General features: G+C 33.3%; 15 protein-coding genes, 1 long non-coding RNA gene and 2 pseudogenes across 26 annotated transcripts; 8 read left to right on the top strand and 10 right to left on the bottom strand.

Moving 5' to 3' along the window:
• Window positions 1–268: 268 nt before the first annotated feature.
• Window positions 269–2,189, bottom strand: LOC146909474 (uncharacterized). The gene has a single exon (XM_085724510.1). It carries the CDS (start codon window positions 2,074–2,076, stop codon window positions 1,066–1,068), a length of 1,011 nt encoding a protein of 336 aa, XP_085580636.1. The 5' UTR covers window positions 2,077–2,189; the 3' UTR covers window positions 269–1,065.
• A 4,913-nt stretch (window positions 2,190–7,102) lies between these two features.
• On the top strand, window positions 7,103–14,835 carry LOC146909475 (transcription elongation factor SPT6 homolog). 2 transcript variants are annotated; one of them, XM_085723529.1, is made up of 14 exons: window positions 7,103–7,246; window positions 7,345–7,449; window positions 7,638–7,943; window positions 8,776–8,908; window positions 8,997–9,246; window positions 9,334–9,540; window positions 9,624–9,749; window positions 9,852–10,238; window positions 10,318–10,422; window positions 10,496–11,275; window positions 11,721–11,865; window positions 11,943–13,117; window positions 14,102–14,311; window positions 14,388–14,835. In XM_085723529.1, exons 1-14 carry the CDS (start codon window positions 7,237–7,239, stop codon window positions 14,694–14,696), a joined length of 4,248 nt encoding a protein of 1,415 aa, XP_085579655.1. In that variant the 5' UTR covers window positions 7,103–7,236; the 3' UTR covers window positions 14,697–14,835. The 2 variants fall into 2 exon arrangements, with proteins under 2 accessions (XP_085579655.1, XP_085579656.1); XM_085723530.1 differs by having other exon boundaries at window positions 8,776–8,903.
• Window positions 14,836–17,393: 2,558 nt separating this feature from the next.
• On the top strand, window positions 17,394–25,343 carry LOC146909476 (uncharacterized). 2 transcript variants are annotated; one of them, XR_015020544.1, is made up of 5 exons: window positions 17,394–17,852; window positions 23,286–23,528; window positions 24,075–24,177; window positions 24,297–24,413; window positions 25,089–25,343. XR_015020544.1 is itself a non-coding variant. In XM_085730345.1 (5 exons), exons 1-5 carry the CDS (start codon window positions 17,478–17,480, stop codon window positions 25,131–25,133), a joined length of 870 nt encoding a protein of 289 aa, XP_085586471.1. In that variant the 5' UTR covers window positions 17,394–17,477; the 3' UTR covers window positions 25,134–25,343. The 2 variants fall into 2 exon arrangements, 1 of the variants encoding a protein (XP_085586471.1); XM_085730345.1 differs by having other exon boundaries at window positions 24,088–24,177.
• A 630-nt stretch (window positions 25,344–25,973) lies between these two features.
• Window positions 25,974–31,943, bottom strand: LOC146909477 (cardiomyopathy-associated protein). The gene is made up of 4 exons (XM_085730344.1): window positions 31,838–31,943; window positions 31,668–31,723; window positions 28,397–31,522; window positions 25,974–27,288 (listed from the first exon to the last, which is right to left on the bottom strand). Exons 3-4 carry the CDS (start codon window positions 31,484–31,486, stop codon window positions 26,350–26,352), a joined length of 4,029 nt encoding a protein of 1,342 aa, XP_085586470.1. The 5' UTR covers window positions 31,487–31,522; window positions 31,668–31,723; window positions 31,838–31,943; the 3' UTR covers window positions 25,974–26,349.
• A 2,368-nt stretch (window positions 31,944–34,311) lies between these two features.
• On the bottom strand, window positions 34,312–38,906 carry LOC146909478 (uncharacterized). Its single transcript, XM_085724621.1, has 6 exons — window positions 38,283–38,906; window positions 36,820–36,922; window positions 36,317–36,493; window positions 35,742–35,840; window positions 35,355–35,597; window positions 34,312–35,121 (listed from the first exon to the last, which is right to left on the bottom strand). The coding sequence occupies exons 2-6, from the start codon at window positions 36,886–36,888 to the stop codon at window positions 34,729–34,731; spliced, it is 981 nt and encodes a 326-aa protein (XP_085580747.1). The 5' UTR covers window positions 36,889–36,922; window positions 38,283–38,906; the 3' UTR covers window positions 34,312–34,728.
• Window positions 38,907–39,050: 144 nt separating this feature from the next.
• LOC146909479 (Protein kinase superfamily protein) lies at window positions 39,051–45,712 on the bottom strand. 2 transcript variants are annotated; one of them, XM_085724620.1, is made up of 2 exons: window positions 45,537–45,712; window positions 39,051–41,684 (listed from the first exon to the last, which is right to left on the bottom strand). In XM_085724620.1, exons 1-2 carry the CDS (start codon window positions 45,541–45,543, stop codon window positions 39,592–39,594), a joined length of 2,100 nt encoding a protein of 699 aa, XP_085580746.1. In that variant the 5' UTR covers window positions 45,544–45,712; the 3' UTR covers window positions 39,051–39,591. The 2 variants fall into 2 exon arrangements, with proteins under 2 accessions (XP_085580746.1, XP_085580745.1); XM_085724619.1 differs by having other exon boundaries at window positions 43,226–45,619.
• Window positions 45,713–50,556: 4,844 nt separating this feature from the next.
• Window positions 50,557–52,633, bottom strand: CYP703A2 (cytochrome P450, family 703, subfamily A, polypeptide 2). Its single transcript, XM_085727388.1, has 2 exons — window positions 51,515–52,633; window positions 50,557–51,262 (listed from the first exon to the last, which is right to left on the bottom strand). Exons 1-2 carry the CDS (start codon window positions 52,439–52,441, stop codon window positions 50,624–50,626), a joined length of 1,566 nt encoding a protein of 521 aa, XP_085583514.1. The 5' UTR covers window positions 52,442–52,633; the 3' UTR covers window positions 50,557–50,623.
• Window positions 52,634–55,347: 2,714 nt separating this feature from the next.
• On the top strand, window positions 55,348–61,429 carry FUS12 (proteasome family protein). Its single transcript, XM_085724622.1, has 12 exons — window positions 55,348–55,449; window positions 56,712–56,804; window positions 57,211–57,289; window positions 57,654–57,894; window positions 57,980–58,054; window positions 58,192–58,326; window positions 59,429–59,616; window positions 60,017–60,085; window positions 60,210–60,300; window positions 60,415–60,549; window positions 60,953–61,065; window positions 61,156–61,429. The coding sequence occupies exons 1-12, from the start codon at window positions 55,440–55,442 to the stop codon at window positions 61,244–61,246; spliced, it is 1,320 nt and encodes a 439-aa protein (XP_085580748.1). The 5' UTR covers window positions 55,348–55,439; the 3' UTR covers window positions 61,247–61,429.
• A 1,024-nt stretch (window positions 61,430–62,453) lies between these two features.
• Window positions 62,454–63,406, bottom strand: LOC146909482 (uncharacterized). Its single transcript, XM_085724623.1, has one exon. The coding sequence runs from the start codon at window positions 63,275–63,277 to the stop codon at window positions 62,660–62,662; it is 618 nt and encodes a 205-aa protein (XP_085580749.1). The 5' UTR covers window positions 63,278–63,406; the 3' UTR covers window positions 62,454–62,659.
• Window positions 63,407–64,793: 1,387 nt separating this feature from the next.
• On the bottom strand, window positions 64,794–67,215 carry LOC146909483 (dihydrofolate reductase-like). Its single transcript, XM_085724629.1, has 6 exons — window positions 67,080–67,215; window positions 66,521–66,613; window positions 66,284–66,382; window positions 65,794–65,835; window positions 65,461–65,692; window positions 64,794–65,149 (listed from the first exon to the last, which is right to left on the bottom strand). The coding sequence occupies exons 1-6, from the start codon at window positions 67,200–67,202 to the stop codon at window positions 64,965–64,967; spliced, it is 774 nt and encodes a 257-aa protein (XP_085580755.1). The 5' UTR covers window positions 67,203–67,215; the 3' UTR covers window positions 64,794–64,964.
• Window positions 67,216–73,010: 5,795 nt separating this feature from the next.
• On the top strand, window positions 73,011–75,985 carry UBC22 (ubiquitin-conjugating enzyme 22). Of its 4 annotated transcripts, none has more exons than XM_085724627.1 (7): window positions 73,011–73,333; window positions 73,833–73,919; window positions 74,330–74,474; window positions 74,559–74,636; window positions 74,872–74,984; window positions 75,099–75,202; window positions 75,367–75,985. In XM_085724627.1, the coding sequence occupies exons 2-7, from the start codon at window positions 73,917–73,919 to the stop codon at window positions 75,725–75,727; spliced, it is 804 nt and encodes a 267-aa protein (XP_085580753.1). In that variant the 5' UTR covers window positions 73,011–73,333; window positions 73,833–73,916; the 3' UTR covers window positions 75,728–75,985. The 4 variants fall into 4 exon arrangements, with proteins under 4 accessions (XP_085580753.1, XP_085580752.1, XP_085580750.1 ...); XM_085724626.1 differs by having other exon boundaries at window positions 73,011–73,136; XM_085724624.1 differs by having other exon boundaries at window positions 73,011–73,116.
• A 3,367-nt stretch (window positions 75,986–79,352) lies between these two features.
• On the bottom strand, window positions 79,353–81,198 carry LOC146909485 (calmodulin-like). The gene is made up of 2 exons (XM_085724630.1): window positions 80,962–81,198; window positions 79,353–79,901 (listed from the first exon to the last, which is right to left on the bottom strand). The coding sequence occupies exons 1-2, from the start codon at window positions 81,035–81,037 to the stop codon at window positions 79,528–79,530; spliced, it is 450 nt and encodes a 149-aa protein (XP_085580756.1). The 5' UTR covers window positions 81,038–81,198; the 3' UTR covers window positions 79,353–79,527.
• A 2,013-nt stretch (window positions 81,199–83,211) lies between these two features.
• Window positions 83,212–83,292, top strand: LOC146909486 (small nucleolar RNA Z221/R21b; annotated as a pseudogene).
• A 3,423-nt stretch (window positions 83,293–86,715) lies between these two features.
• Window positions 86,716–88,991, top strand: LOC146909487 (uncharacterized). The gene is made up of 2 exons (XR_015018168.1): window positions 86,716–88,261; window positions 88,667–88,991. It is a non-coding gene; the product is annotated as an uncharacterized LOC146909487 (long non-coding RNA).
• A 3,418-nt stretch (window positions 88,992–92,409) lies between these two features.
• On the top strand, window positions 92,410–95,831 carry LOC146909488 (uncharacterized). Of its 2 annotated transcripts, XR_015018169.1 has the most exons (6): window positions 92,420–93,471; window positions 93,571–93,709; window positions 93,805–93,883; window positions 93,998–94,130; window positions 95,550–95,693; window positions 95,800–95,831. XR_015018169.1 is itself a non-coding variant. In XM_085724631.1 (5 exons), the coding sequence occupies exons 1-5, from the start codon at window positions 93,448–93,450 to the stop codon at window positions 95,550–95,552; spliced, it is 378 nt and encodes a 125-aa protein (XP_085580757.1). In that variant the 5' UTR covers window positions 92,410–93,447; the 3' UTR covers window positions 95,553–95,831. The 2 variants fall into 2 exon arrangements, 1 of the variants encoding a protein (XP_085580757.1); XM_085724631.1 differs by having other exon boundaries at window positions 92,410–93,471; window positions 95,550–95,831.
• Window positions 95,832–97,591: 1,760 nt separating this feature from the next.
• Window positions 97,592–104,245, bottom strand: LOC146909489 (zinc finger protein VAR3, chloroplastic-like; annotated as a pseudogene). The gene is made up of 8 exons (XR_015018170.1): window positions 103,863–104,245; window positions 103,240–103,309; window positions 102,573–103,139; window positions 102,369–102,461; window positions 102,157–102,240; window positions 99,665–99,948; window positions 99,393–99,491; window positions 97,592–99,311 (listed from the first exon to the last, which is right to left on the bottom strand). The product of XR_015018170.1 is annotated as a zinc finger protein VAR3, chloroplastic-like (transcript).
• Window positions 104,246–106,219: 1,974 nt separating this feature from the next.
• LOC146909490 (uncharacterized) lies at window positions 106,220–109,101 on the top strand. Of its 3 annotated transcripts, XM_085724634.1 has the most exons (5): window positions 106,220–106,501; window positions 106,632–106,765; window positions 107,946–108,064; window positions 108,152–108,288; window positions 108,571–109,101. In XM_085724634.1, the coding sequence occupies exons 2-4, from the start codon at window positions 106,647–106,649 to the stop codon at window positions 108,274–108,276; spliced, it is 363 nt and encodes a 120-aa protein (XP_085580760.1). In that variant the 5' UTR covers window positions 106,220–106,501; window positions 106,632–106,646; the 3' UTR covers window positions 108,277–108,288; window positions 108,571–109,101. The 3 variants fall into 3 exon arrangements, with proteins under 3 accessions (XP_085580760.1, XP_085580759.1, XP_085580761.1); XM_085724633.1 differs by having other exon boundaries at window positions 108,152–108,998; XM_085724635.1 differs by having other exon boundaries at window positions 107,946–108,025; window positions 108,152–108,998.
• Window positions 109,102–120,618: 11,517 nt separating this feature from the next.
• On the bottom strand, window positions 120,619–127,851 carry LOC146909491 (uncharacterized). The gene is made up of 4 exons (XM_085724636.1): window positions 127,767–127,851; window positions 125,070–126,349; window positions 124,827–124,976; window positions 120,619–121,062 (listed from the first exon to the last, which is right to left on the bottom strand). The coding sequence occupies exons 2-4, from the start codon at window positions 126,342–126,344 to the stop codon at window positions 120,736–120,738; spliced, it is 1,752 nt and encodes a 583-aa protein (XP_085580762.1). The 5' UTR covers window positions 126,345–126,349; window positions 127,767–127,851; the 3' UTR covers window positions 120,619–120,735.
• Between the last annotated feature and the right edge of the window lie 8,394 nt (window positions 127,852–136,245).

Genomic DNA, 136,245 nt, shown 5'->3' on the forward strand with positions numbered 1-136,245 from the left:
ATTCTCACTATGACTTCGATATAATTATACATATTAAAATAACTATAAATATTTCAACAAGCACTTATATAAAAAGAAGACAATCGAGATAACTATACATGATTGAATTATTTATATGTATATTCACTCACAAATTTTTGTTTGCTTTCTTCCTTAAATCATCCGTGAATGTCAATTAAGTGTATTTGGCTTTTCTTTATTTCGGTTCATCAATCTTCTACCATCTATCTAACACTCCTATTCATACAAATTAAATTACAAGGGAACTTAATAGAAATTGGTTCTCAATAGCACCTCAAATTCACCGTTTAGAGGGATGAGAATCCAATTGTGTTTCACGCCTCACAACTCTTAGAAGCACTGGTAGTTTAATAAATTTTTATTACGTTTTGGGAGTACAGTTTTCAAACAACAAGATTGATACCCCAAGAAACACCCTTATGATGAACAAAATTATCCCCCTTACATCAATTCAATAGTTTTTCATCACCTAATCATCAATTCTCACTCAAACCCTAATTCTCAATTCTCACCAAAACTCAACCTAATCATGCTAAATTCATTTTTCAGAATCATACCCTTAATAATATTGAGAGTTAGTCTCACCCTTACCTGGTTATTGCAGAAAATCGCAGCTCTCCTCTTGTTCTCCTCTCTTCTAACTTTTCTCCCTTTCTCTCCAAAAACGTGCGTACTATGTTTCTAAGTTATGTCTGCCCTATTTATCTTTTCGTATTACTCTACTCACCTCTAACTTACTCTTCTCACCAAACAGCCCCACTTTTAATATTTTTATTTTACTTTTCATATCTTATTTTATTTAATAATAAAATAAGTCACACCAACATTATAACTTCACAAAATCACATACTTCACATCAATCTTGAAAATCACACAATTTTACCTATAAATCATGTAAACTACTTAAATTCATAAATCATATAAATCACACATATAAATCATATAAATATATGTTAAAACTCATCAAAATAATTAAATAATTACGACGGGCGTTACAACTCTCCCCAACTTAAAGAATTTTCGTCCTCGAAAATTTACCTCAGATCAACGATCCTCACTCTCCGTCTGAGTACCAGATAAAGCAAACACCTTTCCTCTGGTCTGATCCTTCTTCGGATTCTTGCATTGAGACCCAATATGACCCTCTTCCTTGCAGTTAAAACACACAATGTCCCCATGCTTACACTCTGCAAGTGTATGTCCTTTACTGCCACAACGAAAGCACCGTTTAATATCCTTAGTGCAAGCATTACTCTTATGGCCTTTCTCGCCACAAGTATAACAAACAATCTCAGCACCATCATCTTTCTTATTTGACCTTCTCTCATCATTAGCTCTTCCTTTCCCTTTGTCAGCAGGAGCACTGTAAGGCTTTGGGCGACTTTGCTGGCCCTTACCCCTCTTCTCACTCATAATCTTATAATGAGCTTTGCTGTCATCTTCATAGATTCTGCATCTGCTCACCAAAGCAGAAAAGTCACGGATCTGTTGGTAACCAATGGCTCGCTTAATATCAGCACGCAAACCATTCTCAAACTTGATACACTTAGAGAACTCAGCATTGTCCCCCGTGTAGTGTGGATAGAACTGAGCCAGCTCCACAAACTTTGCTGCATACTCTGTCACCGACATGTTTCCTTGCTTCAGCTCAAGGAACTCGATCTCTTTTCTCCCGCGAACATCCTCAGGAAAATATCTGTTTAGGAATTCTCTCTTAAACACAGCCCAAGTAATAACTGCATCATCCTGCTCTAGGGTAGGTTGGAGGCTCACCCACCAGTCATCAGCTTCCTCAGCCAGCATATGCGTTCCAAAACGCACCTTTTGATCTTCAGTACATTGCATAACTCTAAAAATTCTTTCAACCTCCTTGAGCCACGTCTGTGCTCCATCAGGGTCGTACCTTCCTTTGAAAGTAGGAGGATGATTTCTCAAAAAGGTCTCCAACATTCTCACATCCGCATTCGCACCAGCACCAGCATTTGGATGTTGTCCCACAGCTTGGGCTACAGCTTCCAAAGCAGCAGCAATCGCAGCATCATTTCTTCCAGCCATTCTAGTCCTCTTATAGCAGATAAGATTCGCAGCCTCCAGGTCTCTTCTCTGCACAACACACAACAATTAGAATAACATAATAATGGTATCCCAACTGCTAAAGACACAACTCGACTCGCTACTTGGCCGGACGGACCGACCTGCTCTGATACCAATTGTAACACCCAGTTTTCCCAACATAAAAATTTCATCATAAATCAGAGTATTTAATTCATAACGGAATGCTACACACTACTTTAACATCTTAAAACAGATAATAATAATTATCCTTCGAATTCAACATCATGAAAAATCTTTATTGCAGCGGAAAATAGTTCAACATTTAAAGTCTTGGCACGCAGGCCTTATTGGAAAAATCTCATAAATTAGTTCATAAAAGAGACACGTAAGGAATAGAAGTAAAAGCAAGCCCCCATCCCGTTACGTATCAGAGCACCTAGACACCAAGTGAGGAGTCCACTCACGAACGCCTCTAATCTTTATTACTTGCACATTACCCACGGTCGAGGCAACATATACGCAGAAGGGGTGAGATTTCATAATCAATACATTAAGCATATAATCCAATAAAATGCATTTAACAACTTAAACATTAATATCATATCAACAATTAACAATTAGCATATTTTTCATTTCATAACAAATACAATCATCAAATATCATTACTAATTTTCATCACAAATCATAATCAACTTGACGACACAACTCATCTTTGACCATGCAACTCTATCAACCCAACAACAACTTGACAACACAACTCATCTTAGACCATGCAACTCTATCAACTCAACAACAACTTGACAACTTAAACATTATGAAACTTCTTGATATGAAAATGCATGTGGTACCAATCAACAACAAAATGAGCATAATAGGCTCTTCAACGTGTGAGCACAAAGGCTGCCGGGCCTAAAGCCCCCAACTTTAATGAGTATGCAATGGACTCAATCTTCCAACAACTTAGACAACAACGTGAACATCTTATACAATTCCATAATCATGGACAACTTCTTAAATTCTTGCAACTTAGACCGACTCATGCAACTTCAAGACTTTAAAGGTCAGCAACAATGAACAACAACAGATTTACAATATATAACAGTGCTGGAATGCATTAACATCAACATCTTAAATATCGCATCAACATAAGCATCATAAATAACACATATTTAAATCACACATCTTCCAAATAGCACTTCATTATATAACACATCTTTAAATAGCATCATTATCAAATACACATCATTAAATAGCAGTTCAGTTATACATCATCAATTAACACATCAATTTCACATCATCAAATAATTCACAAATTACACTTAGTCAAATAATACATCAACTATACTTCTTAAATATCACATAGTCAAATAATATATTTCATTTACACATCTTAAAATAATACATCAATATTCATCATCAATTAATTCAACTCATTAATTAGATCTCACTGTTTAGATTTAACTTTTGTAACTCGTCCATAATTTACTATCCCGATGTCGACCTCTTAGCCACTTATATAAATCACTGATACAATCTACCCAAGAAAAATAGGGGAACGAAACTATACTGACAACTCCTAGCCCATTGCATAATTTCACAAAATAATTATTTCCTTCCACATAACCGAGGCCATACATCTATAATATAGAAGGTGATTGGAATCAATATGATTCTCTTAGAACTATATGTAACAGGATCAATCTTACACTAATATAGATTTCAAGATAAAGCCAATACTCTTCTAAGTTCTAACTTCATTATGTTTATATCCACTCCTGTAAAATAACTAAACAAACTGGATTTAATTTAAGCTACATGTGCTCCCGTTATAAGTTACTAGCAGCCACAAGGGATTCTTTGTGAGAACCTTAAGATCAGTTTGAAACTAATGATTTTCCCTATCAAACAATGCCATAGCCGATCCTAATATTTATGCTCTTAATTACCAATCAAACAAGCAGACCTAGTTTTAATAAAACTTGTATCTACACTTTGAGTATCTTGAATATCCAAAGTTTCGTTTACTCACAAATATTAAGGTTCCAATTTGTTTTCTATATACAAACAAAATCTGAAATAGTTAATTAATAATGATTTCAAGAATATTACTTTTCAAGTCTTATTTGTAAAGTACTTATAACTAATTGCATCAATACATGGTTTTTGGTTACTGGTAGATACAAACCATATGGACTCATCGATGTACATACACAAAATAACAAGATAATTGAACCATATTCACAAGAAATAATCCGTACGATCGATCAAAGCAAACAATTATATTTAATCGAATATATGCATATACCTATTCTCACTATGACTTCGATATAATTATACATATTAAAATAACTATAAATATTTCAACAAGCACTTATATAAAAAGAAGACAATCGAGATAACTATACATGATTGAATTATTTATATGTATATTCACTCACAAATTTTTGTTTGCTTTCTTCCTTAAATCATCCGTGAATGTCAATTAAGTGTATTTGGCTTTTCTTTATTTCGGTTCATCAATCTTCTACCATCTATCTAACACTCCTATTCATACAAATTAAATTACAAGGGAACTTAATAGAAATTGGTTCTCAATAGCACCTCAAATTCACCGTTTAGAGGGATGAGAATCCAATTGTGTTTCACGCCTCACAACTCTTAGAAGCACTGGTAGTTTAATAAATTTTTATTACGTTTTGGGAGTACAGTTTTCAAACAACAAGATTGATACCCCAAGAAACACCCTTATGATGAACAAAATTATCCCCCTTACATCAATTCAATAGTTTTTCATCACCTAATCATCAATTCTCACTCAAACCCTAATTCTCAATTCTCACCAAAACTCAACCTAATCATGCTAAATTCATTTTTCAGAATCATACCCTTAATAATATTGAGAGTTAGTCTCACCCTTACCTGGTTATTGCAGAAAATCGCAGCTCTCCTCTTGTTCTCCTCTCTTCTAACTTTTCTCCCTTTCTCTCCAAAAACGTGCGTACTATGTTTCTAAGTTATGTCTGCCCTATTTATCTTTTCGTATTACTCTACTCACCTCTAACTTACTCTTCTCACCAAACAGCCCCACTTTTAATATTTTTATTTTACTTTTCATATCTTATTTTATTTAATAATAAAATAAGTCACACCAACATTATAACTTCACAAAATCACATACTTCACATCAATCTTGAAAATCACACAATTTTACCTATAAATCATGTAAACTACTTAAATTCATAAATCATATAAATCACACATATAAATCATATAAATATATGTTAAAACTCATCAAAATAATTAAATAATTAGTAATGAAAATTAGTAAAGATGACACTGACTAATATCTACCATTCTTTTTCTGAGGCTATCGACCCTGCGACAGGCTCTATCGGCGGATACTAATCCCTACTTGAGGTAGTAATTTATTTTATTTTTATGTTTGTTGTGTATCCCATTATACTATGTTAATATAAATGAGTTTGTTTACATTTTGAGACATGGGTTTTGTGACACTTCATATTTTTATTTACATGGGACCTTAATTCAGAGTATGTCGCAACCTTCCCACATATTGCGCGTTTTCTTCTAAAGAAGGGCCACATTTAACCGACTCAACTACCGAGTCATCCTTGATTGTCTGGCGGTAGAAGACGTCATATTTAGCCCTTACGGTTATCATTGGCAGGTGGTGCCCTTTCCGGATATATTCTGGTACTCAGATCGGGTTATGGTCGACAAAGGGATGAACTACTGACACTTGCCAAACTGGATGAAGAGGCAATATGGCCATGTCCAGGATATTCCCCGACATCCGAATATGTTCCCCCCATCGCTCAATCTAGATATTGCAGGCCTTCGAGGACTTCATGATTCACGGCATACCATTGGTTTAGCGGATCTGTGGCAGAATGTATCAGGGTACATTGCATGGTTTTACAGAGTGTCTCATCCGTTGATGATCCCATCTGCGGAGGTTGTTTAGGTACCACCTCCTAGGCTGCTTAATGAGGAAGTCCTAACAAACTAGTTATCATACAGACCGTCTACGACATGACATATGAGGGGCTGCGTGATGGTGACTCAGAGGGATGCTTCCAGGATATCTTGAGGAGGATGCAAGATGAGATGCGCCTGACCACCATGTTTCAGATAGCCCGAGGGAATAGGCAGCCGCTCAGGAGGCACTTGTTTTAGGTTTACTTGTTTTTTAGTAATTGGCTTAAATGCACTTTTCCCCCGTACGTTTTAAAATGTTGCGATTTTACCCCTTATTAAAAAAATAGATATTTTAACCCCTAACTTTACCCCCTTTTACGAAACCTGATTTTGACTCAGTCAACCCACATGTGACACCTCGCTTATAAGTGACAAGGATGTCACTTGTATTTTTTTTAATTTAAAATAAATTGAAATGTCATACCTCACCACATCCCTCAATCTCATTGATTCATGTGTATTGTTACAATTAAAAAAAATGAAAGAGTTAAAGAGAGAAGCACGTGAGCTTCTTCTCCAATTTTCCTAAACCTCACCACCACCACCCTCCTTTCCAACAACCACCACCACCCTCCTTCCCAACAACAACCGCCTCCACCACATCTTTAGAATCAACAACATTAGCAACTTTCTTCAACAACAACTTCCTTAATCCGTTCTTGATCTTCATTTTCAACACAAACAAGAAGTACACATGAATCATAAGGGATGTGACGAGGTATGACATTTCGATTTGTTTTAAATTAAAAAAAACAAATGTGGCATCCTTTTCACTTAAGTTAGATGCCACATGTGCGTTAATTGGGTCAAAATTAATGTTTTGCAAAAGGGGTACAACTTTCTTAATCCGTTCTAGCCACTAGGTTACCAGACAAAAAAAAATAGTTTTGACTTAGCATGACCTTTTTGAAGGATTGACTTAGCATGACCTATCTACTAGTATTTGATAAAGTGTAAACTTATTTTCTTTTCCATAAAAAAAAAAAAAAAAACTATATATATTCATGCAAAGTGACATACATTTTTTGATTCACTTCATTCTGCTAAACTCTTTCGCTCGATTCATTCATTCTTCGCTTTCGCTCGACAACTGCATCAACTGCATTGTTCGATCTCTCTCGTTTCACCCCTTTCTGTATATCTCCTTACGACACACCAGTTATGGCAAAAGGTAAACCCTATAATTTCTTCTAATAATCCCATCTTCAAAGTGATTATAGCTTTCTTTTCTTATCGAAACCCTAATTATTTTGCGGCGACGGCGTACAGATAAGGTTGAATACGGTATGGATGATAGAGATAGAGAGCGCAATGAAGATATGAAGGAAGAAGAAGAAGAAGGTCGCAGTATCGATGACAATGAAGAAGAAGAGGGTATGTGTGTGGACAAATTTTTGAATTGTTTTTTCTTAGTTTAGTGGTTGTGTACTTGTGTTGTTTTGGGGATTTTTTAGAATATTAGGGTTTTGTTCGTTGTAATGTGCATGTGATTATTTCTACATGCATGGGTTTATTTGATGCTATCTTATTGTGCTGATATATTCCCTTTTCTACTTCAAAAGGACAAGATGAATATGAAAAGGATGGATTTATAGTTGATGACATTGAAGAAGAAGAAGAAGAAGAAGAGCAGGAAAGTGACGAAGAAGAGTGTCCGAACAAGAAAAAGAGGAGGAAAAGAAAGGAGGACTACGTCCTTGATGATGATGATTATGAGTTGCTGGAGGACAATAATATCAATATTCACTGTCCCAAGAACAAAAAGTTCAAGCGACTGAAGAATGGTAGGGATACTGAGGAGGAGGGGTACTCTGGACAATTTGACCAACAAGAGTTTTCTGGAAGTGGGCGAACTGGCGACGGGGAAGGTATGTACCAGTTGTGGTTTGTGTTTTTACTGACCTCATTTGATAGTTAGTGAAAATTACTCCTTAGATGAGAGAGAGTTTTGCTGATAATAGTGTTAAGAAGGCTCTGAGTGTCTAAGACTGAAAAATGGGAAAATTATGCTGAGAGAGAAAGAAGAATTGTAGGCACATGACTCACTATTACTAATTATAAACATTAGATTGCTCCAATGCAAAAGTTGAATTAAAGCTCTTATGGAGTAGATCAACTCCACAATTTTTATTAAAAACTGACAGTTTTAGCTATGTAATGTAATCAAATAGTCGACATTTACGGCCTGTTTGAAATAGTTTTTGTTTTCAGTTTTTAAAATATACAAGTCCTCTTCTCAAAATAGTTATCCTTTTACATGTTTTAGTTTTTTAGTCCCCAAAACTAAAAAATTCAAAACTGTAATTTTAAAAATAGTTTAGCAAACAAGTTTTTAGTTTTCAAGTTTTTAAAAACCAAAAAAGAGTTTTTGGGAAGTGTTTCAAACAGGCTCTTACTCTCATATTTTTAAAAAGCTTAATATACCTTTAACCGAAGTTATCAGATGGAGTATCAATTAGTTTTGAAATTTTATAAAAATTGGCAGAGTTGATCTACTCAATAAGTTCTAGGTTTGGAATTGTTCTCCGAAGCCTAGAATAGGAGTAGATAAACAACTTTGTAAGAATGATTTTGATTTGAATATGTAGCATAATTTTTTAATATGAAATTACTTAAACAAATTTAGTATTAAATTTTTTTTTGAAATGCATTGTTGAAATCTAATGCTGAAAAATACACCAAAAAAAACATGCTTTTCAGGAACCCATTTTGAAGACATTGCTGAGGAGGAGGAGCACGGGGAAGACGAGGTGGATGCAGACATTGGAGAAGAAGATGAAATGGCCGACTTCATTGTGGATGAAGAAGTTGATGAGAACGGTGCCCCTGTGCGGTATTTTAAACGCGTGCTTTATTCTTTTTCTTTATCACGAAGAATCTTATTATTTGATCTGATGTTCTGTTACTGCAATTCTATGTAGAACTAAGAAGCCGAAGGGTGTAAGAAGGCCTAGGCATGCACCAGGAGTCTCTTCCTCCGCTTTACAAGATGCTAAAAAATTATTCGGCAATGTCGATGAGTTGCTCGAGGCTCGCAATCGAATTCGAGAAAAAAATGATAATAGAGAGACTAGGCTTGAAGATGAATTTGAGCCTATTGTTCTTTCTGAGAAATATATGACAGAGAAGGATGACGGGATTAGGGGGCTCGATATTCCAGAGAGAATGCAGGTCTTCTGAGATTTTTATAAAATAAGATGAAAGTTTCCTAGTTAATTAGGTACATTCTTGTATGATGAGCTATTTTTTCCCTTGTAGATATCGGAGGAGAGTACTGGTGCTCATTCACTGGATGGAAGTAGTATAGATGAAGAGAGTCAGTGGATAGTTAAACAACTTAAACAAGGGGCAGTCCCTTGGATTCACAAGAAAGATTCAATTCCACGAAATAAAGAGAAGGAGCTACCAATTGACCCGGATGATATTATCAGATTTTTGGAACTCCACCATGTGCAAAAATTAGATGTCAGTATCATCTGATCCCTGAGATTTGCATCTGTAGTTTACATTACCCTTATTTTCCTGATATGGAGTTTTTTGTCTGTTAGATTCCATTTATTGCCATGTATCGGAAGGAGAGGTGTTTAAGCTTATTGAAAGACCTAGAGAGACCTGAAGCTGGTGATGATAATTGGGATAAGAATAACAAGACTCCTATTCTAAAATGGCACAAGGTCTGTTATGATTTATTTTTGTGCCTTTTATTTTGTTAATATATTGTTTAGCACGGATAACATCTAAAAACTCTGCAAATTGATCTCCTGTGCATTGTTTAGATACTTTGGGCTCTACAGGACCTGGGCAGGAAGTGGTTGCTTCTTCAGAAGCGGAAGAGTGCCCTCCAGTTATACTACAATAAACGGTTTGAAGAAGAGACTCATTGTGTATATGATGAGAAAAGACTAAACTTGAATAGGCTATTATTTGAATCAGTTATGAGATCACTGAAGGAGGCAGAATCAGAGAGGGAGGTTGACGATGTTGACTACAAGTTCAACTTACATTTTCCACCAGGTGAAGCTGGTGTTGATGAAGGACAGTACAAAAGGCCAAAAAGGAAGTCAATGTATAGAACTTTCAGTAAGGCAGGTCTGTGGGAGGTTGCAAGCAGATTTGGGTGTAGTTCTGAGCAACTCGGATTATGTCTATCTCTAGTTCAGCTGGTAAGTATGCTTGAATTTAGAACTGATCTTTGTTTTGACCATCATCTGAAGGTTTTGTTTTGTCTGCCCTCTTCTACAGCAAGAGTTGGAAGATCCAAAAGAAACACCAGAAGAGGTGGCTTCTAACTTCACTTGTGCTACGTACGATACTCTCGAAGAAGTACTTAAATGTGCTAGGCACATGGTATGTATCTGTAACTTTGTTCATAATCATTAAATTGTGTCCTTTGTTTGATTATATGGTTATTTCGTTCCAGGCAGCTGTTGAGATAAGTTGTGAGCCTAGCATAAAGAAATATGTCCGGAGCTACTTTATTGACCACGCTGTGGTGTCAACCTCTCCAACTGCCGATGGAAATATAACCATAGATTTGTTCCATCAGTTTTCTGGGCTGAAGTGGCTGCGAGAGAAGCCCTTGTCTAAGTTTGAGGATGCCCAATGGCTCCTTATACAGAAAGCAGAAGAGGAAAAACTCATTCAAGTTACTATCAAGCTTCCTGAAGAGTATCTTAATAAGTTGACAGAACAATTCAATGAGCTTTATTTTAGTGATAGTGTTAGCAAATCTGCTCAACTGTGGAACGAACAGAGGAAGCTGATACTGCACGATGCATTTTTTCGATTTCTTTTACCATCAATGGAAAAGGAAGCAAGAGGCGTCTTAGCAAACAAAGCGAAGCATTGGGTACTTATGGAGTATGGGAAGGCCTTATGGAATAAGGTTTCTGTCGGGCCTTATCAACAGAAGGAAAATGATCATAGCTCAGATGATGAGGCTGCTCCTAGGGTTATGGCCTGCTCTTGGGGCCCTGGAACGCCACAAACAACTTTTGTTATGTTAGACTCATCAGGAGAAGTGCAAGATGTGCTACACACTGGGTCACTTACTTTAAAGTCACAGAATCCCAATGACCAACAAAGGAAGAAGAATGACCTGGAACGTTTGTTGAAATTTATGACAGATCACCAACCGCATGTTATTGTTTTAGGAGCAGCTAACTTGTCTTGCACTGGTTTGAAGGAAGATATATATGAGGTTGTATCTTGGTTTAATGTTCACATTTATATTTTGGAGAATTTTGTGATGCAATACCATGCTAATTTCCGTTTATTTCTTTTCCGATTTCAATCACCCTACCAAACACGGAAATGATATTGATAAGTTGTCAGTCTTATTCCAATTTTCATCTCCATTCCATTCTGTTCCCTCCAATCCATGTTTCACTCAGTCTTAACTAAACTTAACAAACCTGAATATTCCCAAGCACTCTTTCAATGTTCGAAGTGGCGAAACTTCATACACGACCAAAAATACTTCTATACTGAATTTTAAATTTTTTTTTTTTGGGTTAGTAAGAGTTGGTCTAAATTTATTTGATGAATAAAATCAGTACATGCTTTACTTTTTGCTGTGTAACATGAGATGGATTTATGCTGTTATTGTATCGTGGGTCTCATCTGTTGGTTTGCTCTTCTATTAGGTTATTTTTAAGATGGTTGAGGAAAACCCTGGAGATGTTGGCCATGAAATGGATGGGCTCAGTGTTGTGTATGGAGATGAAGCTCTGCCTCGTCTTTATGAAAATTCTGGAATTTCCTCTGAACAACTTCCTTCACAGCAGCTAGGTAAATATTTGTGTTGGGTGTATGCTGCCCCTCTTTAATGAATCCTGTAACTTATCCTATTTTTGTTGCTTTAACAGGTATAGTGAGGCGGGCTGCTGCTCTTGGTCGATATCTCCAGAACCCATTGGCGATGGTCGCAACATTATGTGGTCCCAGAAAGGAAATATTATCATGGCAACTGAACCCACTGGAGAGTTTTCTCAACCCGGATGATAAATTTGGGATGATTGAGCAGGTTATGGTAGATGTGACCAATCAGGCCGGACTAGACATTAATTTAGCAATAAGTCATGAATGGTTATTTGCTCCGTTACAATTTATTTCGGGGCTTGGTCCAAGGAAGGCTGCATCCTTGCAGAGATCGCTGGTTAGAGCTGCCGCAATTTTTACCCGGAAAGACTTTTTGACAGAACATAAACTTGGTAAAAAGGTGTTTCTCAATGCCGTTGGTTTCTTGCGTGTCCGGCGAAGTGGATTGGCTGCTAGCAGCAGCCAATTTATTGATTTGCTGGATGATACACGCATTCATCCAGAATCATATATTCTTGCACAGGAGTTGGCTAGAGCTGTGTATGAGGAAGATGGCACAGCTGATGCAAATGACGACGACGATGCACTAGAGATGGCCATAGAACATGTGAGAGATCGACCTAGTTATTTGAAGAACATGGATGTTGAGGAATATGCTCGTGACAACCGTCGTCAAGACAAAATTGAAACTTTCTATGATATAAAAAGAGAATTGATTCAAGGTTTTCAGGATTGGCGAACGCAATATGAAGAACCAAGTCAGGATGACGAATTCTATATGATTTCTGGTGAGACTGAAGCGACTCTTGCTGAAGGTAAAATGGTCCAAGTTACAGTTCGCCGAGTGCAAGCTCAGAAAGCAATATGTGGGCTTGAATCAGGAATGACCGGAATCCTTATGAAAGAAGACTATACTGATGACTGGAGAGATCTAGTTGAGTTATCGGATAGGCTACATGAAGGTGATCTGCTCACCTGTAAAATCAAGTCAATCCAAAAGAACAGGTATCAAGTCTTCCTTGTTTGTAAAGGTAGTGAAATGAGAAGTGATCGGTTACCGAACAACCAGGACCTTGATCCCTATTACCATGAAGACCAGAGCTCCTTACCGAGTGAGCAAGACAAAACTCGGAAAGAAAAGGAGGGTGCTAAGAAGCATTTCAAGCCAAGGATGATTGTCCATCCACATTTTCAGAACATAACTGCAGATGAAGCAATGGAGGTTTGATTTTTAGTAACTTTATGTTATACCTTGCGTTGTATTGACCTTTTTTTAGAATCATAATATTTTCGATAATTGTGATTTTTTCTTAATTCTTTTTATACATATTTTAACCTGTCGTGCAAGATAGCACCGGATCTTTGGTTACAAAAAGTTTATTTGATTGATAATTGACTCCTACACTATAATGGGTAGAGTCACCGTTGTAACGTAATACTCTTTGGATACTTGCAACAGATTGGTGATTTCAGTAGTATTGGTTTGGATGTAACCACTTTCAATAGATTTACAGAATTTTGAGGAAGATGCATAAAGATGCCACCCAGGGCCGTTGCCGTTATATTACTGTGCAACGTCAGCAGGAGGCCTTCCTTGTTGTCTCCTTAGTAATTATTCTTCTATAAGGAATGCTAGTGATACATTTTTTTTACATGATGAGATGGGCCCTGCTCCCTATTTGGTCAGACTTAGTAAGATGGGCCCTGCTCCCTATTTGGTCAGACTTAGTACATATTTGGTTAGGAACCTACATTGATTTTACCCAATAGTACGAAGTAGGTTGAAAAGAGTATTTGCTAGCACTACCCTTCTTTCTATCATTCTCACTTATTTTGTGAATTTTCTTCTCTTGAATCTTGGTAATTAGATGCCATGCTTGTTTGAAATCACAGTGGGCGTGGCAAAATCACGGTGGTTTGACAAACTTACTGTAAAACCGAACATACACGTCATAGATACGAATACATCTTTGTGGTTCTAGTTCCTAAAGTTGGGGTATGTTCTTGGTTGAGAACTATTATTAATATATTAATGAACATGGCTAATAAAAAAAATTAGGAACAACATTTTATACAACACTAGGATTTGATCTCTAAACACTATTTTCTTAGAAGCATATACTAGTTACAAGGAAAAGGGGTAAGTTGGATTTTTGTTTAATGATTGGTCATGTGCATGCTTAATTATACCTTTGTCTTTATGCAGTTCTTGTCTGACAAGGATCCTGGTGAAAGTATTTTCCGTCCTAGTTCCCGTGGTCCTTCATACCTTACTTTGACTCTTAAAATTCATGATGGAGTATATGCCCACAAGGATATAGTTGAAGGTGGGAAGGAACACAAGGACATCACTAGCATACTTCGAATTGGAAAGACACTAAAAATTGGAGAGGACACTTTTGAGGATTTAGATGAGGTAAGGTACTTTCCTGCCTTTCTGGATACCTTTCTTGTGACACTAAGATTTACTCTTTTCTATTCATATTGCTTAGGTTATGGACCGTTATGTTGATCCCTTGGTGACTCACTTAAAGACAATGATAAATTATCGCAAGTTCCGGACGGGTACAAAGACAGAAGTCGATGAACTTTTGAGGATCGAAAAGGGTGCGCATCCTATGCAAATAGTGTATAGCTTTGGCATCTGCCACAATCATCCTGGCGCATTTATATTGACTTACATTAGAAGTACAAATCCACACCATGAGTACGTTGGTCTTGACGTCAAAGGATTCAGATTCCGCAAAAGGATGTTTGAAGATATTGACCGACTTGTGGCATATTTTCAAAGGCACTGTTAAGATAGTTAGAAAACTCCATTGATGAAGCTTGAAGAAGGTTCAGAGGAGAGAGAAACAGAAAACTGATTTTGTAACACTTGAATTGATATTCTGTTATTGACAATGAATGAATGATGATTACAAAGTACATATATATGGTCGCTGTCCTGACTAACTAATAACTGTCCATATCTCTCTAAAGCTTGCAAAGCAAAGAGTAGTCTGGGGCAAATTAAAGCTTCTTACAAATGCAACAGCCCCCTTCAAACTAAGGGTGTTTAAAACCCTTGCTTTGACTCCAAGAGTTATATTTAATTGATAATAGATAAATCAATTGTGTATGATTTTTTTTTTTAATTTTCAAAATTTAATTTTTCAATCTAAGTTTAATAATATATTATTTGTATTTCTATCATTTCTTTAATTGAAGTTTTTAATGCTTGGATTTCTAAATTAAAAGTAAAATTAAATTCTCAATTTTAGATTAAGTTCAGAAGTAAATTCTTGAATAGGAGTATACATTTTTTTCTCTAATTTGAAAAACACTTGATATGTTTTACTTACCTTTCGATTGAATTTTAGATTAATAGATTTTTTTTTTGGTAGAAAATTTGAGGGATAAAACAAAATCTTGAATTTCTGTCAAACTTAAGAAAGTTAAAATATTATCACCATAATATATGCAAAAGAACTTAAAAATTAAAAATAAATGCTTTTATATGAAAAATGTTAGTTAATTTTTTTTTTTAAGTATTGAACAAAATAAAAAAAAAATAATCATTAAATCATAATAATAATAATAATAATAAATTTTTACAAACTTTTATGGGACTTAAATTTTTTTTTTTTGGTTACACTTAAAAAAAAATTAATTGACAGATATACATAAAACTTGAACATAATAGAAATTAGAATTTACAATCATTTTATATTCATATTATATATAATAATATTCATTATCACATAACTATAACTACAAGAGTCATATTAAATACATTCAGAATTTAATACATACATATTTTGAGTTGAGTGAATGAATTCATTAAAAATAAAGATTGGTGATATCGTACATGTTGATTGGTGGTGCGTTGGTGATTGATAAACATGACTTCAATAGTCATCTTTTATACACGAGAGTTGGGAAAAATCAATTGTGTATAATTTATATGATATTCAAAATTTACTTTTTTTCAATTTAAACTAAATTATTCATTATTTGTGTTTTAACCCTTTCTTTAATTAGAATATGCACCATAAAAATTAGGTGTAGTTCAATGGTAAGAACTTAGTATTGTAACTTCAAATACAAAGTTCAAATTATCTTTAATTGTAAAATATCAATCATTGTGTTGAATCATAAATCCAAAAAAAAGTCTTACTATGCTAAATGTTTTTCAAAGAGTATTTATTAGAAATATATTACTGATGGTTTTGTAAAAAATAATGCACAATAATTCTAATGATGTGATTACGAGGACATCCTTCTTTTAGTTTGTCAAGAGCATACAAAATTCCAAGGTCGATCCCACGCTTTACATTGGATTATATTTTGTTTTGCAGCACCAATTGGTTGATAGATTGAAGTAGAATACTTACTTCAGCAAGAGGTACAACTACAATTGGTGCTTCAATCTATTAACTAAAGCACTAGAATTGTGTAGCTTAAATAAATTTTGTATTATGATTAATATTTTAATATATTCCAAATAATGTGTTCCAAATAATAAGTCAAATAATTTAAGTGGTATGTATTCCATCTAAAGCATCAAGTGGTTGATAGATTGAAGAACATTTGGAGGTTGATAGATTGAAGAACATTTGGAGTATCATCAACTACATTATTTGGTGCTTCAATCTATCAACTACAGTTTGTGAAGCACATTGAAGTATACATTATTTGGAATACGTTATTTAAGCTACACAATTATTGTTTAGAATACATTATTTGGATCTTTTAATGAAAAAGAAAATAGTATTTTGATTTTTCTTTGTTTGTCATTTAAATATACATTATTTTAAAATCAATTTCAAAAAATGAATCATTCTCTGTTTTTTGAACAAAAACCCTTTTCAAAACCCTATGAATGTAAGGAAGAAAAAAAAAACTTGATTAGAAGGACCCAAAAGATGTTTACGAACTCTTTGGAGAAGCAACTTATTTACGGCTTAAAGTACAAAAAAAAATAAGTTTTTATTTATTATTCATAAGCTTGTTAAGGTAGGTTATAAAAAAAATAACTTATAAAGTTACAATAGTACTCTCTCCGTTTCAAAATGAGTGTCGCTTTAGCCAAAAAAAATTGTTTCAAAATGAATGTCACTTTCGGTTTTCAATGCAATAATAACTTTTTCTTTTCAATTGTACCCTTCAATTAATACTATGTTACACTACTTCCAAAGTATTATTTTTTCTTTAATGAAAAACAAACCAATAGTTGATTAGGATAATTTGGTAAAATTGCTATGACATTTGACTACTTTATTTCATTCCTTAATCTGTGTGCAATTGGCTAAAGCGACACTCATTTTGAAACGGATGGAGTATTTGTTAATGAGAACTTATGAATCAATATTAAAACTTCTTTATTTATAACCTAATTTTTATAAGCTCGAAATAAATTAACTTGAGTTTATCTGCTAAGATGAAGTTAGAGATTATGAAAATAAATTGAATTCATTTTTTTAAATTCGTGATAAACCATTTTCATAAGTTCTTCCAACTTAGTAGATAAACTCAATTAACATTGCTGCGAAAAAGAAGCAACAGAAGAGAAGAGAACAAAGCTCGAGTTCGAAGTTCCAATGGAGGAGAAGGGTGGAATGGAGCAAGAGGTACAAGTACAACTACAGAAACTGAAGTGCATAAAATCAGAGGAAACACTGAACCATATCCTTTCCACTCTCTGGAACACAAGGAAAACCGGTCTTCCTTCTTCCCAAAAATCGCATTTTCAATCTCTTCTCAACCTCTCTCCACCTTCCCAACTCGATCCTCTTTTGGCTTCTCTTCGCTGCCTTATCAGAATATTCGTTTCTCGAAATTTGACTGATGATCAGCTTCTCAAACTGTTTCCTCCTGATCTTCCGCTAGAGTTGCAGACTATTCTTTTACTCTCTTTTCAGAATAATCGAGATTGCTGGAACCATGATTTTTCTCAACAACAACAACAGCAACAGGTCATTTTTTATTTTGAGTTTATTTTATAGAAATTTAATGCAAAATTGATATTTACGAACATTGGGTACGCGTCGACACCGGTAATAAGTTAAGAAAATTGAATAATTAAATGTAATCATATGCATTAGTGCCGTGGGACTGGTATCAGTGTCGGACACCGGACACAAATTGGGATTCAGCGACTTTAAGGCCGGAAAAACACGACGATTTTAGTGTAATTTTGTCTGTTTGTTTTACAAGAGAAAAAAAGAAAATGAAAGTGAAATAATAAATAAGATGAGAGAGATAGACACAAAGTCACTATGACTTAATCTTAATACCACTAGACACACCTTCAATGTGAAGTGTCAGTGCTACATAAGTTTCTTCTTGAAGTCACTAAAAACATTGGCGCCGTGACTACAATTGTGATCGCAGGCTCCGGTTATAGTTTCATATTTTTAAAGATATTCAAAATAATCATGAACATGATTTTTTTTACATTTTTGTAAGTTAAACAATTACTATAAAAATCTACACACGTGATTTTTCAATAAAAAAAAGGTTGAAAATCCAATGCCTTAGCTTAGCTTTGTTAATCCTTGGATATGCATTCTCAACCTCATCCTATTCTCAGGGAAAGTTTAGATTAGTTTCTGTTGTTAATTGAACAAGAAAACAGTTGCAGGAAATGAACAAGACAAAGGAGAAATAACTGCTTTCATTCATATAATTTGTCTAATAAAAAATAAACAGAACACACACTATGTTTTACATAGTTTGACAATACTAAAAACTTCCAATAACTACCACAATACAACACAATTAATTAAAGAAAACTGAACAGCAGTTACTAAAATAAAATAACCAACACATAATACATAAAAGTCTTCACATCAGCAGTCCTAAGCATGATATTTAACACTCCTCCTTGCTTTAGGAGCTGCAAACACCAAGCTTTGATCTCATATCTTCAAACTTGATAGTTGATAAGGGCTTTGTTAAGATATCAGCATTTTGCTCTTCTGTTTTGCAATAAACAAGAGTAATGACACCATCCTTCTGCACTTCCCTCAAGAAAAACAATTTGATGTTGAAATGCTTGGTTTTTCCGTGAAAAACTGGATTATGAGAAATAGCTATTGCAGCTTGATTATCAACAAAGATCTTAGTGGCTTCTTTGTGGTCAAGATGAAGGTCACTCAATATCTTTCTCAGCCACATAGCTTGATTAACAGCAGCCGTTGCAGCAATAAACTCCGCTTCAGCAGTTGATTGAGCCACTGTTTCTTGTTTTTTCGAACTCCAAGAGAAAACACTAGAACCAAGTGTGAAACAATAGCCAGAAGTGCTTTTCATATCATCAGCAGAACCTCCCCAATCGCTGTCTGAAAAACCAATCAGCTTGAATTCATTGCTTTTGGTAAATTTAATGCCAAAATCACATGTTCCTTTCACATATCTAAGCACCCTCTTTGCTGCCTTGAGATGACATTCACTTGCACAATGCATAAACCGAGACAAAATGCTTACCGCATTCAAAATATCAGGCCGTGTGGCTGTCAGATACATCAAACAACCGATCAGACTTCTAAAATATGCTTGATCAATCTTTTCAGTTCCATCTTCTTTGCAAAGCTTCTCTTTTGAATTCATTGGAGTGCTCATTTCTCTGCATTCTTCAAGCTTAAACTTTTTCAAAATTTCTTTTGCGTATTTCTTTTGACAAATGAAAATTTCATCCTTGCTTTGCTTGATTTCCATTCCAAGAAAATAAGTCATTAATCCAAGATCTGTCATCTCAAATTCCTTCATCATTTCCAATTTAAATTCATCAATCAATGTTGCATTATTTCCTGTCACCAAAATATCATCAACATAGAGAGAAACAACAAGAATATCAACCTCATTGTGTTTGATGTAAAGGGTAGACTCAGACAAGCTTCTCACAAAGCCCAAAGTCAGCAGATGATTATCAATTCTGCTGTACCAAGCTCTTGGTGCCTGCTTCAATCCATAAAGAGCCTTCTTAAGAAGATAAACCTTGTCTTCTTCCCCTTTCTTCATAAAGCCTTCAGGCTGTTCAACATAAATTTCTTCTTGCAAGAAACCATTTAAAAAAGCTGATTTAACATCCAACTGGTATACTTTCCAACCCTTTTGGGCTGCAACAGCAAGTAGCATCCTGATGGTGTCTAGCCTGGCCACTGGCGCAAATGTATCAGAGTAGTCCACTCCAAAAATCTGAGCATAACCTTTAACAACTAGCCTTGCCTTGAACTTGTTGATAGAGCCATCAGCATTGAGCTTAGTTTTGAAAACCCACTTGACGCCTATGACTTTCCTATCTTGAGGTCTGTCAACAAGCTGCCATGTATTATTTTTCTCAATCATGTGCAACTCCTCCTCCATTGCAACCATCCAATTTTTATCAAGTTTTGCTTCTTCAAAACCAGTAGGCTCACAAACAGCAATGTTGCATCTTTGATAAACATCAGAAAGTAATCTTGTTCCCCTGACAGGAACGTCATCTACCATTTCATTTTCCCAATCTTCAATGTTCTCATCAATCTGGAGTTTTGGATTTTTAGAAATTACCTCCATCTCCTTTGTGTCATCCCAGTTCCACTCTTCATCTTCCATAAAATGCACATCTTTACTTACAATAATTTTACCATTTTGTGGCTGGAAAATTTTATAAGCTTTTGCAACGGAGCTGTAGCCAATAAAAATGCCTGGTAGAGCTCTTTTGTCTAGTTTATCTCTCTTGATTTGTGGAACATGAGTAAAGCACAAACATCCAAATATTTTAAGGAAATTCAGGGAGGGTTTATAACCATACCAAGCCTCAAATGGCGTCTTATCCTTTACTGCTCTTGTAGGAAGCCTATTTTGCAAATAAACAGCAGTGTTTGCCGATTCCGCCCAAAATTGCTTTGGCAAGTTCTTCTCATGCAGCATACATCGGGTCATCTCCAATATAAATCTGTTTCTTCTTTCACTAACTCCATTTTGTTGTGGAGTGTATGGAACAGTCAACTGATGATGAATGCCAGCGTCGTCACAGAATCGATCAAATGCTTCAGAAGTATACTCTTTGCCATTGTCTGATCTGAGAGCTTGAATTTTACAACCACTTTCATTCTCCACTCTTGCTTTGAATTTCCAAAATACTTGTGCTACCTCTGACTTGTGCTTCAGAAAGAAGATCCAACACATACGAGTAAAATCATCAATGAATATAGCATAATAAAGACTACCATTCAAAGAAGATGTTCTTTGTGGGCCTGCAATGTCAGTATGAATTAATTGCAACTTCTTTGTTGCTCTCCAAGTTGTCTTTGGAAATGGTTTCCTGCTTTGCTTTCCAAACTGACAAGCCTTGCAATTTGAAATATGGTCATCAAGTTCTGGAATGTCATTTGCCATCTCCTTGGATTTCAACTGCAGCAGACCTTGATGATGATAATGTCCGAGCCTTTTGTGCCATAAGTCTGTGACATTTTCTTTCATTTGAAAAGCAATTTGCTCCTCCTTCAATGGATTTAGAGCAAAACTTTTTCCTCTCATTTTTACTTTGAAAATGTCTTTGCCATCACTATCTTTAATCAAGCAGCTTTCATTTTCAAACAACACTTTATAACCTCTTTCAATTAATTGCCCAACACTTAACAAATTCTGATCAATTTCAGGGACGTACAACACATCAGAAATTAACTTTGTACCTGAATAGGTTGATATTGCTATTGTTCCTTTTCCTTTCACAGCAATGTAATTGCCATTTCCAACCCGAACTTTTGTTGAGTTTGCATTGTTTAGTTCCCTGAATAAATCTTTGTTATGTGTCATGTGGTTGGTACAACCACTATCAATCAGCCAATTCTCACTTGATTCGATGCTAGAGAAACATGTTGCAACGAATAAGTGATCCTCCTCTTCCTCTTGATCAACAACCTTTGCCTCATCATTATGTTGTTGATTCCTATTTTTACAAATAACAACTTCATGTCCCATTTGATTACACTTGGTACACTTAGCATCAGGTCTTCTCCAACATCTAAAGGGTGGATGGCCTTTCTTTCCACAATGTTGACATGGAGGATAAGATTTTCTTCGATTTACATTCTTTTCTGTCGCATTGGCTGATGTTGATCCCACATTATCCTGCTTGGCTGTTAATGCTCCTTCAAGTGTTGTTTCCTCTCTCATCAATCTTCTCTGTTCTTGTGCCTTCAATGCATTAAGCAATTCTGCCAAAGAAATTTTCGAGAAATCTTTGGTATTCTCCAAAGTAGTGATGGTTGCTTCATATCTTTCGGGTACCGTTACAAGAATTTTTTCAACAATTCTTGAGTCAGAGAATTCTGATCCCAAAAGTCTCACATTGTTTGCAATGTTGAGAAGTTTGTCAGAGTAATCTTGAATCGTCTCAGAATCCTTCATTCTTTGAAGTTCGAATTCCCGGATCAGGTTCAGGACTTGCATGCCTTTAATTCTTTCATCACCTTCATATTCTTTCTTGAGATAATCCCATATCTCCTTTGCTGATTTCAAGGACATGATTCTTGTGAAAATAGTGGTTGAGACAGCAGCAAACAAGCAGGCCTTTGCCTTTGCCTTCTTTGTCTTTTTTTCCTTTTGCATTTTTATTTGTGCCATGGTGGGATTGTTTGGAAGTACAGGAATTTCATAATCTTCTTCCACTGCTTCCCACAAATCCAAAGCTTCCAAATATGCCTCCATACGCACTGCCCAAAGTTGGTAGTTACTTCCGTCGAACACCGTCGGAGCGATGCCGGAGAGACTTGCTTCGGTTTCCATGACGTTAAACTCACACAGATCCCTTAGAATAGGGCTCTGATACCAATTGTTGTTAATTGAACAAGAAAACAGTTGCAGGAAATGAACAAGACAAAGGAGAAATAACTGCTTTCATTCATATAATTTGTCTAATAAAAAATAAACAGAACACACACTATGTTTTACATAGTTTGACAATACTAAAAACTTCCAATAACTACCACAATACAACACAATTAATTAAAGAAAACTGAACAGCAGTTACTAAAATAAAATAACCAACACATAATACATAAAAGTCTTCACATCAGCAGTCCTAAGCATGATATTTAACAGTTTCTGAGTATAGAAACCTCTCAATTAAAGAAGTTTATGGGGTGTTCGCTTACGAATGAATCCTTTAAAGGTGTTCATAGAGAAGTTAAATGAGAGTTTCTAAAAATAAAATTAGATGTATGAGCTAATTTCTACTTATATGAAAAACTATTGTTTAAAAAACTCACAACTGTTGCAAGGTTCTTTTAGTATTTCTTTTCCTATTAGCATATATGGACAAGTTTAAGTTATTCAAAATGATTCTTAATAGATGGAGTTGGATTGTATTATTCTTCACTTGCTCATTCTCATCTCATCGTTTTCTTTTATGTATTTAGGATTTGTTGCCGTGGACAGATGCTTCCTGTCAGGTCAGAACAAATGTCCATCCATCAGTTTCCTCCGAACCTTCTTCCTCGATGTCAACTTCTTTCTGGCCTCGCCAAGACAGTGATTCTCTTGCTCAGCTGAACTGCGGTGATTTTGGAGTACCAACATCACCTGCTGCTGATGTTAATGTGTCAGGGCTGCCCACATGCTTCCAATGTGATATTACTTCCTCTGAGAAATTGGTTCTTGAGGTGCATTGGTTTTTTAATGTCTTTTTATTTATGCTGTATCGTATCGTATCATTGATTTTGCATTAGCGGCATATCTTCTCCTTCTACTGTTAATTTTTGGCTACAGCGTCAAATTTTCCAAACTACATTACACAATCTTTTCTTTAAGAGAAGTTACTTGATGTTTTGTGTTATATGGTGAGTTTCATTCAGCTGCATAAATTAGTACAATGCCTGAAATTAGAAGAGTTTCAAAAGATCTGGTGCTAGGCAAGTTTGCAGAAGTATTGGAAAGGATATATGGCAATAGTATGTCGAAGATCAATGAAGGGGAATTGAAAAAAATAACTAAGTTAAGATATCATTTAAATAATACAGAATTGTGAAGGAGAAGATATAGTTAAGAATGGGCTTTGGTTAGCTAGATGGTGCTTAGTTTATTTACTGATTAGAAATGCCTGATAATTTCTCTTGTACAGATTTAAGAAGTAATGTGAACATGCAAATAGTATGTGTTTTGGCATATCTCGGATTTTTTCTTTCTTTCTTTCTTTGTTATAATTATAGAATAAAATCTTAGGAAAGCCTTCCTCACCTCAAATCAATGACTTGGACCATGGAGAATCATGGCTCATCCCCTGCAGAGAGAAAGGCTATAGTCAACCTTAAGGTAATTTGTACAGAAGTATTATAATGTCGAAATCATTTTAGCATTTGTGCTGTGTTATAGCAATGTAATGTTGTTATAGTATGAAAATATATCCTTCTAATATCGGTTTTCTTTTATAGCTGCATGATTATAGCAAGTCTACACTAGGCGAAACAGAGGTTAAGTTTCAGCTTACAAGGGATACACTTGAGGCTATGCTGAGATCCATGACATTCATCAGTGAACGCCTACGCGATGTAAGACATTCTTTTATATTTATTATTATGATTATGATTTTTGACGATGAATAGGAAGATAAACCCGAAATTATCAGAGTTTACCAAAAGTTAATCGTTGCAAATGAGGATTTTTTTTTTTTTTTTTTCTAGTATAAAAACTTGCTTCCTCTGAATTGAAGAGTTAATCATGAGATTATAATAAAAAGGAAAAGCAGATCACTCCATTAAATTATGGGGCAAATTGCCAATTTTCTAATAATAAATGAAAATGCTTAGTATTCTATCCCTTTCTACATGTTTGCTAATTGCCTGTCAAAATTATAAAACATTTTGCAATTGATTTATCAATTATATCTGAAGAAGTTAGTAATGCCGCCCAATGAAGGATATATGTTGAAAGTTACAGGACCACTGGAAACCTTTATTCTTGGTCTAATGAACTAAATTGCTTGTAATTGAAAGAGAAAAAAATTATCTCCACGGTCGTCATAACTTTAGAGTTGGCTGAAATTGCAGGTCTCGCGTAGCTTTTAGTGCATGTACTCAATGTTTTCCTGTCAGCATATTAGTAAATAAATCTAAGGAAATGGAAATTACATAAATTATTTAATGTATTGTTCTTTATGATTTTCAGACAACAATCTCCAGCACTGTATTTATTTGCGTGACACTCATGTATGTGTATGCATGCAGGTTGAGACTTCTTCGAGGCTAGCAAACAAGAAACAAAAGCAGTAACTTGTTTTCTTGTAATTGGCTTATAAGTTAGGTATACTTAGAAATATTAACATAGTATATCATACTTTTAAACAACAAAAATGAAAAATTTAGCTAGTAAAAGAGAACATAGCTCTGACATATCTTGTAATGTCATTTTCTTTTAGGGAGTAAACTTTCTGTTTGTTGTAAACAGTTTCTCTCTCATAAGATAGATTTGTTACAAGTGAAGATGTGTTTGCTTTGTGTATTAAATTTTTGTTTACTACGTGACAATGATAATTCGAGAACCATAATCTGCATACTGTATAGAAAACTAACTGGTACAGGTTAGGGAAGGCTTTGCTTTGTCTTTTAACTTTTCATATAAGCGCTTTGTACAAGTTATAATCTATTTCGAAAAATTTCTTGAAAAGCTTATTAAAATATGCTAATGACTGTCTATTTTCATAAGTTCTAATCTAAATTCTTACGAAGTGCTTATGTCGATAAGATAAATCTAAACAAGTTTTGTAAATAAATTCTTCCATATGCACTCTAAATCTACAAACTCATCATCATTCACTAGGTCGAGATCCAAATTATAAGGGCTAAAGTAATTGACTTGGTCAATAGTGGCACAGACAAAATTGAGGAACATTACTACATTTTCTGGCCCTCAATAAACAATCTACAAACTCATCATCATTCACTAGGTCGAGATCCAAATTATAAGGGCTAAAGTAATTGACTTGGTCAATAGTGGCACAGACAAAATTGAGGAACATTACTACATTTTCTGGCCCTCAATAAACAAAACTGTTCTTATGCAAAGAGGAAGAAAATAAGTCGGAAAAGGAACCCAGAAACGGCTACTTGATGTATACATAGAAACAAATTCAATCACCATTTCTATAATCAAATTATAATGTACAAAAAATCCAATTTCTTTTGGACTACACAAGAGGCAACACTGTTGGAAATAAGCTCTCACCCTATATATATACCAAATTGCTCACACTGAAGGGTAAAATTTAACCAAAAAACTGCAAGCTTCAAGAAATAAAACCAAAACTCATTCTTGAAGAAACCAATCCATCAAAATTATAGAAACCTGACCTGACTACCATTAGCCAAGACCCCATGGTACTTCCGAGGCTAGAAAGAAACTCAAACTCCCATTTCCGAAGAAAAAAACTCAAAACAACATAAATAAGACAAAACTCTTTCGGCTCGCTCAAAATGACTTCTCTCGGCATCAATCAGAATCGCTAGAGCTCGAACTGGAACTAGAACTAGATTTCCTACTGTGAGATTTTTCCTTATTACTAGAGCCGCTAATGGATACATTTTCCAATTTACCAACTGGAGTTCTGCTCGTTTCTTCAGCACCGGTTGATACATCAAATGATTCATTCAACTTTGCTGAGCCAGCTTCATTTGCTTCCAGTTTGACTGAAGCATCTTCTGCATCTCTTTCTTCTGGCAGCTCACCTTGATTATCTTCAGATATTTTCTCTAAAGCAACATCAATATCTTCTAGGGATCTGGCTTCAATGACTGGAAGGTCTGAATTAACTTCCACGTGATCTCTAGATTCATCACTAACAAGCTGATCCTTAATTGTACTCGGAAGGATGACATCATTAACATCAACTCCTTCTTGAAGTTGCTTAAAAGCTATGTCAATATCTTCAAGTGATCTTACTTCAAGAACTGGTATGTCATTGTCCTGCTCAACCTCTGCTGTTTTTACATCCTCAGGCAGTGAACTAAGTTGAGCATCTCTAGTTTCTTCATGGACAACGTCAGTACGATGCGATACACCAGCATCACCGACACTAAAATCCCCAACTGTGTCCAATTCTGACAAGAATTCCTCGTCAATATCCTTCATATAATCAAATTCATTGAAATTTTCTTCATTATTCGGAGACATGTAGCCCTCTGCTGAAGGAACTAAGTTTTGTTGTGCTTCATTTTGGTCTTCATTAGCAAGTTCCCCATGATGCTTATAAACTTCCAAATCCACTTCACCAGTGGGTGAACGGAATTCAGGGGTGTCAGAATTTTCAGAAGTCACAGAAGAGATCATAACGGGAGTTTCATATAAGGAGTCATGTTCATGCAATTCTCCAACTCCATCATTGGAAGTGCCGGCATCCTGTGAAGGTTCTACCAGAATGTTATCAGAATTCTGCAGAATGTCAAAGAATTTATGATCAGTTCTTTTTGGCTTATTTAGAATCTTAAATCAATTAACCTCACTTTACACCAAACAAATGCAATGCAAGCAGAGCTGTCATGAGCATCAAATGAAAATGAAAGAACAAATTATTCCGGATTATCAATCATGTGCATGTAGAAATAATAACAGAAAACACAGCTGGAACAATAACTTCTTTAAAAGCAACAATTCTATCAACTTGTGCAATAGATGTAAAATTGTCATATGCCAAGTATCTTCTGTTTGACATCTATTTGCTTGATTCATCTTTCGGCAAAGTTCTTATAGAAGAGTCTTTCTTCGTCTTCAGCATACCAAATTAAAGAACAACCTATCTGATGCTAGCCTATTGAATTGGGATTTCTGGGTATTCAAGGGTTAGCAGTCTCAGTAGGAGATGGTAATTGAGATTTTTGCGATAATATAATGAAAAAAGTTCAAGAAAAGACAAAGGGAGGTCTTGAAAAATGTTCATTCATTGGAAATCAAAATCTGAGGTACCCTAGGAGCCAATACAGTTGCAATATTAATGGCAAGAACATATAAATAGCAAACCACCTAGTGCGATAAGGCTTGGTTGTTATTGCACGGATAAATAGCATGCCAGATTCCATATATAGATTTAAATATATTAGTTTATCTCCTCAGACCAGTTTCTAATCTTATGTATCTTAGATTATCTCGCAGGATCAGTTTCCATATTACTCAATCATTATCATGTTTCATTTACCGATTTCCCTACTAATTTAGGATTAGGAGTCTTGTATACCTATAAATAGAGATTAATGTTTACTCTTTTGGATTAAGTTAGTATCAAACATATTTCGCTCGCCATAATTTTTTTTCTTTTTCTTGTTCTTCTCTTTCTTTTATCCAAAACTCAACTTCAACAAGAATATTATCAGTAGGAGGAAAAACTACAACGACTTCCAATTGCTTGGGTTAAAAAAGAATAGGAAAATAATTCTTTCTATGAAAACATTTACAACTGTATCTATTTTTTTCTCATATGTGATTTTCCTTAATCATATGGAACCTTAAAGCAAAAGAAGTTCAAGCGATGAATTATTTGACTTACCTGACTTTCATCGTGATCACTGGAAGATTGTGCATCTACCAATTTATCAGAGCTTGACAGATGATTCTTATCCAGATCTTGGTGGATAATGGTGTTACCTTGCTCCCTGGAACTTGACAACAAGACTTTATCCTGTTCGATCGGAAATATGCGTTCTTCATTTGACCAATTTTTCTCTAAATGTTCTGTTTCTACTGGTAAGAACTGTGAATCCCCTAATGCATGCATAGATGAACTATTAGAAGGTATGTGATGAGAATCAGAAGCCACGGAATCTGGCATTTCATCTTCATCTTGTACTGAAACAGACATATTTTCATTATCTAGTTTAGATACTTCATTGGGCAGTGCATCTTCCTCCACAGACTCATTATCCAACATATGTAACTTATCAGAAGCCAGATGATAGTTTGAATCTGGAGACTCCACATTGTCTTGATGAAGCATTTCAGAATCAGCAGATATGTGGTTGTCTATATCCTGTTCATGAAACAAACCTGAATCAGTTACACCCTTTTCTGATCCAATATCCAGAGAAAAGTTGGAATCCACAGAAAACTCAGCCCTTGCAGGTCTATTTTGATCAACAAAACTTGGTATAACTGCAGATAACTCCTCTGCAGTAACATTGTACTGATCTATATCTTCAGATTCCTCGGACCTCATTTCATTTTTGACTTCCGCATGCAGTTCGGAAGAGGCTGCTTGAATTTTCTCATGATTAGAAGAATTATCCTCCAGTTTGTCATTGGGCTTGTACTCTTTATCAGCCACATCAGCAGTAGTATCGACTGAGACAGTAGGCAATGCCGTCTCAGAAAACTCTGTCGCTGAATCAGAAGACAAGGAAGAAAAAGATATAAGCTGTTCTGCTGAGGGTGGGCTACAGTCATAAACTGGTACCAGTGGGGTCTCTTCCACCTCACCACTTATATGCTGGAAGTTTGATTCCTCGACTGAAGTTCGGGTTGAAATTATCGATTCCTCCACTGAAGTTTGGGTTGAAGTTCTCGATTCTGGGAAGTGACCATCTTCATGCTGCAAATTTGCAGTTTTTTCTGATTCCTCATCAGGTATGTCGTCAATCACTTCTGATCGGTAGGACTGGCTTGATCTGCTGCTGCTCACATCAACACTTGGTTCTCTTGTCAAATCTGTTTCCCCATCATTGAATTGCTCGTCGATTTCAAGCTCTCCTGTTGCAGGATAAAATTCCATCTCAGAAGGATCTTCCACTCCACCGAGCACTATTTCATCTTCATCACGGTAAACATTGCTCTCCTCACCTTCTATCATCTCCACAGATTCATTTTCTTCAGAGGATCCACTTCCATGACCAGCCTCAACAGAAACGCCATCCAAATTAGATGTTAATTCAGTCTCTGGAGACAAGTCCCGTTCACTTAATTTCCTCTCATCCTGATCACCTGAACTTGCTGACTCAGTATCTGGAACAGAACTCAATTTTGAATCACTTACTTCACTAGATTGCCTCTGGAAATAGCTTGTTCCCTCCGAAACCATCCTTTCAGATACAAACACAGGCTTCCAATTAATATCATGCCTCTCTTGCTTAGATATCCCCAATACTGAAGGTCCCATGCTAAAACTTTCATGCCTCCGAAAAAATGCATCTTTTTGATTAAACTGTGTGAACTCTTGTTGAAAACTGTCCCTTTTAAGATCAGGTTTCTCTTCATTTGGGTCGTACGGAATGTCAAAAGGGTTTCGTCTAGGCTGTAGAATAGATGGAGCGGAACCAGGAATGGGTGGTAATCCCATGCCAGCATAAGATTCATCAGGGAAATCAAAAGGGTTTCGTCTAACAGAAATAGGCGCAACATTAGAGGGAACATCGGCACAATCTAAGTCTATTAGATTCTTTTCAGTCATCAATCTCCTTGCCATTCTCCTAGCTATAAGACTTTCCAATCGTCGGTTCCTTTCAAGCTCCAAAGTTCCCAGATCCATAAGATTCTTTTGGTCATCCTCTGTCCACTTGATAGCAGATTTACTTTCATCCTCTTGGCCACCCTCCATTGCTTCTTCCTCTTCATCAACACCATCTTCTTCCGCTTCACCATGATTTTCAATATCTTCATCTGATTCGACACTGTTGTCATCATCGTCATCGTCGTTGTCGCTTTTCTGAGATTTCTCGGATGCAGCATCAGAACCATCACGGGACAAATGAGCAGGCTGTGGGGCATCTACATCTAAAAGTGGGTGGAGCTCATCAAGCATTGGAATGATGTCAGCCATGGAAGCATCCGGTGAAGAACTCTCCGCCCTATCAGACCCTGAATCCTCAGAGTCGTCTTCATCAGTGTTGTTCTCCACCCGTTTCCAAGATGAACTGGGCGAACAATCTGCATCACCTTCCTTAAATGAATCAAACCCGCCTCCCCGAGCTTTCCCATTCTCAATTTCAAAAATATCATCATCATCTTCTTTTTGAACCATGACATACTGTTTCTCAATAGCTTCGTCGTCACTTGAAACAACTTCGGATGTGAGGTTCCCGTCATGAACTTCCTTGCCCTTTCCTAAGTCAAAACTATGTAATTCCCTTTCTACATCCCCTTTTACTTCGTTCTCATGCTGAATATCCTGCAAGTTAACATCATCCAGCGCAGAGTCATAAAACAAACCATGATCATCCTCACTCCTATCATCTTTAACACCCACCAAACTCGCTTCTTCAACGCCACTCTCTTCAATATCACTTCTATGTTCTGAATATCCTCTCACAAAATAGCTCTCATCTCTATCAGAAACAATGGTTTCACCCTCCGAAAATCCAGTTTGAAACGACGAAATACCATGAGTAACTCTCTCTTCCTTTTCAAACTCAGGCACATTTGGCTGCCCAAAACTGAGAAGGGTCCCAAGCAGAAGAGCAGTGCAGACTAAAACAGGAGACGCAGAAACCAAAACAGAAAACAAAAAAGGAAAATATCTGTACAAAAACAGCAAAAATCCTAAAAAACCCAAAAGAAATGGATGATGGCAAGCTGATCTGTAAACCCCTCTGATTGAAATGAAAACAAATTTCCTAACTTTGATTCCAATTTCAATCACTGATCCCATCTCCTTCTCTTTGATAACTCTTCCCTTAGCTAAATCCTGTTTTTTGATTCATCAACCATAAACAAACAAAAGGATACCCAAAATAAGATCCAGTGATCCATCATCAATAGTTCCATAAAAGGAAATAAAAGCTAAAATAATAAAGTTTTGAAATTTATCAAAAATTTAAGCTTAAACTTACCTCAACACCGATGAATCAAAATGAATGACACAGAACAACAATGATAAATCCAATCCCTGAAATCAAATAAAAATTAGATTTTTTTTAGGAAAATGATGAATTGATCATAGCATAATCGATTATGGAATAAAGGGTCATCAAACATGAAGGAAAAAAAAAAAAAGACTCACCAGAAATCAAGGATATGTGGGAATCCTCTGTTTTTTTTCTATGTATATTTTTTTGTTTGGTTTATGAGACAAAACATTCACAAAAGAAGCTGAATGTATGTGTTATGACATTGGATATGTGACCTTTGTTGGTTTGAAAAAAGAGAGAGTGTGGGGCGGTACGAAAAGAAGAGAAAGAAAATGATAGAATACTATCATGATGACATTATTCTAAATTTTTGCTTTTTTTTTCATTGTTGCTGTCTGGAAAGAAAACCTTTTACTCTGTCATGCTTTCATGTTGTGAGATCTATGTTGTGTTGTGTGGGACATGTCATGGTAATTTTGGTTTAGGAATTCTATAGTTTCATTAATGTTCAATTTAATTCATGATGACTATGGCGTTCATAAGTCACCTTTGGTTGTTTTGTTTCATGGTAATTTTGATTTAGGAGAATTCTAGAGTTCATATTTTTCATTGTTTTGACTAATTGAGATTGGGAATTACAATTTCATGGCTAGTAATGTAGGGATATTAACATAAATAAAATGCATCCAATGATTTAATAATTTAGATATACATGTTTATTTGTGTGAAAAATAAGATATACATGTATCAATATAGTTGTGTGAAAAAATCTACTTTGTATTTATTTAAAAATAAAAAACTGTGTGCGCTATTTTCTTCTAATCTGTGGTATGAATTTGGAAGTCCAAAATTTGTAACACTTTTACATTGCACACCTACCATTTGCATTAGATTGAATACAATTGATTTTGTTTCTAAATTTACTCTAATTTGAAGAGTGAACTTCCTGACTGACCAGTAGACAGAAGATCAACACGCAGGCCTGTAGATGTTATGGTGTACGGTTGGGTAGGTGGAAAACATGCTTTTGTAAATTTGACTGGGGTTTCACCACTTGTGGGATTAGGTGTCAGACCTTTTACCGTATGACATGCAACCTTAAAAGCTGCGTCAAGCAAAGTGGTCAAACATGAGAAAACGCGTTTTGACAATCAACATGCCTTTATACCATTTGCTTTTGACACTTTCGATTTCCTAGCACCCGAGGCTGTTGACCTTCTACATAGAGTTCAAAAGGTTATGCATAGTAATGTCATGTCTCCTAGGTCCATGAATGTTGTGTTCACAAGGATTGGTTTTGTCATCCAAAAAGGTCTAACGACGCAGCTTGTTGTCTGTTTGCCTTCTATTCAAGTGTAAATAATGGTTTATATATATAATTTATGATTAAAAAAAAATGAAACTAAAATGTGAAGTTCACTCAATTTTTAGTTTTGAATTTTTTTAGAAATTCAGGTGAATAAGTAGGATGTCTAGATTCGAACTTTGATCTTGCATATATCATGTAATGTTTCAACCAATTAGCTAAGCTCACAGGAATAATCCTGAATTTATTGTTCAAGTCACTATTAAATATATGCATTCAAATATAAGCAAGAGTTTAATTTATATTCAAATTAGCTTTATACAATCAATTATTCAAAATCAATTATTTATTAGTACAAACTACAATCAAACTAGAGTTTAATTAATATACTATGTTATTGAACAATAATTTTATAAATACATTCAATAATACTCTAATAGAGTATATTATTAAATTCATCAAACTAATAAAGTATTGAAAGAAAGAATGATGAAAAATGGATGTTGGTCACGATCATTGCTTCGTGGAGTTTTTGACATTTTTATAATTTACTATTCCATAAAACATGCCATGTTGTCAGTGTTTTGTTCTTCCAGGCTGGTGTTGGACTGCCAACCTCATATACATTCACAAATATTTTTAATTCGGTTCCTGATTTTGGCCGGCAACGGCGATGAAATCTTCCTTGTCTCTATTTTCTCAATAAATTATCAATTCAATTTAGCTATTTCCGACGACTTTTGTTTTTTTTTCTTTCTCTTTTTAAAGACCACAAGTTGATGCTTAAGTTTTATAGACTTAATTAGCTTTGAACAAAACGTTAAAGTCTGACTTATTTAAATAAATAGACTTTTTAAAAAGGGGTTAAGTCTATCATTTTTCCTAAACAAATCATGTTGAATCAGACTTTATGTAGGTCAGACCAAAGTCAGGTCATATGTCCTTTGTTGGGAGGTTTGAGCTATTGCCACCTTACTTACAAGTCAAGCAAGCTCCTCCTCTTTTGAATAGTCCTCAATGGTGAAATAAAACTTGTGTTGGATCTTCTAGTAGCTCCGATAGAGTCCAAAAAAATTAGTGAAGTTCAATGGCAAGAAACTTATTAAACTTTGACCATTTCATTTTTTTTATTAAACCAACAATTATAATTACCTTCGTTATGATGGTCCAATCTTTTAAGTTCACTGTCCTAACTATTATCTAAGAAAAAAGTTCACGATAACTTTGGTTCGCAAAAATTAGAAGGTAACAATTTAGTCATCAAGAATCTCAAATATCTTTTTTTTTTTTTAATAAAGCAAATATCTATTGAATTAGTCCTTTTTGAATAATTTTTAGAGGTCACATTATAAATAAAATGTTGAAATTTTCTATAAAAGAATCTATATATATATATATATATATATATATATATATATATATATATATATATATATATACAAACATGCTTTTTTGTGTTACATTTAGGACATAGGTTAGACTGTACATGAAAGAGTGGTGGGTAGCTCTTAACAAATCCTTACACATTACAAAATACAAACACACCCCACTTCTGAAATTCTCATGCCAAAAGAGCCAACTCAACTTCTTCACACTTTCACTGAAAAGGTTCATGGCTCCATATATTGATGTCTACAGTGGATAGTGATCTAATTGAGCATTGGTTGAAATAAATGGTGTAGATGTCACTTAAAAACCAACATTACATATTGGTTTGCTAAATTTTGGTTCACCTCTTCACTCATTTTTCTCATGATGAACCTCATTCTTGGGTTCATATTCGGAGCATGGCGATCGCTTATGTATAGTTTCTTCATCTTCATCCAAGTTTGAATAAATTGCTTCATTACCAGATGATTCATTATCAGAATCATTCCTTGATTGCAGTACTTCATTAGCTTCTGAGGTTGAACAGCAGGAATCAATAAAATCAATCATCTTTTTGTCATCTTCTCTCATTTTTTGACCATAAGCTTCAAAGTTCATTCCGGCAGTATTTCTTCCACCAAAACAGGATTCTAGCTTGTCCATGTCAAAGAGTTCTTCCATCATCGTTCGGCTCTTTGGGCTGTCAGGATAAGCAAATGTCACCTTTCTGTAAGTCTTGGGTTCAAGAAATGGTTTCACCATCTGTTCCAAAGAATGCGCACTTATCAAACGCAGAAAAATAAATCCTATAACTTGAGCAGTACGTCTCCTGTCTCACAAGAAATGATTTCACTAAGGTGACATTTGCAGGATAAGCAAATGTCTCCTGTTTCATCATGCAGATACGTCGCAAATAATAAAATCCACCCCCCACCACCACACACAAAAGCGGAAAAAAAATGGTTATAAAGACAGGATAGATTATGATATCATACCGTCCAAAATGACTCAAACAATTTTGGCGGATTGTAGAAGACAGCAAGGCCCAACCTTTCAGGGTAATGATTCTGCAAGACTTGAGCAGCATCTCGGGTGACCTTTACCGATATGCACGATGTGCTCCACCCTTGAAAATCAATTAGCCAAACCATTTGTTCTTGTGTGGAACTTAGATTCAATATGCCATTCTCCAAACAGTAAACAAGGTACTTGATCTGTACGATTGTCGTGCTTGTACTCTACAATGGATAACTAAGGTCTTAGTTAATAGATTGAATCATCGATTATATTAACAATGACGTCTACACAACAAGAAGGATCAAGTACATCCACAGCAAAACAAATGAAATTTGAGTTAATTCCCATCGAGGTGTTTAGATTACCTGACGTCCAGCTTTAATAACAAAAACAACCCTTCCTTGCTTGTCCAAGTAATCAGCCCTGTATATCCTTCCCATCAAAGCTTCTTGAGCTACATCATCCTGATTGTATAAAGCAAAATAGATAATGGTCTTTTAGTTGCACTTACCTAGTTAACAGTAAGTAACTCATCATTATTTAAAACCACCCGATTATGGTCAGGAATGTTGTCCTGAAATCGGATAAACAGAATAAAATCGGACAGAGAGTGTTAAAAGTGTTGAAGCCACCAAATTTACTTATTTTCAATGAAAATTAACATTGTAAAGTGATAGATCTGTCCTAGTTACAACAAGTACATTTGTAAACTAAAGCTAACAGCTTTGTTTTAATTGTTCTTCATTGAGATTAAGCTAATATTTATCTAAGTTCCCAAGTTTTTTACTCATTAAACCATACCAAAATGAACTTAGAGGACTAGCATATTCACAAATTTCCGTACTTCAGATTTTTTCAAATCGAGCTCTCATATATATTCTTTTGTTTTTTATTTTTATTTTTTAAAAAACAGAGATAAAAAGTAATATTGGATTCACACCCATCTAATCTTCTCAGGCTTGAACTCCAGCCTCCATTTTATGCTGGCTCTCAACATCCTTGCAGCTTTTATAGTATTATAGTTTCGTGCTTTAAGAAACCTTAGCACTGAGGCATCCGAACATATAGCCGGGAACTTGTCGGCAATTGGACCAATTATCCTTCCGACTTCTGCGATCTAAAAAGAACAAAGAAAACCAAACATTTTGTTACTTCAAAATATCTCCAGAAAATGGTATCACAGCCCTAAAACAACCTCCAAGTTGTAGTAGTTTCCTTGCTCATCCAATTAGGAAGATAACTAATTATCCTAATTTCATCGAACCTGACTTTTGGCAGGTTGGGAAATTTAAGAGAAATGTATTCATTTCCTAACAACTAATTCGACCACATGCAAACTTTTGGATGGAAGAACATCATAGAAAATGCAGGGTTAGAACATACAATAAACATCAAATTTAACACTTCAGGTTCATAAAATAGGGCAAAATTAATGTCTAGTACCTTGATCTGCTGCTCTTCTGGAGATAAAATCTTTTCAAGTATACTATCTCTCAATCTCTTAAATGACATCTTTCTTTTCAAATCTTAATCAAGCTAAAACATCCTGAAAATACGGAAGACGTGCAAAATAAGCTCGTACTTTCAGATGCAAGTAACTACATAAAATGAAGTTCTAGACAGCTGCAACATTGTTAGCTGAGAATTAACGCCTTTGTTATAATTATTTGCTGTTAAATAGACAGCTGCAACATAAAAGGCGCCTGGCTTCTCAGTTTAGACCCAAAATTGTCCAAAAACACCATACCGCTATTTCATCCGTACATCAATAAGTCGAGTTAGTATTATTTTCAATTCAGTAAATACACATTAATGATGTTCTCATTTCTTTTTTTGGTACAATAATGGCTCTCTTTATCATTGCATCATGTCGCCATGGTTTAAAATGTAAGAAAACTAGAGGCACAAAGGAGAACACCCCAACCCCTTCAGAAAGCCCCCATATTCTCTGTTTCCTTCTTATGGGGAAAAGTAGAATACACTTTTCCTTAAGAATCTTGTTTTTGTTATATACAAACCTTTGGAAATACGAAATGAAATGAAAACTAGATAATATTTTAGTCACTCAAGATCAAAATAGTAAAATAATTTTCGTAAACCAATCACGATTGCACTTAAAACTCAAGTGTTACAGATATTCCAAGCATAGTTATTATCAGAACAAGATTCAAATCGCAAATTGCCAAGCTGAATTTTGAATCATAAAACGTTTCAAAAGAACAATAAGAAAATGTATGGCACAATTCAAAATCATTAATGATTTAACGCATGATAGGAATGGTATAACCACGCGTGTGGACTTGACCGGGGTTTCCCTATTTGTGGGATTGGGGACAAAGACTTTTACTGTGGGACAGGCAACCCTTGAAGTCGCTTCAAGCTAAGTGGCCAAACATGAGAAAGTGTGTTATGAGTTATGACAATCAACATGTTTCTATACCATTTGTGTTTAACACTTTTGGTGTCTTAGTAACAAAGATTGTGGATCTTATACGTATAGTTAAAGGGTCATGCATATCAATGTTGTGTCTCCTAAAAGATCTAAGAATGTTGTTTTCAAGAGGGTTGTTTTGCCATTGGTTAGCGGCGCAGTTTGTCGCCCGCTTGTCTTTCATTCCTCTCTCTCTCTATATATATATATAGCATTACAATCATCAACAAGGAAAACACACATAAACACAATTCAATTTCCTTTTTCTTAGAGCTCGTTTGACATGTAAAATTCTTAAATTTGTTGCAGGTAATAATGAATAAACATATATCATTCATCAGAATCACTCTATATTGCTTGCTCTATACCATGATTTCAGACAAAAACCTACCAACTGAATAGAACAACAAAAATAATAAGCAATATTATTTGCATGTAAATGATCCAATGATATAAACATGAAATGAATTAATACCGTGGAATGGAAGAAAGAAACCAGTTTTTCAGGAAGAGACAAAGCGAACAAGATTTGACATTGATGAAGAGAGAAAAGAAGAACAATGTTTTTTTGGAAGAAGGAAAATAAGAGAAAGAAGATGGATCATGAAGAAGGAGAGGGGTTGGGAAAAAACACGTGGCTACTGCAGAGAAACCAGTGGAATGAGATGTATTTTGTTTTTTTAACTGTCGGATGGAATGAATTTTTTTTTTTTTTACCAAGAATGGAATGAGTTTTTTTTTTTTTTTTTGAGTGAGAATAATGGAATGAGCTGAAATGCGGGAAAAATAAATTAAATAAAGGTGAATAAAATATTGTTTTTTATTCTGACAAAAAAAATTGTTTTTTTAGTAAGTGAATAATTTTTTTTTTTTATAATCTTAAAGCAAATATAAAAAAATATATCGAATCCAAGAAGAAGAAAAAACACGACTTAAATCATTGAATGCATACATATTTCTTTAGACTTACCGTCTAATGAAATTAAACTCTTTTCTAATAAGTATTCATAATAAAATACATTTAAAATAATTACAGTTGAGCTGCAAATCTCCACAGGAATTAGTGAAAGTTTGCCCAAGATTGATTATCCTCCAAGTTTGGAAGATGATATCCTCAGACTGTCACATATTAAATGGAAAATATCTCTTGTTATCAAACAAAAACGTTATTATGATCCCTCCCCAACATGAAGTTGAAGGTTTGAAGCATATGGGAAGTGGGAACGAACTGGAGACAGGTCAATTTCTAACAATAAAATAGATACTACAATGAACACGATAAAATAAGGGATTTACAGAATAATATTATATATCCTGTGCAGTGTGTACCATTTATATGGTATTCAACCCTGCAACTGCATGAATCTCAGGGTATTCTAGAAAGCCTATTATCTTTACAAACGAATGCTGTAATCAATACAACTTACTTTGACAAGGAACTCGTCAAGAACAATGAAATGGAAAGGAAACTGTTAAAACTCATGTCTTGGCTCCTCAAAATGAAGGAACTGACTATTCTTCATTCACATGCCGAAAGATGTCACCAATAGAGTCTCAAGGTTTAAAGAAGATAAAGCAGTCCAACCTGCACCAATGGCAATTATGATATGCTCCTTTGATGAAATACACCAACCAATCCTTCAATGAATACAAACGCATGAGCATCAGATAGTAAACTGTCGACTTCCATATTTTATTCACCGCCCAAAAATCCAATCACTGCAATGAGAAACACGTTAAGGTTATAGAGTTTTCATTTCAGGAATTGGACCCAGTTGGAAATCCTAGCATGTGCTGTCAATTTCCTTTCCATGATCATCTTCATGAATATTTCGCCTCAACCTTCTCAGCCATATGTCATAGTTTATGGGATATGGCGTCCCACATAGACTGTCGACATAATCAGCAAAAGCTTTCAGCACAGTGGAAATATCACCAAGCTTCTGCTGAATTAATCTCCTTGACCAAGATGTCTCTCTCCATTGTAGCGCTCCTTCTACTGAATCTAGATCAGGTAATACACCACCGCATGAATAATAAAGCATATAGACTAGGCTTTCTGCATCAGATGCGGAACATAGCTTTCCTTCCTGAAGTGCGTAAGTAGATGAGAAATGAAGATTCATAGCAGGGCGATCTCTATCTTCAAGAATAGCATGGCCCCACCCAATTAGAACAAAATAAGGTTGCCTCACACCAGATCTAACACAGATCACGTTCTCTGGCCTGATGTCTCCATGCCGTAGTCCAGCCGATGTAGCAGTTGAGAGTGCTGATAAGCAATCATGGCAACATTTGATAGCGTCATCTGAACCAAATCGGCCTGCCTCTACCATTTCTGCAACTGTTTCACCAATTGGACTGATCACAAGAACAGGAGTCCCACACCAAGGGTGGTCACAATTTCCACCAGAGCTGGGCCTTCGACAATGACCAGGGTGTATGAGCCTTCCAAAGGCAATTAATTGAGGCAGATACTTGCTTGATAGACCTTTCTGCTTCATTATTGTCAATACTTTGGTCTGCCTCTGGACCTGATACCATAAATTCATATCTTCCCAAGCTGGTTCCAGCTGGGAGGGATGAGAGCCCACATATAGAAACAGATCTGTTCCTGGGTCTTCAACATAAGATGCAATGTAGTATGTCAATTCACCAGTTTTGATTACTTCTTGTATTTGATAACCCTTTTGTCCATCTGAATCCTCCAGCCATAACATAGACCCTTCTTCTAACTTCATTGACTCCTTGGAATCGACCTTGACATAATCATCCTGAACTTCGACAATCTCGGGGGAAACACTACGCTGCTGGTATTGAAATGGGCCATTTCCATTCACTCTGGTGGTATCTCCTAACTGCCTCTCGATTCTTCTTGTTTGAAGACGTGAACTATGATCGGCAGCTAAATCTTCAACAGAGTGCTTGGGCATTCCGGCATATTGCATAATACAGTGAAAGGTTGCAAATAAAACCTGTAGAGCCCCAATATCTCCCCAGTTTGCATTCCCAAGTTTGTTCCAGATTCTATAAATTGGAGAAACAGAAATTCTAGAATGATTTTGTACCCACTCAGCAGCACATTCATAAACATTATTCACATCAAAATTGAGCTTACTTACATCTCCTTCAACTTTTACAACTCCCCCGTACTGAGAATCAACTAGAAGAACAAATACTGTGCTAGGATCCGGAAAGAAACTCAGTCTACTCAAACTCCTTGCCAACAACATTCGAATAGCATAAAATAGAGCTTCTCCTAGAACTGGTAAAGAAGGCTGGCGGTCACTGCCAACAGCTAGACCTCTGATATCGGTTCTTAGAAGCGTTAATTCAAGGAGATGATCCCATTTCCCATGAGGATGTCTAGAATTATTAAGCAATATACCAGTGCCACAAAGACCTCCAAGCCTTCCATTAGCGATAGCATTTTCAGCCTGATAGAACTTCATGTTAGCATTATACAAACAAGCCGCAGAAAAAGGCATAGGCTCATCTTGACTCCAAAATGCCTCCCACAAGCCCTTAATACCAGCATGTAGAAAATCTTCAATAGCAAGACAAGCTGTTGCTTCTACAGCTTCAGATGTAGAAGCATGAACAGCATTAGGCATGCGTGTGAGCTGCTGAAATGAAATCCCCTCTAATGCATAATCAAATTTTTGAAGTTCAACCAACTCAAATGGCACATCAAATGCTTGCTGTTTCAATGTATATTTTTCTGTTACAGATTCAAACCAATCTACAAGTTTTTCATTCAGACCGTCACTATCAACAAATTTATAGAAGAACTCCTTCCGATTCCGAGACCTACCACCAGATGACACACTGGACCTCTTTGTCCCAGACCCAATTGATTCCTGGTCTGGGGATCTACCTACAAATAGGTATCAAACTTCATTAACATCACTATAATGATTATTCCTTTTTAGGAGGATAGTAGAAACATGCATTCATTAAGTTGCAAAAACAGCAATAATTCTTACCTGAACTGAAAATTCAGAGATAAGAAAGGTAATACATAAACTGACAATAGAAATTCAACAAAGGAAAAGATGCCTTAATCACTTATAGTTAGATGTGAGATCCCGCAACCACTATATATTATATTGAAGTGAGATCAAAATGATCAAACATGGTGCATCCTAGGGAAGTTGGGAGACTCCTTGAAATTTCTGCTTAAGCTCATACAATAACCACATATTAACTCCGCACAGCACCCCTTCCCTTCTTTGCTGGTAAATTTAACAAGTAATAATCCTTTGCATGCCCAGATTTAATATATCAGTATATCTAATGCAAACATCCTATCAATATATAGCAGTATATTCTCATTATTTCTCAGTGCTTACCGTCGACTATAAGTATAAACACCAGAAGAAAAAAAAAACCAAGACCAGTCTCGTAGAAACGGCCATATGTCTACTTAAAGAAATCACATTCAGTAATCCCCTCGCGGTTACTCTTTTGCTCTTATTTTCCTAACATATGTGCAAAAACAATGTTGAGAATTACTTGAATTGATCAGAGTTGTGTCCTTATAGGGTGCATAAAAGTTATGCACCTTTACTCTAGTACTTACAAGCATGTGCAAGTGTGTTAAGGGTCATACATTCTTCACTAGTGGATCCTACTTTAAGAAAGCAATTTGTGGGTCCTAATATACATGTGTTTTGTTTTTTCAGTACCAGAGAAAGGGTGTGTGCATGAATTCCTTCAAAATTAACACAGTCCAAAAGTTCCAGAAAATCACAAACATGATATGCAGACATTTGGGGATGCACAATGTTTGCTAATACTTATGTCTATTTTTGTAGGCCAAGATAAGGAGAACTGAAGAAATTGTTTTTTCCTGGATTTCGTTTTCTACGAAAATTCTTACCTAAAAAAAAAAGTCATTACATCACAAATGTAATGACTTCTAACCCAGATTAATCCCTGTTTTCACTTCTACCAAACATGGCAACGGAGCTAAAAATTTCTAACCCCAGTATCAATTATAAATTTATAATAAAGGACAAGCCAGGCCGATGGCACTTCCGACCCCCAAATTATCCCTGTTTTCACCACTAAAAGCTACTGCCTCCAGTACAATTTACAGTAAAAATAAGTCAGGGTAATGCTACTTCCCAACACAACTCATTTTTGTTTTGAAAAAAAAAATCTGTATATATATAGACACACACATGCACAAAGGGATGAAAGGCGTACAATTACCCTAAATTGAGTCTTTTGTAAAATACACATAAAAACATAGAAGTTACTGGAATAAGCTAATGCCAATCATTAAATTCGATGCAACCAGTATATCTCAAAACAAATCAGAAATGAATCAGATTATTTATATACAATAATTTTATGTACAGATCAAGACTTGAGAGAAAAAAGGATTAAGGTTTCGGAGTAAACAGATCTCACCATCTGTTATTTTCAGATGCTTGTCACAGCGACAGGCCATCAATCAGCAAGTTCAAGTCGTATGCTAACCAGGTGTCTTAACAGTGATAAACAGGGGGGAACACAAGAATGACTTGCTTTATTATAGCACTGAAACCCTAACAGAGCAGACAGTATTTGACTCCCTGGATTGTTAACCATCATACAACCTATGGTAAACTTCTTGCACCTTAACCCGATTATTGTTTAAAATTTATTGTAAAAAACTGTCATTCCATCTATGCCAACTAAAAGCAATAAATTCAATGCAGACTCAGCATTAAATTCAGGCTTCAGTTACCACTCAGCCTCTATGTTTTTTTGTTTTTGAGCAAACAATCTCTATGGTTAGTGAGTATTGAACTGTCAGAACATGATTACAAAGATAACTTTTTGAAAAGGTCATTTAAGTACCTTTTTAGAGTCAAATGGATTTCTAATTATTCTAAAATAATCCTAAAATAACTACAATACTTTTCGATGTATCAACTATACAAAAAGATGTTTTTCATTATCTGTCGTTCTCAAAATTCTGAATGAATCAAAAATAGGCTTTTAAGACATGACAGGATAAATTTCTTAAGTCTAAGAAAACTTGAAACAACACCAATACATTTATCCCCTGGAGAAATATTGAACTTTTTACAAGCAGAGCTTATGTCTCAATCATTTCCTTCCATTTCTACCTATCATTGTGCAAATGCAACATCTGTATCATGATACTACAAAAATATCGATGAAGTTTGGAGTAATCTAAGAATAAAAAAATTTATAATCCTTGTCACCGCATATTGTTAAACAAAAGCAACCATCACTTTCACATTGTAATCACTTATCACAACTACTATAGCATAAGATCAGAAAATATCTATTTAGTTAAATAGCGGCTATGGCACCTCAATACCACTAATAGATCTGTAGTATAGCAGAATTTGAACAAATTGCTAATTTCCGCGATACACGATTAACAACACAAGAAAATATAATGAACAAAATCAAATGAACGTTTTTAGGGAAGAATCATGCAATGTTATCCATTCACTTGGACATAAAAGCCACATAACTATGAGTACCATCAGAAACTTCGGGCTAACTCATAAACTGCTAGCATCAATTTGATTCATTAAGAATGAAAATACAGAAAAAAGTGAAGTGTTAGAAACATAATGTAAAATCATGCATGTGTCTTCTTCACCCAATGTTGTTAAGATCGCAAGTTAAATTGTATGATCGGACTGATCTTATGATCTTGCTACCCCTTGGATGATCACTGAGATCAATGAAGTTATTTAACGAGAATATAAGGTCTACGAGCATGCCAATTACCAACTGGATGAAGGAGGGGTATTTTAAAATATATCCTTAAGAACAATTGTTATATCCAAAACTGCACGAATTGCAGAGGAATTAAGGGGATATATATTAACAAGATTGCTAATGTTTGATTAATAAAAGATATATATTAAGGGATCACGGCTACTGTGATAACATAGGGTTCAAGAGGGATGGGGAAGAGCTAATTATTTGATTTTTTTCTGGTTCAAAACAGCCTAGTGGTGAAACTCACACACGTTGAGAATTGCAGGTGCTAACCCGCGCCCCAGTATATCAAATATCCTGGCAGCTACATTTGAGTTGTACTTACGGGTCAGGAGAAGAGCTAATCAACCTATTATAGTCTTAAAAAAAAAGTTATATTATATAAAGAAATTTTTATAAATTTTAATTAATTGATTTAAATTTTTAGTAAACATTTTGTTCCCTCCAAATCACCTACATTTTAGAGTCAAAACTTAGTCAAAGGGACTTTGCTCCTATCTATCCCCTCCAAAAAAAAAAAAAAACATACAAGCAAAGCAAAATTTAAATTACTAATCACTTCCCTCCCCATGTCTTGCATTTCCCCCTAACCCAAAAACAACGCAAAATGAAACATCAAGCTTCGTCGGCACAATAAAAAAGGAATCACAATTTGAAGCCCTCCACCCCGTGAAGAAGGGGAAGGGGAGAATAGGCATGAATTCCCTAAATTCCTAAAATTTTGTCAAACATTCGAATTTCATCATTAATTTATCAAACCAAACAACAAACGAAAACACTAATCAAACAGATTCAGCATCAAGGTATTTAATCAAACAATTAACAATATAGTCCAGATTGAGAAATAATAATAAAAATAAAAATTGAAAGAAAAAACACAGCTTAGAATAGACGGAGAAAGTAAAATTAAGTGAAAGAAGATAGAATTTAGGGTTGAGAATATAAGAAGAAGAATGAATGAATGAATATTCACCTTGCATTTTTAATAAGCTATCTGGTAGAACGAAGCTTTCAGATCTTCTTTGAATTTCTCTCTCTCTCTCTCAATATTATTTTATTTAATTTAAATTAATTTTAGTTTATAAGGAAAACGTGAAGAACAAGATGGACCCTCCTCCTGGTTGTGTTGTGGTTGATCCACCAAGTTATGCTCCAGTTCAGCCACAACTATGATTTTTGAATAACACGGTTTAAACTAAACAAAACACTTTATTTTATTTTTTCAGCTCTTTCACTTTTCACTTCATGCGTGCTTGCTTACTTTTCTGCTCTGTCAGTGTAGTAGTAGTAGTATGTTACATTTATTACCACCACCGTTTCTTTCTACGGTGAAAAAAAATATTTTATAACTATTACTGGCCCAATGTAGTTATCATAAGATACTATAAATGATTTTATCTAAATAAATAAATTACTATTAGTGTTTATTTAGCTTAATTAGTTTCTTCAACAAAAAAATTTACCTTAATTAGTAGTAGTATAGGATAATTTTTTTTCCGACAATTAGTAGTAGTATAGGATAATTTTTTTCCGACTAGGGTACAACTAGCTAATGAATTATTATTATTATTATTATTATTATTATTATTATTATTATTATTATTATTATTATTATTATTATTATTATTATTATTATTATTATTATTATTATTCAATAAAATATCATGTTTGTTTCGTTCGTATTTTATCTTAGATCTTAGATACATCTTTTGTGATAGATTGAAAACTTTCTACGACTCACTTGCTAAAAATTACTCTATCAAATTACAAACAGTTCATCCATTAAATAATGCATAAAAGATCACAAGTTTCTCCCTCATCAAGCAAATAAATGAGAGTGTGCTGCTTAGTTCTAGCAATACTCTCTTGCAAAATGAATAGATGGAAGTAAGTGTTTATATACAAATTATTTCAACCACAAAATCTAACGGAAGTGGTGAATGTACGATACGTATGAGCGTTGTAAATTTAAGATACTGTTTGATTTAGTAATGAAAAGTAGACCAGCTATTTTTATATGATTAAAGAGAGAACATAGTAAAATTAACTTCATGTAAATTATAAGATATTTTCATAACTATATTAAAGAGTTTACTGAAATTGATGAAAACATTATTGAAATTTATAAATTCTCAAATAATTGATGAAAACATTATTGAAATTTATAAATTCTCAAATATTATGCTAATTGTTTGTGGCATTAGATAAAAGACTTAATTGCATTTTTGCCCCCCTATCTTTTCAAAAGTTGCGATTTTGGCCCCTAACTAATTAAAATACAAAACAGCCCCCTATGTATTGGATCTTTGGCAGTTTTGGCCCCCAAGGCCACTTTTGACTTAGTCTTCGCTGACGTGACACCTACATCCCGTAAGTGAGGTGCCACGTGTCAACCATTGTGGGTGTCACGTCAGCGAAGACTAAGTCAAAAGTGGTCTTGGGGGCCAAAAATGCCAAAGATCCAATACATAGGGGCTGTTTTGTATTTTAATTAGTTAGGGGGCCAAAATCGCAACTTTTGAAAAGATAGGGGGCCAAAAATGCAATTAAGCCTAGATAAGTTGTTCGTAAACAAATCTAATATGTAGCATTAGTTATCTTTAATTTAAATTTAAATCATAACTTAACACGATGTTAAAATTTAAAAAAGATTATTAGATTATAGAAGTTGAAAAAGATGTGGGGGAAGTGAGAGCGATATTTTGTTTTTAGTTGTGAATTTTTTTGGAGAATTATTTTTTTGAAGGGTTTTCGGAGATATTTTATCTCTTCTTAGGTTGCGTTTAATTTGGACCCATGAAAATATGGTTTCATGCTGGACCAATTTGATATGAGCCATGGATATATAATTTTATAATTTGTATGGACAGATTAGATACTTGGCAACCTTCTCTTCAGGTGGATGGTACGAATGTGTGGTATTTGCAGAAATACCAAGATAGTTTATACTATTTGGTTTTTGTTTTAAATGTTATTGGGCCGATCTTAAAAAAAAAAATATTTCATGACCTAAATATTGGACCTGGCAACGTTAAGAGTGGTCTGGCCCATAATAGCATGAGATATAAAATGATTATGAATTCAAAACAATTAAGTTCTTGAATTTAATTATATTAAATACCAAAACGTGCTGAATATAATTATACCTCTAGTTTACATTTTATTCCATCATGGGCAAAAAAAGTACATAATTTTTTAATGTAATTCTTAATCAACTATTTATAATAATTAATTCAACCAATGAAACATGTTAATTTAAAGGGTCCTGCTAACCGGTGCCCCTGGCCATTGGTTAAGCATACCATAAAAGAGAATTATTACCATAAAAGGAAACTGTTTTTGACTTTATTATAAATTAATTATACAATTTCAATGCATTAACTACTATATAATTTCCTTTTTCATATCTTTAACTAGTGCCTCGGGGGCACCGGTTAGCATTTCCCTAATTTAAAATATGCCCAATAAGTATAAAAGTTTTGAAGCACTAAAAATATAAAAGTTTTAGGTAGGGTTAGGGTTTCAGTTATGTGAATTAGTTTACTTAGGGTTAGTGATTGAGTTATGTGAATTAGATTTAGATTTCTCTAGATAAGTCGAAGTAGTTGAGTTAGGGTTAGGGTTTTCGTTGTGTGAATTAGATAGAGATTCTGGATAGTAATTGAACTTTTAATAAAAACTAGATCGTCGGCCCGTGCTAACGTACGGTTCATACGAAAGAATAAATATTATGCAAATATGAAAGTAAACATTTTACTTGAATCGAAAAAATAGTATAATTCAATTCATAAAATAAATTGCCAGAAACCTTTGTAATGTACCATATTAAACAATTTCCACGACATCGACCCTGTTACGGTAACATAACATATAAATTTAATGACATAGTTTATTGAAGAAAAGAAAATCCAACGTCTGTCAACATAAAAATAGTACCAATATGCAATAACAACAATACTACAAAACAAAGTGCTACACATTACGGAAAACTTCTATTTTTTGTAGGGACTAAAAGATCTATTAAAATTAAGTAAGGATTAAACTTAAAAGTTTTTACTTTTTATTTTTGGTCAAGTAGTCTAGTGATGAAAATTCACCTTTTTCAAGATGAATAAGTGAGGTGTACGGGGTTCGAACTCCGGTCCCTGCATATAACAATGTATGTCCCTGTCAACTGAGCTATGCTCACGAGGACAAAGTTTCTAATTTTATAAGGACCAAAAACATATTAAACCCTTTGTATTTTATAGGGTTATTAAGGAAATAAATAATAGTGTTGATTTTAATGATAAAATGTTCGCATAAAATTGAACATAGTTTATTTGAATGATATTTTTTTCCTCGGAGTTGTTAAATCGATATGGGAGTTGTTACATGGATACAGTATAAAAGGTTTTTGTGTTTTGGTTGAGATTTTCATAGAAAGGGTAAGAAAGGTATTTTATCTACATGTGTATAATTTGTAAATTTATTAACTAATGTGGAGCCTGTTATGATTTATCATATATATGGGATAAAAATATAAATAACCATGTTACTGGAACAACCTGCAGTAGAGTGTATTATCAATGGGTCCAGTATGAACCAAAACAATAACAGGTCCAGCCTAAATGCCACCCTCTTCTTATGTTCCAATGAAATAAAGTGAATGGCAGGCAAGAATAGCTATCATGGGAAAAGAATTGGACCTTCGTAGTTAAAATAAGAATAGTTGTTCCTTGTCTTACCATAGGTGCTATGAGCTTAGTTGACTTATGCGTGACAAGACAAGCATCGAGAGAAATTCTAGTATAGATTCTTATTTGCGGTTTTTGAAATTACAAGGGGGCGTTTGTTTGACGGTTAAAATTTCATTCCTGGGAATAACCTTCCTGGGAAATAATAATGTGCATCTTATTCCTGGGTATTTTTAAAAAATTGTGTTTGGTAAATAATTGTCATATTCATGGGAATTGTTTGTGATAGTGGGGTATATGGATAGTTATTTCAATTTTATTACTATTTACATGGGAATCTTTTATTCCCAGCCACTTTCTTTGGGAATAAAATCATGGGTAAGTGGAAGTTATTTTTTTCCTAGGAATTCTTTATTCCTAGGAGTTATTTTTTTAACTTTGTAACAAACATAAAATCTATAATTCCAGCCTCCACGTTCCTGGGAATAATTTTTTAAACCAGGAAACAAACATTGTGTTTTGGTACAGTGTTAATATGGATCATTCTGATTCTCTTGTTTTCTCCCTCATGTAAAGAAAGCAACAAAACGACAACTAAAGGTAAAAAAAATATGGGGCATTGCCAGGGCCGTCCCTGAGAATTTTGAGGCTCGGCTCTGGGAATGAAAAGAGGCCAGTGATAAAATCAAAACGTATTTTTTTAAAAGAGCAATGCTCTATTTATATTTTTTAAAAGATAAATACAACGTGCCGTATATATGCGGTACACCCATAGGTGAAAATAACTACCGTATACGTGAGGAATCCCCACCTAACACCAAAAGCAAGAGGAAAATTAAACCTGCACAAAACAATCAAAAGTCATGCGCTGTTTGCACCCCCTTTATTGCAGGATAGTATACTACCGGGTATAATTTTTTTTTTTGAGGCCCATCCTTGGGGGAGGCCCAGCTCGGTTGAGCTGTTTGCACCCCCTCAAGGCCAGCCCTGGGCATTGCGATGGCAGTGAGCGTTGGAAGAGCCAAATATATTGATCGTTATGGATAGCGCAATTGATTGAATTAGAATTAAGAGATTAAAGGAGTTAAGACCTTAAAAGTTTAAGGTTTGAATTTTGACCAGGTAGAAAAATAATAACATAATCATTAACTTATTGGGTCAAGTAACTCTGTAATTTTTGGTTTGTTATTTTAGTTCGAATGTTATTATTTGTAAGATAAATTAAATGTAACAGTTTAGATTTGGTTTATGTCATTTGACTCATGCTTGATATGTCAAAGGATAAAATTTGAAATAAAACTTAATTGGTGCGTATAGTTTTAGATATAAAAAACTTCATGTATTTTTATTCAACTTGTTTATAGAACATGATATTGCCCTTAAATCAATCATACATATGACTTGCCAAGCGTGGTTTAGCAACAGCAATCAACGGATGAACCTTAGGCATAGTCATTCCATAAACTTCTTGAGTATCAATATCTTGATGATTCAATCCCTTAGGTGGGTTCCAATCAAAACAATGAAACAGTCGAGCCAAAGCCATCAAGACCAAAGTGACTCCAAGTGGTGCACCTGGACACTTGCGTTTTCCAGCACTAAAAGGCAATATCTTAAAATCAGCTCCATGGCTGATCTCAACTCGACTCCCGCTAGTTGAAAAATGCCTCTCCGGCCTAAACTCATCCACATTGTCCCAAATCTTCGTGTTTCGACCTAATCCATGAGTGTTGATGAAGACACGAGTCTTTGAAGGAATGTAGTATCCGTTGATAGTAGTAGGTCGAAGAGATTCATGTGGAATGAGGAATGGCCCTGCTGGGTGCATGCGGAAAGTTTCACGTACAACACATCTTAGGTAATTAAGGTTTGGCAAATCAGATTCAATCACCATTCTATTAGGGCCAACCACTGCATCAAGTTCTTCTTGGATTTTGTGAAGGACGTGTGAATGTTTGATTACCTCTGTCATTGCCCATTCATTAGTAACTGCTGAAGTGTCTGTTGCAGCCGCGATCATATCCTAAATATTTAGCAACTACGTTATTTTCAATCATTACATGTAACATTAAACAAAATTATGCTATATACTCTGTTGAAATTGGTACTAAATTGTAATAGTTTGAATAGCAATGAGAAGAGAGGTAGAAAATTACATCCATATTAGTTGTTTAGAGTGAGAAAAACTGGTTCTTATTGCATGTTTATAAATAAAATTCAAACAATGGAATTTGAAATAAAAAAAAAAAAAAAGTTAATAGAGAAAAGGCAATACCTGAATCAAAGCTTTTATCTCAACATCATCCATATGCTCTTTTCCATCTTCACCAGGCAAAGACAATAAAATATCCACAAAATCAAGTTCCTCATCACCTTTTCCTATCCCTTTCTTATCTTTCCTTGCCTTTCTATGTTCTTCAAGAATTTTGGAGTGAAAGTCATCAACTCTTTTTTCTACTTCCCTCATTTTCTTCTCACAACCATGAGGATCAATCCACCTCCACATTGGTAAGTAGTCACCTAAATATATCACACCAAGTAACCAAAATAATTCATGAGTTATGTGCATAAACTCCATAGCTTCTTGTGGACCTGCAGATTTAGAACCAAAATATTGTTTTCCTAACAACATTCTAGTGACATTATTCATTGAAAATGCACCTAAAACTTCCCTTAAATTAATGGGATTTTCGGAATTGGCCCGTGCAAAAACATCTTTAACAAGATGTTGCGCTTCTTCTTGACGATGTTTTGAGAAGGATTCAAGTCTCTTTGTAGTTAGTAAGTGTTCCATGCAAATTCTTCTCATACGCTTCCAATGAGGACCTAATGGGGCTAAGGCAACATCACCACACCCATATGCTAAATGAATTGCTGCAAGAGTGCGTGGACGAGAGGCAAAAACATCATCTTGAGAAAGAAGTATTTCACGTATAATTTCAGGGTCATTAGTAGTAATAGCATCAATATTTCCTAATTTTAAATAAACCAATGGTCCATATTTATCACATAATGATGCAAAGTCTCTATGAGGGAGTTGCCCTAATTGGAGAAGGTTACCAACAATAGGCCACCTTGGTGGGCCGGGAGGAAGGTTGTTTTTCTTATGCAAGGATGGGGATTTTCCTATATGCCAATCTCGAATGATTTTTGAGACTAATATTGTTAGGAGTAAGGTTAAGGCAAGTATGGTTAATACCATTTTCTAAGATCAATCACTTCGTATGAAGAAAGCAAATTTGTTTGCTCCAAGCACACCTTTTATTTCCAATTATTTTGAAAGGAGTTTTGCAACCATTGGATTGAATTCATGACTTGTTTTCATTTATGATTAAATCCTTTATATCGTGAAAGTTGTTTTTCTTTCAAACATTTGCATATCTTAAAGGGTCACAATCTTTACGAATACCCGTATTTTTTTCATTTTAATTCTTAATTTTTATTTTTAATCAGAAATATTGTATTTTTATTGGTACACCTAGAAGTGGGTAGGACGTCATGCGCATGATGTTTGTTTTCAAGTTCATTTCTTATTGAAGACACACGAATGTTGCACTCTTCCTACTTCAAATTTTGCGTACAATCACCATGTGCATGACTCCCAAAATATACAATCAAATTATAAATTACTATAACAATTTCAAAATATTCATGTAAACAAATATCAAATACTTCTGATTTATATTATACTGTTGTTTTATTAATTATAATAAAAGAATAATTTAACGCTATACATATGATTGATTATGATTTGTTAATGGTGTAAAACATGTCACATTGATATTTGATACCGATAGTGCATCAATAATAAACTCATAAAAGAAAGACTATTGACGTCCTAGCTTATAAATAATATTTTTTTCACTCAATCTTGTTACAGTATTAGACATATTATCGGTTATTTCAATGTAAAGAATTTACTTAAATAGGTTATTGTTCAAGATATGTCAACGCTTAGTTGAGTGGTGAAGTCCAAATTTTCTTGTTGTTTTTTCCTTTGTATTTTCGAGACCACGAATGATACTCTGCCGTCACCAAAGACACAAGCCCTCGTGGCATATATGACTAACCTTCAAAGAGAAACACAAGGGGAGATTAAGATGGAAATAATTATTTACTTTGGTTGAAGAGAGTGCAATGTCAAGGCATCGACATCCAAGTTAAGAGAATTAAATTGAGTTGATTTGGGACTTTGGAGTGTGTTACTCCTTAGTTTTTAAAAAAAATAATAATCAAGAAACGAAGATTACGAGACTTCTAAAAGCACCTTCAATAATGAACTCCATCCAAAGTTACTTTGTATGTCACATTAATGTCACATCATCTTGAAGCAACACATTTTTTTTAAATCCACAATTTTATTTCACATATTAGTAATTTATCCATACTAACATTGAGACAACTTTTGTGATTGACCAAAGTAATTTGGATCCCACTCTTTAATATTCTTTTATACAAAGTAACATTACTTCATAAAGTAACGATCACTCGAGGCTGTTGAAACCATGATAAACTCCAGTGAAAAATACGCTATTACATGACCTTCCATATACAAAGTTGGTCTAAGGAGTGTAGGTGTCGCAGGTGACATCGAGGAAGACTTGGAAAAAAGAGGGTTATATAGAAAAAGGAACTTTGGAAGAAAAAGAAACTTAAAATTCCTAATTTCCAAAGGAAGGTTGACGAGAGTTTTTCTTTTTGTGGTGGCTGGGGTTCGAACCCTACACCTTGCATATATTATGGTGTTCCTACCAACTGAACTAAACTCACGAGGACATGTTGACGAGAGTTATACTAATTATAATGCGATCTAAAAGTAGAGTAAATATTTATTTTGCCTACTACACCCTAGTTTATTCAAGTGACTCATATTTACCGCACAACAAACACTTGCACCAAGTTAATAAAAGTGCACATTTTCATTTTGCTAACTTAGACTTTTATGTTTTTTTAGTCTAAGTTAGCAAACTCATATATATATATATATATATATATATATATATATATATATATATATATATATATATATATATATATATAATTGACTTTGATAATAGTTCAAAATAGAATTCGTAAAAACAACTATTTTTTTCTTCCATATAATGAGAAAATATAAAAATTAATCAAAATATTCGTAAGACCTAATTCAAATTGTTTGATTAAATGTTTTTTCTGGTTATTTGAATTCAAGTCCAGAACCTACCCATTGTGTGTGAATTTTCAGGTGGTGTTCGTCGCCCTATCTACAAACTGGACAAATAAAAAAAATCAAAATTAAGGTAAATTTTATCGTTTTTAACACATTTATTTTCTCCCATTTTTTATTCAATCGCACGAACGACATCATTTGCTTATCTTGGACTAGACTCAACATGAGAGTTTGCGATCTGAGAAGCAAAACTACATTTACAAGTCAATATTACACATCCAACTCTCTAACATCCTCTCTAGTTTTATTGACGGTGTCCACCACTATTTGAGTGAAGTACGAAATCAACATTGTCAAATCGATTATCACACACCCAACTGATAACACGATAAAGACCAAGCGCTTCACCCAAATCAACTGTACACACTGAAGACAACAACATGGTTTTGGCGAGCACGAATGCACCTTCATCTATGTTCATTTAAGTCTTCCTTATTAAGGTCGTTGTCATTGAACGTGAGCTGGAATGACTGATGTCATATATCTTTATTTTAACACTTACATATTAATATATTTATGTATAAATATTTACAGTACACGATCTTACCCCTACTAATCAAATTTCATGTATTCATTGTTGATTTTTGTTTCTATAATTCAAAGGTTGCTCTTTAGGCCGTCGTAGTGTTCAATCCCAAAAAATGTCAATCAAATGATAGTTTCGGATGAAATTTTAGTAAAAAATAAGAAAAACCGATCATAAATTAGTACGATTAAGCCCAAATTTTTGCAGAATTTTACTTATTTGACCGACCTCTAGAGTGCTGCGATGTTTTGTTTGAGAATCGAAAGGCTAACACCAAAACAAGCCCAAATTCAATTAATTTGGGCTAATAAACCTAAGCACACACACATCACCGGTACTTAATTCCTCCGCTATTTCCTTTCCCATTCTCTTCACTCCCTCACCGGGTTCTTATTTTTCCCACTCACTGCTCCAATCTATAAAACCCTAACTCGGATCCTCTAACTCAATCGATTTCACACAATCATGGCTTCCGGTAAACGCTCTTTCTCATTTTTCGTCTTCTTCGTTTCATCGCTGTAATATTCTTCTGTTCGTTCTAGTTCCGAAGCTAAATCGCTTATTTCATTGTTTATTTTATAATTTTTTGTCTCGATTGAAGAAGCTTGAATTTCAAAAACGCTTTGATCATGTGCGTGATTTATTCGATTGAAATTTTTGAACTGAATAGTTTAGATTTTAGGTTTTTTACTTTGTAGTGGCGCAATTGAACGCAAAATCTGTAACCCCAGAATAACAATGTCATGGTGGCGTTTATTTTCTTGTGTTGAGGCTAGTTTACGGGAATTCCAATTCTGAAAAGAAGCGAAGATTTGAGTGAAACGAGTTTTTTTTTTTCTTAAATAAAAAATATTTTTTGATTCAACGTTCCTGTGGATTTTATGAGGAGATAATGCAACTAATTATTGTTTATATACTCGTTCATACTTAATTTAATGCCTAAGTACGAACACCTAGGGCATGTTTGGATTGACGTATTTGAGCTCATCTACTTGCATAAGTTTTGTCAGTTTGGTAGAACTTATGAAAACATCCGACAGCTTATACACAAACAATATAACTTTATTTTATCTTTTGCTATAGAAATACTCTATTCGGTCTCAAATATAAACAAATGTTATTTTCTCCGATTTATTGAATATCTGATGTATTTGGTCCACATTATCAATCAGATAATTAGCTATTCAAAGAACCTGAAGAAAAAAAAATTTCTTATATTTGGGACCGGAAGGAGTAACTTTTAGATAAGTGTTTATAATGACAAGTGCTTGCCCTGTTTATCCAAACATGGCCCTATTCAATTAGATGCTTTCTATGCTGTTATTTGTATCCAATGCTAACCTTTGCATAACTGGGTATCTAGTTCGGATAGCGGTCAAGAGTGTGGTTGTTGCTTGCTGAGTTAAAAAACTCCGCACACATTCCCATACACACCTGCTTTTAGTTATTATTTTTAGTTTATTTTTGTGAGGCATTCTTTAAGAAGTTTGCTAGTTATGTTTCTTTGATATATCCACAGGGAAATGATAACATATGCCCTTAGGACACTTGTTAGTGTACTCGATGGAAACTTTTTAACAGAAACTGTACATTCAAATTTTTAAAACGTCAAAAATTGTTTTTTCAAGACATTATGACTTCGAGGTTTGGTTTGGAAATATATATAGTCATAATAATCTGCTTCATTTTTACCAACTGACCTAAACACATTAAGTGGTTACATTTGTTATTCTGTAGATGCTGATATGGAGGACTATGGATTTGAGTACTCTGACGAGGAACAAGAGGAGCAGGATGTTGACATTGAGAATCAATATTACAATTCAAAAGGTATTTTCAACAACTATTACCACTTTCTCCGCTTACATTTATGAATTGAATTTGGTTTATTTTTGGGATTTGAAAATAAAGTTAAGTCCTACAAATTAGATTGTGTCTGTTGCTTACTAACTAGTTTTGGTCAAAATTCCATCATTGTATTTTGTTATTTGAGTGCAGTTTTTTAAGATAAGCATCATGACTGGAACCATAAACGTGATTAGTTGATTTAGATTTTATCGTGCTATGTTTCTTCCTTGTCAAAATAAATTAAAATGTAACTTTTTAAATAATTTCTTATGTAGATTTGTTTTGCAATTTTGAGATTTGGTTTTTAGTTTGTGGTTCAACTTCAAGGCTTGGTTTGTATTTTATATTGACTTCTTAGTACAATGTTCTTCTGCTTGTTTACATACAGGTTTGGTTGAAACTGATCCAGAAGGTGCACTTTCTGGTTTTGCCGAGGTAGTGCGAATGGAACAAGACAAGGCAGAATGGTAATAATTCTTTTCTCCTGTACTTCATTATGGAACATATATGGATGTTGAAGTTAGTGGACTTAAATGAGAATGTATTGTGTTCTTGCTGCAGTCTTCAGTACCATATTGATGCCATGATCTGTTATTTATTGCGTTTCTTTTGTTTGTATTTTTTCAAAACAAGAATGTTTCTCTTTTCGATTTGGTGAAACAAGATTACAGATACAATACTTTCTTATATGTTATTTTTCATGCATCCCTTCCCTTGTTTCTCACTCATATTCTTATTCATGTACTGCACCATGGTAATGTCTTGTAATCTTTGAACGATGATGATAAACCAATCTATTTTGCATGCCATGTTTATTATACTTGTTACCAGGGGATTTAAAGCTCTGAAGCAAACTGTCAAGCTTTATTATAGACTTGGAAGGTATAAAGAGATGATGGAAGCCTACAGGGAGATGTTGACATACATCAAATCAGCAGTGACCCGTAACTATAGTGAAAAGTGCATAAACAGCATTATGGACTATGTCTCTGGTTCGGCTAGCCAGAATTTTGGCCTTCTGCAGGAATTCTACCAAACAACTCTGAGAGCCCTTGAAGAGGCAAAAAATGAGGTTAATTCATTTTGACAATATCTCCGCCTCACCGTTTCTCCTATTATTGTGGTTTTATGTTTATATTTTGCCTCTCATTTTGCAGAGATTGTGGTTCAAGACAAATTTGAAGCTTTGTAAGATTTTCTTTGACATTGGGGAATATGGTCGGATGAGTAAGGTAATGTGTTCTTTTTTTTTTTTTTTGGGTGCAATAGTATATCTTACTTTCAAACTCAAGTAAAAAAAATCTGTTTGTATCTATCTATTGGTATCTACTAGTATTAAATAGTTTAGTGATTTGTTCTATTCTGTCAGATCCTTAAGGAACTTCACAGATCTTGTCAACGTGAGGATGGCACAGATGACCATAAGAAAGGAACTCAACTTTTGGAGGTTTATGCAATTGAAATTCAAATGTACACAGAGACCAAGAACAACAAAAAACTCAAGGTTGACATTTGCTATAGAAAATAATTTTTCATATCACTTGCATGAGTAATGATGTGCGTTAGTTATTTTATACAATTCAGCTTTTAACCGTTTACACGGTGTTTCATATTGTTTGTGGAATAAGCATAATTTCTCAGTGCATCTCTTAAAACATAAAAGTCAGTCTCATTCTATAAGTACTGTGTCTATCTAGAATGGGGAAGAATTCTCTTAAAGCTCGTTGACAAATAAGTTTTGCATGTATGGGAGGTTTATGATTTACACATTTTTTTTGTATATATGGTTTTATCTGCTTTTATTATCTATTGGAAGATGAAAAATCATGTCGAAATATTTCTCCACTAGTGTATTTTCGTTTGGTTCATCTTCTTTGAAAAGGAGGGGTATGAGATAGTGCATGTTAATTTCATTTGATCCCAAAACACACCAGGCTCATATTTTCATGTGAAAACAAGATGGCTGGTGTGATATAGTGCATATATCTATGACCTCTTGTATTATTTTACTGATTGGTCGATTTGTCTTATGCTTAGGGACCTTTGTTCACCAGAATTTGTCAATGTCCATGATATTTGTTGGAATTTCTGAAAATTAAAAATACTTCATAATGTCATTATTGTTAGAGCATTAGATGATTACTTGGTATCTTTCCATATTTGATGATTTATTTCCTTACGTAGTTAGAGTCGTATTTGATGATTTATTTCCTTTAGTACTTGAGATTCAAGAGTCAAAATAATAGTATATATTGGTGTTAGTATGTCACTTTTATATTATTTTTGTAGCTTTGCTCCTTTAAGCTTTAGAGGAAGTGTTAGAATATCTTGGAAAATGTCTCATAATATCATAATTGTATCTTAAAGCATTGTAGAGTATCTTAGACGGTTTCATCAGTATGTTTCCATATTTATTATTTTACTGTATTTCATGACTTGTTTCCTTAACTAGGACGGGAGTCTAGTAATTATATCAAAGGGGTTGATGTTTTTTCTTTTGCAAGACATCATCACACACTATATAAGTATAATTTTACTGTTCCGTTTCCTCTCCCTTTCTCAATTCATACCTAAAATCCTTATAATTTCAATTATATCAAATGCAGCAACTTTACCAGAAAGCACTTACTATTAAGTCAGCAATTCCCCATCCAAGGATAATGGGGATAATCCATGAATGTGGGGGGAAAATGCACATGGCAGAGCGCCAGTGGGCTGACGCAGCTACAGATTTCTTTGAAGCTTTTAAGAATTATGATGAAGCTGGGAATCAGAGGCGTATCCAATGCTTGAAGTAAGCAACGCAAACGTTCTTTTAGCTTTTGTTACTATACACTTCAATTTTTAATTTCTATAATGGCATGCCTCTGCAATTAACTATGTTAATTGCCTATGATTAAACATGAATTGTCATTTTTAGTGATAATTTTCATCAAGACAGATGTACTAATCTTTTAACTGCATACTGTGGATTATTAATTTTAGTGATAATCTCTATATAGAGAGTTGTTTAACACCGTGTACTTATCTTTTAACTGCGTATTGCTTTCCATAGATTACACAGTTATGCTTGATTACATCAAAATATTTTTATTTATTTTTTGAGCAAAGATTACATCAAAATAATTATTCAAGCGTTCTTTGTATTTTACATCTTCAACCATAATTGCTACTAATTTGTTGGTATGTGTCAGATACCTTGTTCTTGCAAACATGTTGATGGAATCTGAAGTAAATCCATTTGATGGGCAGGAGGCTAAGCCGTAAGACCTCTTTATCTTGTTTTTTTTGTGCTCCATTTTTCAGTTATCTTGATCCAGCCCTTCTAAGTTGAGGATGGTTTCTCCCTCATTTTCTTGTTTTTACCTAACACATTATTTATTGCAGATACAAGAATGACCCTGAAATTTTGGCTATGACAAATCTGATAGCAGCCTATCAACGAAATGAAATATTGGAATTTGAGAAAATCCTGAAGGTGATTTTATTGTGTCTGGCATGATAATATATTTTCTCCGTTCGACCTCAACATATTTATCTTATTTTTTTAATCCAATATTTGTATATTGATATTGGGTATTTTTGTTTCCAGAGTAACAGAAGAACCATCATGGATGATCCATTTATCAGAAATTACATTGAGGATTTGCTAAAGAATATCAGAACACAAGTCTTGCTGAAACTCATCAAACCATATACAAGGATCAGGATCCCATTTATATCTAAGGTACAGCACTACTGCTTTCAACTTCAATTCTCAGCTAACCCTTGCCCCAGCCCAACAAACGAATTAGTGGAATAAAGAAATGGATAATAGTTGCCAAATACCTTTTTTATCAAAAAATATCTACTTACGATTTGACAGCTATTCCTACCAGTCTCTGGTTTAAGGGTTATGGTATGTTGGTTAAGAGCCTGCTGCTCATCGTGAATAGAATAAGCCAAACATTATTTTGTGGACGCATTGCTGCCTTTGTTTTCCCTTTTTCTTACCCCTTTTCTATCCTAGTTACCTTCTAACGATGGTTGGATTGAAAGTCGCTTTTGCCTTTCTTTTAGTAGTAATATTTCTTTATTGAGTTGAATTTGCGATCTAATACTTCTGTGCAATTAAACCCATTAATTCGCAGGAACTTAATGTGCCTGAGCATGATGTTGAGCAGCTACTCGTGTCGCTTATTTTGGATAACAGAATTCAAGGACACATTGATCAAGTGAACCGGCTCTTGGAACGCTCTGATAGGTCAGTTTCTATATCTTACAACTGGACTTGGTCTCTAAATTGTGTATTTAAAACCTGGTATTTTATTAACGTTAAAATAACATTGTTCAGGTCAAAAGGAATGAAGAAGTATACAGCTGTGGATAAATGGAACACACAACTTAAATCTCTTTATCAAACCATCAACAACAGAGTTGGTTAAACCATACTGTCTGGTGTATGAATTATCTGTTTTGTTGCCCTGACTTGCAGTTTTGTCTTGTGAATTAATAGATTGTAGGCTGTATGGAGTTAGGGGGTTTATTACTCTATGGTCGAACCGAAGTGAAATCCAACTTGTGATTCTTGATTTACTTTATAAAAAAATATAATTGTTTGAACTCGATGATTGTGATCACAATTATCATTTATTCCTTCTTTCTGTTATTTTTTCCTCTAATTACTTTAGAGATTCACAGTTACCGGCTTCGGTGGATTGATTTGACTGAAATATAGGGTTCTGGGTACTATTTTAGAGTTCCTTGTAAATTATCCATATTCAATTCAGTTGGTCTAATTGAATTGGTGCAGGAGCATTTTGGTTGGACCATCTTTCACTTTGTTTAGGGTTTTAGCTTTCTTGGCACTCAGCTGTCCACAGTAGCATAGCAGCATTATTGCTCACCTAAGAAGCACCTGACTAGTTGCACGAGCAAGGACCACCACAAGATCCTGTGGGATGTTAGGTCACTTGACCTCTCACGCCCCCCATCAATGTCCTTTGTTGGGTAGATCCATGTCTTTGCCCATCTGGTCGCAATTGATTGTAGGCAATTTTCTGCTTGTTGGTCGATTCCTCCTATTCCTGTTATGCTGTGGTTTGACTTATGGGTTTGTCCGTGTGCTATTCCATTTGAATCTCATTTTGCTCGTATTATTTTATTTTATTTTTTTTTTTTCATTCCTTCGTAGTTTCTCTAATTGTTGACCCTACCAAGTTTTCAACCATGAGAAGAGTTGAACCTCTTGTTTGTTTTCTAGGTCCACGTTTTTTAGATGACAATCCTTTTGTCTAAAATTTCATTTCCTACCTTACAATTACTCCTGTCCATGGGTCCAAGACACATGCCGTTATTGGTCAAATTACCTCCATATTATATTTAAATTCTGTTATTTTGTGTGGGTGATGTGTTCCACTACGTTTGATAAGCCAACTTACTTGAGCTCTAAATTTTTTACTCAGCATTTATATATAACTGCCCGTGTAATTAAATTTTGACAAGCCAAGACAGACGCACTTCAAATTGTTCCATAGCCTTTAAACAAATTTTGACAAATTATCGGAGTTCGACGAGGTCTCAGTTATCTCCAATCCACCTCATCCATTATACTAAGCAATTATCATTCCTTTCTTGAATAGGTAACCATAATTATGCCAAATATAACTTTTCAAATTTATACAGTATATAATAATAATAATAACAATAATACAACATCTGTGATTGTGTAACTGTAACACACCCAATTCAATCACAGAAACAACTGAATCAAAACGAGCATTCCTCTAGCTTAAAGTTATCAACTCTCTTAAACTACAAAAAACATACAAATATATGTGTTAATGGCTTGCAATCCTTCAGCAGCAACACAGAAAACGGAAGAACTTCTTGAGCAGCCAAAACGCAAAGCGGCAGAAAAATATGAGAATCAGCAAAACAATCAGCCCTACCCAAAAAATCCCATAATAAATTGTGATACGATAAAAGGTTCCATCCAGTGGGTTCAATATCATCCAAATTGAAATCACATATGCACCAGCTGTGCAAAACACTGAGAGACACGTTACAATTATGAGGAACCACATAACAAACTTGTTACGAAGGGGAAATCCACATATTAGTAACACAATTATTGTTTGAGAAGCAGAGAAAGATATGGTACATAACAGTAAAAACAGTTCATATCTGATCTTTTGATTGCTATCACCAAAGGCTAAAACTGAAGTACCAGCTTTGCATGTTTGATCAGGTGCACAACCGTCTTGAGTATTTGTGTTTGATTGCCAAACACCCCCTGGTGGGTTAATTGCTATTTGGAAAGTTAAGGATGCAATAACTGTGGCTACCACCATTAGGGAACCTCTCATTTGTTCCATCCAATTTCCTTGATTGTTTTCATACCTTGAGAATTGGTTATTAGCCCATGATGGTCCTGGTAATACTTGTTCTCCATTCTGAACCACAACACCCTCCATTGTTTTTCTAGTTATTTTTTGCCTAGCTAGTTGTTTTCTTCTAAGTTGTGATGAATGATGATGTACCAAAATTTGGTCAAATAGGAATAACAAACATAATGCATTTCAGGGTACTAAGTAGAGCATTGGGTTTGGGTCAACGTGAATTAATTGAATGTTGAAATTTTCACAAGGGTCAGAATGAATCAAGGTCAATATTTTAAAATATATTGTAGTAAACAACTGTAAGGATATGATGATTCTCATACCAACCAACCTGTTACATTGGTTATTTAATCGAATGAATAAAGTTTTTTTTTTTTGAAAGGGAATGACATAAAGATTTGTAACACATTATATATTATATGTATATCCTTAAAAAAAATTATTATATACATGTTAATTAAAAAAATCTATATATATATATATCCTTAAAAAAAACTATACTGTATATTATACAAACTGTAGTCTCAAATAGAAACTACAGTTTTCAAACTCAACTTCAAAAACCGTGTTAACGTAGCACCCAAGTCTACAATTCCGATATTCAACGTTGATTTTTGTCTTTTAATTGCTATGTCGACACACTTACAAAAGTGGTGCTGTTTCTTGTATTGATTTCCGACTACTATAGCAAGGCAAATCGGTTTCTAGGACAAGTTGAGGGAGAGACTACTCATTACGAAAATTAAGTTTTAGGCGAGTTGGATCTCAACGACTCATTAAGATTGTTGAAAGTCTCAAAGTACACATAGCACATACACATATTGTTAGAACCTGTGCTAGGACTTGCTACAATAACTTGACCAATAAAATTATGAGGAAGAATGTGATGAAGAGTGCATAAATAAACTCCAAAGCATATGTGTAACACACTAACTTTAAGTTCGATTCGCCTCCACCAGTTATGTCAACCGGATGCAAAAGGGTATCTGACGAATCCCCTTTAGAATACAATAGAATCCTTGACGTGACTTGCACATTCACACCAATCATATGAATTAATGGTAGTTTACAAAATAAAGTTATGTCAATTTCTCTCGTGCATTAGAGAAAAAAATGAATGATTTAGTATTATTTTCGACGGAATTTTGACTCATAAGAATGTGATTTCTGTCTCTATTTTTCTGAATGTTTTTCTGCCTCTAAAATGTCTCTATTTATAGAGAAACTTATGACCTTTGGTGAAGAGAAACAACTCTTTGATTTTTTTTTTTCATGAATGGTTACACTGCTTCAATTATCAAACATTACACATTTTTTAAAAGGTTTCTATTGGCGGTGGGTGCTGAGATTTTCATCAAAGGTGGATCATGAAAGTAACTAAAATGGCTATGATAATAAAGTTAAAAGTTGGATGCAATCATAAAATTTGTATTAAGCTGAGGAAGAATTTGTTAGAGTCACAGGTTGGATCCATTTATAACTTTGAGGAAGAATATTTATTTCACTCATAATTAGCACATACTCATTCAAATCTGTTATTAGTTTTTCCTCTTATAGATATTATAGAGATATTGCACTACTTGTAAAGATATTAGAGAAATTGCCGATGTTCAATTCAATAATTCAAATGAAACATGCATGATTCGACGTGAATTCATCAAACTTTATTTTAATCCTGAATAATTCTACAAGCTACATGAAGAATTACAACTCAAACACAATTTGTATTAAGCTGAGGTGCCTTATCTATAAGCTAAAATCTTCAGGCTTGAGCCACCTCTACAGTCTCAGCAGTTCCCTTGTTTATATCCACCCCATTGACACCTTTGTCTAGATTGGTACTATCAATTTCTACCTTGCTTTCATGCTCACAAATTGAGACACCTACTTTTGGTTGGCTTAGGATTTCTGCAACAAAATTTTGCAACTGACCCGTAGACACTTCATCTGTTTGAGTAAGGTCAAAAAAAAAAAATTTAGTATATAGTGAATGTTTAAATAATAACTTAATCGAGCACTTGTAGCATAAGCACTTATGAATAAGCTATTTCTATAACAAAAAGTAAAATAAAGTCAAACTATTTTATATAAAAACTATTTGTTTTCATAAGATCTCATTTTATCCTGTCGAAAACTATTTTGTGGACATTTAGAATTTCTAAAAATCAAATTAACACTTTTTATTTCTTAGGTTTCAATGTTTTTCTCATAAATAAATTGGACCTTTAGTTTTGAAGATAAAACACTATGAGGATTACCTAATCTTGGAACAGTGTGACCTTGAGGATGCCTTATTATAAGTGGTTTGTCAAATGCAGAGGCAAGTTCCTCAGAAGGAATTTTCAACCAATCTTTTTCACCAATAAAATGAACAGATTTAGCTTTGATAGGGTCCTTGTATGCTACATCACAAATGCTAGGATCTCTAAATTTGGATCCTGATATTGATACCAAAAACTTTATGGGTGGATGCTCCTTTAGCAATTTTCCCTGTCAATTAATTAAACTACTCAGCTCAGAATTTTGTAGTTCAATTGCAATTATAAGTATAAATAAATAAATCGCATTACAAATTTACAATAGTTACTTACCTGTGCTTGATAACCTATTAAAAGTGCTGAAAGTGTTGCACCCTGATTTAATACAAAAGATGGAAGAAAACAAATTCAATTAGTGGCTATACATGAAAGAAGTACAAATGTGATTACCTTTTAGATAGATTATAAATGAATAATTAGACATTTTGATCCCTAAATGTGAGTTGTTGTCACACTAGTTCATGAATGTATCGAGATTGCTAAAATATCCATGAGTGTGTCTTCTGTTAGGAATGGAATTGTCTTTATCGGCAAAATTGACTAAGGGAAGATACATTTGGTGACTAAAATAACTAACAAAAACACATTTTAGTTTAGGACCGTACAAACTAACATGAGACAGATTCAAAGATGATTTTATAATTTTGATACATTCAAGTATAGTGATGGCATCTCACACATTCTATTGTAAAAAAAAAAGCATCTCGATCACATATTCAATAATCAAAATGACTGAATAATTTACTCAATTATAAATGTTTACCTGAGAGAAGCCAAGGAAACCATCAAAGGGACCATTAGCTATGATGTATTCAGTCAAGTATGAGATGCATTCGTCCAAGTTAGTGTACACAGTGAAATCCTGAAATATAAGAGTTACTATATGTTTAGTTAAATTCAATTTCTTAACTCTTAAGAGAAAAATAAAGTGTGATAATTTTTCCTTGATAAATAATCACTGAAATTTGAATTGAAATAGAAAAGGATATAACATTCCCACCTTGTCGAATTGAAACCACTCAAAGTATGGTGGAGGAAAAATGCCCTCTATGTCAGATTTCCCTCCAGCAGGAAATTTTCCATCTGGGAATTCCTGTCACCAAAAACAACTTTGGTTATATTGCTTTCATCTCTAAATTTTTATACTTTCAAAAAACTGAATACAATACAAATACTTAAGCTAAAAATTGTTATAATTAGCAATCAATCAAAGTATTAAATTGCAGTCGCGTTGCGATCCTTGAGTTTGCGAAGAATTACAGTCAAATAATGCTGATGATACATTCTCAACCACATTGCAATCGCGAAGATATAAAAATATTAATGCCGAGGCCTAAATCACATTCATCCAACACTAGTAATTATTATTAGCAAGGACTAATCACCACCATTAGCACTAAGTTATAGGCTTCACGTCCCTGCTTAATTAGTTTAAATCAGTATTAAGTTCAAATTGTGGCTGCAATTGTTTTGCTAAATCAAGATGTTGAAATCTTTCACATTAAAAGTTACCAAGAAACATTAGAAAAGACAAAGATGTTTAGTACTAGTATTATTACCAAATGAAATTGAGAGAAAATAGAAGGATCCCATTTGCTGATTTGCTTTTTAATAAAACTGCCACTGGTTCTGAATCCATGAAGGCAAAGTATTTTCATCTTTCTCCCATTTTCTCCTTCCATTTTTGTTTAATGTGAAACTACTAACTTCTAAGTAGGACTTTTTGTAATGAAATGAGAACTAATCTTAGCCTCTAATTCTACCTACCAACTTCTCATATATTCAATTTAAGGCTTCTATTCCAACAACCAGTTACTTTTGTAGACTAGGTGGGTTGGTGTTGCACGTGCAAGCTTAATAGTTAAACTTCATGATAAAAGGGATGTTTATGTCTAATCATCAAATTTTGTTTTGTTTATGTAACATCTATGCAGACGTTTTGGATTTTGACTTTTCTTTCACGTTCACATAATTAATAATGTTAAATCAATGTAAAGACCAACAAAGTATGTACGGTGTTGGCACATGATTTACTAGTCCTTAAACATGACTCCTCTGTCTAATATATCTAATATTGCGTGCAGTTCTTTAGAATATGATTAGTTAGATTAGATTTATTTTAATGATGATAAAATAAGTTTTATTTACCAAAACACCTGTATTTTCTGTTGTTACTTGTTAGTGGCTTAGTTAATCGAGTTGAGATACAATAAATAAATATACAATAGTGAAAAAAAAAACTAATATTTCATTAATATCATAAAAGTGACAACTAATTTGAGATGAAAAACTATAAATGCATGAAACAATTCTAATGAAATGGGACTTGAGAGTTGTTTATCCATTTTCAACTAAGGATACCCAAAAAAAGTCATATAAGAAATTCTCTTCAACATTGAGAACGTTCTTTATTTTTAGTCGTGAAAAAAAATGTTGTTCGCATAATCACATAGTGTAACATAAATGAGAACAATAAAAGATGATTAAAAGTTGAAAGTTAACATGCAAACAAAAGTATTTGTAAAACAAAGAATGCAAACAAAAGTAATATAAAAAAAGCATAAATGAAGAAATATATAACTTTAAAGGACCAATGAAGTGATTTTGTTGTATATTTAAATTCAAATTTTTTTATTATTAAGTAATTTAATGGTTAAAAAATTCATTTTTATAAAGTAATTAAGTGAAAAATTCAAGATTCAAACTTCGAATTCTACATATATATTATAATACGATTTACTTTTTGAGTTAAACTCAAAGCTATTATATATGAATAATTCTTAGGTGGACACAAGAATTTGAACCCTCTATTTGGTCGCACATATAAAAAAAAGTGGATATACTATAGTCATTTGAAAATTAATGATTATGGGGAAATTACATAGACCTCCCTTGAGTTTTGTATAAATGACACAAACCTCCCCTCTATTTCAACAAAAAACAAGAACCTCCCCTGCTGTTAACTCTGTTTAGCTTCCGTTAAAATATAAACATTATTTTACAAATATATCACCTCCCGTAACAAGGAGTAACCTAGGAACGTATCTTCCCTAATTTTCAAGCCATGTGAATCTCAGTGGTCAACAAACTCATCGCCGCCATGGTAACTCCAATATTTAATCAAAATCCAATATGAATAACTCCAAACAACCCACATCATCACTCAAAAGAGATAACCATACAAATATAAAAAAAAAGGGGGGGAAATTTGGAATACTAATAGAACTGCAATTGGATTAATACCATGAATGAGTGATCACTCATGACATAAGAATCACTATTTGTAATAAGCCCTCTCACAAGAACACTGAACCCACCGTCAAAAGCTATCACAAACCAATAACACCAAACACATATAATTCCACCAGACTACCACAAACATTGACAAGGTGTTCTGCAAATCTGTGACCCAAACATCGTGTCTCCCTTCTACTTGTATTATCGTATCTGTTCCCATTTATCCCCACCAATTCGTCAACTTATAGCTTCCATACTGTGAGATAAATTCCTGCCACATTAGATATCAACCGAGAAGTCTATATACTAGAAGTGGTGCCATGGTTTTTGCAGTCTAGGGTGGGGATAATCATGTCTTAAAAGTGTAGATAACATATTCTCTTTCCCTTGGTCTGATATGCTTTTCCTTTTTTTTGTTCAAGTGTTATTTAACGATTTGCTAATGGAGTTAGTTGTGGAGGGAGGTGTGTGTCATTAGTTAAAACAATTAAGGGAGGTGCATGTCCAATTTGAAACTAGAGGGGGTCTATGTGCCATTTAAAGAGACTTTAGGGGAGGTCAGTGTAATTTTCCCAATGATTATTTAATTGTTATTTTTTCTTTTTTATGTCCAACCAAGAGTTGCTTATTATATAATACTTGTTTTTTTTTGTGAAGAAAAGAAATATATTTTAAAATTGGTATAACTAACGGCTAGCTGGGGGGAGGTGAAAGCGACACCACAACGGTTACCAGCCGGTGCCAACCAGCACTGCCAATCGCACAACACCTGCCTCCATTCTAAAACACTCTGCTCTTCTATTATCTTTTTCTTTTTGTATCTTCAAATCACTAATTTAATCCCATATATAACAATGCATGCATGCTAACGTGAAATTAATTCAATAGTTAGATGAATAGTACCTGGTGGTGGACTCTCTTCTACCGACAAGCCTCCAACCCAACTGGCAACTACCACCAAACACATATGACATTAGTCTACTCTTTAACATCAACATATTCTTGTAGTACATACATGATTTATTTTTGACAAATTATTATGCATAAGATATTCATTTTTCATTTTGAATATGTCACGGGCTCTTCATATTAATCATTTATTTTTCCCAACCTCACCGAGAAGGGTCATTACCTCTAATAACAAAATAATAATGAGAAATTAAAGAAACAAACAAGTACAAGTTTTGGTTTAAGATTGGTGAATGAAAATAACGTACTTGGTTGAAACTTGAAAGTGGAGAACTTACAGAAGATATAGTCATTTAAGTTCTTCATTCAAAAATAATTATCGATAAAGTTGGTGAGTATTTTACATCAATGACATGACTAAAAAAAATTGAATAGGAAAAAACAAAAAATTACAAAAAAAAAACTATATTATATAACATTTTAGAACAAAAACACGATTATCTTTGACTCCGCATTTTTTTATATTCAAAATTTATAGATATAAATATTTGTTGATGTCATCTGCAGCAAGATTGTACCCAAAAAAAAAAAAAAAATTGTTGATGTCAAATGTGAGATAAAAGTTCTATATTGAATCAAAAATGTGAATTGTGAACAATATATAAATGAGAGAATTCATATATATAATATCTTAAAGTTTTAGATTAAAATGTGGTGTATAAGTAATTTATGTGATTGCTTTTAGTCAAATATGGTGATTCATCTCAAGATTTTAAGACTCTCCTACATGATTCAACAATGATATTAGAGTCCGGTTCGACTTGATGGAAGAGCGGAAGTGGATTTTGGTATTTGATCAAAGATGGGGAAAATCTTGTTTTTTTTTATTTTTTATGGCTAAGTACATCATTTAGTCCTCTAAGTTAAGTATTTGTTTGTAATAAATTAATTCTTTATATTTTTGATTTGTAAAAAGGTTAATATTTTTAGTCCGTAAACGTTTACGTTGTAGAATAGGTTTTGCCAACGATTTGTAATCTTTCATGAAACCATTTTTGAAGAATAGAAAGTAAAAATTACCAATAGTAAGTCGGTTTCAATCTAAAGATTATTCCAACTATACAACCGCGAGCATTCTCAATAGCAAACATGTAGCACATGCTCGTTTTTATGTTTGAAACAAAGCAAGTGTGCGTTCGTCTGATCCTACAATTCTTAACTTTTGTATTTTTTTATGCTAGACAAATATTGAGAAGTGATAAATTGACATATACAACAAGTAAAATCCGCGACAAAATCTATCCAGTAACTTTAATCATCATTAAATAATAAATTAAAATAAATCTACTTTTAATTTTTTTTAAATAAAACTTGAGTTTCAAATTTTCAATCTGGTTCTTCTTCTTTTACATAATTTTTTAGTTTTTCAATCTCATCACCTATTAAAATTTCCCATCTTTTGTTCTCTTATTTTTCTTTTTTTGGACAGAATCTTTTATTTATCTCTTTTTTCTTTTTTTGACAGGATATCTTTCCTATTAATTTTTGGGTTAGTCCCTCTAAAATTTTCCTTCAACTTTTAGTTCCTATAAAGTTTTCAATCAATACTTTTGGTCCCTATTTTTAAGTTAAATTTTGTATTTTTTAATGAAATTGTGCAGCAATGTGTAGAATATTGTAAAAAAAAAAATCCCCCAAAAAATTAGAATTTTTTAACAAAACATAAATTAATTATGAATTTTTAACCGTCAAACATATAAAAATTCATATTAAATTCATGTTTTGTTAAAAAATTCTAATTTTTTTTGGGAGAGATTCTTATAATATTATGAATTTTTCTGCAAAATTTTATTCAAAAATATATATTTTACATATGAGTTTACTATAAAAGAGGGACCAAAAGTGAAGATGGAAAATTTTATAGGGACTAAAAGTTGAAGGAAAATTTTAGAGGGACTAAAACGAAAAGTTGGTATATCTATAGGGATCAAAAACATATTTAACCCTTAATTTTTTCTTTCCCATTATTTTATTTTACTACAATTAAGTCCATTAAAAAAAATAATTTTTTTCAAATCAAATCAAATCACTATAAAAAATATTTTTTTTCAAATCAAATCAAATCACTATAAAAAATATTTTTTTTCAAATCAAATCAAATCACTATAGTACCGTTAATGAATCGCATGCATGTGCACGTTTCTTCACGCTCTGGCAAAACGCGTTGCAATATTTTCATTGAAAGGGAGACACAGAGAATCCAACGTCTATAAATCCCGAAGATGTGGGCTACCAACACGTCCTTTCAAAAATTGTAATCTTTAGACCTAATTTCTCATTAATCAATTAATGAATCAATTAACCTATCCATCCATATCCATTAACACTTCTGTCGTACATTTATTTTAAATTTAATGTTATGTTTTAATTTTTCTTTGTATTAAATTTAAATTACTTGTACATTTTATAATAACAAAACAATTTTTTTTGTTAACATATCATTAAACATATTTTACCATTAAAATCAACATTAAATAATCATTTTTTAGTAACATGTAAAACTCAAAAGTGACACCTAATTTTAGATAAAACAGTGAAATATATTTTCTAATCAAGTAGTTTAATGGTTAAAATCCATACATCAAGATGAATAAGTAGAGAATTCGAAGTTCAGACTTCTATCTCATAATATTGATTTCAATTAAATCATGCTCACATGGATACATCCATTTAATAGTTAATTAATTAAATTATTGTGTTTCATTTTTCACTAGGCAAGCGATCATATAATGCTAATGCGAGATTTTGTGACTATAATATCTAAATGTATAAAAAATAAAACAAATTCGATGATCAAAATGATTAATAAAATTTGTCAAAAAAATGATTGGTAAAAGAGATATGTGTAAAAATCAATATGACAACAAATTACACTTCAAAGGCCAAAAAGTTGTTCTTCTGCATCCAACTATATTATATAAACTAATCTTTTGAATCGGATAAGATTGTAATAGATGCGAAAACTCTTTAAAAGAGTAATGATATTTATACAACTATTTAATAACAACTTTTGTAACAACCTTCTTCTTTTTTTTATTGGTCAAAAACAACAAAGAGATAAGAAAATGAAGAAAAATGTAAAGAATATCATACAAATATGAAGAAAAAAATTGTTCAAAAATTACCGTAAAATAGTCGTACAAATATCATTTCATTCTTTTAAAAACACAAATAATGATGCATTTCGAACCAAAAGGCTAATTTTCCTAATTTTGATTCCTACCTTACGAATAATATTAATTAAATTAAATTTTATTTATGTGCCCTCAAAGTTTCCACCAATCAATCATTCATTCATTGAGGGATCGCGCTCTTGCACTTTCTCTCTCTCACTCCCAATTCTCTCTCTCTTCTTGCACCCCCGAAACTCCTCTCTTGTGTGTGAAAAAGGTGAATCATCTTCATCTAAGGTTTTCCACTTCAATCATTTCAATTTCATTTCACTTTTCTGGGTTTTCTTCATTTTGTCTTCAACTTTCTTCAATTACACCAAGCTGGATCTTTTTTTTTTCTTCACAATTGTTGTTGAATTTGATGTTTTGATCATACCCTTGATTTCTCTTTACGTGTATCGTGTTTTATGAATGATACTTTTCCAATCTGATGGGTAATTTTCTTCTGGGGTGTGATTTCTTTCGTGTTAGATTAAGAATATTCACATGTTTTTTCCCCATTAGGGTTTTATCCCCTTGATCGAAACTCAAAAAAGATGTTTTCTTTTTCTTCATTTCTGTTAAAAATTGATACTTTAGTGTATGCTATTGTGTGTACATGAAGGGTTTTTGTTAAAAATGAGATTAATTCATGTTAAGAAGCTCTATGTGAGTTGATTTTCTTATATTTATTCTTTTGGTTTCGTGATTTGTTTCATAGGGTGCTTTTGATGCAAATTGGGTATACAAATTTTCGAACTTTTGTTATATGGTTGTTGAAGTGCCTGCAAACTGGCTTATGTCTAATTGAGTTTTGTTCCTTGTACTTCAGATTTTAGTATGGTTTATTGTCTGAATCCCATGATTGTTGAATGATAATCTGATGAAATGATATTAGGTGTACTAATTTCTTGTGGAGGAATTTTGACTTTATTGCATTCTTTGTTTGTGCAGCAAATTTGTGAACTCTGAATTAGTTCGGAAGCTCCTCACTCCTCGGTGACAGAACTAAACAGAGAGGGTTCCCTTGTGCTGCTGATGGTAAGTAGTTATTTACCTGCTTGATTCGTTATATCTTGTAACGGATCATTTGTCGTTTGCCAATTTAATGTGCAACAGATTTGTCGTTTAGTTGTTCGATTCCATTTGGGTTTGTCGTGTGGTTGTTTTATTCCATTTTGGATTTGTCGTGTAGTTGTTCTATTCCATTTGGGCTTGTCGTGTGGTTGTTCGATTCCATTTGGGTTTGTCGTGCAGTTGTTTGATTCCATTTTCGATTTGTCGTGTAGTTGTTCTATTCCATTTGGGCTTGTCGTGTAGTTGTTCGATTCCATTTTGGATTTGTCGTGTAGTTGTTCGATTCCATTTTGGATTTGTCGTGTAGTTGTTCGATTCCATTTTGGTTCAGTAACGGAGCATTCTGACATGGTTGTATGGTGCTTTTGTTTTAGGCCACCAACGAAAATCTTCCGCCGAATGTGATAAGGCAACTTGCCAAGGAGTTGAAAAATCTTGATGAAACCCCTCCTGAGGGCATTAAAGTTGTCGTGAATGATGATGATTTTTCAACAATTTTTGCTGACATTGAAGGCCCTGGTAAGCAACTTCCTTTTTAATGTACCCTTCCACATTATGTAACGAGCTCAAGCTAAAATTTTGTTGTGTTATGTGTTTTTGCAGCTGCAACTCCTTATGAGAGTGGAGTTTTCCGCATGAAGTTGAAACTATCGCATGATTTTCCACACTCTCCTCCTAAAGGTGTGTTTAAATAGAACTACATTAGTATTTTTCTGTTGGAATTTGAATTGTTTTTGTTGAACTGTTTCATGTGACATAGTTCATTATTTATTTTTCCTGAAAACATTGATTGATTTCTTTATTTTTCCGAATTGAAAGAATTGAGTATATTTGTGTTTTGCATCAAATTTGATGTTTTGCGTCAAATTGAAAGAATGTTAACTAACTAGTGAACCTGTCAAATTTAATGTTATAGGATATTTCTTGACCAAGATTTTCCATCCAAATATTGCCAACAGTGGAGAGATTTGTGTCAACGCGCTCAAAAAGGATTGGAATCCTAGCCTTGGGTTACGGCATATTCTTATCGTAAGTCTTGGCAGTCTTACATGAGAGTTTTTATTTGATATTCTTGACTTTTGAATTAAGTTCTGGTTGATTGGACTTTGTATTCATCAAAACATTGATTCCCATAATCAACAGGTTGTTAGGTGTCTATTGATTGAACCGTTTCCAGAATCAGCTTTAAATGAACTGGCTGGTAAACTACTGCTTGAAAATTATGAGGAGTATGCTAGACATGCCAGGTGAGTTAAGCCAATGGTGCTGCTCCTGCCAATTTATTTTATATATATATGTCGATCTGTGGTGTTGATAAATTTTCTATAGTTAAACTAGTTCCATGCTAGTTTTTACGTAAGACATTCCTGGAATCTGCTTGTAATTGAGGGGCTTTATTTGCGACATGCAGGCTTTTAACCGGAATCCATGCAAAACCAAAGCCGAAATTCAAAAGTGGAGCTATAACCGAATCAACTACTGCTCTGAATGTTGATCAGACAAACACTTCGGTGCTTAATGCTGACATCAAAACCATGCCGTCAGGTGCTGCTTTGCCACCACTGTCATTGCCCTCAACCACTGGAGCAAGAGGAACTAGTCAGGATCAGGCAGTAGTGGGCGTTCTGACCGAATCGTCTGCTAATGTTTCTTCTGCTGCCGCGGTAGTTTCTGCTGCTCATGCACCACAAAAGAGGGACATTGGAACTGCTAAAGCTCAGGCAGACAAGAAGAAGCTAGATGCTAGAAAGAAAAGTTTGAAAAGATTGTGATGAAGCTGTTCAATAATCAAACCTTTTATTTGTGCCTTAGTTTTGCAATTTGATAGAAAGAAAGAAAGAAAAAAAAACAAAAAAAACAAAAAAAAAAAAAGAGGGGAGGGGGGAAGGGATATGGGTAATGGGTGAAATTGAACTATTGTGTACTATTGATCTTTCTGGGAAAGAAGACTCACCCTTATTTTTATTATTATTTGTTTATTTCTCAAATTGATCTCTATAACTAATGACCTTGCTGTCATTTACTGTTGATTACTTGGCCTCTAATTTTACTCAAACCCTTCACTATCATTCCATCATATTCATTGGGAACATGATAAGTCCACCTTGTACTTCTCCTCATATGACATTTGATCATGCTTGAATACTTGGGGTGTATCTTCCTATGTCCTTGTAATGGTTAGATGATACATCATCAATCACTTGGGGATTACTTAGAATGATACCAATACCTTGGGAGTATTTTTCATATGAGATTATGATTAGAATGATACCTATACTTACGAGTATTTTCCTCAGTCATTGTAGTTGTTAGATGGTACATCAATCACTTAAGAGTGTTTAGACTACACTACACCTCAACTCATACGGTGGTTAGGCAATTCAATTCCTCAAACTCTAAACTTCAACCAACAACTAAAAGGTTATATGTTCCATTCACGTTCAGGTATTGGTTTATAGGTATACCCGGGACTATATCACATGTATACATGGTGATTCATCATATGTACAACATAAAACATATCAATCTCAAAGAACAGCTCTCAAACTCCCATACAACCGTGTAAGTAATATCACGAAAAGTACACATAGCACAGTTCATATTATAGTTAAAAGTATTCACAATAAAAATGGTGGACGATAAATTAAAGGGTTAATTATATTTTTGGTCCCTACAAAATTGCGACCTTGTAAGTTTAGTCCTTACTTAATTTTAATAGCATTTTTAATCCCTACAAAAAAAATTTACTTATAATTTTAGTCCCTGCTAAAATAAATTTTGTTTAATTATCCTTAAACTCTTAAATTTTTTAACGATTCTTTTTATACAAGTTTAGAACACTATGAACGGTTCATTTACTAAAATCTATAATTTTTTAACATGAAATAAATTAAATATGAATTTTTTAAAACGACAAAAGTTTAAGATATAAGTAACAAAAATATGGACGTAGAAATCAAATTTTTGCGATATTTTTTTCGGAGGACCTTTTAATAACGTTCTTAACACGACTGTAAAAAATTGTTGAAAAACTTAAGAGTTTAAGCATAAATTAAACAAATTTGGATTGAGTAAGGACTAATATTGAGTGCAGAAATTTTTTGTAGGGATTAAAAATGCTATTAAAATTAAGTAAGGACTAAACTTACAAGGTCGCAATTTTGTAGGGACCAAAAACATAATTAACCCTAAATTAAAACACGTATCAAAGTACCAATAAAAGATTGATCCAAGTGGTATGAGACTTTGGTCCAAGTGATAAGGGACTTGAGCTCTTAAGCATGTGGTTAGAGATTCGATTTCTGACTCATGCGTATGGAAAACATTTGATGGGGGGAGAGAACCACGTTCTTTGACAGAGATTAGTCACTATTAAGCGATAGTGAAAACTTCGTACTAATATCAAGGTAACAAAAAAAAAAAAAAACTCGTATGAAAGTATCCAACTTCGTACTAATGAGATTAATACTATGGATTGAACCTTACTCAACTTTACAAAACCGATTTATAAGAAGAGAAATATCATTTTTGTTATAAACTGTTAATAATTGCTTTTTAAGCCCCGTGTTCCTTTGGCAGCTTCTGACAGTGTATGTTTTACTCTTTGAGTAATACAAGGGCTAAAAGCAACCATTAAAACCGTTTCAATTCAATCGAATTCAATTTGCCATGGGGATTCCTAAGCATGGCAGATTATATTCCATTGGCTGGATGCAGAAACAAACCAAAAGAGAAACAATAAAAGGACCAAAAGAAAAATAAATAAAAAGTTCACTAGTTCAGCAACAAAACTATATATATATAAAAGGAGTAAATCACCAATTCGCCTCATGAAATTTTCGAATAATCACCGATGTTGTATTATGTCAAGCAAATTGGGCCTTTTGTCAACTTGTTTCAATGTCTTTGAAAAATGAGACAAACTAGTCTCTATCACGTGACACTAATTGGCTTAAAGGTGATCTTGCCACCCAAGTAACTAACAGAAGGACCAATGTGTTAAACGCCATTCAAAATCAAAGACTGTTTTATCTATTCGCAAATTTCATAAATAATACACCGACCCTACAATTTCGGGATAAAATGGTAACTCAATCCAAGATTCCAGAGCTGCCCCTAAATATTAATGTTAGTTAAAATAACCCAATCTTGCACTCAAGGATTCCCTATGTTATTGTCCTCCAACAACACTAATATGTGGTGGTGAAATTCCTATATTCTGGATTGGATTCCATATATCTCCAACGTGTCTGCTGACTTGTGTGAATTGAATTTCCTATGTGGCCAGAAAATATAGCATTCCACATCTCAAACTCACACCCCAACCCTTAAACCACACTTCTCTTGTGGCTTTTCTTGTGCCAAAGTAAGTCTCACACTTTCCCTTGTCTTTATATAAGAGCATTGAGTCTCTTCCTTAGTTACTCAAACAACTCAACAATCATACATTACCATACATTCATATCTACTAACCCCCAATTTAGGAGTTATAAATCAAGATTTTGGTCTTTTTACAAATATGTCATCAATTTCCAATGTTGCTGCTCCATGGTGCAAGAAGCATGGAAATGACCATGATGGTTGTGTAGTTTGGTATGACTATCCTCCTACAGTTTGCGACGAAGGAGACGATGATGACGACGGTGGCTATGATTATGCTCCAGCAGCATAACCAGTTGATTGATTATGGTTACTACTTCAACAGACGATGATGACGACGGTGGCTATGATTATGCTCCAGCAGCATAACCAGTTGATTGATTATGGTTACTACTTCAACAGCTCAACTAGTGTTAATTACTACCTAACTAGTTAATGAAACTCTTCTTTTTGTTTGCAACAATTAGTGCTAATTGAAAAAACATTAGGAATATATATCTGCTCTACTCTACCTATTACTGCTCATCATATGATCCTTTAATGGATGATCTATATGTTAAGCACCTTCTTGTTATGCAAGATGAACGATAACTACGAGTGCATGCTTATGACAAATGAAGTTTGTTGATTAATTAATTTCATGTCACTGATCTATTGTCTTAATAACAAATAGATATTGCATAAAAAATGTCGGTAGATAACTATAGGAAGTGCTTTTTTAAAATTCGATTTTGTTGCAAATAGATATGTCATCAATTAAATTAGTTACTACTACTTTTGTGCATTATTATTTACAATCAATGATTTACTTTGAAGAAAGTCAATATAAAGAATAACATCAATTACCAACCGCAAGACTTTTGGGAACATGTAAAAACCGTAAAATTGACATATTTACCGACGAGATCATACTTGTTTGTTAAGCAAGTAAGTAAAGTCTAACTATAAATTGTTGTAAAAACATATACAACTTGGATATTATTCCAACAATCTGACCTTAGCTGAAACACAAATTAATTGTGTGAACATGACAAATTTTATTTATATAATATCCCCCGTATATCAACTTCACATCTAGCACATATACCATATTTCATTACAATGATCTATGTTGAAGAAATGAATGAGAATTGATTAAAGGTTATATATATATAAGGTGTAGTAGTAGTATTCTATGGTTTGATAATTAATTTCACTTGGCCATCATAACCTTAACAAACTCATCATAATTAATTTGACCATCACCATCAACATCAGCCTCTCGAATCATTTCATCAACTTCTTCATCAGTAAGCTTTTCACCAAGGTTGGTCATTACATGGCGAAGTTCAGCAGCAGAAATGAATCCATTCTGATCCTTGTCGAACACTCTAAACGCTTCTTTCAGCTCTTCTTCTGAATCTGTGTCTTTCATTTTCCTTGCCATAAGGTTTAGAAATTCTGGAAAATCGATTGTGCCATTACCGTCGGCATCTACTTCGTTTATCATGTCTTGTAGCTCTGCCTCTGTTGGATTCTGGCCTAATGACCTCATCACGGTTCCAAGCTCCTTTGTTGTGATGGAACCTTCAAAGTCATATAATGTTATGCAATTGTGATAACTTATGAATATCGAACACAATCAAGAACACTGGACATGATACTAACATGTTTGACATTGATAATAATCTGATAAAAATAAATATAATAATTGAACATGACCGCATGATTTAGTGTCATGTATGTGTCGGACACCGGCCATACATCTTCAATTTGAAGTGTCCGTCGGTGCTACATAGATGATAAAGAAACCATTTATTTGTAATATACAAATCTTGATCCAATCGCAATGCTAGTGCAACCATAATTTTAAAAAGTATAATTGGAGTGTCTTACTATAATTGTATCTCCATTCATGGGCAATTTTTTACAATATGTAACTATTAAAAAAGACATCTAATTTTTTTGAGGAGGAAAAAAAAAAGACATCGAATTGTGTTTAAAATGAATTACATTCACATTCTTTTTTATAGAATTTTTAGATTTTTCTTCGAATATAAGACTTTTACTTGGAATATAATCATAATTAGCATTAGCAACTAGCAAGACATTAAATTCTTTTCATTGCAAGCATTTTATTATATTTGAAATAATTTTACAATGCGAAAAAAAAAAAACTTTGTATAAACAGAGCATATTGCTTCCTTTAAACTTTTCTTTTGAGACAAGAATATAACTCAATTGTTCAATTTTCTCTCTCTGTTTTATCGTGATGACTTGAACAAAAAAGCTTAAAAGACTCGTCCGCATTGACGTACATACTCTTACATAGAAACCGGTCACAAGTCACGACATTGACACGAACACGTTAACATCGATATTAATCTGAAAAAACGATATCTACTAATGTAATCATATGTGTTGGTAACGTATCGATGTCAAATATGATACGTACCCTATATTGAAAAATGTCTAATCGGATAAGTATCTTTGTTTCATCGTCAGAAAACAATGACATCAATCAACTATAATTAAAAACAAAAGATATTATGGGAGGGAAAAAAATATGATCATGATAATATGCAATAAAGGAGGGAGGAAAAATGAACGCAAAAAAAAAGAAGAAAGATTATATATTAAAACATACCATCACCATCTTTATCAAACAAGCTAAATGCTTCTTTGAATTCAGAGATCTGATCATCTGTGAGTTGATCTGCCATTTGATATATTGCTCTTTCTTTGAAAATGGAATATTTCTTTATGCTTTTCTGAAAAAGAAGAAGGAGAGAAAGAGAGAGAGGGAGAAACAAGAAACTCAAACTAACAATCTTGTTCCGACAAAACCTCTCCTTCTTGTATCTATGCCATCAACACAAACTCCACTATTTTTTTCTTTACCATAAATAACATATATTGACTTGTTATATCTTTCACCTAATTTGTCCCTATTATTTGGATGAGCTGATTGATTTTTTTTGGTTGTTATAAGAATTTTAAAATTTTAAGTAATTCAAATGATTGTTTTCATTTTTAAATATTTTTGTTTGCAAATAGTAATAGAAAATTTCATTGTTATCATTTATGGGGAACTTTTATGAAATTTAATTTTTCGCGCCAAATATGAAAAATGGCAAAGGGGGGGTCAAATTGCAAAGCTTGAAAATTTTGAGGGGCCAATTTATAATATTTGAAAAAATTGAGGGATCAATTTGTAATTTAAAAATATAGGGGTCAATTTGCACTTTTGAGAAAATTTATTGGGGTCATTTTGAAAAAGTGAGGAGTAAAATGCAAAGTTTGAAAGAAATATAAGAATGAAGAAATTTGAAATTCCTAACTTTTAGATGTCATTTTTTTTTTTTTTGGAAAGAAGATGTCATTTGAAATTCTCTAAATTTAACTTAAACAAAATACTTCATAAATTTTTATCATTTTGAAAATTCTCCAAACTATCACCCAAACAATGAAGTTTACGTAAAAGGATTTGAATTACCTCAAAATATTTTATTAACTCAAAACATTCCTTCATCCAAACACACTCTAAAATCTTCTCACAAGTATTGAACTCGCCAAGTTACCATTAAGCCCTTATAATATGTGAGGAGTTTGGCATATTGAAAATGTTATTTACCTGTGTCTAAGGTGTTGCCTCCACTAATAAATACATATTTAACAAATTCACTTGATTGCTCTGATGGTGTTGACTTATGACCTTCGAGTGTTCTCCTCTCAAGATCTTGGATTCGATTTTCCTGAGTGTCAATTTCTTCGGTGGATTAGTCTGCCTTAGTAAAAAAAACACTTGTTTAACAGCCTAATAACACGTGACCCACCATATCTTGGATATACTTGACATCAGTTTAAAATTTGGGTTGAAACTAACTCAACCTTACAAAATTGACTTGTAAGGTGATGATTGTCTCCACTTATAAACATTTATTCAAGCTGTGTCTCTCAATGTGGGGCACTTAACATATAATTTTAATCTAGAATTCGAAGTAAGGTAAATAAAGTTTGACTAAATATTTGGATATGTTGAGATTTTGAACTCCAATTTGGCAACAAAAATATCACATTATAAATTTAAAGAAGATTAAATAAAAGAGAGATAGTTTCATTTTGAGTTTAATCCATATGCACCTGCATAAAAATGTTACATGCTAATCAAAATCTTCATACATGTTACCAAAGAGCAGTACTTGGATGAGATGGAAACAAATATATTATCGTTTAACTAAAGATATTCAGTTCGAATCAAACCTTTAAAATGCAGCAATTTTTAATTTCTTGAAGATTAGGCTCCGCAGCTGTGTTGAGAGGATACCCAAGTCATTAACCCTATGAAGTCAACAATCTTTGGAGGCTACGTATCTCATCAAAGGGTAGCTCACATTGCTCAGTTACTTGGCTTCAACATTGACACACCACCTTTCATATACCTTGGCATTCTACTTTTTAAGGGCAAGCCAAAAGTAAGACACCTTCGACCAATTGCATATAAGGTTAAAGTAAAACTCTCAGTCAGAAGACATCATTATTGTCAATTTCAGGAAAATTGTTGTGGACACATATGCAAAGGCTGTAACACACATATAAATGACTGAAATACCCCCGCGGCAGTTAAATGTCGAGGAAAGGAACCGGCTGCAGTTAACTGCCGAAGTTTTATTCGGCAGTTAACTGCCGAGGTTTCAACAACAATTGAAAAAAATAACTCCATCGGCACTTAAGTACCGAGGAGTTGTAAACGCCACACCCTTCTTTCTTCATTGTCTTCTTCACAAATATCTCAATCTCATAGTTTCTTCTCTACACTTTTCCTTTTTGCAATCTTTTTTTTGAACAGGTCCTTTTTGCAATCTTAATTATTCTTTCTCAATTATAACATAGTATAAAGCTATTAATTTCATAGGTTATGCACCACTCTGATTTCCTGTGTTGATAACTTTCTCCTACCCATTATTTTTCTGAGCTTTTTATTCCTTCAATTATCATAGTTCTTTTGAATCAACGCCGCACCCTTTTATTTCCTTCATTTTTTGATGGTTCTCCCATCAGCAATTAACTTGTGTCAATTTTCTGAACAACTTTCTTCAATTCATTTTCCAATTTATTTGTTTCAATGAATCTAATAGAATTTACAATCTTTAATTTGTGTTTGGAGGTGGATTTTGTTGCTCTTCTTCTGTTACCTGTAGCACAGTATTTGATTTGGAAGAAGAAGAAAAGTGAAGTTTGTGGTTGTGAAAGAAAGAAAACAAAAAAAGCAATTGAAGTGGAAGAAGAAGAAGAAGAGCACGTTTTTTTCCTTCCTTTTTTTATTCCTTCGGCAGTTAACTGCCGAGGTTTTCCTCGGTAGTTAACTGCAGCCGGTTCCTTTCCTCGGCATTTAACTGCCGCGGGGGTATTTCAGTCATTTATATGTGTGTTACAGCCTTTGCATATGTGTCAACAACAATTTTCCAATTTCAGAGAGAGTAGCTAGTAAAAATTGTAACCAAAGGCATGCTTATACGTGGTGTATACATGGTCCTTTTTTGTCGTCGAAGAGTTAGAAAACTATAATGAGGAATTTCATTTGAAGTGGGAACATAAACTAGAGGAAGTTGGGTTGCACAAGGTTTGCAAACCTATCACTTAGGGTATGTTTGATTTGGAGAAGAAAGTTAAAGGAAAGAAAGTGAAAGGATGAATAGTAGAATGAAAGAAATGTAGAAGGAAGTGAGATGATTTTTTTAGTTGTTTGGTATAAAAGAATGTGAATAGATTGTTAGAGGAAAGAAAAATATGTATATTTGCAAAATGACAATTACAACCTTAAAAGGATTTAGCTAAATGTGTTTATTTTAAATTAATTACACATTTAAATATATTTTACTAATAAATATTAATTTACATATAACATTCGTTAACTTTTTATTAATGTTTTTTTTTTCTCTTCAAAACATCACGCCAACAGAAAAAATTGCCGAGCATGTTTCAAAATCATAACTTGTTTTTGTTTTTAAGGTTTACCATTGCTTGCTGAACCACGGGTCCACCCAGCGATAATAAATTGCAAATATAAACCAACGAAATTATAAATTTCGAATATACAACACACCTTCCGAAGAGAGAATAACAACAACACACATTAGTACTTGAGTTATAAATCGCAACAATTATTGATCATTCACAAATTCTAAAAGTAAGTTGGTGTCTTTTCGCAAATGCTCATAGAGTAACTTGATAAAAGACACCTTCATAAAAGGTGTCTTCTATCATAACCCTTATATAAAAATGTGTATTAGTGACTACTTGTGCATGTGTTTATTAATTTTTAAATTTTTATAAATGGTCTACACAGTTTACCATGAAGTAGGTAGACCGAAAGTTGTTCTTCATGTCACAACACACGGCATCCACAATAGTAGTTCCCTAACAATGACTCCTTAAATGGACCACACGTGACACATCACTTATTTATAGTTTGGGTTAATTATGTTTCTAGTCCCTATAAAATAGCGACCTTGTAAGTTTAGTCCCTATTTAATTTTAATAGCATTTTTAGTCCCTAATTTTGTTTTTCTGCACTGAGTATTAGTCCCTACTCAATTCAAATTTGTTTAATTTATGCTTAAACTCTTAAATTTTTGAACAATTTTTTGCAGACATGTTTAGAACATTACTAAAAGTTCGTCCGCAAAAAATTATCGCAAAATTTGATTTCTACATCCAGATTTTATTACTTTTTATCTTTAACTTTTGTCGTTTTAAAAAATTCATATTTAATTCATTTCATGTCAGAAAATTCTAAATTTTAGTAAACGAACCTTTCATAGTGTTCTAATCTTGTCTCAAAAAAATCGTTCAAAAATTTAAGAGTTTAAGGATAATTAATCAAACTTTGTTTTAGCAGGGACTAAAATTATAAGTAAATTTTTTTTATAGGGACTAAAAATGCTATTAAAATTAAGTAGGGACTAAACTTACAAGATCGCTATTTTATAGGGACTAGAAACATAATTAACCCTTATAGTTTTTAATAAAAGTACCTATTAAGGACTCAATGACTCCAATGACAATACACTAATAAGGACTCCAATGAAAAGTACTTAAATATGTTTCACTATCTTTACATATTAAACAAAAATAATTTATCTATTACTGATTTTTACAAATGGGACCAAGTAGTACACATTTTATTACTAATTTATGCAAGTGGGACCAAGTAGTACATATTTTATTACTTCTTTATGCAAGTGGGACCAAGTAGTACACATTTTATTACTTTTTAAACGTGGAACCCGTTAGTTACCCAGGAGAGAGAGGGTCCTTATATAGTTGCCCGTTCCTTAACGGGGACTCAATTTTTCTTCCTTCAATGTAGGGTCCTTAACGGGGAGTGGTCCTTGTTAAGTAAGGACCCCCATTGGAGATGCTGTTACCACCACTCTTGAAATATCTACACATCAGCACTATCTAAATTAATTGTTCCGTCTATTTGCGTTATTTCGACCATTTTATAAGTTACAACTTTTATAGCTCATTTTCTCAAAAAAATAAAAATAAAACTTGTATAGCTCATTTGCTCCTCAAAATAATTCCTCTTATATATTAAATTTATCTTTATTAGTTTAATATCGTTGTATAATAAAAGTTATGGTATAAATAATAGGAACATTGTTAGTGATATTGTGTTTATTTTTTTTATATATATAAGTGAAAGAAGATACTCTACATTAAATATTATTTAATATTTTAAATAAGAAATGTTATTTTATCAATGACTACTCAACAAAAATTATTTTATCAATGACAGTCTATCTCTTTTATCAGTGTTAATTACCGTTGCGACAATTTGTCCCGTGCATTTGAATTATTTCTAAGATTTTATAAGTGCCAACTTATCTAGTGTATTTAATCTTCGAAATAACTTGTCTTCTTCCTTACGAAATTTAAATTTATTAGTGACAACTTATCATTGACACATCAGAGTTAAACTGAATATCTCGGTTGAGTTTTCTTTTTATTATTATTATTATTAGGATTAATTAAGTAAATGGTCCCTATAAATATTCAGAATTTTGTTTTTAGTCCCTACAAAATAAAATCACACTTTTTAGTCCCTATAAAATTTTCCATCAACATTTTTAGTGCCTATAAAATTTTCCAACTGCATTTTTAGTCCCTATAAAATTTTTTCATCAGCATTTTTAGTCCCTAAAATGCTTAAGGAAAATGTCACAGGGACTAAAAAGTATGATTTTATTTTGTAGGGACTAAAAACAAAATTCTGAATATTTATAGGGACTAAAAACTTAATTAACCCTTATTATTATTATTATTATTATTATTATTATTGTTGTTGTTGTTGTTGTTTTTCATTTAACTTTATCCAACACACAATATTCATTTCAATGTTATTTTTCTCTCTCTTCACCAAAGAAGTTATGAAAAACTCTTCCAACCCTCCGCTGCAACAAATTTTACTGCCTCCCTCCTCAATGTGTTTTCCGGCCTCTTTTTGTTGTTCTACCATCTTCACCCTCTCCTTTTCATCTATAGTTTAATTCTATCAAATTTATTTTCAGGTTAAAGATGCTTTTAAATATCCCACCAATCATCTTTTCGGGTAGATCTCGACAATCACATAAAAGATTTTGAAAAACCATCATCATAAAAAGATTCCCCTCCATCTCCTCTACAAAACCCATTAAGAAAAATCAAGATCGGACTACCTTCGTCGGTGACCACCGCGCCGGAGTTTGCAACCACCATGCCGGAAAAAAGCTTTTCTTCCCCATCTTGTATGTTTTGACAGGTTTTTTTTTATTCTTCTGTGTTTTTAAAATATGCATTTTTTTTAGATCCTCCGTTTATTTGTTTAGACTATTAACATTGACTGAAACTCCAAATCTTATATTTCTTCTTTTTGTTTATTTTGTTTGGAACATGCATGATTTCTATTTTCGTCTTCTGGTTGTGCATAATTTTTTAAAGGGCATATTTTTCTTTTTCAAATCACAGGAAGGGATACACCCAAATGTTTTTGATGGGTTAAGATATATCAAATAAAATATTTGTTTGACATCTTAGGGGGAGGGATTTGAATGCTATGTTCGTTTTACAATTTGTATGATAATAGAAATCCTCTTATTATTATCGTTTTGTGTTGTATTGTTTTTTTTTTCTTTTTTTGATATACCATGCACAATCACAGCGACATAGTAAATGATAAGGCAGGCAACTCTTATCATGTTAAAATATGAAGTGTTGTTGCCGGTTGTAACATTGGAGTACTAACTGTTTAGAAGAAAAATTGGAAAAACAAAAAGACATGACAATGAGAGTCAGTGAAGATAATCTCATTGTAAAAGCAACAAAAAAAAAAGAGAAGAAAAAAGAAGACTGTGATTGTCAAGTTTGTGAGATTGTTGAATGAGTGATGTTTTCATATTTTTAACTAAAAGGTATTGTTGATTTATTACCCTTCATTGCAGTTATTATATTTTTAGAGGCATTGCAGCTATTATAATTATGGCATAAATATAAAAAATTAAATCTGAAACTTTCAAATAGCATTTTCCTCTGGTATACATCACAAGGTAGGAGTGGCATTGATTTATCTCCCACTTCATCTTTCATTGCAGTTATTTTTTCTACATTGTTTTTACCACACTTTATACACAAAAAGAATTAAAAAAAGTACATCTATCAGGTTTCCAGGACTCTTTCTATTGCTGCCTGTTATTTTTTTTTTATCACCACATTTCTCAACTGAGGAGACGTGATATACTGATATTTCTTTACCAAACATCAACCTTTTCTTTCAAAAATATTAAGTTTCTTGAATGAGCAAGAGGTGTGATGGCAGCAGGGGTAAGTTGGCTGAGTGACAGATCAGGATCAAATTCAGAAGTTGCAGATGCAGCACACTGGCGCATATGTTTAAACATAGAAAGGTTAGTGTTTTGTTTCAAGTAGATATATAAACAATGTTGGACATACCAACTATAATTGATAATTTAATCAACTTACCACTGAGAGAGTAACATCATCACTCTCCACATTTGTGTCCTGAATCATAGCAACTGGGACAACATTGTCATCTTGTGGTGCATGCTACTGATATAGATAACATAAGAATTAAGTCCTAATTGCAAAAGCTGATCCTACCTTCAAACAAACAACCGAGCATGTTTCCCAGTTAGGCTGCCATTTCACCATAGCAACCATATTTATCTCAGAAAGTTTGTCCATAATCATATTCTTCTCGAAACGATTAGTTATCCTAGCCTGATAATCACATATATATTGTTACAAAATTGGTGTTATTGTACTTACCGGTGTCCTTTTTGGTTGTGCAGAGAAGAAAGTTTTTTTTCAACTTTTCTGCAAATAAATATTGGAGTTTAAGATTACAAAGACATGATGAAAATGAAGAACAAAATGATAGAAGAAGATACATGAGGAAGTTACATGAAAGGTTAGTAGAGAGAGCCATAAAATGCGTAACAGGTATTGTTTGAGGAAAGAATGAAAGTTGAATTTGATATTTGAAGAGAGCCATAAAATTTATGTAGGAGAATTTGAAATTTGAATTTGATATTTGAGAGTCAATTGACAGTCAATCTATGTAGTTCAACAATAAATTTTTATTTAATACAATTTGATATTTGATACTTATCATCATATTTAAATATTGGTAACCCATACCATACACATGCATTGTTTATTGTTTTATTTTCAACTTGTGAGCACAACCTCTGTATATTCTGTTGTTTAATGATGGAACAGGCAAAAACTTGATGATTTGTTTATTGTTACGCATGTGCAAGCCAAGTTTTTGTGGCATCATTTCCCCTGTTACGCATGGTATTTGGCAACATATTATTTTATGTTGGTTTACAAAGTTATCCCATCCCATCTTTTGAAAATTGCCACGTGCCTAAGTTTAGTGCTTGGGAGGGAAATTGACAAAGCAATTAGGGTTTAGTTATAGCTAAACCATACAAGCTTTTAAAGTAAGAAGATTATAGCAGGGTATTTTGGACATTTTCCAAAAAGTTGGTGTTTCCTTGTGTTTTCCGTCAGAAGCAGTGAGAAAAGGTTTTGAGTGTGGGTCCCACCTCAAACTTTTTTTCCACTTGTTTAAGTGCTGCCAAACGGTGGAAAAACAATCTTTCCACTTATTCTTCTTTCTTTTATCTTTCTATGGATCCAAACACAGTCGTAAATATGATTAGGTTGAAGATGTTTGAATGGTTTAAATGAAACAGCCAAGACTTTGTTTGGTAAAAATAAGTTATGAGCTAGCTGATAGCTGAAAGCTTATATCTGAAAAACTAGTTGTTTGTAATTAAATTTTTTGGTAAAATTCGCTTTTGAAATGAATGATAAATATAAAATGACATAAAAGTACAAGTATGTGTAATTTTTCTTTTATAAATTGTATTTATAAAATATTTTCAACTAATATATTTATCTTCTTTAAAAAAAACTAATATATTTTTCTTAACTATTTTAATTTATTTCAAAGTACTTTTTGTCTTTAAAATAATAATCTTGATGTATGAATTTAATTGAGTTTTTTTTTTTTTTAACAAATCTTATATGACTCATTTTCATATCCTTTTTTTTTTGAAAATTTATTCTTTATTTAAATCGATAAATAAGTTAAAAGAATGTATAGTGTCCGTTTAAAAAACAATTCTAATATGCAATTGGAACAATATTTCAAAGAATATGATTTTTAAGAAAAAAATCAGCGTCAAAAGGAAAGAATTTAAAAAATCGAATAATGGAGTAACATAATATAACTGCATTGTCAAATATAATTAAGGAACATATGAAAAACTATAAGTTATAAACGCAAAAGCTAGTTAAAATAGTATCTCAAAAAAGCTATAAGCTAGCGATAAAAGTTTGTTACCAAACAAACTTTATTTTTTAAACAAGCTTATAAGTGGATCTAATAAGCTATAAGCTAACAGCTAACTTATTAGCTTTACCAAACACAGCCTAAACTTAAGCTTTATTCGGAGTTATGGTAATTCAAGGAATGAATTGCGTTGCTAAAAAAATATAATGCCATCATCAAAAAACATGTCAACGGTCCTCTGTCCCTCACTTCTCGTCCATCCAATGCACTTAGGATTCCCATCACAAATAGTCACATATCAATCTTTTTTTTTTTGAAAGGAGTCACATATCAATCTGAACCGCAGCAAGCCCGAGAAGAAAATCCAAAAGCATAGTTTTAAAACGCGGATGGGTAATCGACTCGATAATGGTATTGGGTCATCGAGTCCATAGTCGAACCACTGGGTCACTGATCGAAACCGTATGAAAGAAAAAAAATCAAATATTTCAATTTTCGATGCATTGATTATATAAATTTTCAAAAAAAATTATCATATAAAGATCTTTTTTTGAAGAGGTTAAAATGAATTATATTACCACATCAAAAGGTCCTCCCTAGCACAAGGTATGCCAGAGAAAGACACCAGAGTCACAAAACAAATATTAATGGAAACAAAAACAGAGACTAGAGAAAGACAATAATTATTAGCCTATGTCCAACATGGTGAAAGGGTTAAGCCACCAACCATGATAGTTAAAGGGAAAAGATGGAAATTTCGCCTTCAACCACATGAACGTCAGCGACTTAACTTTATCAACCACATGCATAATTGAGCACTCTTTGCCATTAAACAACCTGTTATTCCTTTCTTTCCATATTTCCCACGTAGTGACATACCAAAGAACCTGCAAAATAGATCGACGAGCCTTTGTAACACCACCATCAATAGTAAACTAATTAAAATGGTCCCATACATAGAATGAATTTGTTGTCGACACTCCCATCCACCTGTGAATATGATACCAAATCGATCCAAAAAATCTTAAAGAATATTCGGGGGGCACTCGTTAACATTTTCCAAGTAAAAATTACGGTATTTATTTTTCATTCAATTAGTATCTATCTATAATTGAAATTCTAACCTTGATTAACTTTATGTTTGTTAAAGGGTCTTGCTAACCAGTGCCTTTAAGGCAATGATTAAAGAGAAAAATTGTCTTGAAAATATAAGTTTTGATTTTTAATTAATTAATACTCTCTCCGTCCCAGTTTAACTGAGTCATTTGCTCATTTCACACATATTAAAAAAAATGTACAGATGAAGGAGAGAGAAAAATGGTTTTAAGTGCTCTTGTTAAGTATCGGTGCATTCTCCACTATCAGAATTGCAAAGTGGAATATATTGAATTATGAATGATGAAAGTAGTATTAAATATAGTTATAAACGGAAAAAAAATTAATATTGTATTGAAAAGTGAAATAACTCAATTAGTTTGCGACATTTTTTTTTACACATGGCTTAATTATTATGGGACGGAGGGAGTAATTGCACAAATTTTTTTTAGGCTTAAATGCTCAATTGGTCCCTTAACTTGATTTCAAGTATCTGTTTGGTCCCATAAGTAATAAAAGGTCCATTTAGGTCCCTTAACTTTATTTAAAGTATCAGTTTCGTCCTTTCTGTTAATTTAATTCAAAAAAACGTTAAATTTAGGGACCAAACTAATACTAATTAAATAAGCTAAGAGACCAAACTAATACTAATTAAATAAGCTAAGAGACCAAATTTTAACTTTTTTTGCATTAAATTAACAGAAGGGACCAAACCGATATTTGAAATAAAGTTAAGAGACCTAAACATACCTTTTATTACTTAAGGGACCAAACCAATACTTGAAATCAAGTTTAGAGACCAATTGAACATTTAAGCCTTTTTTTTTATATTAAAAGTTACTTGTTTATAGTTGATTCACCAGTGTCTCGTGGACACTGTTTAACATTCTCCTTTGTTAAAAGGGGAGGTTGAAAATTGTAGATATAAAAAGTTAATGTTAAAAGAAAAAAATTTAGAATTTTAATTAAATTTTAGGGGTAAAGGTATAATTGCGAGGGTATAAACTAAATTCTTCCCATATGGGCCGTCAAAGAAGAATAATGGGCTTGACATACCCGACCTGTATCCTTATACCAGTAATTATGCAACCCTAGTGGCCGTTCTATAAATTCATATTCATTCTCCTTGTTGGCATATATTCTTATGTTTCAGTTGAATATTTTTAGTCTGAGAACTATCTGTCGGAGAAGTTCTCCTTCTTTTTTCGATGGATGATTCTCTTATTAAAAAATTCACATCTGGATCAATCTTCTTTCAATTTTGTAGGGAATTTTTTTGTTATCATTGTTGTTATACGATAGATCTTAGATCTATGTATTTCCTTGTCTTTACAATTTTGTTATTATTGTTGTTATATGATACATCTTAGATCTATGTATTTGTTTACAATTGCTTGTTGAATATATTTGATCTTTAATTTCGATGGGAGACATCTATTTGAGTTCTTCCTATTTTCTTTTGTTAAAAAAATTCAAGGGTAACAATCTACCCTTCGTTTTTTCATGTTTCAATTGTATTTTTATTTTATTTTGAGGCGTATTTCAATTGTTTTAAGGGTTTCAAGTTGTTGTGTTTATATGATAGATCTCCTATCTATCAGATCCGTTTTTCTTGTCTCTGTACTTTGTGTGTCACTTGGGGGTGTTATCAATGTCACATAACATTGGCACCCCCAATGTATATGTCATATCCAAAGGACACCATTTGTGTACCATTACCCCATTATAATACCACCGACTTTTCACATAGTATTAAGTTTTTTTTTAATCACATTTTTGAAGTAAATAAATATAATGTAAATATGTGTTTTGTCAATCATATATATATATATATATATATTTTCCTCTTACTCTCTTCTTCTTTTATTTTTGAGAGATAAAAATATATACCTTATTACTAATAGTAATTATACCTTTCTCTCAAAAAAATAGTAAATATAGTAATAGTATGTATGTTTAGAGGGGGGGGGGGGGGGGGTCCATGTAACTACTGATTCTGATTGTATAAAGGCCCATACACTCTTCACTCATTTTAGCCCGGTTAGACGATTCTGATTGTATCAAGCCCATCACTATACACACTTAACTCATTCAACCGGTTAGACTCTTCCGTTACGTTGTGCTTGCATTTTCAGTGGCTTCTCACTCACTTCAATCTTCAATCGAAAGAAAATGGCCAACATTGTTGTTGATCAGGTAGAGTACATTTTCTCTAATTTTTCTTCAAACCCTCTTATATTCTTTTCGTATACTGTTCTGATGGTTTCTTCTTTCTTTTTTTTTTTACGTTCATAGCAACAACTTAACATAATCGTAACAGTAATGGACTCAATACTTTTGGCATTCAAAAACTTGAAGAAGGATTTGACGAATCGTTCAGGATCTAAGAGTGAGAAGACTCAGAAGAGTCAGAAGGAGAGAGAACTAGTCTCAAGTAAACTATTACTGAAATTAACGTTAACCTATTTCTCATGTTAATTAAATAGAAATTGAAATTATTGTTAAATTAATTTGCTGTTGTTTTGTTAGGGTTTAAGGGTGAAATTGAAGCTTTAGAGAATAGGCTGATGGTACCGTTAACTCTTATCGGATATGCTTATGATACTGTGTAAGTTTTATTAATTGTTAATTAATTGTTATTGGCATTGTTGCTTCAGTTTAATTTGTCATTCTGAATAAATTTGTTTTAGAGTTTAAGTAGTATTCTGAAATAAATTTACAGCATCCCCCGCGCTATGGATGCCCGCATTGACGATCCCAACCTCAAATTGAGGCTCAAAGCATTACACATGAGGCATCAGCTATGGATTGCTGTCGTTCGTGACCAAACCAAACCGTGGTTCATAGATGTGGAGGTGGTTTCTACTCCTTCTGTATTTAGGTTTTTTTTTTTTTTTTTTTTTTCATTTTGTATGCCTCATATCGAATAGAAGTTATTGTCCACAAATGTTATTGAACGAAAAAAATTGTAGCAGAATTTTAACTATCCGCTATTTTCCATTATCCTCAATTGAGAACACTTTTCGTATTTTGACTTGGTTTTGACTGTTTTTGGTCATCAATTTTCTGAACTGATTGTATAAAACTAAGCCTGTAAGAATTTAATTTATGCTGTTATAGTTTGTGGACATGTCATAAACTGTTATCTTAAGTACTCATAAACAGTCTCACATATGTTTACGCTTGTGGATATGCTCAAATAAGGCAATCTGAACAGGCTCTTTAAGTGGTTAGCTTATCTGATATTTATTTATCATATAATAGTAAGGGCTTTCTTTTAAAGAGAGAATCAGGTTAAGTTTTTTATAAGTCATTTAAAAGCACACACTGCATGTATATGCTATAAGGCACTCACTATCACAAAGGCACTGGTGCTGTAGACACCATTGATAATCTGAAGAAAAACACACTGCATGTATATGCTATAAGGCACTCACTATCACAAAGGCACTGGTGCTGTAGACACCATTGATAATCTGAAGAAAAACACACTGCATGTATATGCTATAAGGCACTCACTATCACAAAGGCACTGGTGCTGTAGACACCATAGATAATCTGAAGAAAAAAAATAGTATCGATTGAATGTAACTACATGTGTCAGTGTGGTTTTGGTGTTGGACACTGGACGCACTTTCAATCTGTAGTGTTGGTGGTGCATAATTTATGAGGAATTTTGCAGAACTTAAATAAACATCCCCAGCCCCTAAATATTTGGCCCTTTTGAGAAAATCACAAGAATTAAGAAAACTAATTGTTGTATTAATTTTGTTGACAATTTCTATTGTTTTACAAGCTTACCCTTTAGGAGAGATAATAAGTTAATGTTTTCATAGAGTATTTATTACATACTGTAGAAAAATATGTAACATAAATAGGGGTATATTAATATTGGTAAAGAAGTAATTAATGTACTTGAAATTTGAAAGGGGTCTTATAAAAAGGGATAGAGAAAAACTTAAAAGGGTATTATATTTAGAGATGGAGTTAGTATAATTATATTTATTAGGTGTTCAAAACAATGTGATCATCTCATAAATTTCCTTACTTGTTTTAGTCAAATTATTTATAAAAAGGGGTCTTATAAAAAGGGATAGAGAAAAACTTAAAAGGGTATTATATTTAGAGATGGAGGTAGTATAATTATATTTATTAGCTGTTCAAAACAATGTGATCATCTCATAAATTTCCTTACTTGTTTTAGTCAAATTATTCATAAACTGTAGACATTTTACAATTAGGATCTTACTCTGTCTTCTCTAAATCATTTGCAGTGAATTGGAAGGGAATAGAGAAGCTTGTGAGCTGATTGAAAAAGGGTGGAGCATTCGTGTCAAAAAACAAACTATTGAATCAATTTTCAGAAACTGCATAATTTTGTAGAGTTGTTTATACCAATATTAGCACGTGTTCCCAGGGTTAGTAGTAGTGTGGATCATGGGTCCTTTTTTTTTTACCAATTTTGGTATCCAATAATTGAATTGCTAGAATTATGCTGAGATAGTAGCGCTGTTGTTTTTTCAGGACCACTTTTAATAGAAGTGTCGACTTCTTGATATTTTCATGCATCATTAGTTTGTTATGCATGTACGTTTAAAATGAGTTGGTGATTTTAGAAGAGCTGCATGTAAAAGAAGATAAAGGATAGGATCAAGTGAACTCTAATAATCCTTTATAGAAAAAGGATAAAAGACGGTAAATCTTCAAACTTCTGCTTGTTTCTTCAATGAGCAATCTTTTGTAGATCACTGGGCTTTGGAGCGTCGTTGAGTGAAAAATAAAAAAAGAACTGAATGCATTGCATCTCCAATTGAAATTTATATTTTTTTCCTATTTGAATCTATAAACACACTCTGAATTTCCTCTCTAATAATATACACATTTAAAAGTCATAAACGATGTTTATACGCGGTACAGACAAACGATGTTTAACAATTATCTTGTGGAGATCAAAGATCCAAACGATGCTTCACTCGCTCATTCTACTTAAGCACGACATGGTTCATTACAAACAATCTCCGAATTGTCTATGATAAAAATAAGGGTCTTGCTATCAAGTGTCCTAAGAATATTGTTTAAAGAACCCACAAAAAAAATTGTATAACTATACAATTTTTAAATAAAAGTTACTATTTTTAAATGCTTAAACAATGTTCTAAAGACATTTGTTAACATTTTCCTAAAAATAATTATTTGGTCGAACTAAGATAGAGACTTGTTATCCTATCCCATGGGATAATGCGACAGTGCTCTAGAATAATACGGTTCCGTTGCATGCATGTCTTGTCCTATACCATTCTGTTGTCTTTCCTATTTTCCTAGTTTTCTACCAAAGTATAAATGGTTTTTCTTAGACTAAGGCATTCTTTATGCTGAGGGTAATTCTTTGACATAATTGATATCTAATTGAATCTATGCAAGGGATCCACATCTTATAGTATTTTTTTTTTCAGATATATTTTTAATTTTGTTATTTAATACTTCAAGTTTGAGTTGTTCAGTCAAAAATAGATTGAGTTGTTTTAAAATTTTCCTCAACTCAATCAAATTTTTTAATATTTATCTTTTATCCAAAAATAATAAAAAATACCGTTCAATTTTTCTCAACTTACTCTTCAAACTCGCTAATCAAAACATTAAATTTCTTTAAAAATTTCACAAAAATAGTCGTAAATTTTATCTCTTTCAATTAGTTTACATCCTAAATATCCATCAAATATTATCAATCTTTTCATATTTAAGATTTTAAAATTGATATGAACCTCAAATTCATGTAAACTGAGAGGGGTACAACATTTGACTAATTTTAAAACTAAAGAGATTTGATTAATCTAAAAAGACTTGAAAAACTAAGCTTGGTCCCAAAAGTCTGTCCAAACTTAAAGGTGAAAAGGTATAATTAAACCATGATCTTACATAGACAACATTAGCATATACTTTAAAAGGAAATGCTAACAAGTGTCTTTTAGGCATTTAAGGAATTAAAAATAGAAAGAATAGAAAAGAAAAAATTTGTTTTGAAAATAAGTCTTTAATTTCTTAACAAGTACAACGACTCCTTATAGGCGGCGTTTGGCATCAACAACAAAAGCTGCGTTCGGCAGAGACAAAGGAAGCGGCTTGGACATCAATTGCTTTCCTCTTGTGCCTTTCCTTTGTGTTGGCTCCTTCCTTTGAGCGATTGGGCCCCTCAGTCACTTGTTAGCATGACCCTACTTAACAAATACACTTGATTTGACCATAGAAACAAGATTATAAATCCATTTCTAGAATCAAGATAGAAAATATGAAAATATTGGTTTTAATGCATCACTTATTTATGAAATATGACAAGCTAGTCCCCATCTCCAATATGAAATAAATCAAAGGGGCCTCAACAAAGATAGATAAATAATTGATGTCAAAATTCTCTTACAGATGTCACAATATAATGTTTTAATATTCATGTTTTCCACATCTTCATTTTCCTTTTGTATAATTGCTGGTAAAATTTTAACATCGCCTTCAAAAATAAACACTAATCTTCAGCCACCTTCATTTTCTCTCTTAACAGGATCTGAGCTCACAATTTGAAGATTTCTTCGGTACTGCTGAGATGTCAATCTCCTTTCCAGTGGTGTTTTCCACTTGCTCACAACGAATCTGTTCACCCCTTTACGCATAGGCATTATTGAGGGAAAATCTTCGTCTGGAATCTGACTGAGCTCAGAAATATCCTTAATTTGGGCAACACGACGGAACCACCTCTCTGCCTTTGCCTCCTCGGACATATCCAAAGGATCCGGTTCCCTGACCGCTGATCTCTCTAAACTTTTCCCTGACCATTCTGTTCCAACACTGATTCTCAGATGCTGAACCTGTGGATGAACTCTCTGTCAGATTTGCACATGATCTTGATTGAAATCCTGACTTCAATTTCCACTGCTTGAAGCCGCATAAGTAGAACCAATACGATTGTTTTTACTTGAGATCTGATCAGAAGAAGGTCCTGGACTCTGTTCAGGTCTAGCTGTAGCATCACCTGACATCTCAGTCCCTTCAGATACTGAGGATGATTCAACACTGGACCTGTCTGTTGAATCTGTTCCATCAGCTTGTGGTTTTTCCTTTTTGGCAAAGTAATCTGGGGGAAAGGGTACAAAGGGGACAAAGTTAGTATTGCCAGATTGCTCCATGGCCAAACGTCTCTTGTATGCTGGTGTTGTCAAGGACCGATCCTTTTTCTTGCTAACAACAAATCGATTTTCTCCTTTACGCATTGGCATTATTTCAGGGAAATCATCATCGGATATTGCACTTGTTATATCTGGAACATCATTCAGCTCCGCAATCTTTCTAAACCATCTATCGGATTTTTCAGCTTGCTCTCTCTTTGTCCTTGATGACGTTTTCACTTGAAGAGTTATTAGAAAGTTGTGTACTGTCGGTGTCACCAGAACTGGCATATGATGGAAAAGGGGAAAGGGTATTAGTGTTGTTCCCTTTCACATCTTGGAAATGTGATGTATTGCTAGCAATTGACGGTTGTCTTTCTCCACTGAAACTTTGTTCAGCACCCATATTTTTGTAGTCAGATTGAGGAGGGCCAGTTGAACGACCTAGAATGTCGTCCAGAATATCATGAGACTTGGCTGACTCCCTAGTTTTATAGTCCTCAACTTCGGGAGCGTCATTATTTCCCCAAGCTTCTCTTGTATTGAGCATTGGTCAACCTCCTCTCCAGTGGAGTTTTCCTCGTGCTTACAACAAATCTATTAACTCCTTTCCTTAATGGCATTATTTCCGGAAAATCTTCATCGTCTATCACACTGTTAATATCAGAGTTGCTGTCTAGTTGAGAAACCTTGTTAAACCAACGTCGTGCCTTCTCTTCATTAGCCACCAACCTAGCATCAATATCTTAAGTATTAGAATGGTTTACATTTCCATACCCTGGATGTGATGTGGTATTGGTGGAACCCAAAGATATTTGTCCAGGCCGCTTGCAATCACACCGTAAGCAAGCTACATTCCTCCCATAATTATGAAAATCACACCTTGAAAATGAAAATCCTGTTAATTGGATGTATGCATCAAAACTTCGGGGGGAAAAGATTCAGAGGGAGAAAAATACTTACCGAGGACATTCCCATTCTCCTCCAGTCAGTTGCCTTTTTGGCCTTGCTTCTTCACATTCAAGACATTTCATATTTCTTGCAAAATTCATGAAATTACACCTGCCAATATTAGAAAAAGAGAATGCTAATTCATCAGTATGTTATATAAAACTTGTATAAAGAACTACGGCATTTTGTCTACACTCACCTTGGTTTTCCAGTATTACACAATATAACTTAGTTTATTATTTCACTGGGACTCAAAAAAAACTTGTAATGATTTTAGAAAATACCTTGGGTAAATCCAATCACCCCTTTTCATTTCAATGTTTTGTCCAGGAGGCATTGTACGCTCAAATCTACCACCAGGCATTTGATTTTGCACTGAATCAAAAGAGTTAGGTCCAGGTGTACTATAACTCAGCTTGAAAAGTTCACCAAATAGGTTTCTAACGGAGGATTCAACAAGAATTCTGTTATAAAGATTGTTCCTTTCTGAAGAGACCAAGCAGCTACTTGCATAACTCAGCATATATTTCATCAGATCAACCATATTTGCTTTATCAGAGTCCAAGGCCTACATATCAAGCACAAATCATAAACCGCTTAAAAAACTGGTCAAAATTTGAAATTGAGGGTTTGTTAAAACATGAAAGGAGTTATGTTCCATACAATATGCTTATTGTTTCTCAAATAGTTTAGAACGAGAAGAAAAGATAAACAGATATTCAGGATTTCAGGCAATTTCCACTTTTCTTCATTTTTTAAAACCCAAGAGAAATATGAATTTAAGAAAAGGCCACATGATCAGAATTTCTAATCACCAACTGATATTTTAAATTGCTTTCTATTTTCTGATTCCATATACACCAATATGCTTCTTATGCAGCTAAGGTGTTCACTGTTTAATAAACAATAACAATAATAGGAATGTAAAAAGACCAGTGGCTAAATTTGAATGTTGTATCTTGTAATAGCAACCACGTTTTGTTAGAAAAAAAAGCCTACTGAACGTAAAAGAGCATAACATAAAAGAAAACTCATCGCTAAAGCCAATTCTGATCCAGGAGATTTAAGATGAAAAGAAGTGACAGAAATTGACATATGTAACCTGTAGTCTAGATATGTTATAATTCATTAACCATCACTCAAAAATGTTTTTCATGCCAAAGCTTGCATAAGATTTAACATGAATTAAAAAAAAAAAAAAAAAATTCCATATAATACTTCAGCTCAAACATAAGACAGAGGACTTAGAATAACAAATAGTTATACTTATATCATAACAATCTTAAAAAACGATTCCAGACTAAAATGAAATTTACAGACTAGCAAAAATGAACTTTACTACATTTGCATCTATCTATATCATGAACAAATATAGTAGGCAGTCAGTTTTCTATCTTTATTATTTTTTCCTGAAACTATCGAAAATACCTTCAAACAATTCAAATAGTTTCCGAGGGGGGTTGGGTAACTCAACTGGTTTGAGCTAAAGGGCAAAGGAGGTGGAGGTCTTGGGTTCAAACCGAACGAAGGACTAAATATTAATCTAACAAACTAACTACTAACATTTTCCATTCAAAAAAAAAAGGCAAGTAGTTTCCAACTGAACTATAGAATTAATTATAAAAAAAGTAAAGTATAAAATAGACTAACTTAAAAAACTGAATAAATAATAATATTCTACATTCTCAACAAATTTCCCTTCTCTCTCTCCTATATAATAATCTTATCTCTAGAACTATCATGCATACACATGCAGACACACAGAGACCAATTTCCAGTAAATATAGAAGAACTGAGAAACTGAACCATAAAACAATAACTAGAGAGATAAGCAGAGAACAAAAGTCACTCTGGCGGCAGTTCTGTAGCAGTTTTTTTTTTTTTTTGCAGAATTTCAAGATGGAAACTTGTGCAAATAAACGGCATCATAGTTTTCATTTTAAAAGAAATTAATAGAAGCTTCAGGAAACCAATATGGAAGATCATACTTTTGAGCAGGAAGTTTAAGGTCAGTTGCTACATTACATAAATTTGAAAACCAAGAGCACCACCCTGGATCAAATCTATTTGTTTCAAACAAAAACATAAATAGAAGGGGCCTAAAGCGCCCCCTACTCACCCACTAGCCTACTAAGGATAATGATTTATGAAAAATTAAAGAACTTGAAGCTTCCAGTCTAAGAAACATTGAACACACTCATAATGTTTAAGGTGCAAAACACCAGAAATGGAGAGACGGCATGAAAGCACAATTTTGCGTGGCAATAAAAGGATCTTGCTTCTGACAAAGTGCCACCTAGTTTCTTATCTTATGATGTACTGTGTTATAGTGCTAGAAAGCTTACAACAACAACAAGAAGTCACCAACCAAGTCTTATTGCACTAAGTGGGCTCAGTTACATGGATCAAATTCCGCCATAATGTTCTATCATAAACATATTCTAATCAGCAAGTTCGTATATTTAAAAACAGTTCATTTTGCAGTCCCAAAAAACACTAATGCAGTGTTACAAAGGCACATTTTGATTGACTTATTTGAGCTTATCTACTTACATAAACACCTGCAAAACTATTTGGGAGAACTTATGACATGTTCATAAGTTGTTTTGAGCTTATTTATATGCTCTCCAAGATAGCTTATAGCTTATACAAAACCAATTAAACTTTATTTTATATTTTATAATAGAAATAGCTTATATATAAGAGCAATAATCTGCAAAGTAAGTTGTTTATCCAGACAAGGCCAAAATATAAAGCATGAAAAAGTATGACTAACAGTGGAGTTACCGTTGGATAGAAAAGACTTCATCTTCGAAACAGACTTCATCTTCAAAGCACATTCAAGTGATTTTTTTAATGGCTGCAATTTCCACAACGTTCACATGCTTTTATAGTATAACTTGTGCCGCAGAATTCAATGAATTAAATCAACCAAACAAAAACAACCAATGGTAATTGACAGACCAAAGAAATAAAAGGAACACGTACATGAAGTTTCATAGTGGTGACTAAGAATCATCATTTGAGTAAACTAAATCAGGAAAAAGGTTTTATTTGATATTCAGCTCTTTCATCAATATCCTAAACGAAATCGAAAAAACAAAACAAATTTCATTCAAATCAGGAACATAAATTTACGAAGCAGAAAAGGAAGAAAAAAGAAACCTAACGGAATCTGAATTTAAAAGATACCTGGAAGGTAGCCGTAGCTTTTAAGACGATCTTCGAGTTCAAGTATATCAATTTTTAAATCTTATACAATTCTTTGCAGTGGCCTAAAAGCTCTTCAAAATACACAGTGACAAACGATGTTGAATTGAGCAATTTGACATCGGTGATTGCGGTTGAAGCATTAAGATTGAGGCAGTTTACGAAGGTAGAAGCTGTAGAATATGTTGCAATAATGAATGAATGTATAGATTTTATCTGAACCAAAGGGAAAACAGTGAATGCTAAAGGCTTATTGAAAGGAACAGGCATGTCATGGATGGATTGTGTGAGAGCATTGGAAGAGGAGTGAAGGTTAAACAAAATTATTTATGTTAATCTACATACACAACCACGTATAAAAGGAGACCAAACACAAAGAAAACAAAAATCAAATGAACTAAATGATATGAAGACAACATGCTTTTGCTCTTAGATATACAAAAAGAAAAATAAAACCGTTGTTTGAAAGTTGTTTGACGGAATGATCAACTCAACACCAGAATTTGGAGTTGCATGATGATTTCCACACCAAAAGCTTGGTCCATAAATCTGAACAATATTAAACACGTGATGGTTATTTCTTAGGCTTTTAGAGAGAAAATCATACTAAAACACAACCATGACAGCAACAACTACTACAACACCTTACTCTGTAGATATGAAGGGTGACTATGCTTATCACTCCATGATAAATCAAGCTTCCCCTGTTCTGCATCTGTCTAAGTTGTAAATGCACATGTCATTCATTCATCAACACCACATTCAATTTTAAGTCCATATAAATTAAGGCTTGATTTTGTTTTGTTTAACTTCGAATAATAATTGAAAGCAAAATATATATTTTTAATTCAAAGAATGTAAATAAATCATAGTAATAGTTGCATATGTCAATTTTCTTCAAGATTTTCTTTACTTTATGTTTGCATCCATCACATATGTTCCCTTTAAGCACTAAATCAAATGAACATAAAATCAAACTGTTTGAATGCAACCAAGATCAAATAAGTTTAAACCAACAAAAAAAAAAAATCTCCAAACAAAAAGGGAAGAACGAAGAGAATAAAAAGTCGAACAGAGAAATTGAAATTATGAGCCAAAATTTATTCAATGTCTAAATTATGACCCATCACAGATTATCAAAATATATTAACATACAATATAAAAAAATTCAGTTTTTCCATTTCCAAGCTAAATAACAAAACCCAATAGACAAACTAAGTCGTAGATTAAAACCCTAAATAGAGAAAAAAATTGCAAAGAAAAGAACAATACCGGGAAAAGCTTAGGAGCCGTGAGGCTAATATGGAAGAGGAGGAGGAGGAGGGGCGGAGGGGTTGGAGGTAGGAGGGGGACGGGGTGAGGGAAACCGACAGTGGAGTGTCATGGTAAGCTGGCGTGGAATTGGAATCGCCTTGGAAAGTGTTGTACTGAGACAGTGGAAAGGGCTGAGATTGCGACGGCGGAGGAGGGTGGCCGGAGGAGGATTTAAGTTTGTCTTTCGGTCATGATCGTTTGTTTGTTTCGGTCACACACCGATCTGTTTGAATTGTTCATGGAGGAGTTTGGTTCTTGAGAGGGAAATCAGGAGGGAGAGAGAAGAAGGACCGGAATTGGAATGATGTTAGAGAGAGAGTATGAAATATGAGTATGAGAATGGAGCTGTGTGTACTGTTCATTGGAAATATAACAAAGTTAAATGTTATCTATCAGAAAGTCAACATTGAGTGGTGTGTTATTATTAATGGTGTGTTTGTTTCAACTATAGCAAATTTATTCTTAGAATAACATTCATTGGAATATAAAGATAGGAATTTTATTCTAAGGTATTTAGAAAAAATATGTTTGATTAACATTATAATATTCCATTAGAATAACATTCATTGGAATATAAAGATAGAAATTTTATTCCAAGTATTTAAAAAAAATATGTTTGATTAACATTATAATATTCCAATGAACCTTAAAAATAGGAAATATAACAGGTATATTTTATTCCCATCTCCATGAAACTTTATTCCCACCATTTTCTTTGGGAAAACTTTTCTATTCCCAGGAATATTTTATATCCGGGAATAAAATTTAGTAAATTTGTAACAAACGTAGACATATGCATTTTTATGATTTTATTCCCGGGAATCTACCAATATAACTTGAAACAAACACACCCTAAGGCTTTGGAAACCAGCATTAAGAGTGGTGTGTTATTATCAAGGCTTTGGAAGCCAGCATTAAGATCTGATCAACGGTCATCGTTACTTGGCGCCTAAACTAATTAGGATTAGGGCCTACACATCTATCTACTTTGGCTTAAATGCACTTTTGGCCCCCTATGTTTCAAATAGTTGCGATTTTGGCCCCCTTAGAAAAAAAATGGATATTTTGGCCCCCTATGTTTTGTTTCTCTTTTGGTTTGCTGAAAAGTCAATAAAAAAATCGAAAAAATCAATTTTTAAATAAAATAAATGAAAAAAATAATAAAAAAATATTAAAAAATTCTGGAAAAATGAAAAATAATAAAAAAAATAAAATTTTCCAGATTTTAAATTAAATAAATGAAAAAAAATCCAGAAAATCAATTTTTAAATTAAATAAATGAAAAAAAGAATAATAAAAAATTAAAAAATAATGTCAAATTTTCCAGATTTTTTAAAAAACGAAAAAAATAATGAAAAAATATTACAAAAAAATGAAATAAATTCTGGAAAAATGAAAAAATAAAAAAAATTTAAAAAACGAAAAAATATTATAAAAAAATGAAATAAATTCTTGAAAAATAAAAATATTAATAAAAATGATTAAAAAAACGAAATTTTTTTGACAAAAATTCATGGACAACATTCATTTCCCTAAAGAAGAAATATGTACCAAATTTGTGGCCAAGTTGTATTCTCGTTGGTGTTTTTGTGTATACTTTTTTCGTTTCCTTGCGCCTTTAGAATGTCAAATTTTCAACATTAGAAAATTCTGGAAAAAATTTGAAAAAAAATTTTCGAAAAAAATTCTGAAAAAATTCGAAAAAAATAATGTCAAATTTTCCAGATTTTTTAAAAAAAATTCCGTATTTTTTTCGAATTTTTTAAAAAATATGAAAAATTTGACATTATTTTTTTCGAATTTTTTCATTATTTTGTATTTTTTTATTATTCTTTTTTTCATTTATTTAATTTAAAAATTGATTTTCTGGATTTTTTTCATTTATTAAATTTAAAATCTGGAAAATTTTTATTTTTTTATTATTTTTCATTTTTCCAGAATTTTTTATTATTTTTTTCATTTATTTTATTTAAAAATTGATTTTTTCGATTTTTTAATTGACTTTTCAGCAAACCAAAAGAGAAACAAAACATAGGGGGCCAAAATATCCATTTTTTTTCTTAGGGGGTCAAAATCGCAACTATTTGAAACATAGGGGGCCAAAAGTGCATTTAAGCCATCTACTTTATATCTAATCCAAAGGTACATATGCTAACCCTAATTTCAACCCTAAACCTAAACAAAATTGACGCCCCCATTTGAATTTCAAATTTGAAATCTGCCTCGGTAATTATTCATTAATTTAATGATGTTTTATTTCCTACGCATTCCAAGACCCATCAACGTTGAATTTTTTCCCTTTTGTCAAAAAAAGGTTGAATTTTTCCCCTTCTCAGTTTCCCAATACACCTTTCCTTCCCATCTACTCTCCCCCCTCTTCTTCCTTCATCAGTTGAACCAAAACTTTCTTCTTGATCAAATCAAACCTCTGCTTTCTATCTCATTTTCTCTTCTCTCTCAGTCGTTGCTCTTCTCCTCTCTCAATAGTTGATTTCGCTACTTTTCTTCATCCTCATCGCCTCCAATTCCGCCCCTTTCACTGGAAACCACCGCTGTCAACCTCGCTTCGGTCTCTCCCTTATTTACCTCTATGAAAGGTGAGGTTAAACTTATGTTAGATTTGAAATTACTGTTGTGCTTTTTCTTTGATTATTTTTTTTCCTCTCATGATTGTTTCTTTTTATTCCAATATTATAGTTTTAACCTCATGATTTTTTTTTTCTCAAGAATGCAATACAAGTCATGAAGCTGGAGAACCCAATTGAAAAAGAACCGAAGGATGATGTTCTTCCGCCGAGATTCGTGCTGAAAGTCTGTTCTTCAATCCTAGGGATTTTCTGCAAATCACGCTCTGACCCCAGGTATTTTCTGTAGATTTATTAGTGTTTCTGTTAGTTCTGCATGTTGGTTGATTGAAAACCAAATCACGTGTTTCTGTCTATGTTCAGAAAATGTTTCATGTAATCATGTTTCATATGTGATAATGATAGATATCAGTTTAACTATCAATTCAACTATTTTGTCATTCCGATTGTTTCTTTTGACTGTTTCGTTCAGTTTATTTGGAAATTGGAACTAATTAAATTTTTTAGTGGCACTAAAATAATAGTGTAAAAAAAAAAATTTGTCCAATAAAATTAAAGATTATGTTTATTCATGGTTGAACATGGATTCATCCCTTAAGCAATCAGAAGTGACTTCCCTATAACAATTGGATCTCAACTTAGCCATGCTTTAGTTTCATCTTGCATCTTCGTAGCTATTGACTTTTTTTATTCATTTCCCCAATTTCTTTTATAGGTTATATATATATATATATATATATATATATATATATATATATATATATATATATATATATATATATATATATATATAGTATTATTATTATTATTAAAAGAAGAAATTTTGATTATACAGAAAAAACTACTGCTGCTATAATGTTTGATCCATATTTCTTAAAGCTTAAATAATGGGTTTAACAATTTTGGTGAATCGAGCATTGTGAGCAAAATGCAATTGAGTTTATATCATCACTAGCTTATGGAAACAATCAAAGTACTTGGTTGTGGCATGTGCTCTTGTAGTTAAGTTCAAATTGATTTTTTTTTTGTTCATTAGTCAAATACATAGTTATCTTAAACTATATGATTTGATTTTTGCAGCTTATGTAGCTTTTGTTCAGTTGGTATCTTGAGGGATAAGAGTTGACTCCTTTTTCAATTGTCTTCTTTTCAAGCATGAAGGGACTTAGAATAGGATTTGTGCTTTTACAAACTTGATTCTCTCATTTGGATATGTATCTCTTTTCTCAATTTTGTTTGATGGTAATTTTTTTCTGCTGATGTGTCTCATTATTGATAAACAAATGTGATTGAAAAAAAATCTAAGAAGAATATGTTGACTTTAATGATGTTTTTATCTGGTTATCATATGGTACTACAATATTTATGTCGTACAATTCTATAGTTTGACATGAGTATCTTATATTATATAATCGTGATTAACTTTATCAATGATTGCTTGGTTTTTTGTGTTTAGAGTTGATGTTGTCCTTAGTCCTTCAATATGTGGAACAACCTCATTTGGATGTGGCTCGGCTATTGGTGCTTCATTTGGAGGTTGCTGCTTTGCTGTGCTGGGGTTTTTTGAGTTTGCTGGTGCTTTCTGATGTTTTAGCTTTGGTGCTGTCATGTGTTTTAGTGCTGGCAGTTTGAGGGTTTTTGATAGGGGATTTTGTTTTCTAGGTGCTGCTGCGGTCTCTGCATCTGTTTGTGGGCATTGCTACTGTGTTGACAGCAGGTTGTGCAATGGTGTTGTCTGTTGTGCTGCTTTTGTTGCTGGTGGCTTTTGCGGTTTGGTGTTTTGGTAGGAGGCATGTCAGGTTGTTGCCGTTGTGTTAGTTGTGTGGTTTGGCTGTTTTAGTTCCTGCTACTGTTATGGAATTAGGACTATAGGTTTTTTTTATTGAGTTAGTTTTGGACTTAATTGCATTTAGAGTATATTGTTTTTGCCGATTTGATCCCATCTGAAAGGAGTGTCCCCATGGGATATCAAATCAATATACTACTTTATGTGATGATGATGATGTACATATCCTAATTAATATTTGGAGGTGGTCCTTTGGAGATGCTAATTTTATAGAAAACTATGTTTTTTGTTTTAGGTAAAACTTATTTAGAAGATAATGGTACATAGAAATCAAGAGCTTGCCAACAATAAAGGAAAATTAAGTCCTCCAATTTGTGCCTTTCGAGGAAGTATTTGTTTTGAGGAAGTAGTTGGTGGTGGAGTATTTTTGTTTTGCTGTTGCTATTTTCGTGGATGATCCTCACTGTGTGCAGGTGGCTGTTAGGCGTGATTAGCTGCTGGTCTAGGGTCTGTTGCATAGTTTCAGTGTATCAGGAGGGTGATTTTGAGGCTTCAGTATGCGCAGCCAGGCCTAGAAAGGTTCTGTTAGTATGGCAGTTATATGGCTGTTAGTAACATTGCTTTCTTTTTCCTTGGATGCATATTTTAGCATCAGAATTTTTTGGGTCAATTGTGCTAGGCCTTTATCTTGAGCAAGATGGTGTGTAGGTGTTCCATATATAAGCGGCACCTTTTGTATGTCCTGTGTTTATCTTTTTTATCCGTGAGGGGTACGGTTTTTGTACAACTCGACGTGAATAAATTTTAGCTGATTCAAAAAAAAAAAGTCCTCCAATTTGTGGAGTTTGTCAAGTCACCATAAGTTTTGGTAGATTTTAGAGATGGCCATCAACCTGTCTTATATTTAATTTTTGTCATTGATAGCTTTTATAACCATTATATGTCTATAATATCTGAAATAAAATGTATTTACTATTCAATTGGGTAAAAGATTTAGGGTTAATTATGTTTCTAGTCCCTATAAAATAGCGACCTTGTAAGTTTAGTCCCTACTTAATTTTAATAGCATTTTTAGTCCCTATAAAAAAAAATTTACTTATAATTTTAGTCCCTGCTAAAACAAAGTTTGATTAATTATCCTTAAACTCTTAAATTTTTGAACGATTTTTTTGAGACAAGATTAGAACACTATGAAAGGTTCGTTTACTAAAATTTAGAATTTTCTGACATGAAATGAATTAAATATGAATTTTTTAAAACGACAAAAGTTAAAGATAAAAAGTAATAAAATCTGGATGTAGAAATCAAATTTTGCGATAATTTTTTGCGGACGAACTTTTAGTAATGTTCTAAACATGTCTGCAAAAATTTAAGAGTTTAAGCATAAATTAAACAAATTTGAATTGAGTAGGGACTAATACTCAGTGCAGAAAAACAAAATTAGGGACTAAAAATGCTATTAAAATTAAGTAGGGACTAAACTTACAAGGTCGCTATTTTATAGGGACTAGAAACATAATTAACCCAAAGATTTATAAGCATATATTTGTGTTTTTTCTTCTTCGTGAAAGGTTCTTTTTTTGGTTAGCAATGGTTCTAATTACAATTTTTATATATAGTTGGACAATTATGTATGGTTAGTGTTGGGAGCAAGTTCATTAATACCTGAGAATGCTAAACGATGTGATACTTCTACGAGACTATAATGTTGTATCTGTTAGTTATCTATTGGTGGCATCTTATACAAAAAAAACCATTGCAATACCTTAGACAAGTGCTATAATTCAGTTGTAAATCGTTTTAATTCATTTTATAAAGTTGTGGTTTCTTTTTAACGTTGAAGTAGTTATACTATTATAACTCATTTTTTGTGTGTAATTGTTTTTCTAGGTAGTCACTACTAAATAGGTATATTATAATATGTTTAATATGTAGGGCAACTAAGTTAAAAAAATTGAGCTTTTAACAACAAAATTTTTGCTTTTAATTTGTTGATATAGATCCTTGATGTTACTAAGAGACTTGCATCAACTTATATATGACCCGTGCGGCAGCACGGGTGAAAAGTCTATTTTTCTTAACATTGTTATTAGTATTAGAAATAAGTAAGATTGCAAACCATGTGTATGGTAAAATGTCTCAATGGTAATTATTTTATTTTTTTAGATTGTGACTTATCAAATTAGTTAGCATATGGTTTGTTAATTTTGATTATAACATGTTTGACTGCAATGTGGTAGTTTACGGATTGAAATGACATTGTTGGAATTTTAGTGTTGTTGTTGAATTGTTGGAAATGACACAATGTGCGTGTGAAAATGTATATTGAATTTGAGTTTTGTTAAATGTTGTGCAGATATGCCTCGGAGGAATACGTCTCAGAGACCGCCTGAGCCGCCTCAGGATAGGAGTGACAGACTCAGGGCAGGGATGATGGCCCCTACTGGTAGTGCACGGAGGGAGAAAGAAGCATTACACCCTCCTATGGCTGGTCGAGGGAGAGGTGGGGGAACGGGACTTGCTAGAGTTGATGCTGCAGGGGGTCAACGTCGCAGACGGGTCCATCCCAGACGGTGAACCCGACACAGTATCACCAGGATTATCAGGTGTATGAGCAGGCGCATGATCAGGCCTATCATTTTCAGGAGCCTCAGTTGTATCAGTTTGATATTCAGAAGTCTGCTTTTGAGGAGCCGCCTGTTATTGAGGATCCAGATGTGTTTGGTAATCCAGAGGTTCTTCGCATCATGCAGGGCATACAGTCTGAGTGGAGCATGCTGGAGCAGGTGCCGACTCCGCGGAGGAGGAGTACAAGTCCACGGGATGGACCAGCATGACTTGTGTAGCTTTTATGACTTGTGTAGTTTTTTTTTGTTTGACATTTTGTTGGATTTGGCTGTAATCCTATCACACTTGCGCTTTTTAGCGTTTTTATGACATTATGCTTTATTTTATTCTGTTGTTTTATTATGTTATTTTTCGTAATATAATTATGAGTTAATGCTTGATTGAATGAATGCTTGAATGAATGATGGAAATTCTGTTCTTGAATGAATGTATGAAATAATGATTGAAAAAATAGGGAAAATAGAGGTTTCTGCCTCTTCTGGTTGTATGCACAGAGTGTGCGTGAGTTAACTCACGCATGTGCTAATGGCTGCGCAAATTAACTGACGTTGTGTTTAACACTTGCGTTACTTAAGTTGCGCTACACATGTTAACTAACGCATACACTTACACTTGCGTTAGTTAACATGCGCAAGGGTAAATATGGAAGGGTTGTAGGGTGCGAGCAAAATGTGATGGGTTGAGAGCAAAAATCTTTATAGAAACTTCTACTCTTGGACAAGGGCAAGATCGTGCCAAGCATCCTTATTAACTTGTTGGGCCTTCTGATCTGATCACAACAAATCACATGTGGTTAAAAAGTCAACAATAAAAAGCAGAAACAATCCTCCAACATAAGACCCATCTCATGAACAATAATAGTCAATCCATTATTATAGAGAAATGATATTTGGACAATCATTTTAGTACAACTTTTATACAATTTTCTCTTTCATATTCAAATTATATTCTTATCTTCTATCTTACTTTTTCTCTCTATTGATTTTAACCAATTAGAAGAGAGAACAACAAAGTTGTGCCAAAATATTTGTTCAAATACCATTACTCTTAGGCAAATGTTAACTTGTGCCCTCAAGGGCACATGTTAAGAAACTCGTTATAGAAATATACGTACCAAAAGTCGTGCATTCAACTTCTTAAAAGTTAAAATATTATGTTTTCCAATGCAAAGTTGCTCGTTTGGATTCCTTAACATGTGTCCTTAGGGCACAAGTTAACATGACATTTACTCTTATTATAAGTTATGTAGCCCTGACACATAAGTTTGAAAACGTGTTTGGTGTTCAACACATGTCTGTATCCGACACCAAGGTATTATTTTTCCTCTTATACATTACTCTTGCAAGATTCTGCTATAAAATTTTGAGTTACAAAAGCTAACTTTTATCAAAAAAACGATACTAGTATACAACAAGTATCATTGGAAGAAGCCAAAAAATAAAAAATTACATATTAATTGTAAAAGTTAGTTACACTAATTAATTAATTACACCAGTATAATAAAGCATCTGCGATTTTTCTGACATCATAAACCCAATTCCCTCTCGCCTCAAGTAAGGCATGGAAGATTCCACCCGAGTGAATTTGAGATCTGACGAAAGAAGCACGATTGCTGCTAGATCAAGAGGATCTCGTAGAAGAATTCTTATTGGAGGTGGAGGTCGAAAATATGATGTTGATCGTGGCAACGAGAACAGCGTCAAGACAATGTCCAGTGGCTTTGGCGGCGTAAGCAGTTGATAAATAAGACATGAACCTGCATCTTATGGTTCCAGCGAGGGTGTTGGCACCGAAAATGAATGTAAAGACTGAATGAGGAACTTAGTTGGTGATGTCGGTGGTGATTCCGACGGTGGGGACGACGCCGGAGGTAGAAGTGTGTACTGAACCAAAGGATGTGGCATCAGAGTTGATGGTGTAGAAGGCGGAGATGAGATTTTGGTACCACATTTATTCAATGAAAAAATGATGGTTGTGCAATAGAGAAGACAGATTTGATGGTTAAAGTGTTAACTATACAATGGGTTTTGGTTGGTGGAATTGAGGAATGACATCAGAAACACCCAATCGTGGAGAATCAAGAGGTTTTAACACCAGCCCGTAACGACGCACCAAAGATTCCAAACGAGTGTTTAGAGCTGCCATGGAGGTGCCGAACACAGATTGGAGCAGAGCCATTTGTTTCACAATTCCATCAACCTTGTCAACTAGAAGTGTAGTGGAATTGTTGTTACCGCATTGAGATGGGTATGGTTTGGGTGGTGAAGGTGAAGGTAAGACAATGGTGATGGTTGGTTAACATGGAGTAGTATGGAGTAGTTGAGGATGAATGGAATGGGTTTGTCATATGAGGTGTTCAAGGGCGAGAGCACCAAATGATATAGATAAACTCACTCTTATTTATACGGCTAAAGGAAAACCTCCTGAGAATAAAAAAAAAATAGACTTAATTTTATTGACGATTGTAATAGAGAAAGTACAATATCTTATATAGGTAAAGTTTTCCTTCCTAACAAACTAGTGAGCCACAAATCTTCAAGAACCATGAGTCACTTCTAAATGGCAACATAGTCATTCCACTTCTTAGGTGTAGTATGATCCTTTTAGGTCTCTCTAATTCATTGAACCCAATCACTAATATCACTTCAATGTAGCTCATATCCTTGCTTGTATCAATATTGACCCCATTAAGACCAACTTGTCCTCAACGTTGTAAAAATTACACCCTAAATTAAATTTATCAGGATCTCATTGCTTGAACTTGAACGGCCAAGATGTTGCACTTAGATTCACGTTTCCCCAAGAACCCCGCTCTCTTTAATCGGTTTTGTGACACCGTCTAAAAATTGTGCAACACAAATGATCAACAACGCGACCATCTTAAAACATGCAATTCTGTTCCAGAATGGTTTAAGTTCATGTTAGCATCTACTATGATTAATTTGAGTTATTGTATCCTTAGTGTAATGGATTGGTAAAATTTGATCTTGGTCATTTTTTTTTGTTTGTAAAATTTGGTTTTACTCTTATGTTAAATTTGGACTTTTTATAAGTCTAGTGAGAAATAACCAACATCAAACCATTCATAGTAGTCAATAGCGGCCGCGCGGTGCGGTGCAGTGCCGGAGCGCTACGCAACAAGCCATAGCGTTGCGGTGTGAGATAGCGGCGTTATAGCAGCGCAACGCTTCGTAGCAGTTTTGCAGTTTAGAACCGCTATTTCATTTCAAGAGAAAATACAAAATTGTCCTTGGTTTAAAAAAACAAGGGTATCTCTGTAAATCTTCCTCTGCTTTTCTACTGTTTTGTAAAACTTCTTCACCTCTGCTGTAAATCTTCCTCTACTTTGTCGTGTTTGCTCTGTTATCCTGTTATTTGTTTGTTCAACAATCTCAAAACTCTGTTGTCCTGTTACTTTTTTGTTCTAGTTTTCTTTGTTATTATTGACTCCAAACTCCATTCTCCTCTCTCTCTGTTTCTGTTTGTAGTTTGTACAAACAATCCTCTGTTTTGTTCATATAAAACTCTATTTTGCTCTCTCTGTTTCCTTATTTTTGTTGTTTTTGTTTTTATGAAAAAGCGGTCATAGCGCTATCCCGCTATAGCATTTTTGGGGTCGGCCGCTACGCGCCGCTATCCGCTATTAACTACCATGAACCATTCATATAAGCTTAAACGCTATAAATGTGTAAGATAAATTTGGACTTTTTATAAGTCTAGTGAGAAATAACCAACATCAAACCATTCATATAAGCTTAAACGCTATAAATGCGTAAGATAAATAAGTAATAAACTAAAAATAAATTATAAGCTCATGATAAAAACGGGTACCAACACAGGTCTATTTTTATGTCATACTAGACCATCGACCCGTGCGTTAGTACGGGCCATATGGAAGGTAATATTTGACAGTAATAGGTAACAAAATAGTTTAGATGAATGTCATGATTGTCATATAGTATTTCATAATATTAAGAAGCATAGACGTGGGTACTGTACCATTACATAATTTTCCATGACATCGTCCTTGATACCGTAACGTAACATAATAGGTTAAGTATAGCAAGATGGGTTAACATTTATAAGTAAGAGATTAGGTTAAGTATAGCAAGATGAGTTAACATTTAGAAATAAGAGATGACATTTAGCATAAATTAAATCTAGGGTTAATATTGCATCACGGGTTAACATTTAGAAATAAGAGATGACATTTTGCATAAATTAAATCTAGGGTAAATATAGTAAAGTCACACGAAAAATTAGGTTAAATCTAGGATTAATATTGCGTCACGGGTTAACATTTAGAAATAAGAGATGACATTATAGTAAAGTCATGCGAAAAAATTAGGTTAAATATAAGATTTTTTCTAGTTTCATCCCATATAATCATAGTTACACCCAAATTTATTAAATTTTTTCCAATAATACCAAAATTGTCCTCTTCATCTAAATTTCTAAAAACCCTTCTTTTATTATCATTATGAACCCTCACCCCTTTTTCACCCACAAACCACCATGGATATGCAATCAATACCTACTAAAATCGTCAATTGAATCAACATCTCTTCCATTGATATGTACTCGATTAATACAAGTAAGTGAGTTTCATAAATATCTTCGAGTTTCTATTTATCGTTTGCTCTATGATTTATTCGATGTTGTTAATTTTACCATGGATGTTTATAGTTGTTGTTAATTTCACTTTTGTTTATCGACATCGATTTGTTTGATTTAAGTTTACGTAGAAGGGTAACGTAATTTAAGATTACATATAGGTCTCACGTGAATTTAGTTTTCGTACAAATTCTAAGGAGTAACATACACCTAAACTCAGTTTACTTGGTGTATGTAAACTGAGTTTACATAAACTACGTAAACTCAGTTTACATGAACTAAAACTCAGTCTTAACTTACTTATGTAAATTCAGTTACATTCAGTTTACATAGTGTATGTAAACTCAGTTTACTCAACTCATGTAAACTGAATTTACATAAACTACGTAAACTGAATTTACATACACTACGTAAACTGAGTTTACATACACTGTGTAAACTAAATTTACGTATACATAATTAATGTGCAGTGAACATGAATAAAGGGTATATTAGTAACTTTGGGGTGTAACTTGGATTATTTGGGGTGTGGGTAGTATCTGTCTAAATATAAAGTTAATATTGTGTATTTAGAAATAACGTTAATTGGGATTTTCTCAAAATCTGTCTCCATGATTTTGGATTCCCGGACATCACAATCAAGCTCATCATGCACTGTGTTTCTTCATCAAGCTACTCAATCTTATGGAACGGAAATAAGCTCCCTTCATTCAAGCCTACTCATGGTCTCCGACAAGGTGACCCTTTGTCCCCTTATCTTTTCATACTTTGCATGGAAAAGCTCTCTGTTGCCATCAATTCCGATCTCAACCAAAGAAGATGGGAACCGCTTCAAATTACAAATAGGGGGCCCCAGGTATCTCACCTCCTCTTTGCAGATGATGTCCTCCTTTTCACCAAAGCGAAGAGATCTCAGTTTCACTTCATCCACAATCTCTTTGAAAGATTTAGCCGAGCATCTGGATTGAAAATCAACATCTCTAAGTCGAGAGCTTACTACTCTTCAGGTACCCCTCATGGCAAAATCAATAGTCTCACCTCCATCTCTGGAATTCAAAGCACAAATTCTCTTGGAAAGTACTTAGGTTTCCCTATGCTTCAAGGCAGACCTAAGAAAAGTGATTTCAATTTCATCATCGATAAAATGCAATCTCGGTTGGCCGCCTGGAAAAGCAGACTTGTAAACAGAACAGGTAGATTGACCCTTGTATCTTATGTTCTCTCTTCCATTCCTACATACTACATGCAAATTAATTGGTTCCCCCAAAGTATTTGTGATAGCATTGATCAGACAAATAGGAATTTCCTTTGGAAAGGCACGAATAATAAAGGAATCCATTTGGTGAATTGGAAGAAAGTTACTAGTCTAAAGAGTGTTGGCGGCTTAGGCATTCGAACTGCAAGAGATGCCAACACAAGTTTACTAGGCAAACTGGTGTGGGATATGGTGCAATCAACAAACAAATTGTGGGTTAACGTTCTCTCCAACAAGTACACATCAGGGTTGAACATCCTTCAAGCCACCGCTACTACCAACTGCTCCCCCACCTGGTCCTCCATCATCAAGGCTAAAGATATCCTCCGTCATGGTTATGTTTGGAGAGCGGGTTCAGGATCTTCGTCTCTTTGGTTCAACCATTGGAGCCCACATGGGCTCATTGGCGCTCTTGTCCCCATCATAGATGTTCATGATCTTCAACTAACGGTCCGAGATGTTTTCACTCAGAATGTTCAACCAACACAGGTTCTCTATACCACTCTTCCCGAAGCTATTGCTGATTTCATTAATAACTATCACCCCACTTTCAATGATAGAATCCAAGACGCTTTCATTTGGAAAGATAACATTAATGGAGCTTATACGGCTAAGTCTCGTTACTCTTGGCTTCTTGGTAACTCGGTTCCCAACAACAATCCTCCTCACATGGCTTCTTGGACTTGGATATGGAGATTGAAAGTCCCTGAAAAGTTCAAACTCCTAATCTGGCTCGCTTGCCACAATGCAGTCCCGACTCTATCTCTGCTGCACCACCGAAATATTACCACCTCTGCCACTTGCTCCAGATGCGAGAATGAAGAGGAAATGTTGCTCCACTGCCTTCGTGACTGCAATCACTCAAAAAACATTTGGCTCCAAATCGGTTTCACGCAACAGGATTTCTTTACAGAAGGTGCCGCACCAATCTGGATTAAAAAACACGCAACTGGTGCTCATGAAGGAAAATCGAATAGAAGAATGGAGTAGAAGCAGCGGAAAATTTTCGATTTTCATTCCTTGGATCATTACGAAATTCAAACATGAATCAGTGATTCGATTGTTACCTTGAACTGTGGAATCTGAAAGCTAGAACTGGAAACTGGAATCTCGATCACAGCCAAGCAAGCAGCAAGCAGCAAAGCCTCTAGCAAGTCCACACGAACAGTGCTCCTCCAAAACTCGGTGCTAGCCAATGAATTGGAAGTGCAGAGAAGAAAGGGGTTGCTTCAAAACGTGTAACCAAAAACTTCAGCACCAGAGTTCTATTTATAGAACTTCTAGTGTGCTCTGCAAGTCATAAGTCACTATTGGGCTTCAGTAAGCCCAACAACGAGTTTAGTAATTTTGCTAACTAATTAGCGTTATTTACTAAACGCACCTCTTATATAAGTCATACTTATATATTTCTCTTTTGACTTTTCTTTGTGTGTGACCCTATAGGTTCTAGTCACGTTGGCAATAATATTAAATCTAATATTTAATATTATAAACAATGAGCGGTATCTAGCAACACATCATTGCTACCCAAGTGACAAGAATGTCAAGTGATCTGACGAAACCTTTCCATGATAATACTCATGTGTACACTTACTCCTTTGTCTCGATATCTTTATTGATCCCAAGACATAGATATTGTCACCCTTGTATAGATCAATATTTATATTCCTTGATTCCGAAATATACTGAATAACGAATAAGTCCAATATCTTATATTGACTTAGTTCGGCATGGCCATGCAGTTTTACAGTCATATTTCATCAAGAGGCCTAAAGATATATCTCCCGTTTATGAGGAGGGACAAATCCCATCTAGGACACTCATGTCCCTCAGCATGCTTCATCAAGTACCCATCAACCAACGTTATGGTTATCCTTTTACAGACAACGTTAGAATGGCAACAAAGCACTTGAGTCCACATCTAGGGATCATAGTGGTTTCAGGTCTAAGAGCGATATACACTATTATCATTGTGAGTATATCTTATGACAATTGCATAACTTACTATGTAGTATTCTCACGGTGGGTTAATCCAATATAAATATTACTCCTAATATTTATATCTATGTGAAGACTTGATAACTCTTTATCCATGATCTGTGAGATGTGATCATCAGTCTACCCACATAATAGTCTCTATGCTTTAATGATATCCCACTTCTCAATAAAGCTTGACTACGGATACATTTAGAATAGTTTCCTTATATTTAACGGGGTCTCACAATTAAGTTATACTTAATGTTCCATTAAACGGACTAACTATTCTAGGGACTTTATTATTTTGAAACAAAACAAAATCAATAAAGAAACGCCTTATAATTTATATTTTCACAATATATATTTATATCAATATCATGATACAAAGCCAAACCCAATCAATATAGATTGACTATTAGGGCTTACTCCAACAGCTCATTCAACCACCTTCCTGGCCGGACTTTGGTGGACATGGAGGCATAGAAACCAAATGTGTCTCAGTGCTGATACCTGGTCTCCCATCCGCATCAAGTTCCACATTCAAAATACGATTGCGACAATTCATTCCGCCTTGCGTTCTGAAGCCGTAGCCAAACCTGACTGCTTGGTTCGCTGGAACAGCAGCAACTTTAATGGTATGGTCCTCAACGTCGATGGAAGCTGCTTAGGAACTCCTATTAGGACTGGTTTTGGTGGTATCATCAGAAACTCGGCAGGATTTTTCATTAAAGGTTTCTCTAGTCATCTTGCTTCTAGTTCGGACATTTTGTTTGCCGAGCTCACAGCAATACACCATGATTTTCTTCTGGCCATAGACTCAGGTATTGAAGATATGATTTGCTACTCAGACTCTATGCTCTCTATTCATCTCCTCACCAAGCATGCTCCTACCTATCATGCTTATGCTGTTCTAATTCAAGATATCAAGGATCTTTTGTTTACAAGGAATTTCTCCATCCAACACTGTTTTAGAGAAGGAAACCAATGTGCGGATTTTTTTGCAAAGCTCGGTGCTACTTCGAATGAAGATTTTACAGTCCATGATTCTTCTCCAGCTGATCTCCTTCCTTTGATTAAAAGCGACGTCATGGGAGTTGCCTTCCAGAGAGCTTAGGCTTTTCTTTTTTGTAGCTTTTTTCTTTTTCTATTAGCTTTGTAACCAAAAAAAAAAAAGAAATAAGATGACATTTTGCATAAATTAAATCTAGGTTTAATATAGTAAAGTCACGCGAAAAAATTAGGTTACAGGTTAACTTTTAGAAATAAGAGATAACTTTTAGAAATAAGAGATTATCTTTTAAATTAGGGTTAAATATATTTTTAGTCTTATAAATATGCCACCTTTTCGTTTTAGTCCCTCTAAAAATTTTCTTCAACTTTTAGTCCCTTAAAAATAATTTATCTTCACTTTTGGTCCCTTATTTAAGGTAAACTCATGTAGAATTCATGTTTTTGAATAAAATTTAGAAAAATTTATAAGAATCTCTCAAAAAAAAATTAGAATTTTTAAATAAAGGGAATATGAATTTAATTTGAATTTTTACATTTTTAATGGTTAAAAATTCATATTTAATTTATCTTTGGTTAAAAAATCTAATTTTTTTTGGGAAATATTTTAACAATATTGTATACATTTCTGTACAATTTCATTAAAAAAAATACTAAAATTAAATTTAAAATAGGGACCGTAATTGAAAATTTTATAAGAACTATAAATTGAAGGAACCAAAAACATATTTAACCCTTTAAATTATAAGCTATAAAACATAAATTAGCTTATTTGTGTTACCAAACAGACCGACAACCAAATAATAACTTCCTGTCTATTTCTACAATGATTATTTCATATAAAATAAAAACACCCAAAAATAGTAAATATTGTAATTCATAAATAAATAAAGTAAATTATACAAAGTTTTTTCGAAAAGATTTATTACAAATAATAATAATAGTAGTAAAAAATCATTATAAATAGAAAAAATGACACTACAAGATTATAAGCTGACATTGTTCATTTACTTCATCCTTAAGCATCTCGTAAATAACATTCTTTTCTAACCAACAATCACCACCACAGGCATTAACTGACCATCTTCCACCTCCAAGATAGACTCTGTCACTAGAATGGAAAGTCATTTTCTTAAGCGAATTTGCACTTTTCAATAGGCGAGTAGCTAACTCAAAAACATTTATGGAGCAAACACAGCCGCAAAACTCCACATATTCCAAAACATTATGAGAAAAGCCTGCATATTCGCTTTTCTGCCTCTTAAATCCAGCCATATGTGAATGTTCCGGATATAGATTTTTAATCTGAAAATTAAAAATAACGATCATAATATTCCATTTATGAGGAATTTTAAATTCCATTAGCATATAAAACTAATCCAATACTTATTCATTAATTTAATTGAAATAAGATGTTTATTATGATAGAGATTATGTTGACAACGTCAAACTGTTGGCTTATAAGATACATGTGTGTACTATTCTATCTTTCTATTTTGACGTTGATAATATGTATTATCCACATGACTTATTTTAAGTATATTTTAAGCTAATATATAAACACTAACGTCAGTATATAAGACTTTGTTCAACTTGTCTCAATGAATAGTTATAACATATCTAATTTTTATAATTTTTTTATCAAAAATAACTAAAGATATTGATTATCAAAGTTGTGTATTAGCATATGTGAAGTGATTGACTACGACGTGTAGACAAAGAAATCATAACTTACATATAAACACAAGACTAAAAGAGAGTTGCTTGATAGTGGTTTTTGACTTAAATGCATTTTCGGTTTCCTTGTTTTAGGAAAAAAGAAGTTTTGGTCCCCTATTTTAAAATCCAACTTTTTTGTCCCCCAAATTCAATTTTATGAGTTTTAGTGACGTGACATTGTCGATAACGATGCGCAGCACTTACATAGATACATTTATTATCTATGTCAGAACTAATTTATTAATTTCATAATACCTTTTTATCTAATATTTTAATTATTGAAATAATATTCACAAATCCAAAAATCATCCTTCAACTCCATATTCATCTCTAAACCCAAAAATAATTCTTCAAACTCAAGAGGTACACTGTTTGATTTCCTTGATTATAGATGGTTAAAAATAAATAAAAGAAAGGGTCATGCTAACATAAATAGTAAATATTTAATGAAAAACATTAATTTTTAACTTTTTGAACATTGGCACAATTTTCAAGGCACGGTTTTCATTTGAATGTGTACACATGCTAGCATTTTCCTAAAAGAAAAGAAAAAAAAGGTGGTTCCAATGTTATGTTAATAAAAACAAAAACAAAGGAAAGAGGGAGATGTAACTTCTTTTTCTTAGTTTTAAGAGCCAGAGTAAGACTAGACATGATAAGATTAGTAATGACACCATTAGAGAGGGAGTGGGGCCAGCACCTATAGTAGAAAAGTTGGTAGAAAATACGCTTAGATGGTTTAGACATGTAGAGAGAAGACTTGTAGATGCCGTTGTTAGAAGAGTAGATTAAATGGAGGAGGGTTAGGTTAAAAGAGGTAAAGGAAAACCTAAGAAAACCATTAGAAAAACCATTAGAAATGATTTAGAGGTCAATGAGTTGGATCCAAATATGGTTTTTGATAGAACTCTATGGAGTCATTTGATCCATGTAGCCGAGCTCACTTAATAGGATAAGGCTTGGTGGTTGTTGTTGTTATGATCAGCAACATAGTACCACTATTCTAATACACTAATCCGTTTATTTAGAAATGAAGTAAGTCGGTGATAACTCACTATTAGTACTATTGGTTCTCTACACTCAGTTATTCTTTCACGTACTCATTCCACACTTCGAAAAAAAAAAATTTGAGAGAAACTTAGAGACCGCAAGGAGATAGAAAGGAGAACAACCGACATTAAAGACTAGCCATTAGAATATTTTAAACTCTTATTTGTTCAAAAAAAAAAAAATTTAAACTCTTATATTTTTTTCTGTCATTATTAATTTATTGTTGGAAAACAGTTTTATGATTATGAAAATCTAAAAGTGATGCTCCCTTTCATCCATTTTAAATGTTGTTTTGAAATAGTAACACCAAATTAAGGAAGTGAATTTTTGAACCTTTTTATAGTATTATAAATTTATTTTCATCCATCAATAATTTTCTATTTTTTCACATTTTCTCTATGTAATAAATCTAATGTGTTAATTTTTCTCATAACAAATAGTTACTCTTTTTATCAAACAATTATCAATTTTTTTACACACTATCTCATCTCATAACAAACAATTGTCATAAATCTAAATATTACACGCATCATTTTTAATAACTGTAAAGTAAAATAAAAATTATTCTAACTTCACATTAATCAAAAGTTAAGAATACTTTAACTTTCTTATTCAAAAAAAAAGATAAGATAAGAGTAATTGAGAACGGGTATAATTGACAAATTGTACCTTTAAACTACCAAAACAACATTTAAATAATCGCAATCAAACGACAATTAAAAAGGAAGAGAGTGGGTAATAGAGTATATGCAGGCTGTATTTTAGAAATTATAAATAAAATTTTGAGAGATTTTGAGTCGAACATTAAGTTGAAGTAAAGACCTATTAACAGATTTATTCTGATTGAAACAAATAGTATATTTTAATTCTTGTATTCACTAACTGGAATATGTATAAGCTTCGTTTTTTGGTACTGAGAATTTAGCATCAATATTTTTTAACACAACAAATAGATGCATTCGTAGATACATTAGTGGCTATGAGTGAAATTCATTTATGACATAAAGGGCCCTGATTGGACATAAGGTTCTAACTTATAATGTTTTAAGTCTAAACTTAGTGTGTGTGTGTGTGTAGAGAGAGAGAGGATATCTAGTGAGAATGGGTTTGTTATGTGAGAATATGAAAATGATTTATCGACCATTAGATTAAAAATAGATGGTTGAGATTAAAAGTTCTATTATAATTATCACATGTGTCTTTCCACTCTATCTCTCGTCCACTGTTCCTCCCCTCTTTTCATCTTCAATTGTTGAAACAACAAGCTTCTCTCCATCGTGTCCACCCTTAATCTCCACATGTATTTCTTGTTTTTTTATTTATTTATGGAACATCTCTTTTATTTAGCAATGTTTTAGGTCAATCTTAAAAAAGGCATCAGATTTGCTTCACGAGAATCAATTTTTGCATAACAGGAACATGGCTTTTATCCATTAATTTATGTTACCGGGAAGATGAATATGCTCAACAGAATTGGCTAAATGAAACTGATGTGATAAAATGCAGAGATTAAGGGTGGAAAAAAAAAATCCAGAAAAGGGTTGTGACATATGGGTTTTTCACCAACATAGATTGTTCATACATAGATCTGAAAGATAATGCTTTTAAATCTTCACCCAAACACCAATATTAATGATGTGTCCACCCCAGATTGCTATTTGATGAATGTAATAAGAAAGGAAAAAAAAACACGAGAAGTGAGATATGGACAGAGGCGGTTGCACCGCTGTGAGTGGAGAGAGATGCGGTTGCGCCGTCGTGGGTAGAGAGAGACGCGGTGGTTGGTGGAACATAGGGAAGAAGAAGAAAGAGGGTAGAGGGACGTATGGAAGAAGAAGTACATGTGTTTATGAGAATTTATTTAACAAGGATAGTACATGTCTTTTTAAAATGTGACTTTTTAATCTCAACCATCTTATTTTTAATCAAATGGTGATAAACCATTCTCATATTCTCACATAACAAACTCATTCTCACTAGATATATCCTCTATATATATTAGTTAATAAATTTGATAACTTTCTATTTTATCGGGTGAGTATAATTACTTCATAAATTAAAAAGGTTCTATTTTGGTTAAATGATTGAATAGGAGTCGGTTATAAATTTTAAGGTTATAATATATTTACCCCTGCAATTTGTTCGAGTTTTGGTTTTATCCAAACATTGAGATTTCCCCCTCAAATTTCAAGATTCTTTGAATTTAGACTTCGATGCATATGAATGTATCATTGCTTTTTAAAATAAACTTCTAGTTCCATTCAAGACCAAAATAAAAAAATGGAGTTTGAATGACTTACACTCAGAGTAAGTTTTTGGAGATGCTGAGAAGCTGTTGCAATATCTAAAAGCCAAAAGTAGTCCATACTAGGATCGCATGCTCCATCGATATGTAACTCCAATTGTCTAAGATTTTGAAACTGAACCAAGACTTTCGCTAATTCCTTTACCTGTTTACAGCAATGATAATTAAGTAAATTAAACCTAGAAAGTGATGGAATGCACTATAGTGCTGGAATGCACAATATCGTCGAGTGACTCACTTGTAAAGTCCCGACGATCATAGCTAAATTCTCAATATGTGGTAAACTTGCAATTGGATCAAAAAGGTGTGGTCTATTCTCTCTCTCTGATGTATCCCAAAAAACCTTCAATAACCTTGGGGCCGTAAAAGAAATTATCCTTGTGGTGTACCCAGTATATTCAAAGGATGAAAGATTTAATGCATCTATAGATATCTCAGAAGGAGAGTCATTCACCCAGACACTATTAAGTATGATCAACTGACGTAACTTCGAACTGGTAATTTTTGTTGGACTTGTGAACAAGCAGTTCTTTAAGGTGACATCTTCAAGTTGAGGACATTCAGAAAACAAATGAGGCAAGATGTCCGTGGATAGATCAAATAGTAATGCATCAAACATAATTGTTGTTATGTTCTTCAACCCAGATAACCCTATACGCTCTGAAAACGAAGCACCTCTAAAGCTAAACTTGGATAACATAGGAGCTTGAATGTTCATTGGGTGTACTGCAAAATGTTTAAGGCAAGAATATTCCAAGGACGAGAGACTTGATGCAATGATAGTTATAAGCTTTCGGAGGTATGACCCAACATTAACAATGTTCAAACGAAGCAAAGATGGACTGATTATTATCAACTTAGAAGTGATCTTACAATCATCGAGGGTGAAGTCAACAAGGTGGTTGCAATTTGAACACAAAGTATGAAGGAGTGTCTTCTTCACAATAACTTTTTGTAACACAAGAGTTCTCAAATTTTTTAATCCAAAGAAGTCTCTGGGTCCTTCTAAGAGGCAGTTTTGTAGGTGCAAATAGGTCACAGAATCATTGTCATGAAAGAGAACAAGGGAAAATTGGTATGGCAAAATAGAAATAGTAGTATCAGTTGTTTCAGAAGATAAGAGAAGTTCAATATGTTCGGCACCCTTAGCAATTCCTTTGGAGATCAATCTATCAATGACATCCCTATGTTCATTACCTAATGGAAATTTTACTCGAATAGAACGGATCATGGCACCTTTATAATGGAGCATAAATTGATCCAAACTTGTGGCAAATTCAGATTGAAATTGAAACCTTTGAGAGAGAGGAAGGATTTGTGATAAGTCTTGATTTGTGTTATAGTCGGACATGGTATAGAGATCAAAGTTAAGGTCCATCCTTAATCCCCATTCGTGAATCCACTGTTTGGACAATGCACTTGTTTTCACCAAATCCTTCAAAACTAACATGGAAAAGATATAAGATAGAATATGAGCTGGCAACTCATTCTCAAGCTTTTCACAGTTCTTCATTGTTGCTGCAAGCAAGCAATATGATAATTCCAGTTAAAAGCATTATCAATCTATCAAAGCTTTTAACAAAAACAATCAGATTAAACTTATTTATTTTAAAGGCTTAAACGCACTTTTTACACCCTAACTTTCAGGATGTAGCGATTTTAGCCCCTTATTAAAAAAAGGCAAATGTTGTTTAGTACGAGGCCGGTTTGACGAAAAAATAAGAATTGCACTGCTTTAAACATGTAATTACTAGTTTACCCAACAATTATATTTTATATTACCATATTACCCTTGTATGGTAAGTGATTTTCAACTTTCGTCAAAATTCGTTTAATGTCTCCCGTACCGTATAGCAAAGCTCTTGAAAAACAGCCAAAGACACCTTTGCAATATCTCTAAATGTCGACTTAGTCAAGACTACATGCCATGCCACTTATGCCACAAAGATGCCAGTTTTGCAATTCTTTTTTTCATTAATTTTATTTTATTCATTTTAGTAGGCTAGTATTTTTTTTATTTTTTAATTAAAAAATCAGCCAGGTGAAATCTTTGTGGGCTAAGGGGCAATACACATAGCCTGACTAAGTTAAAATTGGGGTTTTGCAAGAAAAAGGGCAAAACATGAGGGGACTTTGGCCACTTTTTTTTTAAGTGGGGACCAAAATCAATGCGTTTTAAAAGTTAACGGCTGAAAAATGTGTTAAGACTCTATTTTAAATGGTAAATGCAAGTTGTTATGTTAGTATTTTATCCCTTGCCAGGACTCAAACCAGGGGGTAGATTCAAACAAATTATTTTAGTGTGGCTAAATTATGAAAGAAACTATGAACTAACGATCAAATTAGTTTGATACACTGCAAATCATGTTAAATATGATATAACCAAGGTTCGTGATGTGTTAGAAACGTGCCAGTTTCTATGTTGGGTCTCTAAAAGTTTAACACAAATTCAACAAAAGAAAAGCAATTGATAAAATCTGCTACTGAAATCAAGAAGCACAACAAACAATTCCATAAAAAGGAGAATTTTCTTAGAACAGAATTGTAACAAAGCAATAACAAATTCAATAATCAATTAATAAAAGTAAAGGGGGTCAAAACAAATAGCAGCGGCCAAAAAACTAAAATATGTGTGGCCGGAAAAGGTAGATCTGACCGAAAACATATATCTTCCAACGAAAAATTAAAATCTATCTAGGAAAACCCTTTCTTTCATACAAAAAAAACGCAACCACCCACGAAAGCTTTCAGAGCGGCCGCTAGGCTATTGACTACTAGCCATCCCCCAATCAATCAAAACTACTTGATTTTATTAACACATAAACAATTATTGTTGAACAGGTAAAGGATCAAAATTGAATAAATTTATCATATTCAAAGTAGAATCTATAAAAGAAATTTAATCAGAGAGAGAGAGTAGAAGAAAAACGGGTACCTGCGAGTTTCAATCGGCCGAGGATTGAGATGCTTATTGTGTTGCGATGAAGAAGAAGACGACGGCTTGGATGAAAAGTTCGGGTATCAGGATTACTTCAGATTTATTTATTTATAGTCGTGTTGTTTAGGTTTAAGAGTAGTGATATTTGTACGTCTCTTTCTAAACAACTTCCATGACAATTTTGTATTTACTTTATTTATTTTGATTGGTAAAAATCAATAGAGAGAAGACGGCAGAGAGAAAATGGGTGCAGATCCTCTCCATTTAAGTAGAAAATGGCAAATCTCAATTTCCTTTATTAAAAACATGACATGTGGAAAAGTAAATATTAATGGTCCAGATTCATTCTAATAATAATTTTATTTTATTTTAATAAAGAAAACATTGAAAATCACGCTCCCTCTCTCATCTCTCTCATGTGGAGTTCATTTCTGTAGAATCATTAGAAATCAATGGCCTGCTCTCATCAGATTCATTCTATCACTGTTGGAATATTTTATTATTTATTATATTCCAATAATATTATGTGGGCAAATATCGTAACAATAATTATATTAGCTATTTATCATTTGTGGCCTTAGTTGATTAGTGATCAAATTTAGTAATAAGGCTATTAGATTTCTAATTGGATAATTAAATAAATTTTTAATTAGTTGATATGGACTCAATGAGTGGATGTCTGGATGGCCCATTAACGGAATAATGGGAAACCCTAATGGTCATCCAATATAAAAGAGGCTATGGTCCCCAATATACCGTACACGGCATACTCTCTCTTCTCCCCATCTGAAGAGAACTTGAGGCATAAAGGTACCGGTTGAGGAAGAACCAAATCGGCCGCCGCTAACCCTGTTTTGTGTTTCATATCATCGCATCTTCTCTTTGTTTATGACTGTTGCTGAGAGGGCTGAATATGAAAGCTCTATCCAGGTATTCCTAATACCCTAATTCTTAATATCTTTGATAAATCAAACATGTCGTAGATCCGATCATATTCATGTTCAATGATTAATTTGCTTCCGCTATACTTTTATTTTGTATTGAACATGTTTTATAAATTAAGACCTAAATTTCCAACAAGTGGTATCAGAGCGGTCTTCATGTTTGATTTATTGGGATTATGAACATATTTGATTCCAAGTTTATGTTTAGGTTAAAACTTTATTTTTGTGGCTTGATATAGTATGCGATGGTATTATTCATCGATGCCTGTTTTGTTTTACCAAGCATGTTTGTTCTATGCCTACGTGTGAATTTGTTTTTCGGTTATCGATGCATGTTTGCAAATCTTTGGTTATCGGTGTCAAAATTCTTTTCCGGTCAAGCCTTTATCGATTGCCTATTTGTTTCTCTAATTTATCCTTGTATTCATGGACCCTGGAGTAACAAATATCTGTGCGTTTAATTTCTGTCATCGATCCTAATTAATTATTGAGTTTGCATATTTGACTTTTGCAATCAAAGTGCCTAGTGTTTATAGTTATTTACCTTTGTTCAATCTAAATTGAGAAAATTATTTGCTTTGTGTCGTATTTGGATATTTTCGGCACGTGTTTGTCTTCAGCAGTATTGTTGTTATTTGCTTAATTTTATGGATCCAATTCTTTTTTATTTGTGTGGGTTTTTTTTTTTTTTTTTGTTACTTTTCCCAATTTTTTTGGATCATAATCCTTCTGTTTGTTGTTAAATTACGGCTGATTTGGTCCATCTATTCATTTGTATTGTGGTTTGTAGCTCATTAGCACACTTCAGTTTGTTTTAGCAGGATTGAAATAACACTTATTTGGATCCATACTAATTTTGCGGCACATATATGTATTTCTGCATTATTTGGACTTTGTTTTTTTTTCTTACTTGGTTTTATATAGGATACATCCTTGATGTGTATGTGAAAGCCATAGAAATAAAGTTGATTTGAGTCAGATATATAGATATTTTTTTTTTTAATAAATAAGAATTCTCATATGGACTTCGATACAGATTTGAGTTTTATTTTTATTTTGGTGATTTGATTTATATTAAATCTTTTGGTTGAAATAAATTTCAAATATCATTATCCTATCTTGCAACTTAATTTCTAATTGAAACTAATTTTGATTCACAAAGATTTTGTACATAAAATTTATTTTGAGAAATAGGCAAGTAGAGTTAAAATATATTTATGATATATATGTTGCCTTTTACTAAGGAATCTCAAAATATTATGAAGAAATTTTTTGTATAGAAAGTAAGAATTTGATTCCTTAAAGTTTGGGAAATTATAATTCTAGTTTTGTTTGTTTATTTATAGACATATAAAGCTTGTTTCCTTTATTTAGGAAAACATTTGTGCTAGAGTTATGTTTTATTTTGTTTAAAGAATCATTCAGTTTATATATGTGAATCAATTATAGCATGAATATTTTTGTTACATATAAAATTCAATTTTCTTATGATTTAAAATTGAATATTTGGTTTATAGCATTATTGTGATATTTGAGTTTATTGTTATTAAGTTTTCTACAATAATATTTTGTCTTATCATGCATTTTGAATATATTTCATGCAATGTTTGTTGTTGCATTTATGCGATATATGTAAATGTATTGTTATACACACATTGGTGCGATTTATGACTTGCATCTTCTTTCAAATTTGTGAGTTTGTCTTCACACTTAAGTATTATCATACATACACACATTGGTGTGATTTGTGACTTTTATCTTCTTTCAAATTCGTGAATTTGTCTTCACACTTAAGGGTTGTCGAGTGACCTTATGGTTACTTAGCAACATAATGAACTAAATCGGCCTACATTATGTCGGTAGTGCCTTGTAAATTTAAGACATTTCCCATTTGCATTGTAAAATTAAGACCATTTCTATTTAAATTCATTTATTGAATTGTCTAGTAATTGTGGTTGTTTTGGTTGAAACAACAAGTTGCAAAAGTAACCTTTGTTGCGTAGATTTGATTCAATTGGAATTACAAAAGATGTAGTATGGAATTGTTCATGCGAGCTGTTTTAGTCGGCCAAAAGGAAGGCACAACTTGGCCGGATAATTACATACCTGCGATGGTAAATATGCGGTAATTATTAAGTTTTTCCATGTGGATAATGAGGATGTCAAAAGACACCCATTATCTGACCGGACTTCTTAAGTTTTATCCATGTGGATAATGAGGATGTCAAAAGGCACCCATTATCTGACAGGACTTATTACCATATTTGATCATTGCATTGAGATTACCGTTTGCAGTTAATTCTTAGCAGTCAAAAGATTGTGTTTTAATGGTGCTTTGGTATCTTGTTTTTTGGTCTTTTAATTTACAACTTGTGATGATAAATATGTGGTAATTCTTAAATTTTCCATGTGGGTAATGAGGATGTCAAAAGGCACCCATTATCTGACAAGACTTATTACCAATATTTGATCGTTGCACTGAGAGTACCGCTTGCAATTAATTCTTAGCAGTCAAAAGACTGTGTTTTAATGGTGCGATTGGTATCTTGTTTTTGTCTTTCAATTTACAAATAAAGATAAATTGTGTGTCTTATAATTAATTAATTTTGACATGTCTACTAATGTTGTGTGAATGTAAACTCATTTAAGTATTTAAGAGTTTACATCTACACTTGCGATGGTAAACACACGACAATTATAAGAATTTATTCTTTGTCAAAGTAAATTGTCATTGTTTGATCATTGCTATAAAATACCACTAGCATTTGATATTATTGTTTAAAGACTTGATATTGATGGTGCACTAGGTATTTTGGTGAGTGTTTTACTACTCTTGTTCTCTTTAAACTAATATAATTTATGTATCTGTTAATTTGAGTTAAATTTTAACTCTTAAAAGTTCTTTTAGGAATTAAAGAATAATATTAATATTGTTCTTGGATCTAGACCTTAGATAAGGATGGTGAAACTCACATTCTCTCACAAATTCAGCACTTAATGTGAGAATCAAGTTTGACAAGTAAGTATACACCAAATCTCATAGGTCATATGTGATCATAAAGCTAAAATATCATATGTATTAGAGGTGTTATTTAAGATGACAAATTTTTTTGTCATATTTTCTTTGCTTAAACTAAGGTGCTTTTAAAGCAATATAGAGAAAGACAAGCTCTCATTTGAGAGTGAGTATTTCATTAAGATTATTAGGCAAAGAAAATGTTAGGAGCACATTATGTAAATATTTAATCTTGCTAAGACACTATAATTTATACTATCATATGACTTGTTCGAAAATTCAGTAATTTTGACTATCATATGACTTGTTCGAGAATTCAGTATTCTCTTTGCACAATTAAGTTTTTTTAACTGTTCCAGTTAGAAATGATCAATTCATAAAGTGTGCAAATAAGGAAAAGTTGAAGCAAGAGAAAATAAAATAGTGCTCATTCGGAAAATACCTCAAAAGATAAGGGCAAATAAAGAAAGGTAGTCTTGACTGACTTATGTCCAATGATGTTGAAAGATATATCAATTTAGAATGGACAAAGTCGATAAAGATTGCTTTATTAATTTTTTGAACCAATTTTAGATTGTCATTACTAGCTTTTTTGTATTTAAAAGACAATTTGGTGAATCATCATTTGCTTATTTTTTTTTTCTCTTTCTTTCTTCTTTTTCTCTTTGAATAAGTCATGATATTTTGAGTTCTATTTTCAAATGATAATTCAATGTGTCTTTTGAGTTCAATTATTAGAGTCAATTCAGTTATGACTTGTGACATTCTATATTGTTTAAGGTTTTGAATATTATAAGTTTTTCGTCCCACAAATTAAGAAATTTTTTGAGACATAAATTGTTAAGCTTTCTTGAGGATATTGAGTTTGGGGGAGAGATATGGTTTTAGAACAAAACTGAATGAGGAAGAATTAGTTCTAAACTAATTCATATAGTTACTATTATTATAGTATATTTGGATTCTCACGAGGACATTATTGTTCTTCCTCTCAATCAAGTTAAGAAATTATTTCATAGAGATCAAACTCAACACCTCAAGAACTATAGGGATTCTAGTGTCATTAATAATTGACTGAAAAGAGAAATTCTATTTAGTTTAATTGAATGACTCTATTAGGACAGTCATGAGACTAGTTTGCTTACTATAATTTTGGAGCTGCACAAGATGGATTTCAATATAGTGTTTCTTAATGGTGACATTAATGATGCAATATGGTGCAACTGAATCAAACTTGTGTCAATTGATACAAAATAGATGGTTTGCAAAGTCATGAAATCCACTTATAAGTGAAGAAATTTGTCTCTTTAGTGTTACCACAAATTCTCATAAAGTAATTGTCTCATTTGGTTTTGAGATAACATTATGGAGAATTGTGGTTTTATTAAGCTCAGTGGGAGTAAATTTATAGTTCAAGTTTAATGTGTCAATTATATTTTGTTTAGTCAACATTGATATATTAGTTATGTGAACCAAGAATATCTCTAATGAAAGTTTAGCGATGAAAGATCTTGGGGACACTTCTTTTGTATTAAGTTTTAGATACTTAGAGATTACTCTCAAAGTATCCTTCAGATGTCCCAAAAGGTTTATATCAATAAAGTTGAAAATAAATTGACATAATAAATTATAGGTGACAATCACTGAGAGAGACTTTCAGTCTCAAATATTGCCCATTAGAAAATTTATAAATTCAGAAAATTAAGTATTTTCCTACGCTTTGTCTATAGGATTTTTTTTTTTTTTTTTTTGTATGATCTTATTTATATGCATTTGGAAATAGCATATATAATCAGATTGTTTGACAGATATTTGAGCAATTCAAAGTTTGAATTGTTGAAAAAGCAACCATAAAGATTATTAAAGAGAACGGGATAGTTTATGTTCACATCAGAGATCTGGCAATTTGGAGATCATTTATGTGTCAGACTTTGGCTTTTGGATGTAAGTAGATAATACACATCCTAACTCAAGAAATGACTGTAAGTATTTATGTCACGTCACTTGGTTGCATATTGTTAAGGTATTGAAAGATCACTCAAGTTATATAGTGACATAATTTCAACAACCTTTATAAAATTTATTGCTTTATAGATTATTGTTGTTGAATGATAGAACATGCATGTAGAGACAAACTTTATGCTAGCTATACCACTAATCAAAGACATGACACCTAAGGTCTTTTCATATGGTTGTTGTCATTAAGGATGTCTTGGATTAGTGGGAGTCTCTTTTACTTTATGTTCTATACTTTTGTTTCGGTATTGATACAGACTTTATGTTATGATTTTCTGCAGAAATAAAGTTTATGAGGTTATTTTTGTTATAACCATTTCTGTATCATTTTGTGCAAATATTGAATTTGCAAACTTCATTTTGATCTCACTAAAGTTTTCATTTGGATCAGTTGGAAATAGACATGATTTAGAGATCACATTGCATGAAATTTCCATGCCACTCATCCATATCAATCTATGTCATCAAGTGCATTGATATGGTGGTCGTCGGGGTTCCGTTACGTTATATGTCAGTGACGACAGCCGCGGTGGTCCCATTATTAATGTATGAGGTGGACCAGATTGTAAGGTTGAAATCTAAAGATAAATAGCATTCGGATGCGCGCCTAAAGAATTCTGATATAATTATTAAGATATGTAGCCCAAGTGGGAGATTGTTGGAATATTTTATTATTTATTATATTCCAATAATATTATGTGGGCAAATATCGTAACAATAATTATATTAGCTATTTATCATTTGTGGGCCTTAGTTGATTAGTGATCAAATTTAGTAATAAGGCTATTAGATTTCTAATTGGATAATTAAATAAATTTTTAATTAGTTGATATGGACTCAATGAGTGGATGTCTGGATGGCCCATTAACGGAATAATGGGAAACCCTAATTGCCATCCAATATAAAAGAGGCTATGGTCCCCAATATACCGTACACGGCATACTCTCTCTTCTCCCCATCTGAAGAGAACTTGAGGCATAAAGGTACCGGTTGAGGAAGAACCAAATCGGCCGCCGCTAACCCTGTTTTGTGTTTCATATCATCGCATCTTCTCTTTGTTTATGACTGTTGCTGAGAGGGCTGAATATGAAAGCTCTATCCAGGTATTCCTAATACCCTAATTCTTAATATCTTTGATAAATCAAACATGTCGTAGATCCGATCATATTCATGTTCAATGATTAATTTGCTTCCGCTATACTTTTATTTTGTATTGAACATGTTTTATAAATTAAGACCTAAATTTCCAACAATCACAGCTTACCTTTTAATGCTTCAAAGTTCAATTTTAATCTCTATAAATTGAATTGTTTTGTAATCTTTTAATCTTCCATTTCCCTTTCTTTAATATTTTACTCTCTCTCTTCATTAAACTTGAATGGGTTTTCCCTTACCAACTATCATGAATTTTTCTTGATATCGTAAACACAAAAGATTGGGCATGCCGTACCGGCGATATGGCTGCGAGAAGAAAGAAAGCTTGGTTGAATAAAAGCTTTTGTTGGATCCATTAGAGGAAGGGGAACAAGATGAAATGAATTGGGGTGATTTGAATTTAGAAGAGACTAAGAGAAAATGGTGTTATTGTTTGGGAAGAAGATTCAAAGATTTAGTTGTTGTTGAAGTGTGTTGAAGGAATTCATGGTGAATTTGGTTTAAGAATTTTGAGATGTTCTGCAGAGATGAACTCCACATGAGAGAGATGAGAGAGGGAGCGTGATTTTCAATGTTTTCTTTATTAAAATAAAATAAAATTATTATTAGAATGAATCTGAACCATTAATATTTACTTTTCCACATGTCATGTTTTTAATAAAGGAAATTGAGATTTGTCATTTTCTACTTAAATTGAGAGGATCTGCACCCAGAGAAAATAATTTGTTGTACAAATATCATTTGAGATTTACTTTTCCCACTCTATGTCTTTCCTCGCGCACCCTATTTTTTTTCAATTTTTACCCTTTGTCCGGATTTCGTTTTCCGAAACGCATTGTTAGGGATTCCCAGACATATCCAGATTTTAATCTACGGAATGGTTTTTTTTCCAAAACTTTTACAATTTTAAGATTTGAAATTCGTAAATTAAATGCAAATAAACATATAAAACATAAATAAAAAGACAAAAAGATAAAAACAAGCAATTTTATTGATATTTGAATAATACATTACAATAATGTTGAAGCTTTTTAAGCTTACTACATCCTAAAACTATTTCTAATCTTATCTTATTACATAAGTTATATCAGTGGCTCCAGCCGCTGGTGGGAGGAAAGAGGATGGGAGGAAAGAAGATGGCGGGGAAGAAGAAACCAATGTTGTCTGATATGACATACCAGTAACTTTGGTGTTGGAGGGGAGACAGAGGGGGCACATGGGCCTCTAGGGAACAAGAGACCATGATGGTCAATATGACACCCAGACAAACCAACCTCACACCAGACTGACCCCATCCCTATTGATCGATCATATGACCCCTGATGGATTTCCAAAGAGGCCTTTTTCT

The sequence above is a fragment of the Medicago sativa genome, chromosome 7 (assembly GCF_051527215.1).
Source record: "Medicago sativa cultivar Bolivia chromosome 7, Bolivia_mono, whole genome shotgun sequence".
Taxonomy (NCBI): Eukaryota; Viridiplantae; Streptophyta; class Magnoliopsida; order Fabales; family Fabaceae; genus Medicago; species Medicago sativa.

Coding starts and splice junctions, on each gene's coding strand:
- UBC22 (XM_085724627.1), top strand. Junction 74,475..74,558: donor TGCTGACATTGAAGGCCCTG/GTAAGCAACTTC, acceptor GTGTTTTTGCAG/CTGCAACTCCTTATGAGAGT. Junction 74,637..74,871: donor TCCACACTCTCCTCCTAAAG/GTGTGTTTAAAT, acceptor TTAATGTTATAG/GATATTTCTTGACCAAGATT.
- LOC146909485 (XM_085724630.1), bottom strand. CDS start 81,037: ATGGCAGATCAACTCACAGATGATCAGATCTCTGAATTCAAAGAAGCA. Junction 79,902..80,961: donor GTTTGATAAAGATGGTGATG/GTATGTTTTAAT, acceptor ATGACTTTGAAG/GTTCCATCACAACAAAGGAG.
- LOC146909491 (XM_085724636.1), bottom strand. CDS start 126,344: ATGAAGAACTGTGAAAAGCTTGAGAATGAGTTGCCAGCTCATATTCTA. Junction 124,977..125,069: donor TGATCGTCGGGACTTTACAA/GTGAGTCACTCG, acceptor TGCTGTAAACAG/GTAAAGGAATTAGCGAAAGT. Junction 121,063..124,826: donor TCCAAAAACTTACTCTGAGT/GTAAGTCATTCA, acceptor TTTAATTTTCAG/ATTAAAAATCTATATCCGGA.
- LOC146909478 (XM_085724621.1), bottom strand. CDS start 36,888: ATGTCATTTAAGAGATTGAGAGATAGTATACTTGAAAAGATTTTATCT. Junction 36,494..36,819: donor CAGAAGAGCAGCAGATCAAG/GTACTAGACATT, acceptor TGTTCTTTTTAG/ATCGCAGAAGTCGGAAGGAT. Junction 35,598..35,741: donor TTATTAAAGCTGGACGTCAG/GTAATCTAAACA, acceptor TATCCATTGTAG/AGTACAAGCACGACAATCGT.
- LOC146909475 (XM_085723529.1), top strand. Junction 9,750..9,851: donor CTATTCTAAAATGGCACAAG/GTCTGTTATGAT, acceptor TGCATTGTTTAG/ATACTTTGGGCTCTACAGGA. Junction 10,423..10,495: donor TTAAATGTGCTAGGCACATG/GTATGTATCTGT, acceptor ATTTCGTTCCAG/GCAGCTGTTGAGATAAGTTG.
- LOC146909488 (XM_085724631.1), top strand. CDS start 93,448: ATGGCCAACATTGTTGTTGATCAG. Junction 93,472..93,570: donor CCAACATTGTTGTTGATCAG/GTAGAGTACATT, acceptor TTACGTTCATAG/CAACAACTTAACATAATCGT. Junction 93,710..93,804: donor GGAGAGAGAACTAGTCTCAA/GTAAACTATTAC, acceptor TTGTTTTGTTAG/GGTTTAAGGGTGAAATTGAA.
- CYP703A2 (XM_085727388.1), bottom strand. CDS start 52,441: ATGGTATTAACCATACTTGCCTTAACCTTACTCCTAACAATATTAGTC. Junction 51,263..51,514: donor AGATAAAAGCTTTGATTCAG/GTATTGCCTTTT, acceptor CTAAATATTTAG/GATATGATCGCGGCTGCAAC.
- LOC146909476 (XM_085730345.1), top strand. CDS start 17,478: ATGGAGGAGAAGGGTGGAATGGAGCAAGAGGTACAAGTACAACTACAG. Junction 23,529..24,087: donor CTGAGAAATTGGTTCTTGAG/GTGCATTGGTTT, acceptor ATAAAATCTTAG/GAAAGCCTTCCTCACCTCAA. Junction 24,414..25,088: donor TCAGTGAACGCCTACGCGAT/GTAAGACATTCT, acceptor GTATGCATGCAG/GTTGAGACTTCTTCGAGGCT.
- LOC146909479 (XM_085724619.1), bottom strand. CDS start 43,265: ATGGCCTGTCGCTGTGACAAGCATCTGAAAATAACAGATG. Junction 41,685..43,225: donor GCATCTGAAAATAACAGATG/GTGAGATCTGTT, acceptor ACCTATTTGTAG/GTAGATCCCCAGACCAGGAA.
- LOC146909490 (XM_085724634.1), top strand. CDS start 106,647: ATGAAGCTGGAGAACCCAATTGAAAAAGAACCGAAGGATGATGTTCTT. Junction 106,766..107,945: donor AAATCACGCTCTGACCCCAG/GTATTTTCTGTA, acceptor TTTTGTGTTTAG/AGTTGATGTTGTCCTTAGTC. Junction 108,065..108,151: donor GGGGTTTTTTGAGTTTGCTG/GTGCTTTCTGAT, acceptor TTTGTTTTCTAG/GTGCTGCTGCGGTCTCTGCA.
- LOC146909477 (XM_085730344.1), bottom strand. CDS start 31,486: ATGGGATCAGTGATTGAAATTGGAATCAAAGTTAGGAAATTTGTTTTC. Junction 27,289..28,396: donor GTGATCACGATGAAAGTCAG/GTAAGTCAAATA, acceptor GACATTCTGCAG/AATTCTGATAACATTCTGGT.
- LOC146909482 (XM_085724623.1), bottom strand. CDS start 63,277: ATGGAGGGTGTTGTGGTTCAGAATGGAGAACAAGTATTACCAGGACCA.
- FUS12 (XM_085724622.1), top strand. Junction 60,086..60,209: donor GATGGGCAGGAGGCTAAGCC/GTAAGACCTCTT, acceptor TATTTATTGCAG/ATACAAGAATGACCCTGAAA. Junction 61,066..61,155: donor CTCTTGGAACGCTCTGATAG/GTCAGTTTCTAT, acceptor AACATTGTTCAG/GTCAAAAGGAATGAAGAAGT.
- LOC146909483 (XM_085724629.1), bottom strand. CDS start 67,202: ATGGAAGGAGAAAATGGGAGAAAGATGAAAATACTTTGCCTTCATGGA. Junction 66,614..67,079: donor TTTTCTCTCAATTTCATTTG/GTAATAATACTA, acceptor TTTTGGTGACAG/GAATTCCCAGATGGAAAATT. Junction 66,383..66,520: donor AGTGGTTTCAATTCGACAAG/GTGGGAATGTTA, acceptor CTTATATTTCAG/GATTTCACTGTGTACACTAA.
- LOC146909474 (XM_085724510.1), bottom strand. CDS start 2,076: ATGGCTGGAAGAAATGATGCTGCGATTGCTGCTGCTTTGGAAGCTGTA.